At 38.4% G+C, this 144,179-nt stretch overlaps 6 protein-coding genes across 11 annotated transcripts; 3 read left to right on the top strand and 3 right to left on the bottom strand.

Moving 5' to 3' along the window:
* The first annotated feature begins 41,963 nt into the window (after positions 1–41,963).
* Positions 41,964–50,228, top strand: dlx4a (distal-less homeobox 4a). The gene is made up of 3 exons (XM_079863846.1): positions 41,964–42,479; positions 43,479–43,672; positions 49,907–50,228. Exons 1-3 carry the CDS (start codon positions 42,176–42,178, stop codon positions 50,159–50,161), a joined length of 753 nt encoding a protein of 250 aa, XP_079719972.1. The 5' UTR covers positions 41,964–42,175; the 3' UTR covers positions 50,162–50,228.
* A 607-nt stretch (positions 50,229–50,835) lies between these two features.
* dusp3b (dual specificity phosphatase 3b) lies at positions 50,836–53,888 on the top strand. Its single transcript, XM_079888040.1, has 4 exons — positions 50,836–51,233; positions 51,546–51,769; positions 53,126–53,365; positions 53,721–53,888. Exons 1-3 carry the CDS (start codon positions 51,112–51,114, stop codon positions 53,329–53,331), a joined length of 552 nt encoding a protein of 183 aa, XP_079744166.1. The 5' UTR covers positions 50,836–51,111; the 3' UTR covers positions 53,332–53,365; positions 53,721–53,888.
* A 3,822-nt stretch (positions 53,889–57,710) lies between these two features.
* thraa (thyroid hormone receptor alpha a) lies at positions 57,711–93,458 on the bottom strand. Of its 5 annotated transcripts, none has more exons than XM_079887954.1 (9): positions 93,115–93,458; positions 76,839–77,052; positions 70,659–70,720; positions 70,061–70,161; positions 69,832–69,979; positions 67,326–67,531; positions 63,526–63,669; positions 62,409–62,667; positions 57,733–59,762 (listed from the first exon to the last, which is right to left on the bottom strand). In XM_079887954.1, exons 2-9 carry the CDS (start codon positions 76,886–76,888, stop codon positions 59,512–59,514), a joined length of 1,221 nt encoding a protein of 406 aa, XP_079744080.1. In that variant the 5' UTR covers positions 76,889–77,052; positions 93,115–93,458; the 3' UTR covers positions 57,733–59,511. The 5 variants fall into 5 exon arrangements, with proteins under 5 accessions (XP_079744082.1, XP_079744080.1, XP_079744078.1 ...); XM_079887952.1 differs by having other exon boundaries at positions 70,061–70,182; positions 93,115–93,450; XM_079887956.1 differs by lacking the exons at positions 76,839–77,052; positions 93,115–93,458 and adding an exon at positions 76,584–76,621 and having other exon boundaries at positions 57,711–59,762; positions 70,061–70,182.
* A 7,354-nt stretch (positions 93,459–100,812) lies between these two features.
* nsfa (N-ethylmaleimide-sensitive factor a) lies at positions 100,813–124,055 on the bottom strand (the record flags this gene model as incomplete). Of its 2 annotated transcripts, XM_079885688.1 has the most annotated exons (21): positions 123,963–124,055; positions 114,003–114,088; positions 112,745–112,844; positions 112,474–112,513; positions 112,214–112,380; positions 112,018–112,125; positions 111,857–111,932; positions 111,607–111,762; positions 111,228–111,427; positions 110,668–110,833; positions 109,197–109,271; positions 108,907–109,094; positions 108,714–108,809; positions 108,435–108,591; positions 107,634–107,767; positions 107,424–107,490; positions 106,565–106,644; positions 106,276–106,410; positions 105,870–105,983; positions 105,423–105,478; positions 100,813–101,293 (listed from the first exon to the last, which is right to left on the bottom strand). In XM_079885688.1, the coding sequence occupies exons 1-21, from the start codon at positions 123,972–123,974 to the stop codon at positions 101,272–101,274; spliced, it is 2,235 nt and encodes a 744-aa protein (XP_079741814.1). In that variant the 5' UTR covers positions 123,975–124,055. The 2 variants fall into 2 exon arrangements, with proteins under 2 accessions (XP_079741814.1, XP_079741815.1); XM_079885689.1 differs by lacking the exon at positions 100,813–101,293 and having other exon boundaries at positions 105,419–105,478.
* A 189-nt stretch (positions 124,056–124,244) lies between these two features.
* Positions 124,245–135,358, bottom strand: psmd11a (proteasome 26S subunit, non-ATPase 11a). Its single transcript, XM_079894610.1, has 13 exons — positions 135,217–135,358; positions 133,724–133,825; positions 133,372–133,568; positions 132,507–132,564; positions 130,977–131,171; positions 130,423–130,567; positions 130,255–130,315; positions 129,323–129,385; positions 127,165–127,290; positions 127,043–127,078; positions 126,840–126,891; positions 126,083–126,225; positions 124,245–125,981 (listed from the first exon to the last, which is right to left on the bottom strand). Exons 1-12 carry the CDS (start codon positions 135,302–135,304, stop codon positions 126,083–126,085), a joined length of 1,266 nt encoding a protein of 421 aa, XP_079750736.1. The 5' UTR covers positions 135,305–135,358; the 3' UTR covers positions 124,245–125,981.
* Positions 135,359–136,417: 1,059 nt separating this feature from the next.
* On the top strand, positions 136,418–141,596 carry cdk5r1a (cyclin dependent kinase 5, regulatory subunit 1a (p35)). The gene is made up of 2 exons (XM_079887794.1): positions 136,418–137,250; positions 137,912–141,596. Exon 2 carries the CDS (start codon positions 137,949–137,951, stop codon positions 138,861–138,863), a length of 915 nt encoding a protein of 304 aa, XP_079743920.1. The 5' UTR covers positions 136,418–137,250; positions 137,912–137,948; the 3' UTR covers positions 138,864–141,596.
* The last annotated feature ends 2,583 nt before the right edge of the window (positions 141,597–144,179 follow it).

Here is a 144,179-nt window from a genome sequence, read left to right as displayed (position 1 = left end):
CCTGCCTTAAATAACCATCATTATAATTTTAGTTAATTTGACTCTATGGTCACTTCTAATGATAGACACTACTAGTGTTCAATTGAATTATTACTTGTGCAGGTCTGTGAGCGAGGTTTACACAGTGTATACTGAGTGCCCACAGCCTGAACACGAGGTTTAATGCACATGTAGCATAATACTGAGCCCACAGCCTAAACACAGTCGCCACTCTTCTGCAAAATGGTAACCACAAAATTCAAAAACATTACAGAAAGTCCTCTAAGTTTCTAACATAACTGAACATTAAACACTAACATTAACTAACAACATCTTTCTATTTACTGAAAAACACATAAAATATTAAACACTAACATTAACTAACAACATCTTTCTATTTACTGAAAAACACATAAAATAACACTTTTTCCCTAAATTGACCCGCTTAATGCAGTCCCTTGCAAAGCATGCTGGGAACTACAGATCCACTACCCAGTTAGATGTCAACAACAATGATTCATGTAGTTTTCACACAAATGAATTAGGTTGATTGAACACATTTAAATTAAGTTGTGACAATATTAAACAATCGTGTTACTTTTGCTTATTGTAATTAATTATTTTAACAAGAGGCCAAAATTCTTTTTTTGAGTGACATCCGGTTAAGACGAACGAAAAATATTCATGTTGACTCAATTAAAAAAAATTTGGTAAACCAAATTTTTTAAAAATTACATTGATTACATTTAATGAAATTAAGCTGGAATCATTTCTACGAAGGGTTGTGTTGTATATGCTCATTTTAATTAATGAAATTGAACAAAGAGCTAAAATCATTTTAGGCCTATTGCATGAGAAATGCTTTCTCTTCCCCAGGCAATTATGTTTGGTATGGTTAAAAAGCTTTATATATTCAAAATGAATTGCAATATTTTTTTTATACTTTAAACATAATTAAAGCAGTTCTTTTTTATGTTTTCTGCATCAACTACTTACCTATAATAGCTCATACATATTTAATATTACATTCATTAATGCTTGCTTTTGGAAGTAATATATTAATTCAAATGAAATCACTACAATGGCTGGCACTAATGATAATTATATTTTTAAAGACCCTTTTGCATTATTTTAAAGGCAAATATTGCCTTTTCTCTAAAGGCCTCAATTTTCATGACAACAGCCAAAATATAAAGTTCTGCCATGAAACTTTAGATGGCGCAGACTGATGGGTGCTTAACTCAATCTGCTTGCAATTATATAATTCTCTATAGGGCAGAGCTGATTGGTCCCTGCTGTGTCAGTAGCCAATGAGCTCGCAGCTCTTCAAATACTCGGTCAGCATTTGCTTTAGCAGTTGCAATGCTTTCAGAAACCCTCCACCTTCCCCAGCTCCACCTGTATAGATCTGCTACGGGTAATTCATGTATGCTATATTGCGCAGCAGCAGCATGTCTTACTTGCTCACAGCAGCGTGTCATGTATGTATTGGCAGCAATAACCAACAGCAGCGCAGCAGATCTATTCCACCAAGACCAAACATATCAACATTGTCATATCCATTACCATGTCAAACACTCTGAGAGTTGTCATGACAGAATATTATTTATATACAGTTTCACGAGTTCACACTTACATATAATTTGAAGGGGTAAAGTTTAATGCGTATTTGGCGTGCTGTCCGGAGGGAGGGCTCCGAGCTCGAAGTTCGGCCCGAACCCAGAGTACTCCCCCCGTATGTAAGTGTTTAGGACTAGAAGCGTGGAGAAGGGGTGGTGGAGGGATGCTGCAAAAAACTGTCAATGGAATGAGGTGAGACTGCTGAGTATATATACACCTCTTACCATTGATTGCTGAGTGCTCTCCACTTGTGTTAATTATCTGAACGTGCTCCTCCCGAACCTTGTTAATAAAACATAATTTATTATTATTATATACCATTTATATATATTTAATATACCGTTTGCCTTCAATGACTTTTCACTTCAGTGAATTTGCCTTTAACATGTAGAATGCTTTTTTATGACGTAACTTTTTCTAATGAATTAATCAAAGAATACTTTCCATTATTTTACTATTAACATAAGGATTTTTATTGATATTAACTTGTACATGAATCGCATACATGGATATTTCAAACAATGGACAATTAATCTGATTACATGCATGTACAAATATACAAGGAAAAGCTTTTATTAAACAGGTGGGTCTTCAATTGATCACACGCATAGATGCTTCTTTCTGCATTAAAGCAAAAAAAAAAAAAAAAAAAAATTCTAGTAATATTGCTAGAGGTTCATAAGAAATTAAAACCTAACCCAGGACAATAGACAGTCACAACTTTTACTCACAGGATCAAATAAACATCATATCAAAAGACATGCTAACACCCACATCTGCAACTCCTCATCTCTCCAACAGAGATAATCACTTCATTCGCAACCTTTGAATTTGTGGCCTCTTTAATTATTACCAATTATCTCATTAATGCTAATCTAGGTGGGCCTATAATAGTCAAACACTCCCTTTTTTCATAGTCTTGTAGAGCCAGACTTTTGTATCTCACCATTAAGTGAACAGCCCGTGGGCAGAGCATCATCTGATGATGAGACTAAACACTCCCTGTATCTTAAAGTCCATACTGCCACAGTACACCCTGTCTGACCTCTTGTCTGTGTACGGAATTTGGATATTGCTTTGTTTGCTGTTGATACTTTCGTTTGTGAACACAGATATGTCTATTTTTCTCATTTGATAAATTACAGTTACAATTGACTAAATATTATCTTATAGTGTATGGTGAAAAGTAGGAGTATTCCAGTTTTGGAAAATCCATTTTGAAGACTTAGGGTTCTTTAGCCAACCAGAAATGGATTTTCCAAAACTGGAATACTCCTACTTTTCACTTTTACACTATAAGATAATATTTAGTCAATTGTAACTGTAATTTATCAAATTACAGTTTTGGAAAATCCATTTTGAAGACTTTGGGTTCTTTAGCCAACCAGAAATGTTCTCTGTCTGTGAAACATTTTGCATGTTCAGATTTTAATTTCAATTGTATGACTGTGGTTAGCAAAATGAAAATCAGGAAGATATAAATAGACTTTTTTTATGATGACTTAGAATGAAGGCAAGGAATGCCACCAGTAGAGCGCAGCACAACCCAATAACCGTACAGTAGAAATACATGTGTGAGGTGGAGAAATGATTCGATTTTTTTTTTACTATTTTTAATTAAACTTTAGGATCCAATGTAACACATGGAGATTTGGATATATTGATTGTCTTGTGAATCCACAGTGATCTAAGCCAGATGATAAGTTTATCTATAAATAATCTTTTTACTATTTTAATTCCTTTTATAACTGTATCATCTTTATATCTTTTTTAATTCATTATTTTATAACTGTTTTAATTTTCCTTGCTTTTATTTTGTGATTATTTTAATTCCTTTCTGTGTCAAGCACTTTGAATTAGTCTACCATATAGTGTATGAAATGGGCTATATAAATAAACTTGCCTTGCCTTGCCTAATTTTTTTTATTTTTTTTTATTTTTATTTTTAAATAATTTTACAGTTTATTTAACTATGGCAAATTAAGTGACAAAATAAATATAAAGCAACTTTTAAAAATATATATTCATTTATTTGAACCACATCTTCAGAATCTCAATAGGCCTAAATAATTTAAAATATATGGTCTAGCTAATATTTTAATAACTCTCTTTAAAACAAAAACCTAAAGTTTACTATGTCTGACAAATCGCCAATAAAAGTACTTAATGTACATTTTAAAATATGGCTAAGCTATTTAGCAGTATCTTTTAGGCCTATATGTTATCCTTTTGTTGTACGTTACCTGATAGATGACACAATGAAACATTGTTTGCTGTATTTCAAGTATGAATTTAGTTTTGAGAAATATGCTAATATAGTGTTGAGAAAACCTCAGTTGGAACAGCAGTAGATTAGACTCAAGAGTAAAAACAAAAGTTGTTCCATGCAGTCATTATAAATCTATTAAAGAACAGCTGGAAAGCTCTCTTTCAGCGATTACAAATCCATTACAGAACAGCTGGATGGTTTATTCCTGGCCTTCATAATAGTAGTTTTACAGTGCAGCTGTTTTAAAGTCACTGCTAGATGTTCTGGCTTTATAGTAAGAAACAATAAGTTAAACAATTAAATAAATGGAATGTAAATAGGTCAACAACAAAAGCATTCAGTGCCTGATTTAACATCATAAACAGTTTGCCTGATTATAAGATACCATAGCAAGCATCATATTACAAAATAGCCTAAATAATATAGATTTTGCTTTTTTATTGTGCCACAATAAATAACTATTACTGATTTTTTTTTTTTTAAATAAACAAATTAACATTTGTTTGTGAGTGGTTTGGATAAATGATATGTAAATCAGATAATACGCCTTTAACTTCCTTTTTTCTCTCTCTGTTCTTATACTGAACTTGATTAGTTAAAGCTAAAGGAAAACAGTGTCTGATGGAAGCGACAAACTTAAAACAAACAAGCATTCAGGCTGTCAGATGATCACACAGTGAGAAAACAGATCGCATCAGTTTCACGAAGGAAAAGTCTGTTGCCCTATATGGAATATTTTTCTGGTAATGAGGCCGAATGGATCTTATGCACCTCCCTTTTCCACTCCTGAGACTTTGGACCTACAGACATACTGAAACAATCATCAGTTATAGTCTCAGGGAGAGCCAATGGGGACAAAGACATGCCATAATCTCTGGAGATTGCAGTGAATGCGTCCAATAGGATTACTGTATACATATATATATATATATATATATATATATATATATATATATATATATATATATAAAAATAAAAATAAAATTGTGCTATACTTTAATTTATGACTTATTTCATAATGATCAACTGAAATTCAGCAAAATAATTCATATAAATAATTATTTACCAGTTAACACAGTAAAACAGTTTTGGGTTGGATGTTTTTCTTTTTTCTTAAAGAAGTCTCTTATGCTCATCAAGGCTGCATTTATTTGGTAAAAGATACAGTAAAACAGTAATATTGTGAAATATTATTACAATTTCTATACTATTATAATTTTCTATTTCATTTTAAAATGTAATTTATTCCAGTGATGCAAAGCTGCATTTTCAGCATCATTTCTCCAGTCTTCAGTGTCACATGACCCTTCAGAAATCAGTCTAATATGCTAATTTGATGTTCAAGAAACATTTCTTATTATTATCAATGTTGAAAACCTAGTGCTGCATAATATTTAGTTTGTAAAAATTGTGATATTTTTTAAGTTTAAAAGAGCAGCATTTATTTGGAAATATTTTGTAATATTATACATGTCTTAACTGTCAAATATTAATTTCTTTTTTAATTTTAGTACCTCCAAACTTTTGAATGGTAGTGTATACTGTTCACAAATATAAAGAGAAATAAAGCAATGAGTTTAAATGTAGAGGAAATGGAGAATTTTTCTTAAGTCTGCTGCACAGTGCAGTAATCTCACGAATCTCATCTATAGTTTCAAAAAATCTTAATATCAAACAGTGTGCTCAGACTTGACACAACAAACTAAATAATGCAATCAAACGTCAGCAATTTCAATATAAGCTATTTGATTATTATTATATATAATATATATATATATATATATATATATATATATATATATATATATATATATATATATATATATATATATATATATATATATATATATATATATATATATATATATATATATGAAGAGTTCAGATGCAAAAGCCTCTAAGTGCCATCTGAAATTTTCTTCTAGAATGATCATTTTTATCAAGCTCGAATATTTAAGTTCAGTAATTTCACTTAAATGACAATGAAAATAGGTAATTTTCATTGCCATTTAAGTGAAATTGCTGAATTTAAATATACGGGCTTGATAAAAATGATCATTCAGAAAATTTCAGATGGTACTTAGAGGCTTTTAGTCTCTTTTAGTATATATGTATTATAAACTTGAGAGAGAAAGATTACATTTACACATGAATGATGACAATACTGCATAAATGTTGAGAGAGAACTCATGTTCTCATGATCCACTATGATATTTAACTCCATTATGGCAAGGCAACCATAAATGAAAAGCATCCTGGATGCTGGTTGTACGCTTGAGTACACTTGTCAGTCATGGTCAAGTTCGGATAATGGTTGTGTGGTAGAGTCTACTTCTTTAGCTTTGCCGGAGCAAACCAACCTGTTTCCTCTCTCAGCTGGAGGTGAGGTTCCCGATCCACAGAGCACCCACAAATGAGCCCTTTCATTTCAGAGTGGCTTATCAAGGGCCACCACATGTGTCTGACCACACGAACCCCCCCCCCCCAAACCCCACACACCTGTCAGTCATTAGGCACTTTACACTGATAGGGCCATTTGTCTTTATGTCTATGGCATACCAGCTCACTATTGGCTGAAGCGTGGTGAAGGCCAGGTCAAAGTTCTTGCAGGTTGGATGGTTTTGGGCAACGGCTGGATATAGAGTGTTCCCAGGTGAAACCAGAAGGTTTGGTTTGTGTGTATGTGTCTGTGCTTCTCTGTGTGTTGTTTTTAGACCTTCAATTGGATCTAAACATCTGTTGCAGCCCATGAGACAGGTGACTTTCTCTGATGTTTTAAAGAAAGACAGAAACATTTTAAAGCCACAGAAAAAAGAAAAACAATTGAAGAAACTAAACTGAACATAAGAACTTGATCAACATAGAAATTAATTAGCTTGCAAGAATATAAAAGACTATAAAAAAATCAAGTAATACCCCTTAAACAACATAAGCAAGAGTGCAGAACAGAACAACATGACGATTACGAGAGTGAGATTGCTTTTGTTCAACAGTTTCAATTAACAGTAACTTAATATTGAGTAACTTAGACACAATATTTTCACTTATTATTGCCCCTTCGACAGAAATAGTTCCAAATGAAGAGTTGAAGCTCCACTGACCGTTTTCTGAGCATTTAACTCCTGAATGAACATGTTTTTGTACAAATTGGTTGAGTGAATGATTCAATGACTCGCTCATAAAGACAGACATCTGTTTTGTTCCTGAATGAATCAGTGTTTTGAATTAATCAGTTAAATTTTTAAATGTATTTGTCGCCACATATTGGTGTAACGATGTACCCTGCCGAAAATAAGTCACTGAAAAATCCCCAGTATTGAGTGATACTAACAGTTCTGTTTAATTAATTCTCAGTCAAATTTGAGGACTATAGGCCAGTTCACACCAACAATGATAACTCTAAAAAATAACTATATTATAATAATGAAAAGCGTCCTGTTTATTATAAGTGTAGTCTGCATTTTGTCTGCCACTTTAAACGCTCAAAGTGAAATTCTGATTGGTTAGCAATGTTTTTATTGTTTATCAGCTGTAAAATTCGTTCTGAAAGTGATTTCAATGAGATCATTCCTCTCCGTCATTATAGTTGTGGTTTCAACATATGTTGCATATGTATGTTTATTGAACAACCTGCCAGACAACCTGAAGCTATTTATTTTAGTCAATATTTGAAGAAACTGAGTTCCTCAAATTCTTTACTGCAAAACGTCCATGAATTCTGTTAAGTCAATGTGCCGCTGTCAGGTGATATATTTATCTTTATGTTGTGAATGAGGTTGCTTCAAACATTAATAGTAACTTGCGATCGTACAGCACTTGAATCGGATTTCGCAACTATAATCTTCTGCAATCTAAACTAGAGTTGCTATCCATCCTGAGCCAAAGCCCTGCTGCCTGGGGCTTTGCTTACAATTATAGATCATTACGTGTGTGTGTGTGTGTGTGTGTGTGTGTGTGCGTGTGCGTGTGTGTGTGCATGCGTTTGCAGGTGAGCTGTAAATGGGACCTCTGCTATTTATGGGGGCCATGGTCAAAGTCTTCTGAGCATGCTGTCAAAGGTCAGATGTCATGATGCCTTTATGTAGTCCAGAGTTTATTTTTAGTCCAAACAAGGCTGCTATTTAGGGAATCATATAGGGGTGTCCTAGTAATTACCAGCAAGCACGTCCACCCACCATCTCCTGCTCAATTGAAGCCATCTGCTGCCAGGCCGGGGGGCGGCCGAATCTGCCACCTCGACTGTCCCTCCCATAACACACATATGCGTTCAGATAAAATATTTACAAATATGTAGCTCTATGTGAGGGATATTGTCTGTGGACTCATCAAACACTGGGGAATTACTCAGTTTGGCACAATTTACTTAGCATTTATCAAAAAATTGATTGCAGACTTTTCCCTTAGGGAACATTTTCAGTCCTTACAGCTGATATTACAAACAGTGAACATGCACTTTACTAAGACAATTCAACCGGATCTGTTCTTTAAAAACTGCCATTGGTTTAGCCTAATATTGTCCGCATTGCTCTGTAATAACATTTCTTTGACCCAGTCAAATTAACTTTAGTTAATTTTTAGTCAATAGCTAAATCCATACTTTATTTTAAAATCATATGAAGAATTTGAAATGACATAACTTGCAAATAAATTCTCAAAATAATAACATTATTAAAATAATGTATTTGTTTTTATTTATGTGATGTTAGGGGGAAAACCCCAACATATTTTGCCATCTGCATATCATACCTGCTACTCTACCATGCGTCTAAACTATTAATATAAGATTTCCTTGGTCAGGCAGCTTGACCAGCACTAATCAATGTTAAACTAAGCTGGTTTTATTAGCAGAGATATAATACTCTTTTTTTATATAGTGAATGATATCCCTGAGCACCTTCCTTTCCCTTCCTCGTCCATTGCTCTATTCAGACCTTCTTTCCACCTCTGTGCTCTTGCCCTACCGCACACTGAATTCAAAATGTTGTTTCTTAAACCTGCAGGTCCCTCATTAAATGCCTCCGTGAACTCCAAGTTACAGGGCTGGAGGCTTCCACACAACACAGCGTGGGTTTGCGACCCTGTAATTAAAGTGACAGAAGTTATACAAGAACGTAATCAAATCTCACAGACTCAATTACTGGACAGCACACAGCTTTCAAAACAGAATTTATACCAATGCAAGCATGCACATGTGAGTGCATATGTGCGTTTGCAATGGTTTTAATGCTATTCTTTTTCATCAGACAATTACTAGACAATAAAATGTTTCATTATGGCTCAATTACACCTCCCGCTGGGACTTAACAGGCTCTTTGTCACCTCAGACTGGAGAAAGCAGACTGCCATCTTCATCTCGTGCCAGACATTCCCTGCCATTTTGCCTCACCAACAAAGTTTCTTTCCATATCATGTGTTTCAGTGATCTTTTGTTTTACGCTCACAATCATCTGCACGACGTAGATTATGCTGTATTAAACATTATGTGTGATGACTTTGCGAAGGTCAATTAAGATAGCTGGTGCAAACCTTTGTGTTTCATGGCACGTCTCAAGTACGTTGCATCAAACCTCCCAGATGTGTGTTCCGCGCTCTTTTGCCTGCTGATCCCTATCTGTAAAATGAACAACCGGTGCTTAGTAGCACAGGCTTCCGTTGCAATTTACCCACTCTCGAGGGTATTGAAGTTTTGGCTTTGAAACAAGTCTTGCATGTTTTACTGAATAAAATCTAAGCTGTCACACCGAAAATTGCTCGAGACCAAACGTGGCATGATATTACTTCATCCAAAAACAACAGAGCTCTCTCTCTCTCTCTCTCTCTCTGTAAAATGCTGTTGGACAAAATCAAAACCACCCTAGGGTTAAATAACTGAGACTACCCCGAATGACTAAAAACGATTGTTTAAGTAAATATTTCATCCATACAGAGAAAAGAACCCCTAAATTTGAGGATTAAGGTGAATTCGCTTTCATCCAAGAAAGGCTGAAAACTGAAATGCAATCCACTACGGGATGGGCCGTCAATAAACTCAAGAGAGAAAATATAGAGCAGAGCTCAGGAAAAGTTAAAAGACAGACTGAGTCAGATTTGTATTTTATTGATTTAGCTGTACCTTGATGACACCATAAATCATAACATGTTGCCAAGTGGTTGCATGGGGTTTTTGTTTTTTTAATCTGAGAAAGCTTTAAGCAAAGCACAGCTCAAGGATAAGATAACCTCCACCACAAGACATCTGGTAACACTTCACAATAATTGCTGCAAAACCCTGAAGATCTGAGAAAAAATTCCAATGTTTTTTTTTTTTTCTCTCTTTTTTTTTTCTTTGTGCCTTGTGTCTGGTGCTTTTCTTTAGCCTTTATACAAACAGATCTAGAGCTATGCATTTCTAACAAAATAATATGTAACACTGCAAAATGATGGTAAAATTAATCCACATTCCAAAATAGCATATACACAAATCCCAAAAATGGCCTTGTTGTATAATACTAATAAAAATAAAATAGAAATGTACATTCACTTCCTGATCATTTGATGATTTTTCTATGCTTGACATATATGTGGACAACTGAACCACTTAAAATGAAATGAAATAAGAAATGTGTCACAACCTGCCAAATGAATATGATTATAAGACCATTCACAGTACCTTATTTATATATTTTTACAGGTAAATCAATAACAATTACAATTTTAACAATATTTAAAGTGTAATTTATAAGATTTGTTGTATTTTGAAACAATATTTCTTTGTAAAAGTCATAAAGTTTATCATACTGATTTCAAAGTTAAGGATTCATTAGTATGAATAGACATTGAACCAAAACTATAATAACATTAGTTGATAATTCAACATATGACAAAACATCATGTTTCGGTCATGACTGCACATTTTCGGTAGTGACAGTAGTTTTTGGTAGTGACCACATCACATTACAGAATTTTAACTCACATACTAAAAACACTAATGATTTACATAATAAAACATAAATACTAATGATTTGCATAACTGAACTAAAATTTTGTTTACTTCCCCCAAATAAACGATTATGTGTTTTCCTTTTTGTCACTACCAAAACAATGATGTCACTACTGAAACAGTCATGACTGAGACATGTGGTGAAGTTTCGGTAGTGATCATTTTAGATACTTTTGGGCCTAGCTCAAAGATGTTAATCAACACATGGTTATGCACAGTTCTGAACAGGTTTTATGGAATAACACCCAAAAAACTTTGGTAGTGACGTTCCTTAAAGTTACAAACAGATTTTCAGACTTTTGAACACATTTACCTCAAAATGATGGGACCTATCTACTCACCATGTAGCTATGAGAGAGAGAGAGAGAGAGAGAGAGAGAGAGAGAGAGAGAGAGAGAGAGAGAGAGAGAGAGAGAGAGAGAGAGAGAGAGAGAGAGAGAGAGAGAGAGAGAGAGAGAGAGAGAGAGAGAGAGAGAGAGAGAGAGAGAGAGAGAGAGAGAGAATATTTCCTAATCAAAAATGTAAAAGTGTGGTCAAAAAAACAGTCTCACCCAGTGGACTAAAACATACACTGTATCGGTTGTGACATGAAAATGCGGGACACATTTTTTTACAAAAAGTTTCATGATTTACAAAGAAAATATAAAATATATTGGTTTAACTTTTTAAAAACAACAATGGAAAACTTGCAAAAATCATTTCAATATGATTTTCATAAGTTCAAATTTAGGACTTAGAGTTTGGGACAGCCACCTCCCAATAGATAATAGAAGGATCTTTGTTAACATCTATGATTTAAATACGTAAATGGTTTTTTTTTTTTGGGGGGGGGGGGGGGGGGGGACAGCAGTTTGCACCAATTCTGTAGAATGGCCTATATATATATATATATATATATATATATATATATATATATATATATATATATATATATATATATTCGACCCTGGAAATTTTTTAAATTGAGATTTATACATCATCTGAAAGCTGAATAAATAAGCTTTGAATTGATGTATGGTTTGTTTGGATAGGACAATATTTGAAGGAGATACAAATTTGAAAATCTGGAATCTGAGGGTGCAAAAAAAATCTAAACATTGAGAAAATCGCCTTTAAAGTTGTCCATTTCTGTTGGCGATCACAAATTTTTTTTTATATATATATATATTTAAGGTAGGAAATTTACAAAATATCTACATGGATCATGATATTTACTTAATATCCTACACTGTAAAAAATTTCTAACCCTCCCAAATCAAAAATTTCAAGTGACCGATAACATCTACATTTTTCAATTGGCCCAAGTGAAATTCTGTAAATTATAAAATTAAATTTACAGATTTTCACTTGGGCCAATTGAAATTTACAGAATTTCACTTGGGCCAATTGAAAAATTTAGATGTTATCGGTCACTTGAAATTTTTGATTTGGGAGGGTTAGAAATTTTTGATAGTGTAATGATTTTTGGCATAAAAGAAAAATCGATAATTTTGACCCATACAATGCTTTGTTGGCTATTGCCACAAATATACGACAGGTTTTGTGATCCAGGGTCACACATGGTGGCATTTCTTTTTCTTATATTTATTTTTTCTTACTATGAAATCACCAGATCATCAGCCAGACTGGCATCATCCTGTTTGCCTGAGTGTCCTGATGCCCGTTGCGACACACAGGTCCCCTGTAGCTCAGACACCCACAGTGCTGTGATTACAGAGAGTAATGAACCACAGCCACAGGAAGGGGCACCACCAGCAGACCACCAGTTCTCATATGTGGCCCAGGCCTGCAGCTCAGCCTCCAGGATGAAACCACTGGGTGGGTAAACACAGGGGAGGGCACAGCCACAGACAGATTGCCATCTCTCACAATCCACAGAGGGCACGGCGGAGAGGAACGGCAGCGGCCGGGTCAGACAGGGAGGAGTTTGGCTAACTTATCTATGAGTCTAATCAGCCTCTGACCATACATAACCAAAGTATTCAGTGTCTGAATGTATCATGTAAAAGTACAGTTCCTTTTTCCTATTTTTGTGTTTTTACTGTATGTCCCCAAAAGTTATAGCCAAACCTGCATTATAGCTGTGTTAAATTTGAGTGAATCTCTGCATTTTTTCCAATGTACACTACTGTTCAATAGAATGGGGTTAGGAAGATGTGTTTTTCTTGAAAGAAATTATTACTTTTATTCAGCAAGGATGCATTAAATTGATCAAAATGACAGTAAATACTTTTATAATATTACAAAAGGTGTTGATATCTCCTACATCACTTCATCTGACACTGGTATCTCTGATCATAAATGCATTGGTTTTACCCTTAGCTTGCCCATGCATAAAAAATGTCCCATGACTGTTATTTCCTATCGCAATCTCAAAGCTGTGGATACTGCATCATTTTGTACCTCCATTGTTTCTTCAAATCTTTCTTACAGTGGTGGTCAGAATTAATGGCACCCCTGGTAAATATGATAAAAAATGGCTGTAAAAAATAAATCTGCATTGTTTATCCTTTTGATCTTTCATTCAAAAAATTCGCAAAAATCAAACCTTTCATTGAAGTAAAAGAATTGAAAGTGGGGGTTAATCACATTATAAAATAAATGTTTTTCTCCAAAACACGTTGGCCACAATTATTGGCACCCTGTTATTAAATACTTTTTGCAACCTCCTTTTGCCAAGATAACAGCTCTGAGTCTTCTCCTATAATGCCTGATGAGTTTGGAGAACACCTGACAAGAGATCAGAGACCATTCCTCTATACAGAATCTCTCCAGATCCTTCAGATTCACAAGTTCATGTTGGTGCTGCTTCTCTTTAGTTCACCCCACTCATTTTCTATAGGGTTCAGTTTAGGGGACTGGGATGGTCATGGCAGAAGCTTCATTTTGTGCTCAGTTACCCATTTTTGTGTTGATTTTGATGTTGATGTTTGTTTTGGACCGTTGTCCTGATGGAAGATCCAACCACAGCCCATTATAAGATTTCTAGCAGAGGCCGTCAGGTTTTGATTTTTTTATCTGTTGGTATTTGCTAGAATCCATAATACCATGTATCTGAACAAGATGTCCAGGACCTCCAGAAAAAAAATAGGCCCACAACATATAAGATCCAGCAGTATATTTAACCGTAGGCATGGGGTACTTTTTATCCCTGTTTGCACCAAACACATCTGCTGGGTTTGCTGCCAAAAAGCCCTTTTTTGTTTCATCTGACCATAGAATCCGGTCCCTTTTGAAGTTCCAGTCGTGTCTGACAACTGAATATGCTGGAGTTTGTTTTTGGAGGAGCGAGGAGGATTTTTCTTGAAACCCTCCCAGACAACATGTGGTGATGGAGGGTTTTTTTTTATTTATTTTTTTATGCTTTCCGACCCCCAAGACTCAAGTAATCTCTGCAATTCTCCATCTGTGAACCTTGGAGAGTCTTTGGCCACTCAAACTTTCCTCCTCACCATGCATTAAGACAATATAGACACACATCCTCTTCCTGGCAGATTCGTAACATCTTTAGTTGATTAGAACAGTTCTTAATTATTGCCCTGATGGTCAAAATGGGGATTTTCAATTCTTCAGCTATTTTCTTACAGTCACTTTCTATTTTGTGATGCTCAACAATCTTTTGATGCACATTAGAACTATATTCTTTGGTTTTCCTCATTGTGATGGATGATTAAGGGAATTTGGCCTTTGTGTATTCGTCATATTTAAACTCCTGTGAAACAAGAAGTCATAGCTGGACAATTTCATGTTCCTAGTCACCCTGGTTTGCTAAATAAAGGTAAATATTAATGGGAATATACTTCATAGATATTTTACTCATAAAAAAATCTAGGGGTGCCAATAATTGTGGCCAACGTGTTTTGGAGAAAAACATTTATTTCATAATGTGATTTACCCGCCAATTTCAATTCTTTTACTTAAATGAAAGGTTAGATTTTTGCGAATTTTTTGAATGAAAGATCAAAAGGATAAACAATGCATATTTTTTTACAACCATTTTTGATCATATTTACCAGGGGTGCCATTAATTCTGACCACCACTGTATGTCTTTGATATCTCTTCTCCCTCCCTGATATAACTGCCACTCCATAATTTCTGAAATCTTGCAGGAGCATGCTCCTGTTAAGAACAGAAGCATCCCTCCACCCACTCTTCTCCTTGGTTGGCCTACACCCCTGAGCTTTGTGTCCTAAAGGCTTCTGGCAGACGACTTGAGCGTCTTTACGGGTGAGTGTTTACAGCCTCACAGTTCACCATTTAGCATCTCAAAAAAACAAACAAATCTGCTCTGAACTCGGCTCGTTCTAGTTTTGTCTCTGCTACAATTAACAAATCAAGCAAAAGTCCAAAAGCATTATTTAACACAATGAATAAGCTTACCAAACCTCCATCGCATGATGCTCTAGCATCAGATGACCTTTTCTGTTCCTTCCTGAATTACTTGCTAGAAAAGACAGATGCTGTCCACCGGTGTTTTGCTAATGATGCTTTGAAGTTTAGCTATTTGACGAATTTATCTGGTCAGTCCCTCACTTTCTTTTCTCTGACTACTCCATCTTTTGTCTCTGAGTTAATCTTGAAATCTATCTCATCATCCTGTCGACTTGACCCTGCCCCTACTTCTCTTCTGAAACTTTGCCATTCTGTCATTTTGCACCTATTTCTCACTTCATCAATGCATCTCTTTCCTCTGCTTCATACCCTTTGCCACTTAAAACTGCTGCAGTTACCCCTGTTCTCAAGAAACCCAACCTTAATCCCTCAGTTCTATCTAATTATCGCCCTATTTTAAATTGACCCTTCATTGGTTAATTACTGGAAAGTACTGTTGCCTCCAAGCTTCAGTCTTTTCAAGTTGAAAATAATCTCTTCGATCTGTTTCAATCTGGTTTTCGCAAACTTCTTAGTACTGAAACTGCACTTGTAAAGGTAGTGAATGATTTACTACTCTCTGGTGACTCTGGTTCTCTGTCTATACTTCTGCTACTTGACCTCAGCTCTGCCTTCGATACTGTGTCCCATGAATTACTTAGTTCTCGCTTCTCGGATATGTGTATTTCTGGTGCTGCTCTTTCTTAGTTCTCTTACGAGAGGTTCTCTCGTATTGCGTAGTTGCTACGCTACGGGAAAGCCTTTCTTTCTCGAGATACTGAAGCCAAAAATTATCCTTAATTTTTATAATCTTGTCAACGCAGTGCGGCAGCCTGCAGACCTAGGGCGAGCTACTAGCGTGCCCATTGGCTGCCCTGCGGCAACTGCAGCAGCCTACCGCTGAGCCCTTGGCGTGACGTCACGACCAATGAGCGCGCTTGGCGCGCTTACTGCGTCACAGCCCGCGAAAAGGGGGGTGTGGCTTAGCGTATATAAACAGGGCTCGGAGGCTGCTTCTCTGATTTCTGTCTTTTCAGCGAAGCTCTTCGCATCGCTGCTCTCTGAGGAAGCCGCCGTTGAATCAAGCGACCAGCACGCCGAGGATCTCAGCCTGAGGACGCCGGCCGCCTTCGCCGCCTTCAGCCTTCCCTGCCTGCTTCGCTATCCGGCGAATATATCCTTTACTGCTCTGTGTTGTATGTGTGTGTGTGTTCGCCCCGCGACACACTTTGCATCTAAAAGAGCGCGAGGCGTTGTTGCAAATGCCTCGCTCATCCTGTGGCTCGTGCAGAGCCTCGCTCAGCGACGGAGACCGCCACGTGGTCTGCGCTCTCTGCCTGGGCCTCGACCACGCAGCCCGCGCCCTCTCCACGGGCGGCTGCGAACAGTGTGAGGACTTGCCGATGTCGACCCTGCGGGCTCGACTCGCCATGTTTGATGATCCTCCACCTTCCCCGGCTGCCTCTTCAGGGCCGCGAAAGAAGAAACGCCGCTCTCAAAGGCCTCCCGAGCCGGTGGTTATAGCTGAGCGCTCGCCGGAGCCCCTCCCGCGAGCCTCGCTCTCTCCTTCTCCCCCGCCCTTCACCGACGCGCAGCGGCCGGCCACTGCCTGCACTGCCGTCGCCTTAGGGGATGAAGCAGATGACGCCGCTGACAGCTGCTCTCTGCTTGCTTCGGACAGCGAGGAGTGGTCGGGCTCTCACCGCTCCGCCTCCTCGACTCCAGAGTCTGGCAGGTCCCGCTCCAGTGTTGACGCGGAGCTTATCCGCCTCCTCACCAAAGCGGTCGACCGACTGGGATTGGACTGGTCCCCACCCAAGGAGCCCGCGCCGAACCGACTCGACGGTTATGGTTGACGCTGGCGGATATGAGTGAGTCAGAACGCGCTGTTTTCCTCAACGCCCCGCTCTCGCCCACTGGCCTCTTCGGCCCTGCGGTCAGCGGGATTGTGGACCGCTTCTCTGAAGTACAGAAGGCGTCGCAGGCTATGAATCTCTTCCTGCCCCGCCGCTCGAGCCCAGCCGCAGGCCGCTCTCAAGCTCAGCCTCCTGCGCGCATCTCCACACAGCGCTCGTCTCGGCCACCAACTGCTTCGCAGCGACGCCAGGGCGGCCGCCCTAGGTCGCGCTCAACCAGCCGTCACAGACCGCCGCCCCCCCGGGGTCCACGTCCCAAGATAACGCTGAAGTCTGAGCCCGCGAAGTCCTCCTAGCACCCGCAGGGAGGAAAAGATGGCTGAGTCCCGCTGCGGCCGGACCGCCATCAAAACGCCCAGCTCTGTCAGTCCCCTCAGTACAGGCTACTGCAGCAGCTTACACCGCAGCCAACGAGCCAGTAACACCACTCGCTCGCCTGCACACAAACGCCGTTTTTACGGCGGCCCAAATAAATCTCAGAAAGAGTGTAAATTCGGGTTTTCCGGCTCCGGCCGAAGGTGTTGTAAGTGCAGAAAATGTGCCCACTCCCACGTGCTCACTGCTTCACACAAACACGGTCCCCATGGTAACGCGCTCAGAGCGCTCTCTCATAAAGCGGTCACACACCGCTCGAGTACTAAGTGTAGTAAATGTGCCCACAACTCTGTGCTCACATCTACCCGTAACTCGCTCTGTCACTCGGTTACCCCGGGCAACAACGGCTCAGGCCGAGAGTATTATAAGTGTAGAAAATGTGCCCACTCCCATGTGCTCACTGCTTCACACAAACAGGGTCCCCATGGTAACGCGCACAGAGCGCTCTCTCATGAAGCGGACGCAAGCCGCTCGAGTATTAAGTGTAGAAAATGTGCCCACAGCCTTGTGCTCACACCTACCCGCTGTTCGCTCTGCCAGTCAGTTACCTTGGGTCACAGACCCTCTAAAGCTCCCAAACACTGGCCATGTCATAAGTGTAAACTCTGCGCCCGCTCACGAGCATGCGCACTCACTTTTAGACATTATAATCCCCACGCCACTCTCGCGCCTGGGATGTTTGACAGCAAATCACGCTCCATCCGATGGGACCGAGCTACTGAATGCTGTTCAGTCGGCCAATACTGTTTACCAGCCCCCGTGTTCGAGCACCAGCGGCGCGCACGCCGCTCCATCCTCTCTGATACAGGTTCCCCATCCCGCGCAGCGCGGCGATCTGAACCCAGAGACCATTCGACCCCTAGCTATGCATGCGAAAGCATGGGAAGCGATTCAGGGCGCGTCAGAATGGGTGCTGAATACCATAAAACACGGCTATTCGCTTCAATTCGCTCGTCGCCCTCCGCGCTTTACAGCACAGACGGAGACGAGAGTGAGTTCAGAAGCTGCGCACCTGCTTCAAGCAGAAATAGCGAAGCTGCTGCGCAAAGGGGCTATAGAACAGGTTCATCCTTCTCTGAGCGAGTCGGGCTTTTACAGCCGCTACTTCCTCGTACCCAAGAAGGACGGAGCGTTAAGACCTATTTTAGATCTGAGACATCTGAACAAAGCCCTCATGAGACGGCCGTTCAAAATGATCACAACCAGAAAAATCCTCGCGCAGATTCGCCCAGGAGACTGGTTTATCTCTCTCGATCTAAAAGACGCATACTTTCAGATCCAGATAACTCCCCGTCACAGGCCATTCTTGAGATTCGCCTTCAACGGTCGAGTATATCAGTACACAGTCCTGCCCTTCGGCCTGTCTTTGGCACCCCGTACATTTACGAAATGCATGGACACGGCCCTCGCTCCCCTGAGAAAACAGGGAATGCGAATACTGAATTATCTGGACGATTGGCTTATTCTAGCGCAGTCAGAGACGGAACTTGTGTCTCACAGAACAGCGCTTCTCAGCCATTTGGAGGAGCTGGGTCTCTCGGTCAACTGGACCAAGAGCTCGCTATCGCCCCGTCAGTCAATTTCCTTTCTTGGAATAGAACTGGACTCGGTGGCTATGACGGCCAGACTGTCGGAGCAGCGCGCGCGCCGCATCCGCCTCCTCGCCGCATCCCTCCAAATAGGCAGCCGGGTTCCGCTGAGGACATTCCAGCGTATCCTGGGGCATATGGCCTCAGCTGCAGCAGCGCTCCAGCTGGGCTTACTGCGCATGCGCCCGCTTCAACGCTGGCTGAAAGCGCGCGTGCCCCACCGAGCCTGGGCGGCCGGCGGCTTGCGAGTCAGAGTGAATCAGGGCTGCATTTCAGCCCTGCAGCCCTGGCTGGCAGCCGAATGGTATCTCACGGGAGTGACTATGGGAGTGATTTCACACCGGAAAGTTGTCTCGACAGACGCTTCCAACCTAGGTTGGGGAGCGCTCTTCGAAGGCAGACCGGTCTATGGCCGCTGGTCAGACCAGGAGAATCTCCTACACATAAACTGTCTAGAGATGCTCGCGGTCGAGAAAGCGCTCAAACACTTCCTCCCATTCCTCCACGGTCACCATGTTCTAGTCCGCACGGACAATACATCGGTAGTGGCCTATGTGAATCGCCAGGGCGGTGTCAGATCAAAGACGCTCTGCACCCTGGCGGAACGCCTCCTCGTGTGGGCTCAGCACTCTCTGCGCTCGCTGAGAGCCGCGCATGTGCCTGGCCACCTGAACGAGGGTCCCGACAGACTGTCCAGGGACAACGTTCCCCCTGGGGAGTGGTCTCTACACCCCCAAACAGTCCAGTCACTGTGGCGCCGTTTCGGCAAAGCGAAAGTCGACCTTTTTGCGTCAAAAGACAACGCTCATTGCCCAGAGTTCTTCTCGAAGAACAAGGACGCGCTGGCCCAGACCTGGCCCAGCGGCCCGTTGTACGCTTTTCCCCCGGTCTCTCTGCTGCCTCAGGTCATCGAGAGAATCAGGGAAGCGCGCCACTCAGTGCTCCTCATAGCCCCATGCTGGGAGAACCAAGCTTGGTTCCCGGATCTAATACAGCTGGCAGACTCAGCCCCCTGGCCGATACCGGTGAAGAGAGACCTTCTCTCTCAAGCCCGCGGCTCGATATGGCATCCCCATCCAGAGCGCTGGTCTCTGCATGCGTGGAGCCTCAACGATTACACGCTGATCTGCCAGACGGGGTCATGAACACGATCATACAATCTAGAGCCCCCTCTACGAGGCGGCTCTACATGTCGAAATGGTCAGTGTTTAACAGATGGTGCACTGCTAAGGGGCTCAATCCACAGACATGTGGGGTATCGCGAATTCTGTGTTTCCTTCAAGAGCTACTGGACGCGGGCAGGTCCCCCTCCACGCTCAAAGTCTATGTTGCGGCCATTTCAGCGCTCTCTGTTTCAGAGCGGGGCCGCGCATTAGGAAGGAACGAGTTCGTCATCCGCTTCCTTAGGGGAGCCAGGAGGATGAACCCCCCGCGACCCCCCGCGGTTCCTATGTGGGATCTTTCTCTGGTCTTGGAGGCCCTGAGAGCGCATCCCTTCGAACCCTTGGAAACTGTGGATATGAAATACCTCACGCTCAAAACCGTTTTTCTGATAGCACTGTCTTCAGTCAAACGAGTGGGAGACCTTCACGCGTTATCTATTAACGCCGCGTGCCTCGAGTTCGGACCTAATGACTCCAAAGTCATTCTCAGACCGAGGCATGGGTACGTTCCCAAAATTTTGGGCACTCCCTTCAGAGCACAGGTCATTTCCCTCTCAGCCCTGCCAACGCATGGCAGCGAGGCCGATGGTAATCTCCTCTGCCCGGTCAGGGCGTTGAGAAACTACATTTCACGGTCCGCCGCTTTCAGGCGCTCGGATCAGCTCTTTGTTTCGTTTGGTGGGCGCACCAAGGGTCTCGCCGCCTCGAAACACAGCCTGTCCAGATGGATAGTGGACGCTATTGCTGTGGCTTATGCGTCTAAAGACCTGCAGTGCCCATTGGGCATTCGAGCTCACTCCACCAGAGGCATGGCCTCGTCGTGGGCGTGGTCCAGCGGGATTCCCATTCATGACATTTGTGCAGCGGCAGGCTGGGCCTCCCCCTCTACATTTGTTAGGTTTTACAACCTGGATGTTCCCGCCTTGCAGGCGAAAGTGTTATCAGTCTAAGTCTCGCGTATGCCGGCCCACTATCTGTGCGCGGGCTACGGTGTGTGATTTAGCTCTACTGGTTGAGCTGCACTATGCAGGGAATTGTCAGTTCGGACCGGCCGTGCCGCTCCTAACCCCCTAGTGTGTGCTTATGTACGACGCTAGCCCTCTTTAGGCCGCCCGGCTCTCCGCTATCACGTTCCCCGGGCTCTCCCTGGGACTCATTCAGTGGATGCTGGGCGCGCACGGCGTTGACAAGGGCGTTCCCGTAGCGTAGCAACTACGCAATATGAGAGAACCTCTCGTAAGAGAACGTTTCGGTTACTCACGTAACCTCTGTTCTCTCTAGAAGAGGGAACGAGTATTGCGTAGCCCGCCGTGCTCGCGCCACGAGCTCATTTCGCTTCATGCGACAGAAACCAGAGAAGCAGCCTCCGAGCCCTGTTTATATACGCTAAGCCACACCCCCCTTTTCGCGGGCTGTGACGCAGTAAGCGCGCCAAGCGCGCTCATTGGTCGTGACGTCACGCCAAGGGCTCAGCGGTAGGCTGCTGCAGTTGCCGCAGGGCAGCCAATGGGCACGCTAGTAGCTCGCCCTAGGTCTGCAGGCTGCCGCACTGCGTTGACAAGATTATAAAAATTAAGGATAATTTTTGGCTTCAGTATCTCGAGAAAGAAAGGCTTTCCCGTAGCGTAGCAACTACGCAATACTCGTTCCCTCTTCTAGAGAGAACAGAGGTTACGTGAGTAACCGAAACGTTTTCTTCCTATCTCTCTGACAGACAATTCTACATTTCAGTACAGGATTTTCGATCATCTACTGTCCCCCTGAAGCAAGGTGTCCCCCAAGCATCCGTACTTGGGCCATTATTATTCATTATTTACATACTACTTCTGGCTCAGATCTTACATCATCATGGTTTTAATTATCACTTTTACGCTGATGACATTCATATATAAGCTATCTGTACACCTGCTCTGTCGGCCCAAACCGACAAAATCTCTTCTTGAGTGCATGAAATAAAAGATTGGCTTAATTATGGGATTGTCAAAGTTTTTGTTTTTTTTTCCGTCACCTTACTGAATTTTTCGTCAACGATACCAGGGACACCGAAGCACCGGGGAACATGAAATTTGGTGGGCATGTAGCCCCACTAGACTTCTAAGGAAAAATTTAGTTTGGTCCCCGGGGGCCACTCCCCCCCCCCCCCGCGCTGGGCCCCCCCAAACCCAAAAAAATGCAGTTTTTCCTAAATAACTACCTGAACCGTGGCACCGAGGATGAAGAAATTTTTATGGTATGTTGGTCTACTAGACTTTTACGGAAAAATTTTGTTTGGTCCCCGGGGGCCACTTCCCCCCCCGCGCTGGGGCCCCCGTAAATTTTTCGTCAACGATACCAGGGACACCGAAGCACCGGGGAACATGAAATTTGGTGGGCATGTAGCCCCACTAGACTTCTAAGGAAAAATTTCGTTTGGTCCCCGGGGGCCACTCCCCCCCCGCGCTGGGCCCCCCCAAACCCAAAAAAATGCAGTTTTTCCTAAATAACTACCTGAACCGTGGCACCGAGGATGAAGAAATTTTTATGGTATGTTGGTCTACTAGACTTTTACGGAAAAATTTCGTTTGGTCCCCGGGGGCCACTTCCCCCCCCCCGCGCTGGGGCCCCCGTAAATTTTTCGTCAACGATACCAGGGACACCGAAGCACCGGGGAACATGAAATTTGGTGGGCATGTAGCCCCACTAGACTTCTAAGGAAAAATTTCGTTTGGTCCCCGGGGGCCACTCCCCCCCCGCGCTGGGCCCCCCCAAACCCAAAAAAATGCAGTTTTTCCTAAATAACTACCTGAACCGTGGCACCGAGGATGAAGAAATTTTTATGGTATGTTGGTCTACTAGACTTTTACGGAAAAATTTCGTTTGGTCCCCGGGGGCCACTTCCCCCCCCGCGCTGGGGCCCCCGTAAATTTTTCGTCAACGATACCAGGGACACCGAAGCACCGGGGAACATGAAATTTGGTGGGCATGTAGCCCCACTAGACTTCTAAGGAAAAATTTCGTTTGGTCCCCGGGGGCCACTCCCCCCCCGCGCTGGGCCCCCCCAAACCCAAAAAAATGCAGTTTTTCCTAAATAACTACCTGAACCGTGGCACCGAGGATGAAGAAATTTTTATGGTATGTTGGTCTACTAGACTTTTACGGAAAAATTTCGTTTGGTCCCCGGGGGCCACTTCCCCCCCCGCGCTGGGGCCCCCGTAAATTTTTCGTCAACGATACCAGGGACACCGAAGCACCGGGGAACATGAAATTTGGTGGGCATGTAGCCCCACTACACTTCTACGGAAAAATTTCGTTTGGTCCCCATGGGGGGGGGGGTATAAAATAAATTCATTTATGTGCACATTTAGTGACTGTACACTCATCGGCCTGTAGATGGTGCTGTTGAGCGAAAGGTTGCTGGTTTAGGATGATACTGTCACACACACACATGCAGGAATACAAACAAATGCAAGCATGCACACACACTGACATCCACACGCACAGACACACACCCATACACACACATACAAATCCACATGCACAGACACACAAACACACACGCGCACACATACATACACGCACAGACACACACACACAGACACACACATACACAAACAAACACACACACACACACACACACACACACACACACACACACACACACACAGACAGACATGCACATACTATTACTTTTTTTAGGTATATACATAAACACGCAATACAGCCAAATTACTCCACGTCATTTATTTTTGTGGAAAGCCAGTGCAGGCCTGAGCGGCGGTCATATTTTGTACCGCGATGCGGTACATCTAGTTAAATACAAAATTTTCCTGCTTACTTTTAAGTCTTTGCACAGCTTGGCTCCCCCATCTTTGCAACCTTCCCCTCCCCTACACACCGACTTGCTCATGGACTCCGATCTTCTGACTCTGATCTTATAGTTGTCCCTCGACATCGCCTCTCTTCAATGGGTGGCAGATCATTTAGTGTTGTTGCACCTAAATAATCGAATTCTCTCCACTGATCACTCTGTTGTGTTAATAATATTTCTAAATTCAAATAATTTCTCAAAACTCACTTATATTAAGTTATGTTCTGTATTTCATTGCGCTTGATTCTATTCTGCTGTATGTTGCCCTGTCTATATAATGCTCTTTTACTGTTCTGCATTATTGTTACTTTAACCTATTTACTATTGTTTGTCATCATTGTCTACCCTATTGGTGTTATCCTTTCCTTGTTGCATGTACATTGTAAAGCATCCTTGAGCCCTGGAAAGGCATGATATAAATAAAACGTATTATTATTATTATTATTATTATTATTATTATTGTTGTTGTTGTTGTTGTTGTTGTTGTTAAAATATTTATTTTCCAAATAAATACTGTTCTTGTGAACTTTTTTACATACAAAAAAATAATAATGAAATAATTTTACATACATAACATAAAACAATATTTGCAGCAGAATTTCAGTTAACAATGACTCAAATTTCAATCTATTTCTCACAAAAGCTACTGAATGACATATATAGTGTAAAAGTCATATGGACTTCTTTTATGGTGTTTTTGTCCTTTTTGAAGCTTGACGGCTCGGAAGAGAGCAGCTTGGACATTCTGCTATACTTCTCATTTTGTATTCCACAAAAGAAAGTAAGTCATACAGATTTGGAACATCATGAGGGTAAATGATAACTTTTAAAAAAAATGTTTTTTAGTAAACGGTCCATTTAAGGAAAATGACTCGGGTAACGAAAATAACCATGGTTACCTGAGAAGAGGAACTGTCAGTATTTTGCTTGTCATGTTGTGTTTTGGCCTCTAGAGGTCCTCATGCCCAGCTTACTCAGCTTGTAATTAATGTTATTAGGTTCACATGTGTCTCGTTCTGCCGTGTGTATTTAAGTGACTCTGTCTCATAGCTTCTTTGCTTGGTGTTTATTTGTTTTGAAGCCAGTTGCCTGAGTAGGTGTTCTCTAACTCTGAGACTTTGTATTTTCTTTTGCCTGTGGATTTTTCCTCATCAGTTTTATTTGTTTTTGTGGACTTACTCCTCTGGAGGTTTTTGCTTTAAGATTTTTTGAGTCTTTTGAATATTTTCTGGAATACCCTTTTTGGACTTATTTTGTTTGAGAACTACTTTTTGCTGTTTTTTGCTCTATCTGTGGACTATTGATTGAACTCTTATTAAAAGACTTTCTGCATCTAAAGTTCTCCATAGTGCGTCTTACAGTTGGGTTCACCATCCTCCAGTGGCTCAAAGTTTGAGAGTCTGACTCTCACACCGGAGACCCCGAGTTCAAGTCCTGGTTCTGACAGAAGCACCAAGCCAAACATGAACCCAGAAACGCCCAGTGCGGAAGAGCTCTTCACTACCGTGGCTAAGCATTAGTCCTCAGTCCAACGTCATGAAGCAGTGCTAGTCCAACAGGAGGCCACCCCTGGCTTTTTCACCATAACTCTCACCTTGACTGGGCCACTGGCGCTATCCTCAGTTGGGGTCCCACTTGTCATGTCACCTGTTTGGTCCAGAGTTCCCCTGACCCTATTCTCGAGTCTCAAGATCCCCTAGACCTATCTCAAGTCCCCACTCAGTACCACCATCTCAAGGCAGTCTTCAGTAAAAAGAGAGCCACCTCTTTACCACCACACCGTCCTTATGATTGCGCCATTGACCTGCTTCTAGGTACCTGTCCCCCCAGAGGCCACATATTCTCCTTGTCTTCTCCCGAACGTGCTGCTATTGACAAGTACATTGAGGAGGGCCTCACAGCAGGCATCATTCGTCAGTCCACTTCACCTGCTGGTGCTGGTTTTTTCTTTGTGGTCAAAAAGGATGGGGGCCTTAGACCCTGCATAGATTACAGAGGCCTCAACAAAATCACTATCCGGAACCGTTACCCGTTGCCACTTATGGCCACAGCCTTTGAGATACTGCAGGGAGCATCCATATTCACCAAACTCGACTTGCGCAATGCTTACCATCTAGTGCGCATTAGACAAGGTGATGAGTGGAAGACTGCATTTAACACTCCCACCGGGCACTATGAGTACCTAGTTATGCCCTTCGGTCTCACCAATGCTCCTGCAGTTTTCCAGGCTGATAAATGATGTCCTTCGAGACATGCTCAATCAGTTTGTATTCGTCTACCTGGATGATATTCTAATTTTTTCAAGTTCCCTCAGTGAACACATTGAGCATGTCAGGAAGGTTCTTAGACGCCTTCTCGATAATCACCTCTTTGTCAAACCTGAGAAGTGTGAATTCCATGTGACCCAAGTACAGTTCCTGGGATTCATCACTAAGCCTGGTCATATTCAAATAGATCCTCAGAAAGTTCAAGCAGTTACGGATTGGCCCACTCCCACGTCTGTGAAGGAGGTGCAGCGATTTCTTGGCTTCGCCAACTTTTACCGCAAGTTCATTTTGAACTTCAGCTCTGTGGTGGCTCCACTATCAGCTCTCACTAAAGGAAATAAGGCAGTCTTTTGCTGGAGTCCTGAAGCAGAGTCAGCCTTTAATGAACTCAAACTCCGCTTTACTTCAGCACCCATTCTTAATCTCCCCGACCCAGACAAACTCTTCATTGTGGAGGTGGATGCTTCGGATGTGGGTGTTGGAGCAGTGCTTTCCTAGAGGGGGGAGGATAACAGACTTCATCCATGTGCAGTCTTTTCACACCGTCTTACATCAACTGAGAGGAATTACCATGTGGGAGACCGTGAGTTACTGGCTGTTAAACTGGCGCTCGAAGAATGGAGACACTGGCTTGAGGGGGCCAAACACCCATTTCAAGTGCTCACTGACCACAAAAATCTAGAGTACATTCAGCAGGCCAAGCGACTCAACCCTCGTCAGGCGCGCTGGTCTCTATTCTTCAAACGGTTTCAGTTTATCTTATCTTACCGCCCTGGCTCCAAAAATCTTAAACCTGATGCTCTATCTCGAGTATATGCAAGCAGTAACCAAGAAGATCCCATCACACCCATAATCCCAAGCTCCAAGATCGTGGCCCCCGTAAGATGGGAACTTGAAAATACAGTAAGACAAGCCCAGACCCGGGAACCAGACCCAGGAGGGGGGCCAGTCAACCGCTTGTTTGTCCCTAAAGCTGTTCGCTCCCAGGTTCTCCAGTGGGGTCATTCCTCTAGTCTGACCTGCCATCCAGGTACCACTCGCACCCTTGAATTCCTCCAGAGATGGTTTTGGTGGCCAAATATCAAAGAGGATACTAAGACCTTTATAAACGCCTGTCCAACTTGCAATCAGGGGAAGGTCTCTCACCATTTGCCTCAGGGGTTGCTCCATCCTCTCTCCATACCTCGAAGACCCTGGTCTCCCCTTTCCATGGATTTCATTACTGGACTCCCGCTATCCCAAGGTAACACCACCATTATGGTCATTGTTGACAGATTTTCTAAAGCTGGCACATTCATTCCCTTGCCTAAGTTGCCCACTGCTAAAGAGACTGCAGAGTTGATCATTACCCATGTTTTTCGAGTTTTTGGCATCCCACAGGACATTGTTTCTGATAGAGGTCCTCAGTTTTCCTCTCGGTTCTGGCGGGCATTCTGTCAACTTCTGGGGGCAACCGTGAGCCTATCTTCTGGATTTCACCCTGAGTCCAATGGCCAAACGGAGAGGTTAAACCAGGATCTGGAGACTACTCTGAGGTGCATGGCTGCCAATTCCCTGATCAAGAAGTTGAAGTTGGAGTTCCCTACGCTCGGCAGTTTGTCAGACGCTGTCATCTGACTTGGAGGAAAGCTTGACACAAGCTTCTTCAAGTCTCTCAGCAGTACCAGCGACAGACTAACCATAGACGCAGACCTGCCCCCACCCTGCGTTCCGGACAGAGAGTTTGGCTCTCCACAAAGAACCTTCCCTTATGAGTAGAGTCCCGCAAACTCTCTCAGCGGTTCATTGGGCCTTTCAAAGTGGCGAGGAAAGTTAACTCTGTTACTTACCGTTTATACTTACCTAGGTCTCTAAAGATTAATCCTACATTTCATGTCTCTCTTCTAAAACCAGTTTTGTCTTCTCCCTTTGCTCCGGCAGGTAAACCTCCTCCTCCTCCTCGCATTGTTGGAGGCCAACCAGCTTACACGGTCCACCGTATACTGGACTCCCGTCGTGTGCGAGGATCACTCCAGTATCTTGTGGACTGGGAAGGCTACGGCCCGGAGGAGCGCTCCTGGGTTCCTGCCAGAGACATCTTGGATCCCAAGTTAATTAGAGACTTTCATGCTCATAAGCCTGGTCGTCCTGGGAGGAACGTCAGGAGCCGTTCCTAGAGGGGGGGGTCCTGTCAGTATTTTGCTTGTCATGTTGTGTTTTGGCCTCTAGAGGTCCTCATGGTGCCCTCATGCCCAGCTTACTCAGCTTGTAATTAATGTTATTAGGTTCACATGTGTCTCGTTCTGCCGTGTGTATTTAAGTGAGTCTGTCTCATATCAAGATACAAGTGTTGGTTTTCCTGCTGGACATCACTGCCTGACGCACCTCCTCCAGTGCCTTTTGAACTGGTGTGCCGTGACACCTCACTGAACACTTCTGTGAGCCTAAGCGGGTCATCAGCTGGGGACCACCACTCATCGACGTTTCGCTCCTTTAACCCCAGTCTCGTGGTGGCGGAGCGATGGCAGGGATCACTCCCTGCCACCCCCTGCTGATGCCCTAGATGTTTGCCCCCCAACCCTTCTTCTTCCTCCTTAGCCACAGCCAGAAGCTGCCTTTCTCTGCCTCCTCCGCCAGCTCTTTCATGGCTTTCCGATGCCTCGCTCCTGTGCATCCCATGTCGCGGAGTAGGCGAGCGGTTGAGGAACCTACGAAGCCCCTACACCCCACTTCCACAGGGCAGATAACGGCTTTCCAGCCCGCCTCCCTGCACTCTGCCGCCAGATCAGAGTACTTGGCTCGCTTCCGCTCATACGCAGCCTCCACCCCTCCCTCCCAAGGTACAGTGAGTTCCACAAGGAGGACGTTCTTGCAAGCCTCTGACCACATGACGAGGTCGGGCCGCAGGGATGTTTCCACTATCTCCCTGGGGAACTGGAGCTGCTTTCCCAAGTCGACCCTCATGGTCCACTCACTTCCCGGTGAGAGGAGCCTTGCTGTATCTCTCTGGCGGGAGGGTCTGACACTCTCTCCAGCCCTCGCGAACTGGATGGAATGTCGTCCTCGAGCGGAAGGTCTGCTGTTCGCCTCCTTTCTGCATGACTCTGACACCTCTGCCAGCTTCTTCAGTACTTGGTCATGTCGCCACCTATAGCGGCCTTGGGACAATGCCGTCGTACAGCCCGACAGGATGTGCTGGAGGCTTGTGTTGCTGGTGTTACAAAGGGAACAGGTCTCTTCGGCACCAAACCATTGGTGGAGGTTTCGGGGACAAGGCAAGGTGTCATAGGTTGCTCTGATCAGGAAGCTGAGCCTAGCTTGGGGGATCTTCCATAGATCGGACCATGACATGGACCTGTCTGTGAGACCTTCCCATGACGTCCAACGTCCTTGCTGGCCCTGGGACACCGCTTTGATGTTAAGGCGTTCGTGCTCAGTTCTTGCCACTTCTGCCACCACCATGGCTTTCCGGTCTTCTTTGGAAGCCTTTGACCAGAACAAGGGAATATCGCCCCTCCCAAGGCCTGCTCGACCCTCCTGGACTCTGCCGACCACCTCGCGGTGCTTCAGCCTGCCGATTGCCCTGTCGACCTCTTCTTGGGCTTTCCACTTTCTTCCCGTTCTTATCTGGGTGCCCGCTGCTCTCACCAGCTGGTCAGTGGTTTCCCTCAGCTCCAGAACCAGCCGAGCCTTCTCTTGCTTGTATCCCACGCTGATGGATCGCAGTGGTAGTTGTAGCGTGTTCCTCCCGAAGAGGCCTACCTCCGAGAAGCATCTTGGTAGTCCCAGCCACTTCCTGATGAACGAGTTTGCCAGCCCGTCCATCTTGTTTACCACTGATGAGGGGATTTCGCTCATCTTCAGTGGCCACATCACCCTTTGGTACAGTATGGCCTGGTAACACCAAACTTTGTACTTTCCAGGGAGTTGGCTTTGGTTGATCTTGGCCAGGCCATCTGCGAGCTGCTTCCTCACCGTCTCCCCCATCTGCCTGTCTGAGAGCTCTGCTGTGTAGGTACGACCCAGGCTACGAACAGGTTGATCTTTCAGCAATGGGATATTCTCACCGCCTGCGACAAAGATGGTGTTGTCATTTCTGACTCCTTTCTTGATCGACAAACTGCGTGACTTGGAGGGTTTGATCTTCATCCTCGCCCAGCCCACAAGCTCGTCGATCCTTCTTTGCTTGGTGTTTATTTGTTTTGAAGCCAGTTGCCTGAGTAGGTGTTCTCTAACTCTGAGACTTTGTATTTTCTTTTGCCTGTGGATTTTTCCTTATCAGTTTTATTTGTTTTTGTGGACTTACTCCTCTGGAGGTTTTTGCTTTAAGATTTTTTGAATCTTTTGAATATTTTCTGGAATACCCTTTTTGGACTTATTTTGTTTGAGAACTACTTTTTGCTGTTTTTTGCTCTATCTGTGGACTATTGATTGAACTCTTATTAAAAGACTTTCTGCATCTCAAGTTCTCCATAGTGCGTCTTACAGTTGGGTTCACCATCCTCCAGTGGCTCAAAGTTTGAGAGTCTGACTCTCACACCAGAGACCCGAGTTCAAGTCCTGGTTCTGACAGGAACAAGACACCGCGTCCTAGGATACTATGCCTCCGGCATGACCAGTGTCTTAAGCATGTGTCAAAACACGATAATAACAGCCTTATGACGGCACTACTGGTGCGACCAGAGTATAAATAGGGTACCTGTAGTACACATCCTACATTTCTTGTCTGAAGGAGACGTGGGCAGGCATGCCTGAAGCATGACAACGGTATGCAGTGTCTCGTTCCTTTTCTCAGGGAACCATGGTTACATTTGTAACCCGAGACATTCCCTTTCGAATTGGAACTTGCACTGCGAGTTAGGAACCTAATGGGGAACAAATGCCCACTCTGCCATGCTGAAGGGATGAGTCACAGTTCCTCGTCCCAGCGGAACGCACCATCGCTCATCGTGACTCTATTCCCCAGGGCCAGAAACCCTGGCTACATATGGCAGCTCAGATCAGGGCTTACCAAGGAGGCTCAAAAGGAGCCTAATACTCGACAGTGCTATCCAGGCAGAGCTCTGGCGGCAGAGGCCTCAGCAGGATGATTCTCTAAAGCAAGAGGAAGCCTGGCAATGCAATGCCCCCTTGAAGACAGTTAACCAGGGAGGCTCCAAAAGAGAGACTACAACCCAATCCACTGCCTCCACAGAGCTCTCAGAGCAGAGGCTTCAGCATAACGACCCTCTATAGCAGTGATCTCAAACTCAATTCCTGGAGGGCCACAGCTCTGCACAGTTTAGCTCCAACCAGCTCCAACTCACACCTGCAAGGAAGTTTCTAGTACTCCTGAAGACCTTGATTAGCTGGATCAGGTGAGTCTGATTAGGGTAGGAGCAAAACTGTGCAGAGCTGTGGCCCTCCAGGAATTGAGTTTGAGATCACTGCTCTATAGCAAGATGAAACCTAACTACGCTCTAGGCTAAAAGACCACCTTACCAAGCAGGCTCACAGAGAGCCACACAACATGGACCGGTTATCTAATGCAGAGCTCTGGGGAGCAGAATTCTCAGCATGATGACTCTCCAAATCGAGAGGAAACCCAGCAACACTTCCCTAGGGGTGGTTCCGCCAGGAAGCCTCACAGAAAGCCATACAACACGGCGTAGCCACCCCAAGCGGGCTTTAAGAATGGAGGCCTTAGCAAGACGTCTCTCTAAAGCGAGAGGAGACCTAAGTACATTCTACGCTAAGGACTGCTTACCAACATAATGAGAGGAGCCCTAACCAGTTCTATTAAGGAAGCTCACGAGTGCCAACGACTCCATAGTGCTAACCTGGGCAGATTTTGTCCTCAGGTTTTGATCCGCAGGGGCACAGATAATTGTCCCAATTCCCTCGAGAAAAGGGACAAACGAGACAGGAGTTTCTTCATAGAGAAACTTTCGCCCAAACATATCACGCACAGATCGTGTGTATCATCAGGTGTCAGATAGTGCTGACACGGATGTACGCACTTCCTGAAAGCTTTCGCTGCCAGAACGGCCTTTGACACGTCACAAAAAATGGCTCCAGAAGACAAGAAAGAGGATACAGGTACAGTACAGTACAGTACAGTCACAGGAAATCTCGATTTTACTTTTATATGTAGCAATAACTAAACAAAACCACCCACATCACTGGCAAAATGCTCAAAATGGGTGCTCGACCGAGGAAATAATTAGAGCAGAAAAAATATATAAAGTCAGCACACCAAAGCCCCAAAATTATAAGAATTTAATAATAGACTCTACACAGGTGATGTTTCGAGCATGCATGCTCTTCATCAGTCTGACTATTCAAACATCACCTGTGTGAGAGTCTATTATTAAATTCTTACATTTTTGGAGATTTGTTGTGCCAACTTTATACATTTTTTCTACTTTTAGGCCTAAATACAGGTGTAAATGGGGTCTAAAACATTTTGAGCTTTTCCACTTTCGACTACTTCCAGAGGCATTCGAAATTGCATTAGACCGGATTGTTTTTTTATTGTAAACGCTCATGTGGTCGAATTTGTTCGAACAGCCGCAAAAGATCCCCTACTCTCTGCCTACTGTTCTAATGTATAAACATTATGGGAAGCGCGTTAGCCAAACGGAATTTAAACTTTGGCTGGATACTCAAGTTTGTTTTCAAGACAAAAAACGTACCAAGCACAATGTTCTCTCACCATTCCTGATTTCTAACACACACTACACTGCTACACTGCGTATAGCGTGGTCTTGCAGCTGTCAGAGCAGAAACAAAAGCTGCTGCTCTCTGGAGGTTTTTCTGTTTTCTCCGGTCGTGTTTATAAGTAAATTGCACAAGCTTATTTCGTCCATTAGTTTGAAAGTTCTGAAAAAGTCCATATAGTTACCTGGTCATGGACCATCCCCTCAAAGAAATCAGGATAGAAGTGGCTGAAAGTGGACAAAAGAGATGGATTAAAATACCAGGTGTAAATTGGTATGTGTCTCTCTCGTCTACTTGTGATCCGATCGACCAAAACGCATCTTAACACCAGGTGTGAACAGGGCCTTAGATGTAGTGCCTCTGTATATTATGTATTGTGTATGTGTTTTCCACTTTCACCATCTGCATGTTATGGGTGAGGATTTGATATCAGGCCAAAAAGATCACAAGTATAGGCCTATGCTAAAATTGTGATGGCAAAGCATGCAATCTGAGAAAATCAGAGACAAGGTGTTGAATTCTGTCAAACGAATTGTTTGTATGATTAATGCCGAATGTATGCTACACTAAACACTGTGTTTAGGCACACACTGTGACTTTCAGTGGTGTGAATTAGATTGACGCCTGATCAATTAAGTGCCAACTCAGCCCGTGGTTTCAGCCTAGGTGCATCGTGTATCTTTCTGTGTTGTTTTGGATCTTTACCAAGGGTGTGAGAAGCAGCAATACTCCTCAACAAGACTTGAGTGTCTTCAAATCATATAAATGTGTTTTTTTTATATATTATACATAATTTATCCGCCTCTGTAAATGCAATTTAAACCTTTAATTTGTGAGTTTTTAACTAGTGACATAGCTAAAGTCCATCAGAGACCCAAGAAAGAATTCTTCTCAATTCTTAAAGTTGCTTCCTTTGTAATCTGAGTAAGTGAAGTGCCACGAGTGAATTTAGCATGACCTCAAAACTAATAGACTTGGAATAAAAGCCACAAACCTCAATTTTGTTTTCAAAAATTGCAGAGGAGATTAGACTGCTGGGTTACCATTCAGTATCCTCTAAACAGTTGTGGGATGTTTTAAACCCTCCTGTCTTAAGGCACTGTTTACAATTAAGCCATTAGGATACAATGTGTCCAAAGACACCCTTCTGGTCATTAAAATATCAGAGCGACATTGTTTCTGTAAAAAGAAATATAAAAGGGTCAAACTGAATTCAGATTTTTAGATATTCTTGAAACGATCACCAAGCCTGATTACAACAACAAAAACTATTTGCCATTTTCTTTACCAAAAAAGGGTCAAAAAAGACCTGAAGACAATAAAACGGTTAAAGAGAAAAATGTTTTTTTGTACAATTATTCAATGTTACATGATGACCAAAGACTTTATAACATAAGCTCCAATGGTTGAATTCATGTGCTTTGTGTTTTTAGATTACAAATTTGCAGTCATCTTCCTCTCCTCTGCTCTTGTAATCTTACATGACGTTTTTGTTTTGACACTCAGCTGTAATGATTGATGACCTAAAAAATTAGTACATGAGAGGGTGTGTACGGGAGATTAAGTTCTTTCCACCTGCAAAGTGTCTACTGGGTGTTTTCTCGTGGCAGAGGTGTGAATCTTCCATCTTTGATTCTCCTATATTTTTGAGTCTCCTCTCTGGAGCCTCAGGACACAGACACACCCACTGCTGAAAGCAGATTTGGCTAATCGGTCAGAATAGCCTGGCTACATTCCTCTGGCAGATTACTTGTGAGTGTTATGTAGAGCAGTTGAATGTTACAGAATTGTGGCTCTTGGAAGTCATTCAAAACCTTTACAACAGCATTTGAGATCCCCACTTGGAGTAGCAGCAGTTCAGCCAACATGAACAGGGAGTGTGTACTGTACCCAAACAATCAGACATTTCCCTAGATTTACTGTAAACATTGAATGCTTGTGGAAAAAATATATTTTTTACAATAATATTGAATTTTAACAAACCTGGCGTATAACAACAGCAGCGGATGTCATATAATTAAGCTCATTAATCATATTTAATAGTGCCAGTTTTTATTATATGCTAGGTTTTCCTTATTTCTGGTCAGAGGAGCAAACAAGCAATACAGAAATTCTAATGGTATTTCTAATATTTTGCAAGCCTTTAAATAGAGGAACATTCAATGAATGAACAAACACATATTGACATCAATCAATTACCTGTAGGACTTTATTTGAAAACGATGAACAATCACACCTGGAATATAGGCTAATTATAGTCATACATTCACAATAATACTAGTGCTTTTACTGTCAATTAAGGGTTTGGTCTGAGTGCTTCAGTTGTATATTTAACCACTTGTTTAATGACCACTTGCACAATATTATGTAAATTGTTTTATTAAGGATAGAGGAAATATGTGAACCTGTTCAAGGTTGTCACTGTGTACCACAGTGCTAAACATATGCATGCTCTGATCAATGATGAATTATAGAAAAGATAAAAGCTATCTGGTAGTCACAGCTCTGCTTTCCTTTCTGTCTTTTCATATAATGCGATGTTTTCTTGGTTTTGTGCAACATGCAAAAATATCATTAACTCAGTAATGAGATAGAATCAGAAAATAAATTACAAAATGTACTTCAATAGGCAAGAACACACTTTTCCAACCTTAAAATGTATAAACATTTTGGGCAAATGCAAAATGTATTTTTAAATATATAGTTAAATGAGTTTTTTTTTTTTTTTTTTGTATATTGTGAACAATACAAATATATGATGGCTGGTGTCACGTTTTGTTTTTGTTTTATGTTCTTGTTTCATGTCTGTCATGTGATCCCCTGTTATAGTCATGTGATCTGCCATGTGTTCCCCATGTGAATGTGACATGTTGTCATTGCTTGATTGTCTTGATTATGTTCACTGGTGTCCCTTGTCTAGTCATTAGTCTTGTGTATTTAAGCCCTCATGTTTGCCATGTGTCTTTGTCAAGGAGTGTTCGTGTTCTCTTGTATAAATGTCAGGGGGGCAGGGTTTCATAAAATATTGAAGCTTCCCCGGGGGCCGCCATTGATTAGCAGACCCTCACCTGCTGTTAGCATTCCATTGACTCCCATTCATTTTGGCGTCACTTTGCAAATAACTTTACATTTGAGGCGTTTAAAGATTCCATTTGTCCATTATTTATTTCTAAAGAAACACGACAATGTATAAAAAGCTCCATTACCTTGTATCTTACGTTATGGCCCCGTAGAAGCAATTTTTGTAAAAATAGGCTAACGATTGCGTCATAACCACGCAACTCTCTGTCGCACAGTAGAGAAATTACCGTATGGACAGGAGGAGAAGCAATCGGGGGGACGTGGAGTAGTTAATCAGTTAGTTAAAAGTAATTAATCAGAATACTTAGCAAAAGTTGCTCCTGCTCCTAGCTCATGGACACCTCCTACTCACACTCTCCGTCTCTGCAAGTTTCGGAAGGGAATGATTCAGATTTCTCTTGGCACAGCTACCAGAAGACAGACGGGTTTCTCAACCATCAGGAAGTGAGTGCTTCTAATTGACTTCACTTTTCTCCGTTAAAACCTATGGGGTCGCTTGAAACCTATGGTGTCCAGTTTATATACTGTCTATGATAAATGCTGCACTTGGTTTCTTCAAACTTGCCTTCAGTGGACTTACTTGACCAACCATAAACCCAACAGTTGTCCTCCTTCGCCTTCCTCAGGATGACCTCATGTTTTTAGAGTGGGTCTCAATGAACCGGTTCGGTCTTGTTTGCCAGGGGGAAAATTTCACTTTTCCCTGGCCCAATACATAGACCCTGTCCTTCTGTTGAGCGGCTCAACTCTGGGTTTTGCGGACAAGGAGCCCCGCAACACCACAGTACCCTCCAAGCTTGAGTCTCTTCATGTCATGCCTGCCGAGCCAGAGACTGTTCACGCCATGTCTGCCACGTCTGTGTCTTCAGACAAGATGGCCACCGCCATTCCAGAGTCAATAGGATGGATGGATGGAACGATGGAACAGCTGAATGGATGGAACTATGGAATGCTAAATGGATGGATGTTTGAAACTGATGGATGGAACGTCAGAATTGATGGATGGATGGAACGATGAAAGATTTGATGGATTAATGGAACGATGGAACAACTGGATGAATGGATATTGGAACTGATGGATGGGTGGAACGTCAGAATGGATGGATGGATGACTGGATGGATGGAACATCAGAATGGATGGACGACTGGATGGATGGATGCATATGGTCATCACTATCCCTAAAGTTGTTACATCAGAACATTTCCCCAAATGCTGTGCCCAGCACATGCGGCCTTGCTTTGCCACATTTACCAACACTTCCCTCTTTTCTTTCCGTATGCTGCCGCAGGCTTGGGTGGACCTGCCAGAGCTTGCTCCCAGATGGCAGATCACGGAGAGGTAGAGAGAAGACAGAAATAGAATGAACACCCAGTGTAAGGTAGAGAAAACTTTTTGCAATGTTCAAAGGCGAAATAAGTTCACAACAACACCTTTGATGTTACTGGCAGCCGCCAGACAGAAGGAGACAATCTGTCTCTCTGGTGTACCGCCCAGCTTGAGCAGTGCCTTAACCCACTCAAAACCCTGCAGCAAGTTTAAAACACATTCACAGACTGTAACACGCTCATCAAGCACTTCAATTACACTGACAGGCAAAGGCACCTGAGACACTGGTGAGGTGCAGGATCAGGGGGTCAATCTTAAATGCAGATATCTCTTATATTCACTTTCATCACACAGACAAAAGACTTCAAATTAATTGCCATTTACAGGGAAAGTTAGGCCGCTCATTCACTCCAGAAAAAGTTTAATTGTGCTTGTGGTCATTCAAGTCTGTTGCGTATTGTGGTCAAAGATTATTGTTTCAGAGGCTGAATTTAACTATTAGACTTGTTATTAGACATCATGTTTAGGGACAAAAAACCCTTCAGAGTCATTTGGTCATACACAGTGCTACAGAAACTGATTTTTAAGGAAGTTCACATGACAATCGCATGATAAACTCAGTCATCAAACAATCTTTGGACATGCATTGGAATAATCTGTTAGCACTGAAAGTTTCCAATCATGCAGAGAAAGGATCAGTAACATCAGACTTCAAAGACAGCACATCTTTTTCACTGCGGACAATAGGAGAAAAATTGAAGGTTAAGAAAATTTCCAAATTGTTAAGACAAAACAAAAACAAGATTAACATTCCAAAATGATGTATTTCATAGCGATGATCATTTTTCTAGATTTCTGTTATGATAACACATTTCAAAAGACATCACATTCAATATTCTCTATTTATCTGAGCAATTATTTATATGTAACTCAGAAGCTGTTTGGGTAGCTAAATTTGCAACTTGTAATAATGGCCTACCTTAAAACTAAATACAAGTGAACCATTTTTTTTTTTTTTTTTTTTTACTTTCTTAAAGAGCTCATGCTGAAAACATAAAAACCCACTCCAAAATTAAGCCACTAAACTTAGCTCCAGATATGCTTGCATAAAACTGTTTGTGTCGTTAATAAATACTTTGCTGTATTCACATGCAGACTGCATTAGAAAATATTTTTTACAAAGCAAATTGGTTAGACATAAGATCTTATACGCCTACTTTTTTTATCACGTATCAAAAACTCTAATTCTTACATTCCACACTCTTCACAATTCAACTCTTTAAACAGTATATAACATTTAACAAACATTTTCACTTAAAATTTCTCTTGCTAAAAATTAATAATAAATAATAAAATGAATAGGCCTAATATTATTTAGCAAAAGAATGGTTCAAGTCTGTATAGGCCTAATAATTATATCTGATAATAATTACATCTGAGTTGATTGTTTCATATTTATGTGAATATCATAATTTCGAATTGAAATAGTTCACGAGAACATCCTGTATAGTCTTGAAAACGAAAAGTTATGATTGCATATCTCTAGTACCTCGTTAAAACGAGTACGCCTAAATATTTGACAGAAATAGGCTAGCCTACATGACATATGAGGACGTGTCGTGCATTATAATTATAGGAGAAGATCATTTTAGATTTGTGAGTTGCCAAGCGTGCATTAAAATCTTTATAAAAATCATACAATCTTTAGGATGGCGAAAAAGTGCCAAGTAGCCTATATTTAGTCAGTTGGTGCGCGGGTAAGCATGCGCATTTTAATGAGTCTCTTCATTGTCTATGTTCATTTTATCATCTGCGACAAAAAATTAGAACAAAAGCCAAATTGAATTTTGGTTCAAAGTTTTAAATGGTTTGGACACCTCTAGTAATGGGTCAAGCGAAATATTTGTTAGCGGAAGCGGTTTATGTTTAAATTCCATTTATGGTTCGCGTTCAGAGACATATTTGGAGGATTCTTCATTTTTATAGGCTACTGAAGAGGACAAGAAATAATGATAGAAATAATTTAGCAAGGTAGGAGGGTTACATGATAACGATTACATCTTTAACTGACAGTGTCAAGATAAGATTGCAACTGTGAACGGACTTTTAGGGACTTTTGAATTGGATGTATATCAACACTTCTTGGTGGTTTAGGATCTGTTTATACAAGAAATCATTAGACTAACTGATGGACAACTTATACACACCTTAGATAATTACAACGAACTTCAAAGAGCTTGAATTGCCTGCCAATTTAACAAATGATCTAATTAATATAACAAAAATAGGCTAAACTTCTCCTGAACATTTACTGTGTAGCCTATATCGATTTCTTCCTCATCCACTATAGAGTTTGCCTATTTACATCAGGAGAACATTTGTCAGCACTGGTCTTCAGCTTAAGTCAGTGAAACACGTGCCATAACATTATCACCTGCCCTCAAATCATAGGTGACATAAACACAATACACAGTATCTTGGCAACAGAGTGCAGAAATATACATACACACCAGAAGAGAGACACACACAGTGACGACGCCAGCTAGTCTGGCCTAGGACAAGAAGTATTGTTATTAACCTCTTTTCCCCCAGTGTGAATGAAAACCAAAGCGAGGGCATATCCTTGTGTTATGACTTCAGGGGCTTGCTTTGTTCCCCATGTACACATAATTACAGACTGATGGAGCTACACTTCTCTTTCTTTCTCTGTGTATCTCGTGCTATCCTCTCTTTCTCCTATTGTAGCCTTATCTCGTCAAACTCTCTCTGCTTTTATATCTCTCTCTCCCTTCTCTCCTTTTTTGTCACGTTTGTTAAAGCAGTGCTTCCTCAATCATTTTTTTAGTACAATCAGCTTGGATTTTTAAGTCATTTCAACCTAAATTACATTAAACTGACTAAAAATTAGTTGAATCTTGTACAACTTATATAAAAAAAAAGTTGAAAAATTTAGTTAAAGCCATGTAAAAACATATGTTGTCATATTTACAGTGTATTGTTGTAATACATCCTGAAAAAAATCGCATTAACATCCAATGCATTGGAGTTTATCTCTATTTGTTTCCTCGAGTTTGGCCAAGGTGTTTCAGCATTGTAAGTAGCGTCTGGATCGGCAGGCATCAAGGCTGGGCGTGTCGTGACGGTTGGATGTACCTGTGTGTTGAGGAATGTTGGCACAAGATAAAAGCATCTATAATTTGTATAATTCTCTCCTCACGTCACTATTTTGGTTTAATAACGCGTGCCCTTCAACCAAAACATGTAAAAACATTGTGCATCAACAGCGGCTCTATTCAACTTTTCTCCTCTCAACCACGATAAAAATGAGTTTCAACGGAAATCAAACGTGGTGGATTAATTAGCAGTGGGATGCTGCAATCACTTTGTCTTGTCTATCAAACTTCCTTTTCAAATAATAATTTGTTTGAAAGCTGTTAAGCTGTGGCTTTGTTTGAAAGCTGTTGAGCTCTGTGGCTAAAATAACAGAATCGGAGACACTTCTGTCTAAACTACAATGTTAACGCGAGTAATTTAACGAAAAATAGCCTACTAAATTATGGGAAAATATTTTAAAAGACAGTTTAGGCTAGTTGTAATTTTATTGTAAAATATTTGTATAAACTATTATAAAAATTCACAGGCCTACTATTTGGATTGGATAGGCTATATATAAATGTTTAATCAGGTCTATAGGCCTAATTTACAGATAGCCTAATTGAAAATGATTGTTAAAATTATGTTCAAGTTAAAAAAAATAGTAGGCCTTGTCAGATACGTTTTTATAGGCTAAGTAAAATCGCATTTTTATTTTTATTCTGTTAGGCTACTTATGTACAAAATAATGTTTATTTTTGTAAATTATGTTATTAAGTTTATGAATATTGCATTATTTTAGCTGTTACCCTGATGGTGTTTTGTCTTTGTTATAGGCTAATGATCACATATTTTTTATATAGGCTTTTGATTTAATCTTCTTGGCGGCTTTGCATATGAAGACTTTATTTCAGATGGGTTATTAGCTATATTAAGATTATATTAAATGAGATAGCCCTGTGACTGTAGCCTACAGTCCCCAAATGATAACCTACTTCTTTCTCTTTCTTTAACAACGATATTTATGGAAACCGCAGTTGTCAGGTATTAGCCTACCACAGGCTTACATTTAAGTTGACATTTTTGACCGTATAGGCTATAGCCTACACAACAAACGGACCTGTTAATTTTTATTTGTCAACCTTTATGAATCGTTACCGACATGGTCTGAGTTCAGAGTTTATATTTTTGAGAATAGTTTCCAAATTGCCTATTTTGTTTTTATTTCTTTCACACTAAACAGAATGGAAGCCTATTAGTCCAACGAAGCAAACGTTTGATTTTTAAATCTTGGGAACTTTTTAAACGTGGGAATTGCGATGCTCCGTATACATGTTACACTACTGACGTCACCGCCTCTAAGAAATGACGCGGGCGGCGCATGCAGCCAATAAGAGAGCGCGCTCTCACTGCTGGAATTAACTTCAGTATGTGATGGGACTGTTGAGATGAACTTCACAGACTTCATACACTGCCAAAACGAAAGCAAACTCATGCGCCTCGCGATTTCACGGACATGGATCTCTCTAATGGACTTCTTTAAGGGATGGAAATCACATGACTCTTCTAAATAGATGTTACTTTTATGATGCACCGGTCTAATGGACATAACTCTAAAAAATGACTATGACTTCACTGTCTGAAAGTTTGGTAGCTTCAGACCCTTCAAAATCGGCATTTCTGGAGTTCAGTCACGGTTACCAGTCTCACCAGCAGCATTCACCCGGTGTGTCTCACGCGCACTATCCGGTGCACGGTTTGCATCAGAGCGCACATTCGCAGTACGATGCGGCCTTCTCTTCTGGCGCTGTTTCGTACGGCCGTCCGCTCACTTACCACTATCCCAGCGCCCATCACCACCCCGGAGCTTACCTACCCTATCAACACAACAGCGCAGTCGCTCATTCAAGAGTGGAGGATGCAGGTAAAGTGTGCTTTCCTTCACCCACAAAATTCGATTAAAAACGTATTGCTAGATTCCGTTCTACGCTTTGAGAAAATTTGTTATTCCTAATTAACTGAATAATTATAATAATCCTGATTTCTGAAGATAGAAACGCACGATTTAGGCTTGATATTGCTCATTTAAATTTGTGTTTAGCCTAATTTAATTACCTAACCCATAACGCAATACTAGGCTAATCAATAACGTTTTAAAACGTTATAAAACAATTTTTCAATTTGCAACAATCCATAGGATTAAACAGTCCTGGAGAAATAGAAGTGCTTATTAAAGCTCAGTGTAGACACAAGAGAGAAAATAGGCTACACGATAAATAGTTGAATCATATAGGCTACTTTGTTTGTTAGGCTACATTTTAACGGATTTAAAAGTGAGCATATTTGCTTTTGTTTTTCCCAACTCTAAATTATAGGCTACATTATTGTATTATGCTATTAGGCTACTTTATGGCTGCTGTAGGCTACGCAATATGGATTAAAATATTGTAATGACCTCAGTTAACAAATCAAATGTCGGAGCCCACTCACGCACACACACACACACACACACACACACACACACACAGTCAAAACGGATTGCAAAATAAAAATAGAAATAGCCTAAGATAAAAATGATTGAAAAAATGCTTTTTCAATAACGTGACATTTGACTATAAAGTTTCAAATTATTCAAAATACGCACGAATTTTCACTGACATTTCAGAACTAGATTCCAGCAAGAGAAAATGACAATTAAACGCTAACGAAATTGTCGGTTGACAAAATTGTCTTGTATTGCGGTTTTCTTCTGACAGAATAGCCTACACTTTTGAGAAATTATTTAACAATTTTGTTCTCATTTTTAACAGTTATTTCTACTTCTGATATTATTATTATTATTATTATTATTATCATTAGCCTAAATATTATTATTAGCCTATTATTAGGCTATATAATGTCATATTTCATTTTCTCAATCAAGATTCCGAGAAGCAAAGTTCCATTGAAAGTGGAGAAATACGGCTGAACGGAAAGGGGAAAAAGATTCGCAAACCGCGCACGATCTACTCGAGCTTACAGCTGCAGGCGCTCAACCAGCGCTTCCAACAGACCCAGTACCTCGCGCTGCCTGAACGCGCTGATCTGGCGGCCAAACTGGGTCTGACACAAACACAGGTAAGGCCTACTATGACAACACTGAGTTAAAGAAGGAAAATAGCTCTATCTTTACGTCGTGTGTGTCTGCATGCTTCTCAAAAGACAGTTGCTTTATAGGCTAATAAAAATGAATGGTCTTTATTATTTTTTATTTTTTCTAAATACCAGGTTGAAATAGTCTCTATAAGAACAATACAAGCAATGTGAAGTCTCCAATAGCTTATGTAAACCAGAAAGCAGAACGTTGGAGCGTAAAGTGTATTTCATCTTTGCGCCACGTTTCCACTAGGCTATAGCCTACATCGTTATGAGTGTTGGTAAATTATCGAAAGCATCGAATCACTTATCAGAGACAAAGGAACGAAATAATAAATCGGAAAAAACGACAGTAATTGAAGGCCTCTCATCCACTGTTATTGAAATGCTAATTTAATCTGTAAGTGTTGGTAAAAAATAGCATTAAAACGATAATCTGCGAGCTATGCATGCAACGTAATTATCATAAACAACTTCGAGGTAGGCTATGATTTGCCTTGCAAAAAAGAATTAGGCCTCAATAAATTAATTTCAAGTTCATTTTATGAAGTAGGCTATACTTAATGTTTAAGTATTTTTAAGTATTATGTAGTAAGTAGCCTACTAATATCAATGTAGGCTACTAGAAATAAACTTGTTAGTGTACTATTTCAATAGGCCTACTGCTTGGGACTAAATTGGCCCAACTTTTAGTATATAAAAAAGTATGTTTAAGTGTAGCTTAACTTGTAAACTGCATCTCTACTGTATAGCCTACTTGTAGTTCACTATTTTAATACTTGTAGTATTCTACAAAAGTAGGCTACACCTTGAAGTACACTCTCAGTAAACTAGTTTTATACTGCAAGTAGCCTAGTTTTCTTTAAGTGAATATAACACTTAGTTTAGCTTACTATTTATATATTATTTTTGCATTTTAAGTAGGCTATATGTTCCTATATTTAGGTAGCCTATTAATTTTTTTAGGCCTACTTGAAAACTGTAGAAACTTTAACTCTTTCCATTTAAAAAAACATTTATTATAGCTTTTTGCATTCATTTATCAACAATTGAGTGTGGGTAAAAAAAGAAAAAGAAAAAAAAAGAAAGAAGAAGAGGCAATATTTTTAACAAAAAGCTGAGAAATCGATTTATTTCTTATTTTATTATTATTATTATTATTATTTGTGTGTGTGTGTGTGTGTGTGTGTGTGTGTGTGTGTGTGTGTGTGTGTGTGTGTGTGTGTGTGTGTGTGTGTCAAACACTATGTCCAGATGGGTTTCAGAACGATGATCAAAACACAGATGGAATAGATTGAGTCCATCAACACCCACAAAGCTTCACAGTTGTTAACCATTCCTCGGTCGACATTTCATAACTTTATATGCAGTTAAATGTTTGATGATCGCGCTGTTTTTTTTTTATTTATTTGCGTAAGCAATCTTCTATCACTTGTTTGTGCTTCTTCTTCTTCTTCACCTGTGTGTTTGATGAGGAGATTCTGTACTGGAAGATGCGTAATAGCGCCGCCGACCGTATAACAGTGAAAACATGGCGGGAAAGGGTAAAGTAGATTTGAAGTAAATTCCTATTTACACTACACTATTAGGAACAAATCTGTTTTCTTCATAAATTAATATTTTCAAACAATGAAAGTTTATAAGACAGTATGAAAAACTTTGTGGAAAAAATAATTAAATAGGCTACTCAATCAAAAGAGAAAACTTAACTACAAGCCAAGAATAGGCCTCTTAAAATACTGAATTATACTTTTAAGTATATCTTGATCAAAAGATTGAGTATATGCATAGTCCAAATACTTAGACCTTTCTGTTAGTATAAGTCAAGTATACTTTTATTTCTGAGAAGTACATAAGAAGTAGACGGAAAGTAGCCTACTTTCTAATTTTAAAAGAAGTATAGCACACTTGAATAAACATATTTTTCGTAAGGGATAGGCTATTCTTAATAATATATCTTGTGTAAGTAATTGGCCTATATGAACCTTCAAATTTTCACTCTTAATTTCACAATCGAACAAAAAAAAAAAAGTGAAAACGAGTCCCTTCCTCCTTCAATGACAGGTTCTAATCTGCTCCAATAGTCAAAAGCATGCCTATGTTATTGCATATGTCTATGATAATCTATGAATGCACAGTGCAGATATATGGGATAGTAGTTCACTGCAGTGTGGAAATGAGCATGGCTGTTGTAATCCTGTTCTGTGTAGCTCTGTTCTTTTTCTAACCAAAGGAGCACAACCCTTTTTATATTAACAGGGAGATTGCATGAATATGTCTTCAAGTTTAAATTATTTGTCCAGATTTACATTAAGTATAATTAAATATCCAGCTGTCATTTATTTGATTAATAGTAGGCCTATACTTACAGTTCCCTACCAACTACCTGGGGTTTGGCACACACATTGAGTCTAAATTATCATTATTATATTTTTGACAGTAGCTTCATATATTATATATATATATATATATATATATATATATATATATATATATATATATATATATATATATATATATATATATATATATATATATATATATATATATTTCTATGTATGCTCTTCTCTTTGAGCATCAATATCTCTGAAATCCTGTCTTACTAAAGTTGTGATTATTTATTGTATTATATTTAGCAGCATTTAATAACTTTCAGTGCCTGGTTACAAGTATTGTCCATGCAACCGAACTTACTTAAATATATTAAAACTCAATCATAATTTTTATTGTGTCAACCTGTGTGAAAACTGATTTGTTGAAGGGAACCATCAAAACATCTCCAGCGATTAAGGTCAAATGGGCAGCGACATAATTGACAAAAATGTTATTTAGCAAATCAAAAAAAGTTTTCACAAATCAAGCATTTAATGCATGTTCCACCCCACTCTATTCCAACCTTATGCGACCCATTTTACTCAATGGACCAGTTCACCTGACTTCACCCTATTCAGTTAACTAACTGTAATGAAAGCTTTGAAAAATTAAAAACCATCCACCCACACATGAAGCCAACTTTGAAACAATGCCTAACTAACAATATACAAAGCACATTTTATATGATTTGTATTAAAAATACAAGTCACCTCTTAAAAACCAAATGTCAGCTTTTTTTCTCTCTTTTTGTTATATAAATGTCCTATTAAAACAGTCTTAAAAGCTTTTTTTTAAAAAATCATGATCCTAGTTATTTAGCTACTTTTCAAGTTTTATGAAGAATTGAATATAGTTTGTAATATATAAAATTGAATATAGATTGAAAGTCTGGGTTTGGAAATGCTGTAAAACACTTCTAATAAGATCATGTAAACAAAGAGTGAAAGTGAAGCAAAAACTGTTACAATATTTATGCTCTGAAAATAATTGATACATTTTTATCATCATTTTCCTCACTAGAAACAATTTTGTTTCAAATAAATATTTATCAAATTAAAATCTACTTGGTTAGCATGGATATTAAAAAAGTGGAGGTGAAAACAGGCTTGAGATTAAATAAAGGTGAATAGTTTTTACAATCAAGCTTTTATTTTGTTAAACTGCTTAAAATGACGCTTCCACCATAATGCTATTAAACACAATACATGATTTGAGATGTGAGGAACTGTGGTGGGATTGTTCATGTTGTTTCAGAAAACAAATTTAAAAATGAAGCATTTATGCTCTGAAATGGTAAACATTTCCAATTAAATGATCAGCTTTTCTGCCCGAATAATTTGAACACACTATTGATTCATTACAATCACAACCTAATCTTGAAGATAACCAGGAGCATACATTTGAAGTCACTAAATGCTTTGTATTTTGTAATTCAGGCAGGTGCATAAAGCTAACTCTCTGATTTCATGAAGAGATATGTTCTCAAATTACCTTAATCATTTGTGCTGCTTAAATGCATTGATCTTCCCTTAATATATTGTGAGTTATGACAACATATGTTTTTACATTGCTTTAGCTCATCAAAATAAGTTTTTGAAAAGATTCAACCATTTTTTTTAAAGTCAGTTTAATGTCATTTAAGTTGAAATGACTTAAACAGCCAAGTTGATTGTACTAAAATTTTAAAGCAGCAACTTTTTTAGTGTAATAGCTCTTTTTTTTTTTTAGATTGAATTTTATTTATTCATTTTACTCTGTATTAACATCATAACAGCCATAAACTATTTCTCAGCGATTATTCTCAGTTCATAACCACGGTATGCCCTTTATCCCTCATAATAATATAATAAATTCTGACACACTGAAGTGAACTATATCTTAAACTTATATGAGCATTATTAATTAAAAATCAAATTATTTTGTGTTAAGCATATATTTATCCTCCAATACAATTCTTTTGTTTCGGTTTGTAAATGAATCACATATTTCATTGATTAGTGTTATCGCTTTTTCCTAGACATTTACAGATGATTATCTGTTCAGCAGAACAGACCCGCATATCAAAACTTGAAGATGTGTGCTTATGTGGAGGTGTGTGGCAGTTTGCAGTGCCAGACTTTTTATTAGCAATAGACTCTGTCATCGCTGCAGTTTAAGAGTGTTGAATGCTGCCGCTGGCACTTGTTCCTGCCTTTTAGTCCAGGCGGCTCATTTCATTTATTTTCTGATGATAATAATAATACATGCAGATATGATTTTAGTGATAAAAAATAAAGGCATCACCACATGATAGAGGTGTTCAAAATGCGGTAAGAGGAACATCACATAAAAGTCTAAATTAAAATAATTATTTTGGGTGTCAGTGTGCATGAGAAAACTGTTAAAAGGGTAATTGGAGTTTAATCCATCTTAAAAGTCTCTTGGAAAACATCACTTTAATTATGTCTCATTATAGAAGGTTTTAAAGCTCTGTGGGTGTCACTGTTAAAATCCATTGTAAATTAGCATGAATTTTCCACATTATGGTTATATAATTAAGAAAGTAAAAACCCTGAGTATAATATCAAGACTTGTTTTTATCATATATTCTTGAAAAGGCATGCACAAGTTTGTGCTGGAGAGTTCTGGGTAAACTGTTGGACTGATCACAAATATGTTTGGAGTTTTACTGCATCCAAAGAGCTTTTTTTCCCCTCTCACTTGCAGCAAGCTGAAGGCGTGCTGGTGTTGGCAGAAGCCCTGTTGTACTACAAAATCTCATGCTGAATCAAAGCTTTTCTGAAAGCAATTCTGAAATCAGTGTCAGTAAACTCAGTAAAAAAAAAAAAAGTAAGCGCTGCTACCCTGAGGTTGATGTTGTAAAAGTTAATCATATAGTAGGCTACACCTCAAAATCTTAGTCATTTTAACTGAAACATAAAAAATAAAAATGGTCCATTAAAATCTGTTAATTTAAGTTAATTTACCTCTAATACTAAAAAAATAATTACATTTAACAGGACAACATGTAATTTTACTGTAAAGCAAATTTACCGTATGAATTACAACAATTTACTGTGAAAATCTGTATTTAACGATGTACCTTTACACTAAAATGCGGTTTAAAATGAAACTTTCATAGTACTTTACTTTTATAAATAAGATACTTCATAATTGTGACCCTGGACCACAAAATCAGTCTTATGGGTAATTTTTTTTTTAATTGAGATTTATACATCATCTGAAACCTGAATACATAATCTTTCCATTGGTATAAGGTTTGTTAGGATAGGACAATATTTGGCCTAGATACAACTATTTGAACATCTGGAATCAGAGGGTCCAGAAAAATCGAAATTATGAGAAAATCGCCCTTAAAGTTGTCCATTTATGTTCTTGATCGTGCAGCATTCACTCACAAAAATACATTTTTTATATATTTGAGGTGGGAAATTTACAAAATATCTTCATGGAACATGATCTTTACTTAATATCCTTATGATTTTTGGCATAAAAGAAAAATCGATAATTTTGACCCATAAAAATGTTTGGTTGGCTATTGCCACAAATATACCCGTGCGACATAAGACTGGTTTTGTGATCCAGGGTCACAATTAACAGTGAAAAAAGTTCTCAGAAGTCACGGTTAAAAAAATAAACTGTTATGAACTATACAATCCCATAATATCTGAAACGTCACCGTACGCATATCCTCCCCGAAAAGTGCTTATTGTTCTACGTTTATTTGGATAATTCCTTCCAATCCTGCTCGACCTATGTGTTATGAATAATAAAAATGAGGTTTAAACTATGCATTTAAACAGATGAAAGTACACATTCTAATCCAAATGCAAAATGTTGCAGGTAAAGATATGGTTCCAGAACAAGCGTTCCAAGTTCAAAAAGATAATGAAACATGGCTCAAGCGGACCGGAAGGAGAACACCTTCAAGCGGCTTCTGCCTCCGGACCGCCGTGTTCACCAGGAATGCCGCCCTTGTGGGATGTTTCCATGTCAACCAAAGGTGCCCCCATCCACTCTGGAGGATATATGAACTCTTTTGGACACTGGTACCCTGGTCATCATCAAGACCCAATGGCCAGAACTCAGATGATGTGATGGGGGTTTAGGACAGTCTACAGAGCATCCAGATCCCCTCTACTGATTCTACCAGTTCACTCAGTTTCAGATCACGACAACACTCTTTAGCACTGTTTACTTACAGCCAAACGTCCTCCCCAGTGTTTTTTTCATCATGAAGATTTACATTGCTGACCCCTTTTTTTTTGCTTACAGGTTTTTGTGGTGGATTTTTCTAAAGACTGAATAGACAGCCTAACCTAAACTTGGATTTTGTAAACTCTTGTAAATTTGAATAAAATGCCATTGTCTGACTGCCTTGAATGTCTATCCTATATTTCAAAGCTTGCAACCTCAGAGTCATTCATTGCATATTATTTTCCCTTTGTTAAAACAGCAGTCTTGAAATGACAAGTCTTGACCCTTTCACTAACACTAATGAAATATACACAGATTTAATTTTAGGAAAATATGTTTATGAGAAGCTTTTTGTCCCCCTACAGTGTGACAAATGAGTGCAATATAAAAATACAAAATATTTAAAAAGATAATAAAGTTGCAAGCATAACTATAAAATATTGAACAAAATTAGGCTTAAAACAATTAGATGGAGTACGGCATGTCATGCCACATGACAAATGGACTTCATCTCAAAAATCCAATAAAATGTAATCATATAGTTTATATTCTCTGTTCAAGACAGAAGACTGTCTGATGCCACCTAGTGGTTTGAAAACACACCATGATAGCTTTGGGTGTTTGACGGAAGCTAACTCTCTCTAGGCCTAACAAACACAGATTCATGCGAAAAGCTTTAGTATTATGTTGAGCTGGAATACTGACCTCTGTATTGAACACATTAGACCATTATTACTCTAGATTAGAAGATGGCACAATGAAGATGGAACTGGATTACAGAAAATCACTTCAGCATTGAGGCCTAAGCAACAACATTTTCTACTTGAAAGGCAAATTATTTTCGGCTAAACATGACAGACTACGAAGTGTCTGTTCAACAGCTCAATGATCTGTTGACAGATGAAAATGGAGACTTCTGTATGCCCTCCAATCATTTTAATGAAGTCTACCCCGGGATACTCCTAGGAAATGAGTAAGTCCTCACATAGCCTACAGATATGTAGTGGGTGGATTATTTTCTTACCATACAGAAACATTGTTCAACAAACATTTACATTTTGCAGTTAAACTGTATGTTTAGCCTTTCCTATCTGATAAGCTAATATTAAAAACATGATCATGTATCATGTTGCAAATTCACACAGGCAAGACTTTAAATAAACATGGCCTATTTTCCATGTGTGTAGGGCACCCTCTTATGCTTGCACTCTCACACACTCACTGAGAGACTGAAAGAGATCAGTTGAACGGAGGTGGCTGTTATATTACACTTGTATCTCAACAGGTCTGTAGCCACAAATGTAAGACATTTGCATCAGCTGGGAGTGACACACATCCTCAATGCTGCAGAAGGCCAATCGGACATGCATGTGAACACGGATGCAGAGTTCTACGCAGACACAGGGATCATCTATCATGGGATACCAGCCTTTGACACAGACCATTTTGACCTCAGTGTATATTTTGAAGAGGCTTCTAATTTCATTGAAAAAGCTCTGGCAATGAAAGGTGGGAGGGGTCATAGTAACAACAAGTAGCTACTTTTAAATGTGTATCTTTTTTTCTCATCCCTCATTTAATGGCTTTCGTTTTTGCATGTGGTACTTTAAAGCTGCATAGATCCTATTAATAGTGCATTATCTGTTAATGTCCTAAGTCTTCATGTTTCAGTGACCCACTAATAATAAACTGCTTGCTTGCTCCCTGCTCTCACTGCTAATTTGTGCTTTATCAACATCAACCTTAAAGGGACAGGTTTTTTTTTTTTTCACCCAAAAATGAAAATTATGTCCTCATTTACTCACCCTCATGTTGTTCCAAACCTGTGTGAATTTCTTTCTTCTGCTGAACACAAAAGAAGATATTCTGAATAATATGGACACAGTTGATGGACCCCATTGCCTTCCATAGGATGGAGGAAAAAATAGGCCTATTATGGAAGTCAATTGTGTCCATTTTTGGACAAACTATCCCCTTAACACTGGGATCCAGAAGGATCTTCAGAGCTGTAGGTGCTACACACAGCCAGGAACAGCACAACGTTTGACATAACTGTTTGGTTTCCGACATTCTTTAAAATATCTTCTTTTGTGTTCATACAGGTTTGGAACAACTTGAGGGTGATTAAATGATGACAAAATTTTCATTTTCATTGAACAATATAGCCTAATATAAGCTAACAATAACAATAGTTAATCAATATCATGCTAGCAAGAGTGCTGTTATCAAGAACATGAGCATGATTGTGAGCAAAAACATTGCTTTTCAACAGTTCAATGAACAATAAGTTAATATTGAGCTACTTGCATTTCAGAGAAAGTTCTGTCAATTTCTGTCCACCAGTGAAAGTTCCAGAGTAAGCCAAAGCATAATCGCTGCACATTTTCGAGCCACACAGAGTAGAGGTTTTTACTCCCCAAAAGAAGCAGTGTTTTTGAACGAGTCTTTTGAATTATTCAATAAATGCCACTCGCTTATAAAAACAGTCAAATGTCGCCACCTACTGGTAATGTAGCCTTCAGAAACGCGCGGACAAGCGGAGTGATACAAACAGTGAAAAGTCCCAGTGTTTTTGAAGTGATTCTTGAAGTGATGCTCAGTCTAATTCGAGGACCTGTATTCTGAAGATTTGTCTTGCGAGCTGCCTGCGTTTAAAATGGTTATGTTTTCATTCAAAATAATTTCCCCATCAAAGTATCAGCTATTTTACGTTTTGGCAACTTCGATCTGATTAGTAGCCTAGGCCTATTTTTTCGTAAGCCCTTTTAGAAATCTTACCTTTTCCTTCACATTAATATTCGATAGCCTTATAAATCAATATTCATACGAAATTAAACCAGTCACAGACTCTAATTTCTTCTGTAGGTAAGGTTTACGTACACTGTCAGAAAGGCTACAGTCGTTCGGCTGCACTAGTCATCGCACACCTGATGCTGCAGCACAGGATGGGTGTTCGAGCGGCTGTGGCCACGGTAAGAGAGAAACGGGAGATCGGACCCAATGATGGATTCCTGCGCCAGCTCTGCCAGCTTAACGATTGTCTGGAAAGCGAAGGAAGACCTGGGCATTAAAATAAATCTGTGTTTTTATCTGTGTTCAATTCTGGTAAGCATTTAGTTTGCCATTTGGAATGATTGTTTTCTGCATTTCTGAAGTGTCTCCTGCCCTCTAGTGGCACTGTTATTCAGAGGAGTTTAGGCAGAAATATAGCCTACTTTAAGTAGCCCATGATAATAATTACAGTTTTCTTCCAAATAACTACATAATCAAACACAAGAGGTCTTCACAACAGACAACAATCATTTATTAAACATTTTTAAAGTGAAAAGTAGCACACATACCTGAGTTACACTGAAACCCCTCCCACATTTTCTGCTTTCATCTGATTGTTGTACATTTTAATATATTGTGATTGTATAGCTGCAAATAGAACTTTCCAGTCTCTTAACATCCATTGCAGGTTGGTATGTGACACAGTTTCATAGAAGGAGAATCTACAATGCTACAAAGGATGATTTAACAGCAATTCTGCTCTCTGGACTAGATGGTGCGCCACTGACTCATAGAGAGGAGGGCATCTCAACAACTTCCTGGATTAGCATGGCTAGTGTAAAGCACATCAATTATGCTCCACAAGCAAGAAAAAGACAAATGTGTGCAAGCATCATTGTCATTGTCATATTGAGCATTATATATGGTAGAGAGAATGCAGCATTATATATATTGTCATTATATATGGTAGAGAGAATGCAGATAAAAGCATTGTTAAAATACAACAATGCACATAATGTACACATCACTGATTGAACATAAAAAATGGCCTGTTTCACTGAAACAAAGGCCTGTGGTGAGGATGAGGATGGTTTCTTACAGTAAGTGAGGTCCTTGTTTTGTATATTAGACACTGTTGAATATTGTAGTTTGAGTGAGGTACTGGTGATGGGGGTTAAGTTTAAAAAAAAAAAAAAAAACATTTTCAGATTTGCTGCAGATGTGTCCTTTAATAGCTGGATAAAAATCTTTTTAAAACTAACATTAACATTCACTCCAGCCTGATCACATCATGGCAGCTTGTGTGTTGGCTAAGATACTGGAGGAGTGAGAATTACTGTGTTTAATTTTGAAACAAATGTGACAATGATTCTACGCTGAACTCACCCTCCTGTATCGTTTGCATGTGAGGTATGAAGGTTTGAAATAACAGAAGTCATTGTTCTTTATCGAGTCACTACAAGAGAATCTTGATATGGGAGACAGCTGGCGTATATACTAATGAAGTGTGTCAAATCAAACACACGGGATGCACAATGGCCGTCCACACTGAGCACTTACAGAACCACAGTACAGTTCAGATCAAAAAGCATCTACAAAAAAAGCACAGTGTCTAAAATGAACTTTAGATTTGTTCATAACAATCCACTCACTGAAAATTCACAGTTCATACTTCCATAAACAGCCTGCAAATGTCCACTCAGCATAAAATACAGCAAGTATTCTGAGTAAAGAATAAGTGTTTTCTCTCTTTATTTATATTTTTTTAATTCCTCGTCAGAAGATGGACAGGGTGGTTTTTTTAATGGAATGGCAGGTCTTAACACAGAACTCAAAAAAGACTTGCTACATTGCACTGTGGACATGCAGAAGACAAGGGATTTAATAGTTCGAGTGAATCTTCCAGAGGGCTGTTGAAAGACCCTTTTTAAGACCTATTAAAGGAGTCATAGCATTACATTTTCCTCCCTGAGGTCCACTTATTTATTTATAAATTTTTGCTCCGACAATAGTCAAAATATAATTTTGAATGGTTCTTGAGCCTTTAAGACGGAGACGTCCAATGGAATTCTACGCCGAATAAACACCACAGACACAGTGTAAGAGTAAAACTATATGCAAAATAAGATACATCGGTGTTTTGCCAGATGTGAAGTTTATTCTATGTATCATCTTTTTACTACTTTAATTAATTTTAATCTAATTAATTTTATAACTCTATCACTTATCTCTTTTAATTCCTTTTATAACTATTTTAATTTCCCTTGCTTTTATTTTGTGCTCATTTTCAATGCAAAGCACTGTGAATTACCATAGTGTGATATTTTAATTCCTATGTAAAGCATTTTGAATAACTGTTTTAATTTTCCTTGCTTTTATTTTGTGATTATTTTTATTCCTTTCTATGTAAAGCACATTGAATTGCCATAGTGTATGAAATGTGCTATATAAATAAACTTTCCTTTCCTTTAAGTCATCTACATAAAAAACTTTTCGCATTGAAACACGTTGTGTTTCGCATGTTCTCGTCTGTAAACTGGATTCAATCTTCCCTGAAACCCTAAACTTGTTGTAAACTAGTTTCCGCAATTTGGCCTACAAATTTACGTCACTCCTAGCCTGGTCCTACCAGACTCTCATACATTTCATTTGTACAGAGAGTCTGGCCACTCTCCGTTGAAGGCGGGTACTCTGTTGAAGTTTAAAACTATTGGATCTGCCCAGGGTTATTCTGGATCTGCCATAACCAATCGCTAACTTTTGGTCGTGACGTAACCCTACAACTCAAACTAGCGCACGACCTCAACGTCATCGTTCTCAGCCACTCCCTCTCTTCGCTGATTGGACCGGTAAAAATTTGGCCGGAGAAAACCCACGAATATAACGCAAACCCAGACGGAGTACTAAAGGGAAATGAAAATTGTGCGGAAGTACGTAGGAGGGCGGAGTACGTCATTCCTGCACCACTCTTAGACTGAACACATGACATCACCGTTTTCACAAATTCAAGTTTTTTTAGTTTACACAAAGACAATATTGGTATCATTTTCAAAAACTTGCACTTTGAAAACAGTTTTCAGAAGTTTGCGTTTTCTGGCCCCCAAAATACCTTTGTCGTGTAAATGAACGGCCAAAACGCATAAAAAGTTTGACCCTAAATCTGAACGAGGGAAGGAGTTCTGAAAGTTACAGTATGATTTCATAGCACAATAAACTTTTATTTCAAAATATCATGATATGACCCCTTTAAGAGTCAAAGTCTCAATCAACATATTCATGATCTGGCTAGGCATAAAGGACTGAATTCTGTTTTAATAAAAGTGCTGTAAACCAGGTTTGTACATCCAGCAAAAAAAAAAGGCTTCCTGATTCCCCGTTATCAAGCGAAGGGTCTGTGGGCAGGGCTCAGCTGAGCTGACCCTTGCTGGTGCAGTAGATTGTGACTGTGGGCAGTGCTGGTGGGTAGGATTGAGCCTGAGTCAGGTGCATGGCCTGGGGCCTCATGGGAGCTCCATGCCTGAGTTTAGCTAGTCACAGTGAGGATGTCCTTTCTGCCCTTTTGTTCCTCTGTGTCACTTTCAATGGAGGCCATGCCTCACTTCCTAGAGCCATACTGACACAGTATCGGTCAAAAAGGACACTGAAACCCTGCTATGCATTTGAACCAGAAAAAAAAAATATGCTGGTTAAACTATTTGAAGAGATGCATTGGGGGTCTGGCTGTGTCCTTTGCTGGGCAAAAGTTTATGTAAAGTTCTTGTGTGAGATGGTCGGTTGCATGTTAACAGTTTGGGTTTGGAGGCACGGGGACCGGAATGAGGTTCACCTTGTGCAGGAGCCGTCTTCTTCTGCTGCCTCTCCAGCGCTTCCTTAAAGCAAAGTAATCTGCTGAGCAATCGGTTAGGTTTGTTACAGCACTGCGGAATTCATTCAGCCTGGCACATTCTTACTGTCCTCTGAAACGGGGAACAAGACTTGGTCCCACATCGCAAGTGAAAGGGAAAGCAGAATACACATATGAGTGAGGTTGCTATCACATTTATGTGACTTTTTAGTGTAAATGTGCACGTTTATGTACAGGTTTAAGCAGGAACATATATGCAGGGATGAGGGGTGAGGTAGAGTCTTTTTGAAAACAGGAGAGGTAAGTGCAATTATTTAATTTGCTCTTGCAAAGAGGTTAGGGAGATCATAAGTATCTCCTTTCAGATGTAGGGTACAATATGGCTAAAAGTCCTTGTTGTTTTTCTTTTCCCTCCCAAAACACGGAATAGCATAAAACACAACTACAACACTTTCCAAAGCAACGGTTTGTCGCTATGCCCTGCAAAATAAAAAACGTTTTTTGAAGTTATTTATTTATAAATAAAAAAAATAGAACCAATTTTAAATGTTGCAGATGTTGGTAACTAATGAGAATCCTTTATATTATATAATATATATTTAGAGACAAAATACTTGTTTATGATTTTCAGATTTTCAGAAAGTGATTAAGCCAACAGTTTATCAGCAAACTGGCAATTAGTGAATTTGTTTTATTAAAAAGCCTCATAGTGGCTGTTTAGGCAGGTAAAAATCCCATGTTTTCTCCATAGAGAAATAGATTTTTAAAGTCACGATTAAACGAAAGTAGCAACAGATCTTTTTTTCGTATTGTAACGCGCATCCAAGTGAAATTGGCTATCAGAATTTTTTTTTTTAATTGGTTGATGATGGGATGCAGGCAGATCTGAATGTGAGCTTACAGTCAACTGTAAGAAAGGGGCGGACTTAATGATTGGAGAAGTCCAACATACATCATCATAGAGAAGTCACTGGAAGATTAATGACATTATGATTATACACATACCGAGGTGAAGAAAAGAAAAGTGTATGGATTAAAGATCAATAACATGCATTAAGAAAAAATATGCCAAATATTGAAAGTTTCAAGACAAACCTACAATAAGCTCTGAGATTATTAACTGATGCTGTTGTTGTGATTCATCTTGGAGCTGGTTGGTTTGGTTCAAAATATTTTTGTATAAAATTCTTATGGAGAAAATGAATGGAAAAAATACTTCCGAAGCCAAAATGGCTGAAAGGTGGGCCCATTTCGACTGCTCCAATAACAATGGTGATTCATTTGTGAAACATTATAGCTAAAACAAAATAATCCAGAAGTTCTCAAATACTAAAATTATTTCAGTATTTATTCTAATCATATTTCCATATTAAACAACACCTTTTGTGGAAGTGGTTATTTTGATGTTTAGACTAGTTGTACCTAACAACTCTTATTATCTAACCCTTAGCTTCTAATTTTATTAATCATTTGACAAATTCTAATTTTCACCCGATTATCTTAGGATCATTTTCCACCCTGTACTCCTAATGTTGTCCAGATAAAAAGAAAGGATGGATGGATTTCAGGGGTAATATTAAGATTTTACTAAAAAGAAGTACCATGGCACTACCATGTTTTTTGGACAATACCATAGTATTCTTTGAAGTAACTATGCAACACCAGATTTCAAAGCATTATGGTTCTACCATCTGATGAGACAAATGAGCACAACGAGCCATCTGAAGGCCATGATGAGGAGATACATGTCTCAAATACAGCATATAGCTGTCAGTTCAATTGGATAACACTAGGAAAGACCGATACCTCACGACAGCTATATGGGTCACGCAGCAGGAAGAAACAAGAGATGTCACAAAATGTTCAGCTTAAGTAACATACCCAATACAAGTGGATATGATAGATAAGAAGGTGTATGAGAACTGTATACACTGCATTTTAAGAAGAAAGATGGGTTGATGCAGGTAGAATTGTGAGCATACATACATGTATGGACATGTTGCTACATGTATGTTTGTATGCTGGCGTATATGAGGTATGAGAAGTTCACACAACATGTTAATGTCTGTACAGTGTGTACAAGTGCACACTGGTAGTTATGTTTATAAAGGAGAGCGTGCAAAAAGGAAGATGAATGCTAAAATACTACTGTAATTTGTGGAAAATTGGCATTATTTTGTAGATTAATAGTGTAGAGCCCAAATGTAGGTGTTTGATGTTGCTCAAAGAAGTTTCTTCTGTCCTTACAACAACAGCTAGCGTTTCTGAAACAGGTTATGAAATAGATATTGAAAGAGTGGCTTTCTTTGTCACGTTTTTATAATAAGCTCCTTCTGAGGATGGGAGGTATGTTGGTACGAGAGGTAGGTTGATGCATGCTAGCTTTTTGTCCGCCTGTGGAAGGAATCTGAATGGCAAGTGACTGTGGGGTCGAAAGGTGTGGAGGCCGACAACCCAAAACATTTCCCAGACAAAGCTGATGAGGGACCGACGGTGCAAAATAAAGTACATGTCCCGATTCGGCATTGCATGAGGATGGAAAAAATCAAATGCTTCTGGTATGCTTCGAGAAAATAAATTCATGATCAGTTTTGCCCCCTTTTTTCCCCTCCTAAATTTTCCCTGTGGCTCTCAGTCACACCTCCTGATCCTCGAAGACCTCTAGGAAGAGCGGGGGGAAGAGTTCTGTGGGACACTCCACTTTCATGTGCAGGAAGCGGCTGGCGTGACAGGCGCCGATCATGCGCAGGTTCGTCACCTTCATCAGCAGCTTGGGCCAGAAGTGAGAGATGTTGTGCTTGCGATGGTTGATGTAGTGCTCGAATGCTAACAGGTACATCTCCTGACACTTCTCGATCTTTTCCACACATGTGAGTCCAGAACGATCTGTGTAATGGACAAAAATTAAAAATTAAAGTGAACTCGTCTTTAAAGATGCTGTCAGGAGGTCATAACAGAAAGGGTAATGGAAAGTTAACGGGATAGTTCACCCCCAAATAAAACAATATTTCATCATTTACTCACTCTCCTCTGGTTTAAAACCCATATGTTGTTTTTCCCATTTAACACAAGGAGATTTACTGATAACTGATATGCAAAACCAATATTTAATAAGTGTTATATTAATGCGATTTTTGCACAAAGGTAAATCATTTGACTATGGGCTATGTCGAACAGACTACTGATTTATTTAAAATGTTATACATCAAGAATTTCTGTAACACAATTCACTTGAGCATGAATGGATGTTAAATAAAAGCAGTTACTGATCCCACACATAAAAGCACAAAAGCAGTCCATATGTGTGCTATGTGCTATATGAAGATACACAAAAGCTTTGTGTGAGGAACCAAATTAAATTAAAGTCCTTCCTATTGCTGCTGAAACATCATTGGTTTGTTTGTCTTGTCACAAACATTATGTAACCGTTACAATTGGTGCTGTTGTCCTGGATGGGATTGAGGTTTAGGGGGTTGAGTGTAACTGTCGTAGGCCAGTAAGAGCTGTGCGAATCCCTCTTAGAGCGGGTCGATTAGGACCGGTTACACTTACATAAGCATCATTCACACTGTCAGTTCAAATCCAATTATTTGTGTATCCGATTGGAATCTGATGTAAATTATTTACTGTCCAAATTGTGAACCCATGTGTCCCATGCTGCTCTTTTGTTTTCCGGAATATCTGCATTGGTTTCTATGGAAATGACGTTGCGTTGGTAGTATACACCAAAAACAACAACAACAGCAATGTGGAGGGGTTTGCAATACAGATGTTGTCTTATTTACAACATGACAATGTGTAGTCGCGTGCTGGACTACTGCGTCTTATGAGACAGCGGCAGAAAGAGGCTGGTGCAGATTTATTCCGTGCTGTCGTCTTCCGACGGTCTCAAAACGTGTCTCCATGTCCATGTCAACATGTTCTCGCCTCTCTTCACTGCTTACCTGTCCATTTCAGGAGTCATTTTAAGATTTTGGTGTTTGTTTCAGCACCTAAATATCTTTCTGACCTGATCAAGCTGTATGCTCCTCTAAGAGCACTTAGGTCTGCATTGTCTTTTAGTTGTCCCACGGGTAAAATTGAAGGGCAGGGGTGACCGAGCATTTGCAGTGGCGGCACCGAAGCTCTGGAATAGTTTGCCCCTCTACATTAGATAGGTTCAAACACTTGCTGTTTTTAAATCTAGCCTAAAAACTTAATTTTATAGTCTGGCATTTGACGCTATGTGAGAGTTGCTTTTTTTATTGTGTCTTATTGTTTTCTTCTGTGTGGTGCGGATTGTTTGTATCATTGATATGTGATATGTATGTAGAGCAATTTGATAAACACTTGCTGTTTTTAAAAAGTGCTTTATAAATAAATTTTGACTTTGACTTTGACTCCATTTTATTGTCTTCTGCTCATCCGGCACTATACAACAGCACAACATTGTTTCTGCAGCAACTTTCAGCATGTTTACTTTGACAATGTCTGACATTTACATTTTACGTGGTGTGAGAAAGACACATAAACTATGCAAAATCCAATCAGAGCGGTCAGACTAGACGCATTTCCAGAAATGCGCTTTTAATAAGATTTCAAACCACATATGAATGTTGCTCGAAACGCATTTCATGTGATTTTTTGCCGTTCACACTTGCTAAATCTGATCAAACTTCAATCGGATATGCACAAAAATCAGATTTGGACTGACAGTCTGAATGTAGCCTTAGTAAACCATATTTGATTTGAAAGCTGCAGTGGAGTAGTTTGGCTATCACCAGACCAAGCACAATCTTTTAAGATTGAAAATTAGTCTGGGGAGTCTGCTCTGTATTTTCTCCTGCACAAGAGGCGTGATCAACGGGCATACAGTAGTTCAAAAGACTCTGTACGCAATTGGATAGTCCTTCAACCAATCAGACCAACGATCCAGGTGACGTACTTTGCAGCGAAAACTCCAGACAGGAAACGTGTCAACAACCGTGTTGGTTTGAAGCATTGATCAGTGGTTTGCAGAAGCACCAATGGCATCGAGCGATTTTTGCAGGTTGTGCAAAAAAAAACATGAAAGTGAGTGGTATTTACACCCACTCGAGCGATTTGTTTGCTAAACTAAAGAAGCCATTGAGCACCATCTAGAGGTTAAAAGGAATTGGATTGGATTAAACCTGCCAATAGCGCGCCAGGTGGATAAGCCAGTTTGTGATTGGTCCCTGCAGATTTGTAACGGAAGCAGGATAGAAGAATGTTTCCAGCCTGAGCTGCAGGGCGAAATCAAATCACCGGCAGATCGGGCTGGGTTTACCCAGTCTAGCAGTGGAGGGCAAGGGAACAATAACTTTTGAAATTTGAAATTCAAAAATTCTCCTTTTATATTCCATGGGAGAAGAAAAAATGTCATGCAGATTTAAAATGACATAAGGGTGAAATGATGATAAAACTTTTTTTTACTAATTTTTGGGTGAACCATATCCCTTCAAGAGCTTATGATTAATTGTGATGATTCTTAGAAACCCATGTATGGCTATAGCAGCTCTCAGTCCATCTCACCTGAGCTCATGAGAAGCACAGCCTGCAGCAGCGCCACCTCCGAGTCATCCAGGTTAAACTGTGACAGGCTCTTGCCCAAATCAAAGATGGCATCAGACACCACTCCTAACCCTCCATTCTTCAGCTGCTCTCGACTAACAGCCATCTCTCCGCTTAAGGTCAGCGTCTCGCTCTCTGGGTCATACCGCACCGCTGCACGCAAGGACATGATCTCCATACAGCAGCCTTTCAGCAGGATAATCTGGTCTTCACAGGGCAGCTGGACACAAGTGGAGGAACTGATTCTTGTGCTTTTACAGAACACATGATATCTTTCGAGGCTCAAAAACAAGGATGGTTCACTATTTGATTGTGAATTGTGCTGGTCAACAACTTAAGGAAGAAAAATAAATAAATCAACCTGACTAACATAGATGGGGTTATGCTGAAATTGAAAGATTTTTCCAGGTTATGACATTTTTGGCAGTATATAAGTTTCTATTTAATTATAATACATTTTCTTTTTCATTTAATATGTGTGTCTTTTTCATTTATATGTGTGAAAAATTTTAATAATAAAGTATTTTACAAATATATTATAAATATAAAAATTATCATACATGTAAATTTATACTTTTATAAGTAATACATTTAAAATTATTATGAAAATTGTTATCAGAAAAAAAACAATCCTTATTTTCCTGCCATCTGACCTTTAAAAAAAAGGTGGTCATTTGGGATTCCTAGTGCAATTAAACTAAAGGCTTCAATGTCCTCCAATGTAACAAGATAACAAGTGGTCATTTGAGATCATCATGTGTTCACATGAGCAATTAGAGTGGCAAATTAAGTGATTGAAAGCACAGCAACAGCCCAGAATGAAGCCATTACTCAAATGTGGTAGCAAAGAAGATGAAACACACAAGCAGTCGTGGTTCAAAAAGTACAGGGACAGCTGGAGCCGAGAAGATAATTGCTCTGTCACAGCGGTCTCTGTATGACAATTGCCGCAATAATGCAGAACAGTGTTGTTTATGAAAATGTGCATTTATGGAATAACTATTAGCTGTGCAGAGGCTTTTTCAAGCTGATGGAGAGTTGTTTTTTTGTGCAGTGCCCTACAACAACAGACACTGACCTCAGAGAACATGGGCAGTTTTTTGGCAAAGTCCACAACTCGTGTGATGGCAGGGGTGATGATCTTGGTGAATTCACTGAAGGCCTCCAGGTCGACTTTGTCGTTGTCTGATGTGGGTGCTGGAGACTGCCCAATGTCTTCTGGCTGAAAGACAAACAATGAATAGGTTCGGAGTGAAATAAGGTTCAACAACAGGACAACATTCACATTTTCTACATATTTACTGGCCCCACCTTAAGAAACAATACATTTCATTTTTACCAAATTTGTGAGAATGATGTGTGTGTAACGTGTAGTTCTATGTCTGTTTAGTTTCATTGTGTTTTGGTTCTATTTTCCCTGTTCCCATTTTGCCTGGGTTCCTGATCATTATTACTCTCCCTGGTAGTTTAGTTCCTGCACTGGTTCTGTTTTACCATGATTACTCCCTCTTTGTATTTAAAGGGGTGGTATAATGCCCTTTTCACAAGATGTAAAATAAGTCTCTGATGTCCCCAGAGTGTGTATGTGAAGTTTTAGCTCAAAATACCCGACAGATATTTTTATATAGCATGTTAAAATTGTCACTTTTTGAGGGTGAGCAAAAACGCACTGTTTTTGTGTCTGTCTCTTTAAATGCAAATGAGCTTCTGCTCCCAGCACAGGGGGCGGAGCTACAACTGATTGTGTCCTTTTACCTCACACAGACATGCACTGGAAATTTAAAAAACTTTTAGCCTTTTATGTTCAAACCGGAGTCAGACAAAGATGGAGAGACTCAAGAATATGTGACAACATGTAGACAACATTTCTGAATGGTTAGTTGATGAATTTGTTTAGCTTATGTGTAGATATCTTCTAGTCATTGATTAGCATATTCTGTCTTGATAATCTATAAATCGTGTTCCCAGGGTCGGGGTTTATGTAAATTTTAGGGTTCATGTCACTAACCCTGGAGGAATGTCGTGTAGTCCTTACCAGCCGTTTGTTGTAGTCCTTAAAAAGCAATTTCTTTAAAGGAGTCATAACCTGCAATTTTCACTTTTCCACGAGAATCAATGTATGTTATGATTGCCTAACGATTATACACTGGCCGGGAAGCCGATATTTAAAAGTGAAGCGTTTGTTTACCTCAGGATAAATAAACCAGCGCGCGTGCACGCGCACTCAAATACGAGATTTTGATTTCAGGCCCGTCTTGACGTTATGACGGGGCAGGATATACCATATATGGACACCGCAAACCTATGCCGCGGGAAGCCCTGCCCCTCTCCCCCTCATATTCAGTTCAGTCGAGAAAGATGGAGAAACGAGTACACACCTGAGTTGCTCTGTGGTTGACTGCTACAAACAACATGTAAATGTGTTTTCTCTACCAAAAACGGACCAAACTATCAGGGACCAGTGGATGAAATTCATTTTTAATGACGCTGTCCCAACAACCCTTTCAACTGGCTTATCGTTAGGAGTCTGCGCTATACAGTTCACACAGGAATCATACACAAATTTGGGGCAATATCAGGCGAAGTTGGCCTCGAAGCTCTGTTTGGAAAAAGGTGCAATTCCAACCATCAGAGACTTGCCTGAAATTGAAACGGTAAGACTGAGTTTTTATTGCTCTACTGTGTGTAACAAACAGCAGCTAACTGCTAATGCGGCTATTGTATGCTAGCGGGAGTATTAGCTTCGAGGTAAACATGGGGAATGGCTGCTAACGTTACTTTGCAAACAACAAATGACTGAGATCATCATGAATTCGGCTATTGTATATTGATTGCCTAACGCTTATATATGAGGCGCCGTCTAGTTTGTGTGTGTGTGTGCTCGCGTCTTATATGAGTATGTGCGTGAGTTTGTGTGTGTGTGCTCGCGTCTCATATGAGTATGTGCGTGGAGAGTTCATATACATGTATGTGTGACTACTTAGTATGTATGCAAGCGTGTTTCATATATGTGTGCGTGAATGAAGTTTGATTTAAGCCCTAAACGGCGCCTCATACTTATACACTGGCCGGGAAGCCGGTCGCGGCCAGGTCGGGTAAATTCATAACTTGCGCCATGATGTCATTTTGGAATGATATGCTAAAGCGTTACCTGCGGTGTCAACCCCCCTCCTTCCTGCCACCAATCAACGCGCCCCTCATTTGCATTATTAAAATGACCATCCACGACAGCCAAAATATCGCATCAGATCTCGCGAGACAATAATGCCTTCAGAAATAAGGGTCTGAGGAGCTATGTGTTTATTTTTTTTCCACTTTTCTTTTTTAGAAGGGCCTGAAAGACTATAATACAGCAGTAGGTATCCAAGGTAATACTAGGTTATGACTCCTTTAAAATAAAATATCTCCCTTTGCTTTGAACTATGAGTGCTGTAACTTTGCAGATGTTGTTTATGCTCAAACAGCAACATTACACACTAACTAGAGTTAGAAAAGTGAAATCATAATCAACCACCCCTTTAAGCCCTCAGTTTCCTTTGTTTCATTGCCTGGAATCGTCTGTTTATGTGGTTGTGTGTTAGTTCGCACCTACATGTTCCTTTGAGGATCAATAAATAAGTGTTTGATTGGATTCTCCTGCATCATGTGATACTACAGCCACTACTTGTGACCGCATGTATGTTTTGTATGTTTTTTTAAAGTATCTAAATCAATAGCAATCTTTGAAATTTGCAACAATTGGAAATAAAGCTATAGTGTCATTTTGACAGCTATTAATGCACTTTTACTATGATGGCATAGCATACAGTGGAAAACATACTAACCTTCAAAAGTTTGGGGTCAGTAAATATATATATATATATATATATATATATATATATATATATATAATACATTTAAAAGTGAATCAATACTTTTATTCAGCATAGATTTTTTTAATAATATTTTTTTTAAATTACAGTAAATACACATATAATGTTACAAAAAAAACTGTAATCAATTTTCCACGTTAATACTAATCAGAAATGTTTCTTGAGCAACAAATCATCATATTAGAATGATTTCTGAAGGATCATGTGACAGTGACGACTGGAGTAATGATGCTGAGAATACAGCTTTGCCATCACAGCAATAAATACATTTTAAAATATATTCAAATAGAAAACCGTTATTTTACATTGTAATACTATTTCACGATATTAGTTTTTACTGTCTTTTTGATCAAATAAATCTAAACTCGGTGCAATTCGCTTGTGTGCACACTAACCAAACAAATTTAACTCTGATGACAAATGAATCCATTCATCCATCCTCAAACTAATTTATCTGATTGTTTTAGGGTCATTTAAGAGCTCTTCGGTCAATAGCTGCATTCGAGAGCTTAAAAATACTGCCTTAGGAGGACGAATCCACGTCCGAATCCAATGTTACCTTCTCCTGAGATACCTTCATCTGATCGAATTTTAAATGCAGCCTTTGATATCCCACAATCTTGTGCATTCCATTCTGTGGCAGTTAAACAAAAAAAATAAATAAAGATGGCGGTTATACTCATGTTTTTGACCAACGTTATCTACTTTTTATGTTATTCCTAGGTAGAAATTACTATTAAAGTGATTAAAGATTCACTTAGTTCTCATCAAATCTCTCTCTATTTTGTAGTACTTTGTTAAACCGTTATGCTGCAGTCTGTCCGAAATCAGTTTTTCGTGAGGTACATTTGTGTACAAAAGCTGTCTGCAGAGATGAGAGCTAGAGGTTATTCGAGATCTAGCTGAGAAGAACCCACCCACCTGTACAATATAGTAAATAATGCTATGCATGTACTTTGACAAGGTCTCATGATCACAGACATACAGACACAACCAGGCCTCTTACTAGGAACTTGCGTTTCTGTTTCCAGTGAGGGCCCTGGGCGTTGGTGTGGCGATGAGCCTCTGTCACCATACGAATGAGCTCCCACTCCGTGACGGTGGGCTCAGGTCGATTGTGCAGCGTTTTCACAACCTCCTCTTTCTTCCTCCGTTCCCGGTTTTCCTCGATCAGACGCCTCTTGGCCACACGCTTTGAATCATCCAGCACCACTGCCAGGGACATGAATCACTCGCACAATCACTCATTTAATACTCTCAGTACTAAACAGGAAATGACAGACAATGTTATGTAATGTTATTATGTGTATGGAGATTATAGCAGGTTTTTTCAAAGGCCACATTTATAAATGTATTTTTTGACAATGCCTTTCATAGAGTAATATGTCATTTTTACTGAGACAGAAATCTCAACATCAGATTATGCTGAATTAAAACTTAGTGTTTATATATATATATATACACACACACAAACACACAGATGCATATCTATATCTACCGTATATATACACAATTACATCCATCCATCCATCTATCTATCCATCTATCTATCCATCTATCCATCTATCTATCTATCTATCTATCCATCTATCTATCTATTTATCCATCTATCTATCTATCCATCTATCTATCTATCTATCTATCCATCTATCTATCTATTTATCCATCTATCTATCTATCTATCTATCTATCTATCTATCTATCTATCTATCTATCTATCTATCTATCTATCTATCTATCTATCTATCGTCTGTCTGTCTGTCTTTTAACAATCAGTTCATTCAATGTCAAACAATTCAAGACACATGTTTCAAATCAGCCTTGTTGCTGAAATAATTACAGTAACGCAGGCTATAGGTGCCACATTAGAAAATACACTATCATTACCTAAAATTACACAATTGACATAAAAACATAACGTTTGTAATACAGTTTTTTTTATTCGCTTTGGTACTATTTTCACAAGTTAGGTGTACATTTTCAAAACTCTTAGTGCTAATATCACAACAGATCATCAAAAGTGCACTTTTTTCAAACATTTCATCATGTTCAATTGTGTTAGCACAATACACAAAATATCCTTTTCACAACACAAAATAAGTGTTTCATCTACATAAATGTTTCATTCACAGTAACTGCCTTTCATAAAGCTCTTACTATCAAACTTTTGCATCTCTTCTTGTTCAGTTTAATACATTTGTCTATTATTTAATCCAAATGATTTTAATGGTTAATCAATGAATCATTTGGTACATCTATAGATTTCTATAGATATTGATTCAATACACAGTTTCTATAGAACTTGTTTGTAATTTCTGATATGGATAACCAAATGTTTGAATTCTTTTTACATAAGTGATTTATAGATAATAACCAACACGATGTTCAAAGTGTGTGCACACGCGTGTGTGTGTGTGTGTGTGTGTGTGTGTGTGTGTGTGTGTGTGTGTGTGTGTGTGTGTGTGAGAGAGAGAGAGAGCAAGAGAGAGAGAGAGAGAAGAGAGAGAGAGAGAGAGAAAGATACAGAGAAATTTGCCTTTGTACTAAATTGAAAGAAGATCATACTGTTGTGTTTCTGTAATTAAACCAAATGTTCTCATTACATATTACAATAATCTTGTGTTTGAAACAGTGATTATGTGGACTGAAAAGTGTATAACTGTATTGAAAGCATGAGGTCAGGTTTTGAAAGAATGACTAGTTGTGTTACAAGTGTGATCAGTTTGGATTTTTGTACTAAGAGTTTTGAAAATGTACACCTTACTTGTGATAATCATACCAAAGCGAATAAAAAAAAAACCTGTAGTATCTATTTAGTGTGTTTTCAAAGGGTGTGATTAAGTAGATGTGTTCTAGAACAGAGTTTGCTGGCAATCACTTATGAAAAAGAATTCATTACATTTGGTAATACATATCAAAAATTGCAAACAAGTTCTATAAAATCTATGTCCACACTGGACTCCACCGAATCAATATCTATAGAAATCTATAGATGTACCAAATGATCCACTGATTAACCATTAAGATCAGTGGGATTAAATAATAGACAAATGTATGAAACTGAACGAGAAGAGATGCAAATCAAAAGTTTGATAGTAAGGGCTTTATAAAAGGCAGTTACTGTGAATAGAACATTTATATTGATGAAACACTCATTTTGTGTAGTGAAAAGGGTTCTTTGTGATTTTGTGTATTGTGCAAGCACAATTGAAAATATGATGAAATGTGCACTTTTGATGATCTGTTATGTTATTAGCAATAAAATAAAAACTGGAACCAAACGTCCCCACAAGGATAGTAAAACCTGACATTTTTTATGTTGTGGTGAAAAAAACTTTGGCCCCCATGAAACTAAATCATACTAAATTTTGGGGTTTTTTGAAAATGTAAAAACGCAGTATGTTTTATGTAAGATTTAGGTTTAGGGGATATAATTTAAAGTATAAAAATCATTATGTCTAGGAGAATCCTCATGAAACACAAAAACTCAACATGTGTGGGTGAACACTCACAGTCAATGGCCATGCCCACCGAGATGCACTTCTTGAAGCGGCACAGCTGGCACTGGTTGCGGGTGATTTTATCAATGATGCAGCAGCTGTCATATTTACAAGAATAGGAAGGATGAAGATTCTTCTGTATTGTCCTCCTGAAGAAACCCTAAGAGCAGAAGGAAGCAAATTAATGAGTAAGTACAGACTGTGATTGAGAGTCAAGCGGTTCATGGGTTGGAAATCTCACCTTGCAGCCCTCACATGTGATGCAACGGTAATGGTAGCCGGTGGCCTTGTCCCCGCACACCACACATGGCTCATCTTTCTCCAGGTAGCTGGGAACATACCCTAGAACAGAGATGCTATTCACTAGAAGATAAGGAGGAAAATGGGCTGTTACAGCAGAATACACACACACACACACACACACACAAACACACACCACCTCTACAACCCTGAGAGACCATTTCTACAAAACTGATTGTCAAATTGTTAATAACTCCTTTTGTGTTCTGGGAAATCATACATATTTCAAGCATCATGATGGTGAGAAGATGATAACAGAATTTTTTTACATTTATTCCAAAATGATCTGCAGATGGTGCAACTCAGCTGAACTGACTAAACAGAGACATTTTGGAGTGATTTCTGCCACGGCGTTACAGACAAATACATTTACCTAGAATAATCATGCTTTAACATAATTCTCAAAGATAGAAATATTTATTTTTGGAAGTTGCATTTAAAATACGCTTTGCTCCAAAAAAGGAGGGGGTACGTTTGGACATCATAAGCCCAAAATATTTGGGTTTAGACTGCAGTGACAGCATATCCAAAATCCTTACCAGACGTGCTCTGCATAGAGCATTGACTATTCTTTCTTTTTCTTTTCACTCCATTTGGCCACCTGATGAGAGAAGGGAGAGATAAGTACTGTATACAGTAGAATCAGAAATAATCAGATTTTCATTTACTATTTCACAAGACTGACATTTTACACAAGCTTTTTAAAATCTAAAATGTAAAAAAGCCTCCTATATACACAACAGCTGAAAAGTTTGAAGTCCGTATGATTTTTTATATTTTTGAAAGTCTTTTATGCCCACATTTAAGGTTAGATTTATGTGATCAAAAATTTGTAATATTATAAAATGTAATAAAATAAAATAAGAAATATTGTGAAATATCTCAAATATTTTCTAATTCAATATATATATTGAATATTTTATAACGTAATTTATTCCTGTGATGCAAAGCTGAATTTTCAACATGGTTACTCCAGTCTTCACTTGAACGAGTGTAATTTGTATTCCCTTATTATTTCCAGTATGGAAATTTATTTACAGTATGTATTAAGGTCTAACGGTAAAACTGATACTATATAGCGTCATCAAACAGAACAATTACCAAACACTCCACTTGTTTAGACAAACAGGCAGTCAAGGTGGTGACAATTATAGCAAATCCAGTTATACTACATAGGCCCCTGTTGTATGAATAATTCTAATATTTATATTAGTTGTATGCCTCAGATTTAAATGAAAACCACAAAAACATGCAATTTGGTTAAATATTTTTCCAAAATATCTGCTTCTCTTACCTCCCAAAAAATGTTTTAGTCCGATCTTAATTAAGTTTTATTAGTCTTGATTGATTAATTATTCAGTCAGTGAGAAACATCAGATGGACCCAATACAATTGTAAGTCCCACCCCAGCTCGTGAACAGAACCAATCAGAGTTGAGGCGGCAGTGCCTGAAGTTAACGATGAACTTGGTGGAAGAGCAGGAGACTGACTGACTAAACGTCGGGGAAAAGAAAACATAAATCAGGGTACCAGAAACGCCATGAAAAGAAGGAGAGGGAGGCCAGGAGAGTTGTTGTATCTCAGTCGATCAAGATGTTCTTAAAGGGATACTCCACTTTTTTTGGAAACAGGCTAATTTTACAACTCCCCCAGAGTTTTACCGTTTTCTAATCCATTTAGCCGATCTCCGGGTCTTGCGGTACTTTTAGCATAGCTTAGCATAGATCATTGAATCGGACAAGACCATTAGCATCTCTCTCAAAAAAATTACCAAAGAGTTTCGATATTTTTCCTATTTAAAACTTGACTCTTCTGTAGTTACATCGTGTACTAAGACCGACGGAAAATATAAAGTTGCGATTTTCTAGGCTGATATGGTTAGGAACTATACTCTCATTCCTGCGTAATAATCAAGAAACTTTGCTGCCGTACCATGGGTCCAGCAGGCGTAATGATATGACGCAGCGCCTGAAAATAGGTCTAATAGGTTAGACAAACTTAGTCCCGGTCACGTTGGAAGTTACTGAGCTGGGGACTATTTTCAGGTGCTGCGTCATATCATTACGCCTGCTGCACTCATGGTACGGCAGCAAAGTTTCTTGATTATTATGCAGGAATGAGAGTATAGTTCCTAGCCATATCAGCCTAGAAAATCGCAACTTTATATTTTCCGTCGGTCTTAGTACACGATGTAACTACAGAATAGTCAACTTTTAAATAGAAAAAATATCGAAACTCTTTGGTCATTTTTTTGAGAGAGATGCTAATGGTCTTGTCCGATTCAAGGATCTATGCTAAGCTATGCTAAAAGTGGTACCGCCAGACCCGGAGTTCGGCTAAATGGATTCGAAAACGGTAAAACTCAACTGTTTAACTCTGGGGGAGTTGTAAAATTAGCCTGTTTCCAAAAAAAGTGGAGTATCCCTTTAAAGACAGGTTGTATTATTTCGCTGGGAATAAGAAAACTACCGTACGCTACAGCCTGCCGGGTTCTGTCACTCTTCATTATCGGTGCGCACCACAATGCGTTTACTTTTTAATTTATGAATTATAGCAGACTGATCGGAAAAACACATTATTTTGCTGTAACTTTTTTAAAATTGGTTTATTATTATGTAACAATTTCTTGCTTTTTGTTAGTTTTTATCAGTTTAAATTTGTATATAAACATTTAACTTTTAAAATAAAGGTTTTACAGCAACATCACCATCTTCTGTTATATGTGGGCCTCCATGCTATCTATTGTCCAGTACATGTATGATATTGGTGGAGGGTGGTGGGGGCCCACATCAATATATTTTTTCAGGGGGCCCGAATCCTCTAGCTACGGCCCTGATGCTAACTCAGACAGGACAAAGTGTTTTTTTTTTTTTAAATTAAACACTTCGCCTTAAAAGGGATAGTTCACCTAAAAATGTTAATTAGGTCATAATTTACTCACCCTCATGTCAACCCAAACCTGTATGACTTTCTTTCTTCTGTGGAACATAAAGTAAGTCATTTTGAGAAATGTGTCTCTCTTTTTTTTTCTCAATAGGCTACAGTGGAAGTCAATGGGGACCAAAACAGTTTGGTTACAAACATTCTTCAAAATATCTTCTTTTATATTCAATGGACGAAAATAATTCAGGGTTGGAACAACAAGAGGGTGAGTTAAAGATGACAAACTTTTTTCATTTTTGGCTGTAGTTAAAACTAAGTGTGAAAAATAAGTACATGTGGTGACCATGCGGTGGCACTGTTTTAAAATAATTTCACACTGCATTAAAAACCCCAGCTGACCGCCTTAATTTGTCTGTCAACATTGTTGCATCACATTGTAAAACGGAAAGAACAGCATTAGATCAAACCACAAACCCGTTTAAAGTGTTAAATTCATGTGACTACCCCCCAAAAAAAACATAAGCAGCACTTTCACGCAAGTACCTCAGTTGGTAGTGAATAACAACAAATGTCTCTGTCTACATGTGGAGGTTATGAACTCCCTAGCAGGATACAGCAAATGAACCTGTGCACAGTCCAGTTCACGCAAGGCAATGCTTGTGTGTATGGAGCTGAACACATCAACATCGATAGTATCCATATCAGTATCACTCAACATAATAATTATGAAGATACAATAGAGTGTTACATTATTCATATACTGCATGAAGATAAGATTGTGTTACATAACCAATGACCAAAACATGGCAGTCTACTGAACTCAAAACCAACAACATGACTGCAAACGTAGCAAATAACTGAAACGAACGTGAAAACTTACTATCAAATGCAATATATTCAAACATCATCAGATATGTGGGATTTGAGTTTCATTAAACACACAAACACACACAAAATCTTTTTTAAAGTAATCTTTTCTCTCTACCCTCTCGGACAGAACAGCATTAAGTCCAACTGACAATCTGCCCGTACATCAACAGACACAACTGAACAAACAGAAGGAATGGGATGGATGGAGAAAGAACATTTATATTCTAACCTGTTGACATAATAGGGCTGTAAAATGTGCATGATTGCAGTCTCCCTCCTCTTGCCAAGCTGTCAGCAATCTATCTGCAGTAACAGGGACTCTGAGCTGGTAGGATGACACTTCTCTCACCAACCCCAACCCATCCCTCTCTCCCTCCACACACACACACACACACACACACACTCCTCCTCCTGCCACAGCTCCTGTGCATCAGCCCTGTGAGCCCCACCCCTCCTCCATCACTAACCCTCAGCTCTCATCTTCCTCTTAACTCTCTCACGGTTTCTGTCCGACAAAATCATACACAATGAAGCAAAGGACCCTCTGTCTTTAGCTAAATAATGAGTGGTGCAGTCAGTGCTGTTATTTGCACATACTACAAAAACCGAATACTAATATTCAGCTTTAGAGTTTCTAGCATATTTATACATTCATGCATAAATCATCAAAAGGAACTATGTTAGAGCCGGACACACAGTGTTGTACACATCTTCAGTGTATCAATTCATATCTAATATTTTGCATTATTCTGAATAAATATTTGTCCTTAATCATTTATATGATAATAATACAAATTATTAGTTACTAAATAAAAGTTTTTTTTATTTTATCATTATCATACATTTTAATTTATTTTTATAATAATACCAATAATAATTATGCTAATTATTATTGTTGTTGTTATTAATTTTTCATTTATTGCATTTATTACAATATTAGTTATTATTATTGTTGTTGTATCAGAATAACAATTTCAGTTACATTTTTTATTAATATGAATATGAGAATAATGTTTTTTTGTATCTATGTAAATAGACAGTGGAAATCTGAGATATAAAATATTTGTAAAAATGTAAACAAAATTTATTTTGAACATTTTAAATCACTGCAATTTAGGACTTTAAAGCATTATTTACACACATCCAAAAAAAACAAAATAATAATAATAATTACATATATATATATATATATCGTGTAGCATGTCTGTTAACAGTATATATATATATACACTTTTTGGTTGCGAACAAGTTAAAAATGAGAGTTTCTATCTCGTGGCTAAAGCTACACGTGAGCCGATGACACATCAAAACAAAGTCCACTGGTGAACATCAAAGTTCCACTTCCTCCTTTAATTCCTGCACATGCTTTAAAGCAGAGAGGAGCTGAGAGACGAACGTACACGCTCAGAGTGAATAAGCCTTTAAATGCTCACTCACGCATGCTTTCTGCTAATCAAATTATAGAGGCGTAATTAAATGGCGGGTCGAGGCGAGGCAGGCACAGGACAAATCTGCCTTTCAGGGAACCATCTGAAAGTTCTCTAGCTGCATAATAATCCCACAACTGACCCACAGGGCCATAAAACTGTGTGTGAGTGTGTGTGCGGTTTTGTGCATGCAGTAACTGAAAGTCTGGGGGGAGGGCAAGACCATGAGGCAGCACATGTGAGAGACACGTGCTTGAACGCTTCAAACACACACACACACACACTGGTCACAGACAATCCACCGACTGTCGTAATGATTCAGTGTCCTGAATTGTCTCTTGCAGGACAGTGGCCCCATCTGCCTTTGGTACCTCTCTCTCTCTCTTCTGCTCTCTAATCTCTCTCTCTATTTGTCTTATTCCTCATCAAATCCTATCATCTAATCTTAAAACACTTCACACATTTGGATGAATCATCAGGCACTCTCAGGATTACAATCACATTCGGTTAGGTTAATACTTACTGCTTCCTGTATAATGACTCCTTATATGTGTTTAAACATTATATTAATTCTGCTGTTTGAATTTATTATATACTTGAGTCTGATTGTTCAGTCAAAGCATTGAGCAGTCAAATATATAAATCTAATGATGCTACACTCTATTATTGACCATTGTACCTGGCAGCCAATCTAGTTTTATGTCTCTCTTATCACTCTGCGGCCTCTTTCATCTCACATAATAAAATAATTTCAAGTCAAATCAATATATCATGTCCATTTATGTGGTAAGGTGTAAGCGTAACAATTAAAGAAACTCTTTCTGTTTTGAATTATTCTAATTGAGTATTTGATACTAACTGCCAATTTCATCAAAAAAACTCTAAATGCATTATAGAAAATATTATAATTATTATTCATTTAGAATTTTATCATACATTATTATTATTTAATATCATTGTTATTATTATTATTCATGTATTAGCATTACAATTTGAGTGAAAAGTTTTATTACATGAATTTGAGAACGTAAAAAGTACACAAAAAAATCAGATTTGTAATATGCTGGATTTTGTACAACCAACAGTCAATATTATTTCATAATATACTCAGGGTTTATCAAAAGAAAAATGTAAAACATTAATATTATAAATTATATTCATATTTTTTAATGAAGCACATTTTTTCCCCTAGGAACTAACACTTCTGTTAATCAATCAGGCAGACACAGTTATTGGTAATCTCAAACTGGACAAATATCAAATATTCTGTCATCATTTACTCACCCTCATGGTGTTCCAAACCTGTATGAATTTCTTTCTTCTGTGGAACATAAAATAAGATATTCTGAAGAATGTTCTTGACCAAACAGTTTTGTGACATTGAGATTTTTTTTTTTATGTTCCACAGAATAAAGAAAGTTATTCCGATTTGGAATGACAGAATGAATAATTGATGACAAAATTTTTTGGCGAAACTATCCCTGTAAGAGCTAACATGTTTTATAAATGGTAAACACACACACACACATGATAACTCACCGTGTCTCATCTCCCTCTGGCAGGTTAAGCTCCTGCTCTTTTTGTTCCATTCACCTTGATTCCATCCAGCATCCAATCACACGAGACTGAGGCGGACCCGACCCTCGCCGCTTTGCTCAGCATACGCAGGGTCAGTATCAGTCAACTGCTATGAGATAGGTCATGATGACATAGCCCGAGCGTATTTCCTGCTCTGAATCAAATGCGTCTATACCTGTTTAAGAGAAAAATATAATTCATCTTAAATAATGTAATAAACAGTTCAAGCATAAAGAGAGTCAAACAGTGAATTTCTCGAATCAAATCATCTTCACATGACACCTCTTCACTGCTCCTGTCCTCTAGAGGCTGCACCATACTTCATTTGTAAAGCAGCTGTGGCTCAGCTTCAACACACGGTGGTGCACATGCGCATGAGATCATCATGTCTGACCTCTCACCCCCAGAGCTCAGGCCAAGCTGCTCTCATTAGAGGGAAAAGGCCAAATGATAAATGCATATCCCTCACGCCTGTGTGTTATTTTTCCATTCCTCCTCTGAAGCTGATATGGCTTCATTGTGCAAGGTCAATAACTCTGCCATTTCCAAGGCAACCACTCGGTCTAATTATAGGAAAGCTGAACTGGGTTATTCCATAACGGCTGACCTCGGTATTTAATATTTTAGCAGTTCATTCCATCTCGGGATTAATTAAAAAGATTTTAGAGATTTAGTTTGTGAAGGATGTCACACTTTTTTCTGTCTCTCTCTCTCATTGCTCTGACATGCATTATTACCTGCATCATGTCACACCTTTAAGAGCCATTAAAGCTCCTTGAATGTGAATCAGTGTGATGTATGATGTCATAGTACCCTAAACAAGATCAGACATGAGACGCCCACTGAACACACAATTACTATTGAATCTCTTTTATTTTATAGATTCTGGCTTCTGATTGGTCAATATAAGGGTCCAACTAAAATCTACAGTAGAATAACTAAATATATTTAGCCGTTATTTTTTCAGAAAGCAATTGTTGGACCCGGTACAGAACCTTTAACGTACAAAAAAGTTGTAGCAAATATAAAATCTGAAAAACCGATGACGTATACGTGCTGTAATAAATCCATCAGAAAGGAATCTCTGAACTGCGGCCCAAACAAACATCTCACGTTACAGATCAAGATCATTTATAAAGGTTTTTTAGAATCGCGATGCCGGCTAAACATCGTGATGTCTGTCACCATGGCATCGTCTATCGGCTCAACCCTAGTCCGGACCAAAATAAACGTAGGCTATATGTTTAGTACAGGTTTGAGATCTGATGGAGGAATTTGACCATCTGTAATTCTCATTAGAGAGAGCTTTCTTTTCTGCAGTATCTGCCTGTTCTTCTGTTTGATATTAAACAAATAATTTAACTGATTTTATTCAACAGTCTACTGTAGTTCCATTTTTCTAATTCAATAGTTCTGGTCAATAGCTTCTATTGTCAGTCTAATGGAACAATTTGATTGTGTGTGTGTTTACACAGGCATTGCAGCAGCCTTGGCCAAAGACACATACATAACCTTCCCTCGGGAAATCTGTTCTTTAAATCTGATTGTTGCAACCATAGACCCTTGAACATCTGCAGAACAATCAGAAACAACTCAAATAAAACTGTATCAGTGATTCACGATTTACTAATTTATCAGCTAAATGGCTATTTGTAAAATCAGAAACAATTTAAGTAGAAAGCAGCTTCATTCCTTTGCTTTCTGAACTTATTCAAGTACAGACAGAGGACATACATTTGTATACAGCTCATGCACACAGTCCATATGGCTAAAACACATTTTGGCAGAAGAGGACTCATGGGATGCCAAGAAAATTACTAGATTTGCTAAATAAAATTGACCTCTCTCATTCCCTTCCAGGTGAAGTGGACCGCTAGCTCTGCTTTCCATCTCTCATTTATTTTCAATGGGGAAATAAACCTAGCAGAAACAGGAACACAGCAACGTATGTTTAGAATTAAATAACAGAAACCCAAACAAGTGCCTTGAGTGCTGAGTCTGTTTCTTTCAATATAATATTGTGGGTAATGTATTAGTCAGGAAATGCGTGTCTGGGCAGATTGTCTAGCTACAGCAGTTGAAAAGCTAAAACCATGTCAGCGAAGTGGCAGATTTGTCAAATAGAATTTAAGAGGATGTTTGGAATTCGACTTAATTATGTGGCTGTTTTGAAGAACTTAACCATAAAAAGCTAATTCAAAAATACCGAAAGTGTCCTATGTAGAAGCTTGTGCATTTTAGGAAGAAAAGCAGAAAAAGTGACAGTTGTAAACACCATTTTGGTGGATTGGTTCAGTTTCCTATTTGGATTGAACTAAATCATCTGAGATACCTACAAAAAATGTTGGTAGAATGAAGAAATTGGTTCTAAATAAAACCATAATTTGGTTATTTACAAAAGCAGACAAAATTAGATCAAACTGGATCAGACACTCCTGGACTGCTCAACTGAAGTCACTTCAAGAAAATGGCAGTGGGAATTCCCCAAAACTGAGCCATGTATTGTGCCATGTAACCACCAAAATCCTCAGTTATGGGATATTGCATTAAACAAACACTGCATGTTATGGTAGACAATGGCAAGATCCAATCTTTGAATCTGATCTGCTGAAAATCAGAAAGCCTTTAGCTTTTACTTTACTTATACCAGGAGATGAAGCATAAACATGATGACAGCCATATATGTTCAGCATTGCAGTCTTACATGTAAAACTAAGGCACTCATATTAAGTTGCATTAGATATGAGCATTTCCTAAGTGCTTCAAATCTAAATGTAATTGGCCACAGTGTTTAAGCAATATTTTTGTGCGTGTTCTGTAATGGTCAAATTGATGTTATTTAAAGAAAAAAAGAAAACCAACTGAACTGAATCAGTATTCTTCTGTCTGTAAAAAAAAAAAAAAAGACGTATCTAAAAGATGTAAGTGTCATCTGGATCCAATAATGTGTTTTTTTTGTGTGTGTTTTTTATGTGAATGCCTCTAAAAAGCCTTACAGAGGAAGTTAAACAGCCTTGACAAGGTCTTCTTAAACCATCAAATAATCTACTGCTTGTTACTGAAGTAACTGTTCAGCCCTCAACAACAAGTGAAGAACTGATTCTTGATTTTGCAGAATAATTATGTCAGGTACTGACAGCTGAGGTCAAGAGGGTTGAAAGCAAATTAATCAAATGTGTGCTCCATGTGCTCCCGTTTATTGTGCTGTCGATAGCAATTGTCTCTCTCCACAGTGACTGTGAGCGCTGAAACACTTGCATGAGTCAGAGCAGCATGTAACATTCACAAGAAGGCAATGTGATAAGCAGGATGAAGAATTAGATTTATCCCTGACATTGTGATTAACTGACTTGCTAGCGCAAAGCCGAGCTGACAAGCGGTGACTGAATGAGACACTGACAACTGCATGCATTCACTGTGAAATGCCTCATGGCCTTCAGTCACACCATATAAGAAAGCCTGGTTTGGCATGCTTTAAGCAAATGGTGAAAATGAAAACAGCTTACAGTATAATTCAGGGGTGTCCAATCCTGCTCCTGGACGGTCACTGTCCTGCAGGGTTCAGCTCCAACTCTAATTAAACACACCTGAAGCAGCTGAACAAGTTCTTACCAGGCATACTAGAAACTTCCAGGCAGGTGTGTTGAGGCAAGTTGGGGCTAAACTCTGCAGGACAGAGGCCCTCCAGGAGCAGGATTGGACACCCCTGGTATAATCATTACAGCTGATGAACCTATAAGAAATTAGTTGATATCAAATAATAAAGTCTGAAAAAAAGCTTGTGGCCTACCCATATCTGCTCCAGACTGTGCGATTTCGGCAATCCATGGATCTAATAAACTTGGGTAAGGCATGTATGTAGACTGTACGATGATGACACCAATTGAATCGTAGGCTATGACGCAAGTTACGGAAGAATAAAACGTCATCAGCATGCGCTACTGGTAAACAAATAGAGCAAGATGAATCACACTTTGGGAATTGTGGTTTTTATGTGCGCTGAAAAACACCGGAGGAAGCGAAAGAGGAGAATACGGATGCAGTCATGGCTTGGGAAAAGAGGCCAACTTGGCATGCCAATTTTACAAATGGAGCTTGAGGTAAGAATTGTTTTAAGTTTAAGCGGCATGACGCGTTGATCATTTCATATTGCATTTTTAAGAAGAGAGCCTGTCAGTGGACTGTTCTCTGCATTTCCAAGAGATCGCACCTATTCTGCCTATATTATTATAAACGATATTATTATATTGCATATTATATTGTATCAATCTATACTATTATATGATTGTACTATTCACTACTCACTATTTTATTTACTATTTCTCTTTTAATGACTATATTATTTTACAATTTATGCTATATATACACTATTTGCTGTTTTATATAACTCATCCTCAATTGTATTTTTAGGCTATTAATAATATTAATAAATAATTATAATATGCTATAGAATAAAACTGCCAACTATTGAACTATTACATCTGATCTTATATTACACTTATATTTGAAATTGTACTGTAGTTGTACTATAAATGTTATAAATATAAACTTTTTTAGACCCCAATAAAACATTTTTATAAGTTGCCAGACACAATTAAATATAATGCTGTCCATTTAAAGTAATTTTACTATAATATACAATTTCTATAAAGACGTTTATTGTTGTGGTATTAATGTTTAACAAACATTTGTGTTAAACTGCAAGCATAATGTTAGGAGGCAACCCATACAGAAATATATTATAAAAATGAAAAGGGCCTTAAGGTAAATGCTTTAGATAAATAAGGTTTTGAGCTGCAAATTATCTTCACATTCATTTGAAATTGTCCAGTGACATCTTATGATGTGACTCAAAAGTAAAAGCAAAAGGCACAAGAGAAAATGCTAAAATGATGGTGTAGAAGACAGAAAAAGACATTTTCAAACATTAAATTATATTACATTTGGGATGTGTCCACAATTATTAAAGAAAAATAAACTAAATCTATGCTTGACAAGCCTGAGTTTTCACAATTCCTACTTATTAATTTCAAGTTCTAACTAAAGCGAGATTCTGAGTAATTGGAGACATAACCTTTTTCGTACTCTACGCGGATCATAAACTGCTGAAATCGGTTGAGAAATGTACACTTTATTGCACTTTTTGCAAAGTTTGCTACTGATTTTACTGTATTTTTTATCAAATAAATACAGCCTTGGTGAGCATAAGAGACTGCTTCCAAAAACATTTTAAAGGAACACGCCAACTTTTTGGGACTTTAGCTTATTCACCGTATCCCCCAGAGTTAGATAAGTCCATACATACCCTTTTCATCTCCGTGCGTGCCGTAACTCTGTCTGACGCACCCACCGCTAGCCTAGCTTAGCACAAAGACTGGAGGTAAAAGGCTCCAGCTAGCATTCTGCTCCCAATACATGACAAAATAACGCCAACATTTTCCTATTTACATGTTGTGATTTGTATAGTCACAGCAAATAACAAGGTCACATGAGACACTTCTAACCGTATACATATAGGGAACTATATTCTCAGAAGGCGAAGCGCTGCTACTTGGGCAGAGTGATTTGCTCACAGCACCTGAGAAACCCTGTGGTGAGGAGCAGAGAGTTCGCTCAGAGTTGGAGTAAATCACTCCGTAGAAGTAGCAGTACTTCGCCTTCTGAGAATATAAAACAAATTTGGAATAGGGTTAACCTCTAACATACAGCATTGCATAGTCTTATTTTCCATCGGGTTATGGGATTACGTAGGAAAATGCATAGAGCTGCGTTAAGTGTCCGAGTCGGATCATGTTAAGTTCAAATAAATATTGTAAAAGCCTCTCACATGTTTTCATAATTTAAAGGAACGTGTCCTTACCTTACCTTGATCATAGTGCCTACTAACCCTAAAGTAAATCTGCCATTGAGTTTCTGTTTGCTAAGGATGCAAAGGACAAATCAGATTGTTGGCAGTAATGCAACACAAATCCAATGTTTGAATTTGTGCTTACAACAGCCCCTGATCCCCTCTGAGTCCACAAAACACAGGCATTAGGTCCATGGGGTCCATGGCACCAGCCGGCTAAGCATTAGGGGTTAGATTGGGTTTAGCAGGGCTGTCAGTCCTGGGCAAGAAATGGATAGCATGGGGAGGAGGAAACATATAAATGTAATCCACTGTACGTTTTCATGCTCAAAACATTAGAGATCAATATATAGATGGGCAGGAGTTAGATTTAAGCAATGTCCCAACAGTTCCTGAGAGATACTGTGAACATGTGGTCAGGCCAAAATAAACAACAAACCCTGGGTTACACAGTAAACATCAGATTCACAGCCAACATGTTCCTTCACCTATTATATACTGTAGCGCTCCTTCAAACCCCACAGAAACACAAGCAGTTTTTGTTTTGTTTTTGTTTTTGTTTTTACTGGAGCCAGTCACCTCAAGGAGCAAACACACTGAGATCACATGACCAGCTGAACGCTATCACTTCTCTGTAACACTCAACATAAACCATCACTGCATGGATTAATAGCTATACATGGCAAAGCTTTATCAGTTTGATATTTACTGAATAATAAAGATCATTCCTTCTTAAATTCAAAAGTGCCATAATGTTCTTCATCTTTCATTTGAAAGTGGAGATAATCTTGGTGGTGAAAGTTCACACTAACTGGTTCACTTTGGTGTTTACAGAATTAAAGAGAAAGACACTGTACTCTAATAAAAATAAAATATCATAGCAGTTCTCTGCAGAGAACTTGATGCCACACAAACCAACACGGGATACACAAGGGGACACACTGAGTTCACTTCACTTTAAGCAGCGTGTTTGTGACCCCTGTTATTTCTGTCTTAAAAACATTGTAGCTTTTCTTATAACAAGCTACTTTTTCAGACCAGTATAGTGCTACAAAGCTGTTTTTATATCACATTATATTGTGTACACTGTTCTACAGCCGAGCAAACCGAGGTAACAATCAAACGTGTGCTCCTAAACTGTCCTCTCTCTCTCTCATTTGAAAGATCTGGAAAGTCTAATTCATTTTAGTTAATGGGTTCATTTGTAAAGTTCAAATAAATGAACCATTCAAAAAGAAATGATTCCCCAATTCAAGCCTTTTTATAGAACACTTTTATAGAAGTACTGCAGGTGTAAACAATAGTGTCCAAGTATAAGTAAAGCCGACCGTTCACATTGTTTGAACTTAATTTTGAAATAATCGCAGCACTGTGAATGATGTATGCTCTCAAACTACTTAAATACACAGATTAGTGTACATATAGTAGCAGAAGTGGAATGGCTGTGAACTCAAACAACTGGAGATGAGTTACTCATAATGAATAAGTACTCCATGCGTTTCTATACGTGTTTGTGTTTGCATTAATCACTATAAGGCTATACTTTGTCTCCAAGGAGCTCAAGGTGTGGCACTATCATAAGTATAACAGCACATAGTTATGTTGCCAACTTAACAGACATATGTCACACTATAGCAGAGAGACAAACACATAGTTGTGAGGGAAAACAAGGAGGTGAGGGCATGACAAACACATAAATCACCCTGCTGGAATATATATATACGCGATCTTCCTATTTCACATTTACATGCAGACTCGCACACAGTCACGCAGGATCAACAATGTGAATGAGGTGACTGAGGGGGCAGAGGGAGGCCAGTGGAACACGATCTGCTTCGATCTTCTGGTTACAGTGCTTTCCTGTAATGCGTAATGGCTTTTTGGGGAGACGCAGGGGTCACGGTCCGACCCTGGGGACATTTCCACTGCACCTGTGCCGCTCTTTACACAAGCTGCCATTCTATACAGCCATTGACACTTCATACACTCATGGCTCACAGCACGGCACGTGCATTCAACATAGCAAAGCATTCTGGAAAAGCCTTTCCGGGAAAAGAGGGGTTTGTGTTTTTGTGTCGACCGAATGTACACTGCACAAAGAAGCAGATATGAAGTATACTAGGAAAATTATGTCATCTGTTGGCAGTCTCACAGAACTGTCTGATACTGATATTTCAACGCCATCTGTGTGCAGTGAAATCAAGAAATATGATATTTTTTTCTACATCAGGCATATGCTCTGATCATGCCATCTGAGAGGGTTTTGTAGCCACAGAGGTCAGAGGATAAAAGAAAGAACAGAGCAGTCAAGAACAGTGATTTGAGATCCTCAGATGTGACTCGCAGCAAATGACCGATTTATCACGGTTGCCCATCAGTCAATAGCGAATGTTTGATATTAGTCACACTTAATAATACATGGCTTGATAGTAATACATAAGTTTGATTGTATTTATGTTGTGATGTGGAGGAATGATGGAAATGTTATTTCATTGACAATTACAAAATCAAGTTTTACATTACAGTTCAAATGTTTGGGATTGGTAAGATTTTTAAATGTTTCTGAAAAAGGTTTCTTATGCTCACCAAGACTGCATTTATTTGTTCAAAAATACAGTAAAAACAGTAATATTGTGAAATAATATTACAATTGAAAATATTTGTTTGCTCCTGTGATGCAAAGCTTAAGTTTCAGCAGCCCATACTCCATACTCCAGTCTTCAGTGTCACGTGATCCTTCAGAAATCATTAATTTGGTGCTTAATTTTATTTTTATTTTTTTGGAAACTTTCATTTTTTTTTAGGGTTTTAAATATAAATATTTTTGTAACATTAAAAATGTCTTACTGACCCCAAACTTTTGAATGGTAGTGTAATTCTCACTAAAAAGAGGTAATCAAGACAACCTCAAACCCTGCAAAGGGTGTCCAAAAGGCCCAGTTCAGTGAGGTCAGTTTTGTTGCTATCATCCATCACACAGCCTGTTCACACTTCTTCCATCTGGAAAATGTTTAGAGAGCATTCATGCCAAAATACTTTACATCACTAAACAAGCTGCCAAACTACTACATCCTGTCTGGACTACATTCCCTCTTCCCTCCAACGGTTTAATCTGAAATACAATAGAACTATAGACTTTACACTCACATCTAGGGATTCACCCGGATGCACAAAGCAGATTTTGTGTCATTTGAATTATTTTGCAGAACACAAAATTCTCTTTGCAACCACTTCCTTCCTCCAGTGACAGTCAAACTGGTTTCTGCTTTACCAACACAGATACCAACTGACAACAAGTGGGTGCTATAGTATGTGAAGAGTTCAGATGCAAAAGCCTCTAAGTGCCATCTGAAATTTCCTTCTAGCGTGATCATTTTTATCAAGCTCGTATATTTAAGTTCAGTAGTTTCACTTTAATGACAATTAATAGGTCATTTTCATTGCTATTTAAGTGAAATTACTGAACTTAAATATACAAGCTTGATAAAAATGATCATTCAAGAAGAAAATTTCAGATGGCACTTAGAGGCTTTTGCATCTGAACTCTTCGGGCCCTATTTTAACGATCTGAAACGCAAGTATCAAGCGCGAAACACAAGTAAGTTTGTGGGCGGGTCTTGGGCGCTGTTGCTATTTTCTCGGCGGGATAAATGACTCTTGCGCCCGACGCAAATCTAAAATGGGTTGGTCTGAAGTAGCTTCATTATTCATAGGTGTGGTTTGGGCGTAACGTGAAATAAACCAATCAGAGCGACATCTCACATTTCCTTTAAGAGCAGGCGCACTTGTTCAATAGCGGATTCCTATTATAACGGCGGATTTGCCAGGCGCACGCCAGGAGCGGTTCACAGCCGAGGAGACCGACGTTCTCGTCAGGGCCGTTGAGGATGGAGAAACACACCCAAATTAACTTTGGTTAAACAGGCGTATGATAATTTGGGTAAATGTGTAAGCTAGATGTATGCTTTTATAATAAACTGTTTATCTATCTATCTATCTATCTATCTATCTATCTATCTATCTATCTATCTATCTATCGTAATAATGTAGGCTATGATTTGCAAAAATGAAACCTGCTGCGTCTGTGTGTAGATGAGAGAATCAAAGTGTATGCATGTTGTGCACACGCTACATTGATTATGGCCAAGCATGCGCCCTTAAAATAGCATATGAATAACATGCGCAACACGCCACTGACTTTAAACTAGTTTTTTTCGGTCAGTGGCGGAATTGTTTTCTAAACCTGCAAAATAGCATCAGGGAACGTTTGCGCCGGAACACGCCTCCTCTTTGCGCTGAACCGCCCCCAAGTGTATTTCTTAGTTAACCGACGTGCGTCTGTGGAGGGAAAAGTCCGCTGTGCGCGGGTGCAAAATAGGAATGATACATGCGTCGGTCGGTGTACAAAGTCAATTGCACTGGGTGCAAGATAGGGCCCTTCATGTGTTGTGATCAAATAAATCATGAATTCCCAAGAACAGTTTTGAAATTAAACCTGAAATCTGTTTACAAAGTAAACTGAGTGACTAATCACACATATTTTAGATCTATCTACATAATGAGAACGTAAGTCTTATGACCCAGGATGTTTTTCTGTTTTTCAAAAATGACCTAAATAAGACAGCCATTCTTCATTATTAAATGTCTGATGAGGAATATGAGAAATCATTCTAGAACATATTTATTTAGATTTATAGATCAGCTTAGATTTTTACTGCTCTAAAAAGTAATTCAGGGGACGACCTCCTGTTACCACAACTTAAATAAAATGCATGATCACAAGTTCAAATTTATTATTAATTGATTTAATTAAACCTTTTAGGTTGCAAACATTATTTTGTTGAGTTCAGCTGACATAATAATGTTGATCATTACATTAACTTAATATTGTGTGTAATTTAAACTCTGTGTTAATAGATTGTAGTTGTAACTTAATGAAATTGTCTTGATAACTTGGGTAATGGGTTTCTAGTTCAGCACGCGTTGTATAGGATCTGGATAAGGAGAGTAAATGTTGAAATTAAGTGTTATTTTATGTGTTTTAGGGAAGAGAAAGACCTGTTATTGTTTAATGCTGTTATGTTTTATTAGAAAAATTCAAATTAAAAGAGTTGTGCTGAAGACATACATTGATACACTACATAAGCAATGACTGAGCTAATGCTAGTGACAAATTATTGTTTATTAAAATGACATGCTAATAAGTTACATTTAGCATGTGCTATGATAGATTAAAAAAAATTGTTTTAGAGTATTGTCTATCAGTTCTGTTCTTGTACTTTACCGCTTATACCATGAGTGCTTTATCCCATAAAACACAGCAGCCTCACATCTTTGATATCTCATGACTGATTAAAGTTCACAGTGCACTTATTTCCACAACGTGGATCATCACCCATCACCACCATCACTTTTTCATAAATTTGCTAGGAATGTCATCACATCTTATTTGCATGAAATTTTGACCTTTGAAGCTGTTAAAGGTGTTGGGCTGCTGGTGCTCTTGTTCTCATTGTGGTATACAATAACACTGTACAAAATAAAGTTGTCATTCTTACATGAAAGAATGTTAAATGTTAAAAATTGACTTTACGTATTGACTTTTTTGGCACAAAGACTTTAGGATGGACTTTTTGGGATAATGTTTTGAGCTGCAATACTAAACACTAAAAGAAATTAATACTTTTATTCAGGAAGAATGCATAAAATTGATCAAAAGTAACAGAAAAAACATTTATAATGTTTCAAATAAATGCTGATCTTTTGAACTTTCTATACCTCAAATAATCCTTTAAAAAATCACTGTGTCCACAAAAATATTTAGCAGCACAACTGTTTTCAACATTGATAATAATGTGTCTTGAGCAGCAAATCATCATATTAGAATGATTTCTGAAGGATCATATGACTGAAGACTGGAGTAATGATGCTGAAAATTCAGCTTTGACACAACAGGAATAAATTACACTTAAAACAGTTATTTTACACTGTAATACATTTTTTTACTACCAAAATAAATGCAGCCTTGCTGAACTTTTTTCAAAAGCATAAAACAAATATTTTGAATGGTAGTGTATGTTTTCATATAACAATAAACTCTCAACTGCAAATGATCAAGGATGTAAATAATTTGATCATATCATTTTATGTTCCACACTTATATCAAAACTAAAGCAGATCCTTATTTGTAGTGACCACAACTCTGTTAATATAATAATTAAGATTTGCTGAGATAAAAACTGATGATAGCTGTTAACTCTTGTCTCAAGGTCAGACCTATGTGGTTTAGAAGGAGACACTCACTGACCATTAGTGTACATAGGCCCATATCTGTCACTGACTTCCATACTACATAGTGATGGATCTGAGAGAAAGGAACTGATTACGATGACTTCACTCACAGCACAGTGGTTGTGAACAAAACAAAGGCTTTTCAGTGAGCAGAAATCAAAATGACACTAAATTCTCACCTTCTCACAATTTGTGGTTCAATAATGCAGAGAAAATTAAGTGCATGTGTCTTTGTTTTTTGATTGGAGAAGAGCTTTGATGGGAATATAGGTTGATCTATTGAAACAATACTGAACTTAAGAGATATATGTGTCTGAGCATTCATTACAATCGTGCAACTACTGTACAATCTAATGATTACACTAAGAAAACAAAGTAACATTGATTGAAGTGAAATTTGCCAAGACAAAAAGTATCCATTGACAGAGGACTACACATTCTAACAAAAGCTTTTTCATTAGAAGTCAAATGAATTTATATAGCGCTTTTCATATTCTTTCAGAGCAGCTTTACGTAAAATCATGATGTTGAAGATATAGGGTAGGCCATTTTTTATAAACCCTTTTTGTTATACTGGTTGAAACTCTCTTCACATACTGATTCAGTAATCTATAATAGAAGTGGTCTAAATATTAAAACATGTACATATATCTTCTGTGGAAATCTCAGGACCAAAACCGTTTTTGTCCAATCATTGCATTCTGTCCGAATGCAATGATAGGATGTCCTACCTGTCTGTCATCATGTATGGATGCTCGCGCAGACATCACACGTCATCAGCGTGTTTCGCAAGTTGTAGACAAACAGCCGAGCGCCAAAAGCAAACCAAACGAATCAAAACAACAAGCTCATACTGCGTCCATGCCATGTCGTAACCGTAACCGTAATTACAAGATCGCAATTACAAATGCATCACTTCGCTTCAGGAGGCATTTTTTGGGCTTCAAATTTTGGCCTCCCATTCACTGCCATTATAAAGCTCGGAAGAGCCAGGATATTTTTAAATATAACTCGGATTGTATTTGTCTAAAAAGAAGAATGTCATATACACCTAGGATGGCTTGAGGTTGAGAGTGAGTAAATAATGGGATAATTTAACATTTTAGGGTGAACTATCCCTTTAACGTCTCATCCTTCATCCGAAGGTGTAATCCATGTCCTACATGCTTCAGGCACGTAAAGAAATGACTGCTAAGCTATAAACGATCACGGAGCTAAATCAGTTTACTCAGAAACCCGCTGCAAATAGGGCACTAAAAATAAAGTAGCCTACTGTAAATAGAACACAAACAGGGCACCATTTTGTATCGTAAGCTTTCAACGACTGCTTAAAACACGGAGAATAACTCATCCGTACATTATGTTCAGACAGTACAAGAGAGTGAAGCAGGCAAGTTCCCTCATATGACCTGCAGCGCGCTCCCGAGACAGCAGCTCTGACGTCAACATGTAATGAATGCAGATCGGGACGTCAGCTGGGCTCTTATGCAACTGAACTATTTAACTACCTCGCTCGTTCTCACAAGCGCACAGTGAGCAGGACACCCAAATGCAAGACACGGCGTCCCACGGGTCACATCGGCCCAAGAGTCGCGCTGAAGTGTGCCTGCCTATACTCGTAAACAGTGTCCTCGCGGTGTCTGAAGCAGAAACCCTAGGAAGACTGGAGCTGACGGGCTGTTTATCGCATATGTTCCACAGTCTAGGTTCTTTAAGGACGCACGTGTTCCCATTGCGCACTGAATTATTTAGCCCCTCTTGACCAAGCTTGTATGCTCTTATCCAAAGCCGTGTTGCATCCGCTATGACATTTTGCCTGACTGTTTATCACGAATAATTTCGATTGGCGATTTAATTATGCACACATTAAGAAGTCGCCATTCACATTAGGCCTATACTTGAAATCTCAAATTTCCTACAATGATTTTGTAAACAAAGGGGGTAGAATGCTTACTAGGCCTAATAGTTATTAAATATGAAAATATTCACAAATGTTAGATTAATATATTTCTCTGGAAAACTGGATAATTCTTTTTTTTTTTTTGATGGAATATTGCAGTAGGCTATGTATTATAAGATTTACCCATGCACTTCATTTTTTAATTTTTTATAAATTAGTCCTCATAATATTTCATCAAAATACCCAAAATATAAAAATATAGCAAAATATAGCAAACCACAACCATCCAACGATCCAATCAATTCCTGATGAAGAAAGTCATGTCCCGCCCAGCCGACCTACATTTTTCTTGTTCGAGAAGCCATTTTACTCCATAGGCATCACAATAGGAAAAAAAAAAGTCTATTGCCACTTCCGTTTCATGCCAACTTTAACCTTGCCCACCTGATTATTATAGTAATATAATATTTTATTATTTATTGTTGTTGTTTTCATAACTGAAGCTTAGTATTATTATTGCAATAACTGCGGTTGGATTAAACAATAGATCAGTTGGCCGGTTGAGGCTTATAGCAACAATAGCCTACAAATAGTAATTCGTAATTTACATTCCGATTCTGAGTTTATTTAAGTTTGAGGCAACATCATCTGCTGTGGATTATACCATGATTGCATGTTTAACTGACAGATTTCTCCAAAGGAGCCTTTAAATCCAAGCCTTGTAAAACTGCACTGCTGAATGATGAACCTCTATCAAGGTGAAAGGATTTATTTATTCCTCGCCACCCATGCATAAACTGCCAAAACTCATCAGAGGGTGAAAAGTCCACCGACATATACAAATAACATAAGTAAAATCAAGGACAAGTCATTAAACATGCACCTTCAGTACACTGCTCTGTAAAATACTTGATTCTGATTGGTCAATCACGACAGCTCAAATATTTCTGAATAATGGCGGCTGCTCAGGGCAATAGCGTACAATTGACCCCTCATCCGGTAAACCTGTTTCTTAGTACACAGCTGTGCTCCTGTTCTCAACAAGTTAATACAGGGGTAAAAATGTTATTACAATAATTTGATTACAATGAAATAGTAAATACATAATACATCTAACAGTAGCTACTATAAGGAGTAGAAAAAAAGAAACACAATAATGTAACTTAATAGAAACTAAATATTTTTCAAATCATTTTTTACATATTTAGTAATATACATTTTTCACATTATAAATTAGATTTTTATACAACAAACTATATTGATGCCTTTAAAAAAAAACATTCAGGAGGAGGTCCCTCTCACGAGGATGATCATATTTAAGGGTCCTTTGCATTTAAAAGATCTTAAGTTAAAGGGATAGTTCACCAAAAAATGACAATTCTGTCATAATTTACTCACCCTCAAGTTGTTTCAAACATTCATGCATTCATTTCTTATGTTGAACACAAAAGAAGATATTTTGAAGAATATGGTAACCAAAGAGTTGACCCCTCGACTTCCATATAGTATGGGGGAAAAAATCAACTGTTTGGTTCTTCAAAATATCTTATTTTGTGTTTAGCAGAAGAAAGAAACTCATACAGAGCTTTGAAACAACATGAGGGTGAGTAAATGATGACAGATTTTTTTTGGGGGGGGGGGGGGGGGGGGTGAACTATTTAATAAAACCATTTTAACTTCATTCAATAGCCTATTTCACGTCCATACATGTATTGTAGGCCTATTTAAGGTTGTACATTCTTCTAGACATCGCAAAATAAAGCACTTTGGAGTGATACAAAAGTCTTAGGCTACTGGTAATGATCTTAACTGTAGCCTATGTTAACTCTCACGAATTAAATGTTTCTACATGACACCTGGGAGGTGAACAACTCGCGCGCCGGCGCCAATCCTCTCGAGTGCAATCAACTGTACATTTCATAATGCTTCAATTCACGTCTCTGTTTTCAAGCCACAAGAACCGGAACTAGTTAACTAGTTGTTTTTTTGTGTGTGCTAAACCGAACTTTGTAAGTAGCACTCACTTGGTGTCCTCTAATGCCGCGTGCAAAGTGCAGAGCCTTAAAACATACGCGGCAGCGCGACGACGGCGCAGATGTTTGACAGCTCTGCGCTTTCGCGCGCACCATAAGCGGACACCTCTGAAGTGAGAAGCTCAACACGACAGCTGACCAGAGGACAGCAGGACAATTACTCACCCACTTCCTTATGAATAAAGACAGCCTGCTTCCAAAAAAAGCGAAATGGTACACTGAAGTCCCACCAGGCTCCTAACTAGCGGTCTTCGTCGCGAATCGCTGTTCAGCGTGAACATACGCTTGTAAACCGCTAGGAACTAGTTAAAATAATAGCCTATATTCGGAATATATCCCCTTAGAAGCAGTTAGTAGATAATTTGTTTGGTGTAAAAACGATTATGTTTCGGCTGCCACGACAGGAAAATGCACGAGCTTTACTATAATCGCTCCGCCCCCTTTACTGTAAGGAAGAGCTGATAGTATAGAAGTATGTGATTGTATCAAATGCTGCTCTCTACAGGTTCACAACAGCTTAAACCTTTTAACCCTATGTGAGATGGATGACCCTGTGTTTGAAAGTACTTCCTGAGACAGCTGTGTGGTTGCCAGTGCCTACAGAATTGCAGCATGCCAATTCAAACCTCTTTTGCTGTAGGAATTGCCAATAGAGATTTTTTTTTAATTTTAAATTTTGTTTTTTTCAGAGAGGGCTTACATTTTCCTCTTCTGTGATCAAAAGACAAACATTTAAATTTAACACCTGTGATGTGAACCTTATTTTTTGGAGTTTAAAAAAAATAGCCTATCAGGCTAAGTATTCAAAAATACACTGTAAATAATATTTATAAAAAAAAAAATTGTTTAAGAACCTGAATTAAAAATTATTTTATTATTTAATGTCGAAAATGATGAGAGGGGTAAAAAAAAATAAACGTCCGGGGGTTTTTTTTCAATTACTTTTTTCACATATTAAATTATTTAATATTATATCGCTGCTTATGGCTTACTACTCGTAGTAATAGGTTAGTAAATAATAATAAAATGTTATGCCAAATTTATTTCTTTAAAAATAATTTAATAATAATTTAAGTTAGTGTGTTCTGACCTTTTTGAAATGGTATTTTGTTCAGGTCAAATTGAGCAACCTTAGAAAAACATCTTGATATTCATGGCTCAAAATATAATGATCAATTAGCCTATATTTGTAAGAAATATTTCTTAACGTATTTCTTCAAATATATTTGACATATATATATTTGACAAATATTTTGTGTGCAAGTAAAATCAAAAATCTAATTTAAATAAGATTTAATTTGAGTTTCTTATACTTTTATCATCGCAAACATCTATTTTTGAACCATAAATAAACTACAGTATTACTATTAAATGCAATATTGACATGATCATTCTCAATATAAACATTTTAATGGCTCGAGTCCAGCAGTGATCAGTGAAGTACAGACACTAAAAACAACAAGGGTGTTTGGTTAATTGTTTTCGGTCTCATTGGTGGTTTCACAGGTCGTTGAAATGGTGTCATCCCCATTTTTAATCAGGACATGGGAAGAGAGGGTTGAGAATGATGGAGGGCAACTGCTCATACACTGCAGAGTGATTCTGTGTGTAATACTAATGTGCTTGCTCATGGATTTGGATATGGATTTGGATTGATGGTTTTAAACCATTTGAAGGTGTGAATGTTTTCATTCCTTTAGTTTTAAATTCATATGCTTGATTATTATTATTTCTTAAAACATTTTAATATATTAATATACAAATGACATGTTGTCCAACAAATAAATGTGTGTGTGGTGTAAACAACATGTAGAAGTCAAACAAGTCATTTTGTTTTCATGTGAAAACCATAAACCAGACAGAATTAACCCTGCTGGCTGTTACGCAGTGCCGACACAGTTCTATATGGAAACTGTAGCATATAGTTCATTCATATTAATAATGACAACAGGCACCATAAATCAATAGCAGAATAAATACATCTGTCCCACTGTTTCACTCTGAATTGTCACATAAAGTTCATGCTTTTGGAGAACCAGTCGCAGTGGATTTGCTTTATTTGAAACCCATAGCTTTAATGAATCTTTGGGGACATCGTATCGCACGGCTGATTTACTCCGGCTGACCATTCCCTTCTCTGTCAGTCTCTCCTTTAAAGGAGAACTCCGGTCAATTTTAACATTGAGCTCATTATTTTGTACATTTGGAGTGCTGTCAATACAGAGAACAACGACAAAAATCGGTGTTGCCTACACCGAGTTATTCTATTTTTAAAATTTGCACCCTGTTGACTTCAATGGGGCAAGTACTAAACCTGCTTTTAGCCTCTTAACATCCTTGATGTGTCATTACAAGTGCACAGAAAATGTGAGTGATTCCTTCTGAGTGAACACGAGTGAGTCTGACTGCAGTAGATGTGAAAGATATGTATAAAAATGATGTTATTTAAGCCAGCGCAAATACCTTTGTTTACATCCTGTTTTCCGGTTGAAGTCCAAAGTAGTCGATTGCAGAGTTCACACGCATAGGTTTAATACCTATGATCACGCATGTGAACTCTGCAATCGACTACTTTGGACTTCAACCGGAAAACAGGATGTAAACAAAGGTATTTGCGCTGGCTTAAATAACATCATTTTTATACATATCTTTCACATCTACTGCAGTCAGACTCACTCGTGTTCACTCAGAAGGAATCACTCACATTTTCTGTGCACTTGTAATGACACATCAAGGATGTTAAGAGGCTAAATGCAGGTTTAGTACTTGCCCCATTGAAGTCAACAGGGTGCAAATTTTAAAAAGAGGATAACACGGTGTAGGCAACACCGATTTTTGACGTTGTTCTCTGTATTGACAGCACTCCAAATGTACAAAAAAATGAGCTCAATGTTAAAATTGACCGGAGTTCTCCTTTAAGAATCCTTGCTCACTGTGTGCCAATGTAGAGGAACGGCACAGAGTTCTTAGTGAACTGGGCTGTGGGGTATTGGTTTGTACATTAATTCACAGTGAGAATGAGACCACCATTGCTCACCAGTGCTTTATTTCAGTCAGAACTTATTTTCCCTGCTGGTTTTAAAAATTGCGGCTGAACTCCATTGTGCTGAAAACTCTCCAGGATAAAGACTGTTCACATTCAGATATTGTCTCTTTGCAGTCATATTGCAATGAAAACCTAATAGGGCCAGTGTGTGAAACATCACTTTATTTAAAAAGACTTTTCTCTGTTAATACTCTCTTGAACTGGTTGCTTTGTTCTGTCTGAAGAATGATTGCTCTTCCTCTGAAGGTGAATCTGATTCATTCAGTGAATCTAATCTGTTTCTGAACAGCTGCTGCAAATGTGCGTTGTGCTGTATATGAGGAGTATGAGAGTTTGTAAGTGATTAAAATATCTGGGTTTAGGCACGTGTTTCATTATAAACTATAAATGAAGGCTGAAAGATGCACAATACTGTGTATGTCTTTATTCATTTCTTAGTGTTTATTAATTGTAATACCACACAATGTAAAAATACACTATTTACATTTACCTTTATGCATTTTAGCAAACACATTTATCCAAAGTGACTTGCATTATTTGTAATATACAATGTCAGGTTTATTTGACAACTAGATCAGGAAGAAAAGTTTTTTTGTGTGTGTGTTTGTAAGTGCATTGGTTTAAATGTGAGGGGTGGTCACCATGCAAGTCACCATGAAAGTAAAATTGACTATTTTTATTTTTTATGGAATATTGCAGTATTTCTTAAAATAAATGTGTCTGTGCATATCTTTTTTATTATTATTAATGTACCCTCATCATCTTTAATAAAAATAACTTACAGCGACTTCTCTTCTCTGATCACGTGTTTACTGGCGTGAGGGCGGGGCAACCTGTCACTCACATGGCATCACAGCAATAGCAAAACCACAACAATCCAATGATCCAATCAATTCCCGATGGACAAAATCAAGACCCACCCTTCACTTTTCCTTGTTCGACAAGACGTTTCACTCGGATATATGTCACAATAGGGATGAAAAGACCATCGCAACTTCCGTCTCATGCCAAATTGAAGTGATGGTCTCAGCAGATCAGGTGGAGGATGTCAGCTCATTCCGCCAGAAAGAACCCGAGAGGCTGAAAGTTTGGGAGAGTGACTTTACTGTGACGGAACAATAAGGCAACACTCATTCAGTTTATAGTGCATAAAATGTGCTGTTCAGCAGTGCGGGAGCTGCATGTCTGAAATCCTCTCCATTCTGTAGATGAGGCAGGCACTCAACTGTCTGAAGTTTATAATACACAGGTTCACCACACACTGTTTTCTACTTGGTCACCTGGTCTGCAGAACATGATGCAGAAATAAAATAACATGACGTTTAGGAATGATATTGGCGTAAAGCCTCATTAGACAACAATGAAAACCCAACAAGACCTAATAATTAGTATTAGCCCAAACTGTGATTTACTGGGTTGCCTCCAGTGATCGGTGGTTGCTTCTCAAAGCTCAGTCAAGTCATTTCCAAATCTTTAAGAATAGTAAAGAGATTATAGATTTATTTAATATATGACTGTATGGACAAACATAAGGTGAACAACCGATTAGTTTCAATGAAGTGCTCTTATCTGATATGATCTGGTGGTGAACTGGATGCTGAAGACAACATTCTCAATGTTTCTCTGGGCCTCCCACCAGCAGGGAAATGAAGGCTGAAGTAGAACATGTGGGGATTATGCAGAAGAAGAGGACTGGAGTGCGGATCAGAGAAATGGGGAGGTCTCTGTCATAATAACCATGCGAAATCCTATTCCCACTGATCCCATAAAAGCACATATCAAAGTCATCACCACAGGGCAAGGGCACAGGCACATGAAAGTGTTAGACACACTTCTGAAGAGGGTGGTGTGTGTGTGTGTGTGTGTGTGTGTGTGTGTGTGTGTGTGTGTGTGTTGTAAAGTCATCTGCATGCTTCAGAACTATATGCTATTATAACAAAGCTATTTCCATTTCTTCCTGTCAAAAATATGATTTTCATTAATATTAATATATGCAAAGAAGTGATGATGGTTTGCTCTCCTTAACAGTGAGAAGCTAAAGCTTTATTTTTTTAATAAAATTTCATTTTTAGTTCTAATGATGTTATGTAATGTATATCATGTCAGCCGGTCATTATCTTAAAATAAACTAAATTCAATTAACATTTAAGTTTTTTTTTTTTTAGATAATCCATTAAAACTTACGAAACAGTTTACTTAAGTCCTCTGAGGTCACATTATGATAAATAAACTAAAGATGGCAGTTGCGTTTGTATGAAACAAAAGAGCACGAGTGCATGGTATGATACAAGAAAGTAGTGCCGGTTGCAGTTACCCAGATGAGCAGACTGATCAGCAGACCATGAAAAACTGAAAATATTAGGAAACATCTGACCACTGAATGTTGCGATTGAGTTGACCAATTAGAATCGAGCGTGGGAAAAAAAAAAACCTTTTCCTTTTTCTGTTTAAATGCCACATTTCAGAGTTGAAAAAAACCACTTCAATACACATTTGTACTTGAAGTGAAATTGAATTGTTGAAGTAAACATTAAACCAAGGACAGCCTTTCAGGACAAGTTCTCCCTTAATCTCTTGACATGGACAGCTGCAAATATTTCACCCTTCTTTAGAAATGCTTGCTTGTTTTTAAAATACTTGTTCAGTTATTTCATTACACATGCTATTCTTTTGCTCATGCTTATAAAGCTGAATGTATTTCCTCATATTGCTCGAATCAGCTAGATAATAATGCGCACACTTCATTGTGAAACTCTGATGGAGGTTCAAAGACCTTCAAACACAAGCAACAAGAGATCTGTATGTCAGGAGTACAGCGATTCAACTATGTGCGTATGTGCATCTGTCTTTGGTCTTGTTCTCACATGCTCAATGCTTAACTCCTAATCTCAACCTAGTCTTTAATTATACAAGGTTTACATGTGGTTTACGCTAAAGAACATTCAAGATTTACACTACAGAGGCACAGCTGATAACAGCTATAGAAATCTGAAACTGACCTGTATTTTGCTATCGCTGATAAAACTACTTTAGCTTCAAACATGCTTGTAGAGCTCAAAGAAAGGATTGTATTAAGACAGATCTGTGGAAGACTACAAAAAAATCTGCTGTATTGAAGGTTCACAGAAGCATGTAGCTTCCATAATCTTTAATGGAAGAAGTTTGGAACAACCAGGACTCTTCCTACTGGTCAAACTGAGCCTTAATCGATGGAGAACGGCCTTGGTCAGAGTGGTGACTAAGAAGCTGATGGTTGAGCTCCATGATCACATATGGAGACAGGACAAACTTACAGAAGGACAAACATCACCCCAACACTCCACTGATGCTTTATGGCAGAGTGGCCAGACTCAACTCTCTCCTCAGTGAAGACACATGAACCTAAAGTACTCTCTCGGACTGTGAGAAACAATATCCTCCGGTCTGATGAACCTCAGTTCCAAACATCATGTATGGAGGAAACCAGGCGCTGCTCATCACCTTCACAATACCATCCCAGCAGTAAAGTGTGGTGTTTTTCAGTGACAGAGACTGGGGGACTCTTTAGAGTAGAAGGAAAGCTCAACGTAGCAAAATATTGAGGTAGCCTTAAAGGGATTGTTCACCTAAAAATGAAATGATGTGTCATCATTTACTCACTCTCATATTGATCTAAACCTGTATGAGTTTCTTTCTTTTGTTGAACACAAAAGAAGATATTTAGAAGAATGTTGGTAACCAGACAGTTGACGGTAGCCATTGACTTCAATAGTATTTATTTTTTCCCTAATATGGAAGTCAATGGCTACCGTCAACTGTCTGGTTACCAACATTCTTCTAAATATCTTCTTTTGTGTTCAACAGAAGAAAGAAATCTCAAAGACTGAAAGAAATCGGGAGATTGAATGATTCAATCCCTCATGCATGAAAAAGTGATTTGTTGCCACCTACTGGTGTATCGATGAAACAGAGTTATTGAATAATACAAACTGTGAAAAGTCCCATTGCTGCTGGAATCAAATGGGAAGACTGGAACTGACCGTTGTACAATAGATAATTATGATTTACATAATTACGACAAACATAATTATGACAAAGCTGCTTGTTTTAAACCTTTGATTCCAGATGTTATGTTCTCCATTCCAAAACAATACATGTTCTCAATTCATTTTTTGGTGAACTAACCCTTTATTTTTATGACAATAGTACTAATAACACTGCAAATCACTGTTGTTGTGGCTACTAGCACAGCAATGGAAGGAATATTCAACAGCACAAAAAGGAGTAAACTTTTACTGGCAGCCTGTTATTTTTTTATTGCAGTAACACATTTTGCATCTGGTCGTACATCTCCAATAGTCATAACAGATCAAAGAGCTCTGGACATTGAACACTGGTCACATAAACTATATGAATGACTGGGCAGGCAAAATAAATACATAAAACAATATATTCATGAATAGTAATTTCAAAAACAATATCTACACACACTATACTTACACAGATCAATACAGCCACACAAACTAGTTCACTCTGTGGCCTTATTCATTAATACACTCACTCACTCACTCACTCACTCACACCAACAGACACTCATGTAGTGACCACAACAGATAATCAATCCACTGTAGAACTGAACTCAAGGTTGATCTAAAAAAAAAGTGCTGACTTCTCGAACACTAGTACGCACATACAGTACATACATTCGAGAAGTTTACATACACGCACTAAATATTACCAGCTCTGACACAGTAACTTCAAAACGAAACAAATGAAACAAAAAGAATTGTCATATTTTGAACCTATGTACAATATCAAATAACACTGTGATCTATATGTAGTCTTCTTGTGTTACCACAACACAATCACAAAGGAAGGGTTCTGCGTATGCACACTACGAACAGCACGGCTCATCTTCACTATATACACACACACAAACAGCTTTCTTATGTCCTACTTAAAGATTCACATGTTGCATGATATAGATTCACTAGATATGTTCTGCAACCAGCAGCATATATACATTTTTTTATCAGATTTCTTACATATTCATGGCTTTGGGTAAATTGAAACGGATATTTAATAAACAAACAGCGCACAGAAATATTACACAAAGCACAAGACTATATTTGATATTGGTTTGGTATGAGGGGACGGCTGGGTGATCGCCGTCCAGTTATCAGTATTGGGAGGGTGTCGTTTGGGTGGAGTTTGCTAGTAGTTGCCAAGGGAACATGCAGAGGGCATCAAGTGCCTCCATTTATAAGAAACAGCAAGCGTCCTGCTCTCGTCTTCTGTTACTCGTAGAAACCACGATCTCTGCAGAGAGAAGGATGGAGCGTGAGGAGGCGCTGAGTGTTTACTCTGTGGGAGTGTGTACTGTACGCCGGTTGGTTTGGGGTTTCACCTCAGACCCCTGTTTGGGCACAGTCCAAATTTACAGACAAGCTCTGGCACACAGACTCTGTGACTTTGATGGCTGCCATCTGAAAGTCAATCATTACCAATATTGACTGGTTTTCTAATAAATAAAGTCAACATGAATTCAGAATTAACCCTGCTTTCTTTCTTAATGCACATTCCTATTATTTAATAAGTGATAATTTTATAATATGTGTTGCCTATATGTGATGCTTTTTTCTCTTCTTTTTATGTGTGACATTGTAAAGCACATTGCTCAACTTGTGTATGATTGGTGCACACTGTTCTAAATGAAAAACTTTTACGTTATCCATAACATGCCTAAGCTCTCATTACTTTTTCCATTTCTATTCTTAAAAGTCGGCATGTAATGAAAATTCACACTATCTTTTTTTTTTTTTTTTATTATTCATGTTAGGCCTATTGATCTTGATCTTTGGGTGAAACAACAGACTTCTCTCTGGTGATGTATGCCAGACTTCTCCAATCATTTCTTCTGCTCAAACACCACCCCTTTCTTACCAATCATTTCTTCTGCTCAAACACCACCCCTTTCTTACAAACAACTTCAAGCTTGCATTCATTTTCGAGTGGAATTATGCCCACATCTCAAAATGCAATCAACAGGATAGAACCAAGTCCTGTCTCATGCCATACAATCCATTACACATCATAATACAGAAGAAAAGATTTGTCACTACTTCTGTTTCTTCTCCACTTTAACTATCTCGCTCTATTCTGTTATATAATGCCCACTTCCCACTATTCAGTGATAATTTTTAGTAATTTCTGGTTTGTTTCAGTAAAGTATTATATAGTGTGTGTATGTATATATATATATACATATATATATATACACTCACCTAAAGGATTATTAGGAACACCATACTAATACTGTGTTTGACCCCCTTTCGCCTTCAGAACTGCCTTAATTCTACGTGGCATTGATTCAACAAGGTGCTGAAAGCATTCTTTAGAAATGTTGGCCCATATTGATAGGATAGCATCTTGCAGTTGATGGAGATTTGTGGGATGCACATCCAGGGCACGAACCTCCCGTTCCACCACATCCCAAAGATGCTCTATTGGGTTGAGATCTGGTGACTGTGGGGGCCATTTTAGTACAGTGAACTCATTGTCATGTTCAAGAAACCAATTTGAAATGATTCGAGCTTTGTGACATGGTGCATTATCCTGCTGGAAGTAGCCATCAGAGGATGGGTACATGGTGGTCATAAAGGGATGGACATGGTCAGAAACAATGCTCAGGTAGGCTGTGGCATTTAAACGATGCCCAATTGGCACTAAGGGGCCTAAAGTGTGCCAAGAAAACATCCCCCACACCATTACACCACCACCACCAGCCTGCACAGTGGTAACAAGGCATGATGGATCCATGTTCTCATTCTGTTTACGCCAAATTCTGACTCTACCATCTGAATGTCTCAACAGAAATCGAGACTCATCAGACCAGGCAACATTTTTCCAGTCTTCAACTGTCCAATTTTGGTGAGCTCGTGCAAATTGTAGCCTCTTTTTCCTATTTGTAGTGGAGATGAGTGGTACCCGGTGGGGTCTTCTGCTGTTGTAGCCCATCCGCCTCAAGGTTGTGCGTGTTGTGGCTTCACAAATGCTTTGCTGCATACCTCGGTTGTAACGAGTGGTTATTTCAGTCAAAGTTGCTCTTCTATCAGCTTGAATCAGTCGGCCCATTCTCCTCTGACCTCTAGCATCAACAAGGCACTTTCGCCCACAGGACTGCCGCATACTGGATGTTTTTCCCTTTTCACACCATTCTTTGTAAACCCTAGAAATGGTTGTGCGTGAAAATCCCAGTAACTGAGCAGATTGTGAAATACTCAGACCGGCCCGTCTGGCACCAACAAACATGCCACGCTCAAAATTGCTTAAATCACCTTTCTTTCCCATTCTGACATTCAGTTTGGAGTTCAGGAGATTGTCTTGACCAGGACCACACCCCTAAATGCATTGAAGCAACTGCCATGTGATTGGTTGATTAGATAATTGCATTAATGAGAAATTGAACAGGTGTTCCTAATAATCCTTTAGGTGAGTGTATATATATATATATATATATATATATATATATATATATATATATATATATATATATATATATATATGTTATATAGTAAAGTAAAGTAGCTTAAATGTTTTAGGCCTTTGATTAAAATATCCTAGTCAATATCAATATCCTGTGATATTCATTAATTTTCAGCTATCTTACTCTGACCGTTACTCTGCAATTTTTAGTTAATGAAACTAACATTTTAACTGATTAAAGCAAATATTTTATTTAAACATGCATCAACATATGAAAACTGGCCTTAAAGGGTTAGTTCACCCAAAAATGAAAATTCTGTCAGTAATTACTCACCCTCATGTTGTTCCAACCCCGTAAGACTTTCGTTCATCTTCGGAACACAAATTAAGATATTTTTTGATTAAATCTGAGAGCTGGATCACTCCTCCATAGGCTTCTCTGTAATTGAAACTTGCCGGCCCACACAGAAGAAAATGAATAGTTGAATAAAGTCATTTATTTTGGGGTTTTTTGCACACAAAAAGTATTCTCGTCGCCTGATAAACTTATGGTTGAGCCACTGTAGTCACTTGGACTATTTTAAACATTGTCTTTTCTAACTTTATGGGCCGGCAAGTTTCAATTACAGAGTAGCCTATGGAGGAGTGAGACAGCTCTCAGATTTAATCAAAAATATCTTAATTTGTGTTCCGAAGATGAGAAAGTCTTACGGGGTTGGAACAACATGAGGGTGAGTAATTACTGACAGAATTTTCATTTTTGGGTGAACTAACCCTGTAATAAAAACTCAAACCACAGAAATAATTATATAATGTGCACATTATTTTAGCACGTGTGGTAAATACTTTTTTTCTTCTTCCCTTTTCTTTTCTTGAATATCCTGTTTCAACTAAAAATGTGTCCGATTCTAGAAGTAAAATGATTTTTCAGCATTTCATGTTGACTTTCAGAATGAATCACTTGCTCATGTAATCTGCGATGATTCACATCGGATAGGTCTGACCTCTACAGGCGCTGGACAGGAAGAAACACTAGCTTACACACAGAACAAAGTGCATGTATAATCCTATAACCGCCTACTTAATTGTAAGGTATAAGCACAGAATGAATCTATTATACACTACCATTCAAAAGTTTGGGGTCAGTTCGATTTTTCAATGTTTTTAAAAGAAGTCTCTTATGCTCACCAAAGCTGCAATTATTTGATCAAAAAATGCAGTAAAACATTAATAACGTAAAATAACTTTCTCATTCTCATTTTAAAATGTAATTTATTCCTGTGATGCAAAGCTGAATGTTCAGCATTACTACTCCAGTCTTGGAGTCCATCAAGCAGTTGTGCTGCTTAAAATTTTAGTGATTTGTTGTGATTTTATGTGATGTTAAATAAAGAATACCAAAAGAACAGCATTTATTTAAAATATAAATCTTTTGTAACATTATACATGTCTTTACTGTCACTTCTGATCAATATAATGCGTCCTTGCTAAATAAAAGTATTAATTTCTTTTAAAAAATAAAATCTTACTGACCCCAAATTTTTAAACTGTAACGTTTTAATGTTTAAAGCAGTTTTTTAATTTTTTTAAAAAAAGCATATGAACACAGACATCAGGTTCTAGCTTGTATGGAGTTGCTACAGGAAACTGGTTTTCAGGTTTCTTAAGGGTAAACACAAGGGTAAAGATATTTCAAAGCAACTACTCTGATGGCTCTAAATACAACACACTTAGATACCACAACACCCTTACCATCATTTTTCATGGGGAGAATTAAATTCGGATGTGATTGTTTTCATCCAGCCTGTCAATTAACAAAATCAAATTTGTGAAGAAAAAGAAACAAAAAAAACAGTGTAACTCTCCATCAGGTTTGTGATCCAGTGAGTCTGTGGCAATACTGCTTTTAGAAGACATTGTTGGGACAAATATGAAACGTATTATTGTAGTGGTGAGTACTCACGCTCCCTCATCTTTCAGCAGAGACAGGAACTTGCTGACTCTGTACGCCTGATCCATCTGAGAAGAGAGTAAACACAACGTGCTATAAATAAACTTTCATTTTCGCTTTGGTTCTCTGCATGTGTCAGTCACGAGATGAAGTGAGCTCATGAGATTGCTAGACAGTAATTTAGATGTAGAGTGTGATCCTTCTGTGCATGAAACAGCTATAAAAAGCATAGAAAATGAATTGAATTATTTAGACGGTTGGAAGCTGCTTGAGCTCATTAAATTTCTAGTCCACACCTCCGGCAACATGAAGAGACAAATCAACAAGGCAAAGTTGCAAGGTTGATAGCTTCTAGTAGAAATAAATTCTAAAGATTTAAAGGGTTTGGGTGACTCTTAATGCTTCACAATAGTATTTACAGACTTAGTCTCGCGTCGGTCTCAGTCCACTGATGCTTACCTGCAGAGACATCTCAATAAGCATGAGAAGCTTTTTAATGCCAATCCAAACTCTTTTTCCTTTCACATGCTGGGCAATGGTGGTTCTCTCAGCATCTGTGAAGCTGCCCAGGAGCTTGTAAACAACAGAAAAAAAAGTAAGTATGATGATAACATTTTATGCAAGTAAATGCAGTAGGAAAATTGTGCCATCATTTTTGCAGTGTGGTTAAATAGCACCCTCTACTGGTTAATACTGAAACAGCATTAAACTAGAATAGTGAAATAACAGCCTTGTCTCTTGCTTTTATGTATCTCAATAGTATTTATTTAATTCATTATTTCTTCTATTATATATACTATTATTTTTGCTGTAATTTTTATTTATTTATATATAGCACTTTTCCTCCGCATCCGCTCTGTCTCACCTCTAAGGCTTCAACCAGATGGTCCCCACTGGAGATATTTTGCACATGGATGGTGGTGCTGAACGCATCCAGCATCTCCATCTCCTGCAGCACATCTTTACGGCTGGTGGTACCGATGATCAGCAGCTTACGGCCCTTCAGATGAAAAGAAGAACACCAGACGTGTTATTATGCCCATAATCTAACAAGTGCGCAGTACATGGATAAATGCATTCAGAGACAGAAAAAAGAGTGATACACATTTACAAATGCACATAAATGACCCCTATATGAAAACATCAGAATTTACGTGAGGCGGAGTCTTCTTCAGCAAAACCAACAGGGCCTGAAGAACCAGGTTGGAGAATCGAGGTCCAATCGGCACGTAATCTGTTTCACCACACATGAATGATAGTATACCGTTAATAGTGTACAATAATGTAATAACATTAAAAGTCATTCCAACAAGCAACGATACATTTTTAAAACCAGGAGTCTTCAGCACTTCACCACATATTCACAAGTTCATAATCATACTTGTGTATCATGTTGGAAGGGGGAAAAAAAACATTTGCTTGTTAACTTTAGTTGAAGTTTAATTAAAATTGTATTTATGTTTAACACATATGTAACCCTGGACCACAAAAACAGTCACATGGGTCAATTTTTTGAAATTGAGATTTATACATCATATGAAAGCTGAATAAATAAACTTTCCATTGATATATGGTTTGTTAGGTTAAGACAAAAATTGGCCCGAGATAAAACTATTTGAAAATCTGGAATCTGAGGGTGCAAAAAAAAAGCCTTTAAAGTTGTCCATTTATGTTCTCAATTGTGCTGCATTCACTCACAAAAATAAATGTTTTATATATTTACGGTAAGAAATTCACAAAATATCTTCATGGAACATGATCTTTACTTAATATCCTAATGATTTTTGGCATAAAAGAAAAATCGATAATTTTGACCCATACTATGCATTCTTGGCTATTGCCACAAATATACCCGAGCGACTTATGACTGGTTTTGTGATCCAGGGTCACATATGTTGTTTTTATTTCTTCACAAAAATTAGATCAAAATGAAACAACAACTGGCAGTTTCCCCTGCTGAAGAGCCCTAGTTTAAGCAAACAGAATCAACAAAGTTAAATAAAAAAGTCTAACCTAGCAGACGCTCAATGTCATCAACCACAACACAGCTGAGCTGAGACTTGTAAGCATCGTCAAAGACCTTAGAAGAAAATTTAAAAAATAATTAACAATTTGAGCATTTTTGTGGGCAATGAAACAATTTTGCCTTTGAGAAGTCATGTGAATACATTACATATAGTTAATATATTACATTACAGTTTATAACCACACGTTACCACTAACCTTCTTGATTGCCTGGCATTTGGCGATCTCTGAGAAACCAATCATCTTGTCTGGAGAGCAGATCTTAATGAATGGGAACTCCGAGTCCTCTGAGATTTTGGCTGCCAGGGCTGTCTTTCCACTATGAGGAGGTCCTGAGGCCAAAAACAGGATGTGTTAGGACTCAACAGAGTGCAGAAGTTCCAGAAGTATTTTTTTTCATTAACTTTTCCCATAGGGATTTTAAAATAGTGTAGTAAGTCATTTGAAGCTAAAAAGGTTTTACAATTTGACAAAAAGACAAAGGTAAAGGACTGTGTACTTAACGATTTTATTGAGGTAAAGAACTACAATCCCATGAAGCACTGCAAACAGCAGAATCCAGAGAAATATAAGAATGTACATATTATATGTATAAAAACAATTTGAAGTTATTTTAAGAAAATATGCATATATATAAAAAAAAGTCAGTATTCTGAGCGCGTAGGGAGATCGACTAAAGAGCAATTTTGGAGCATGTTGCTATTTTCGACTCACTGAGTGGTGTAATTTTCTGTACAGCATCATGGGTAATGTAGTTTTTCACCAGGAATTCCACTGTTTAACACTATTACTTAAAAAATAAGCTGAAATAATGCAGGCTGACGGCTTCAGCAGAAGCAAATACCATGGATTAACAACCTCATAGCTCACAGTAGGTCTGTCTTTGAAGGTTTATGTTATCGTTCAAAATTTATTTCCTTAAGGAACAGGATTGACCTCGAGCCGGGAATTAAACTCATTTTTGTAATGTTAGCATAAAAGTTGTGAGAACAACCTCACCCTCAAGAAGCATCGACACTAGTGGAGTGCGGTCACTGTTTTTAGTCTGCTGCACCAGCAGCTCTCCGTCCTCCAGCACACGGGTCACCGGATCACCCCACTTGATGATGCCGTTCATGATGTAACAGGAATAGTCTTCCTGGTTAGTGCCAAAAGCCTAACAAGGGACAAAATGACATGGTTTCGCTTGACAAATTCAGCTACAACATATGATTCTCTGAACTCTGAAATCATTCTGCTCTTGAAAACATACAATTGTTCAACACGGCAGATACTTACAGGTTTGATGTCGTTATTCAAGGAAGTCATGAAATCTGTTCGAGTGACCTGCAGCTTTTCTGCTCGCTCCATGTCCACCTCTACAGTAGATGTGGCCTGGAATAGAGTTCAACATGAGTTTAGATCTTTCAGTTATGAAAACATATCCCTGATAAGGCATGCACAGATCATTCTACAGTACAGTACTCGGCACCTTAATGTGACGGTTCATGGCAGTGGACTGGGCAGCTCTGACCAGGCCCTCCAGCTCAGCTCCACTGTAGTTCTTGGTCTCAGCAGCTAGTTCTTTAGTATCCACATCAGAAGCCAGGAGGTTAAACTCTCGCATCTTAGATGTGTGAATGTTCAGGATCTGAACACGGCCCTTCTCATCTGGCAAACCTGGGTGATGAGACAGACAAATAGGTGAGAATAAACAGAGATGTAATGGAGAGAGTGTTAAGTATATCTTTTTGAACAAAGGGCAAGTCTTTGAGGTCCTACCAATTTCCATCTTTACTTCAAATCGGCCAGGTCTCATCAAAGCTTCATCTATGAGGTCTGGCCTGTTAGTCATGCCTTCCAGAAAAAGATAAAAGCACAAGTTAGAAGAAAACAAACAAACAGATAATTAGGATATAAGAGATTAAAAGTTACTTTTATTATGCTTAACATAAAAACTTGACAGTAATCTAAAAATAATAATATAACAATTATTATTATTACTATAAAATTAAAAGTCACATTTGCCATAAAACATATTATTATTATTATTATTATAAAATATTAAAAACTTTTTAAATAATTATTTTTTTAAATAATTATTATATATATTATGAATAATTTAATAATTATTATAAAACTATAGAAATTATTTTTGGACTGTAAATATCAATATTTTATTTAGGTTTATGTAAAAACTTCACATTAGTTTTGCCATAAAACTTTAACTTTAATAATAATAATTTTATTATTATTATTATAAAATTAAATACATTGTTTTTGGCCAGTAATCGATCATTTCTTTCAAAACTCACACTGGTTTTGCCATAAACTTTAACTTTAATAATAATAACAATAACAACAATTATTATTATTACTATTATAGTTTATTATTATTATTATTAATATTAATATTATTTAAAATAGTATTATAGTTAATTATAATTTTTGGAACGTAATCAATCATTTCTTTTATATCAGATTTGCAATAAACTTTATTGTTATTATTATTAATATTTTAAAAGTAAAAGTAACTTTTAAAATAATTTAAAAATAGTTTAATAATTTAACAATTATTATAAAACTAAATAAATTGTTTTTGGACAGTAATCAATACATTCTTTCAAAACTCACATCAGTTTTGCCATAAACTTGAACTTTAATAATATTAATTTTATTATTATTATTATTAGTAGTAGTAGTATTAGTATTATTATTAGTAGTAGTAGTAGTATTATTATTTGTCATAATCCCAGCCTGTGTTCCCCTGGTCTTGTGTGGACTTTTGTTATGTCCTGCTCTGCACCATGTTTTGTAGTCATTTGAAGTTTTTCTTGTTGATTAGTTCTTTGATTGTTCCCAAGTGTGTCATACTGCATTTCTGAGCACTCCTGTGGTTTTGTGTCCTTTGGTTTTGACCCTGTTTGCCTGTTTTCGGATTTACACTATTTGCCTGTCTCTTGTGGATTTTACCTGCTTGCCTGTGTTCCTGTGCCCTGTTATGGTTTGGGCTGCTTATCCTGTGTTTATGACTTTTTGCCTGTTTTTGACTACGATTGTGGATTACACTTTTAAATAAACTATTGCGTTTGGATCCTAAAATTTCATGTCTTATAGCAGTTTATGACATTATTATTATTATTATTATTATTATTATTATTATTATAATTATTAAACATTTTCACAATGATAGATTTAAAATTCCATAGAGCTCCAACTAAATATTGCAAACAGAACAGCTGCTGATCTTTACCGATGACAAGGATGTTGTTGAGCTGCTCCACTCCATCGATCTTTGACAGGAGCTGGTTGACCACAGTGTCGTGCACACCTGTGCTTCCGGCACTTGTACCACGCTGCTTACAGATTGCATCCAGTTCATCAAAGATGAGGATGTGTAGACCACTGTTAGCACCCAACTGCACACAAAAAACAGACATATAATAAAGACAGAGAAGATAGGGTTACACTTCTATTTTAAGGTGTCCTTGTTACAGTGTAATTATACATTAAGTACTGAGTAGGCTAATATTGATTAAAAATATGTACTTACTATAGAGATAGGGTTATAATTAGTGTTTGGCCAACCTGAAAATCCAGTCAATTTTCTTAAGTCACCGGCTATTGGCAGGTGTGGCAAAAAGTTAATTCTAGGCCCTGGTTACATGTAATTATGCATAATTTACTGTTATTACTACAGTAAGTACATGTAACATGTGTAACAAAGACACTATAGTACAATAATGTATTGTGTGGTGAGGACAGGGTAATTAAAGCTAAGTCTATGCGTTTGAGTGCAGTTTGTCATCTCACCCTTTTCTGTTCCTCCTCAGCATCTGCGAACAGTTTCCTAATGTTGGCCTCAGATTCACCCACGTACTTGTTGAGGATTTCTGGACCGTTGACTATCTTTGGCTCTCTGGCATTCAGCATCTTACCGATCTGCCTAGCCATCAGTGTTTTACCGCAGCCAGGAGGACCAAAGAGCAGGATGCCTTTCACATGCTTACAACCTGCAGAGGAAACAACTCATTTACAACAGACACTCCCCGAAACACATTATCCACAATCAATGCATCTGAGTAAGGCGTTTATTATAACTGATTACAAACATCAAAATAAATGGACTGTTCTGGTGAATGGATACTTTTTACAAGATAACACCAAAATGGAAAGTAAAAACAGCACATACCCATCTGCTCCACGATGTCTGGAGGAAAGACTCGTGAGGCGAAGGCCCTGCGGAAGATATCTGAGAACTCCCTGTCTAGACCACCAATGCCCATTTTCTCAAAGTTCCATTCAGGGTTTATGATCGTCTGACGGGATTCTTTGGTCTTGGCCTTGCCTGGTGAGCAGGAAGACAAAGAGTAAGATTTAGCGCTGAGTTACAAGGCTGTTCATATGATAAGAAACTCATTTTCAAGTGTGATAAAACTCACCGACTAGAGTAAGAGATGAACTCTCTGATTTTTCAAAGATCACTTGACTGTTTCCAATCAACAGACCAATCTCAATCTGTATAGTTAGATGTCAAAACAAAGAATAATTGAATAATTAACTACTGGAATGTTATTTTTATATGACATTAAAGTGACAATACCTTTTGCTTTTTGCCAGATGCTTGTTCCCCTTTCAGTATGCTGGAGTCCATCGCCTCAATATCCTTGATAACTAGGCCAAAGAGTTTATCACAGAAACTGAAGACCAGCTATGACAGGGAAAACACAAGACAAAAAAATTAGCAAGTATAATTAAACATCATTCTCTTTTTTCAGTTTTTGTGATGCGACTCTGACCTGCTGCCCCACAGAGAAACCCTGACTGTTGAAATGCTGGATAAACTCGGCAGCCATTTTGTCTGAGTCGTAAGGATTGGTGTCGGTGCTCTTCTTCTGCAGGAAGTCAATCTCAATGGTCATGGCACCAATGCACTGTTTGGATTTGTCAAAGTTGTAGTTGGCCACTGAAATGAGGAAAAAAAGTTTTTGATTACTTGATCATCGAAACATTGTTTATTTGTTGCAATTCAAATGTTCCTCTGAAGCAACATACATACCTTCGATATCTTGTCCAATGGACAGGCCTGCCCATTTCCTCTTTAAGAATAAGTGAGAAGAGAATGAATAAAATAAAATTGCAAAAGGTCCATAAAAATACAAGCAAACTATCTGATTATCAATACTTAAATGATGACAGAATGTTCTTTTTTGGCTGAACTATCCCTTTAAATTTGTTTGATAGTTGTTCTTTGGGGTAAAATGTTGTATTTGGAGTGTTTGTTGCTGTGTTTGTATCACAAGTAAAAGATATTGACGGTTATCCTGCACCTGTGGCAAACTGAAAGCGATGGTTCCAGGAACAACAGAGTGGTGACTCTTCACTGTGAACACAAACTTGTGGGCGGGTGTTGTCCTCACAGTCACATGCCTGGAGAGAGATGCAGAAAAGATTCAACTTCTACAGCAACGTAAAAAAAAACAAAAAAAAAAACATGATGTTTAACATAAACTACGGTGACTTTATATCTGGGAACATTATTTTAACCTGTAAAAAGGCAGTTTTCCAGTCAAGTACACAGCACGATTACAACCGCACCAATCCTTAGACACCATAATCCGAGATTAGTTTGGGATTATATGTGTGACTGACAATGGCTCTTTTTTTAGTAGGGTTATGTCACATGTCAATTTATTCAATTCTATATATTGTAACCGTAACGTCTGAAGAACGAAAGACAAGGGAGGCTCCGTTTCTGAACTTTTAATCGGAACGCAAGAAAAACTGCAAACAAATGCACCAGCCTATCTCACTCGCGAGTTTCTCTCTATACCGGCCTTTTTTCAAACTCACCACATTAACCCTATAACTGCCGGTGCAAAATAAAACAGCAATTTCACAACAATTATAAAGAGTCTGTTCGCTACAATATATACACAGTATATATGCAACAAAAAATACAGTATATGTCATTTTACATCACACATTAACATCAATATGCCAACTCAAACCCACACAAATCACCCATCATGCTGTGATATATTCTTGGACATGTCATGAGGCATCAGCAAGAGACACTGCGGCAGACTCTGTCAGCCTCAGTTAATGTCAGGACTTATTCAGCATTCCAAGGACACACACAGTTGAAGCCAAGAGAAAACCATCAGCTCTACTTCTGGAGCATTCATTATATGTTTGAACTTTCTCTACAGTGTTAATATGATAAATCCTCAAAAGGATATTGAGTACTTCATGTTGCATAAGATTGAAAAGTTTCCACAATAAATATTTATGGGTCTGTGGCAGAAATGTTTTTATTAATGGGCATTATTTGCTCCTGGAGGTTTTTTTAGGAGCATTTTCACCCTTATAAGGCATGTTTAGTATGTTTCTACTAAACCCATAAGAATATAATACTATTATTATCACATGTTATCTCATATATCACACATATTAATGTCACTTTTCTTAGCTATTACAAACCTATACTATATTAAATATAACATTTATAATAATAATTCATTTGATTAGCTTCCGTGTGCAACCGTGACAAATCTGTGAAGGTCTGTAGTGTGGGTGAATACTCACTGTCCAGACTGCAGGTCTTTCTCACTAACTACAGCACAGTTCGTCAGTGACAGCTCATCTGTCGGGCATCGAGCGGCTTGCATCGTCTGCACAGAGACAGATAATAATAAAGAGAAAGAGAGAGAGAGAGAGAGAGAGAGAGAGAGAGAGAGAGAGAGAGAGAGAGTAAGACAACGGGAGGCAGAAGTTTGCCTGACATGAGAAAGACGTCTGGCTATTGATGTTAAAGCTTAAAGGTGATGTGTGTAATTTCTGGTTAAAATACATTCTTCTATTCACTTAGCCTAATATGCAGAGACTTGGGGGGAAACCTGTTTGAGAACGGTCATTTTTACAATTCCACTTGGTGGCGCTAGTGCCACAGAAATTACACACTTCAGCTTTAATTTATGCATCTTGCTATATTAGCTCACTGGGTGTTCTTTCTCATGAAAAATTTAAGCCACACCATATGATGGAGTTCCCATGATTCTCTGCTGAATTTTAAAAATAGTAGGCCTAAATCCCATGGTGTAAAATAGCAAGATGGAAAGCTGTTTCTACTGTGCAAACTGATTGTTCGTTTAATGCTCTTTCAAGACCTCATCTAAACATTCCTTCCAGCATCACATGCATCATGTTTTATTGCAACAGAGATCCTACAAACCTCAAACCAATAACATTTTATAGTGTAAACAGTGTTAGATAACAGCAGATGAGGCGATAAACAAAAAGGCCAGGGAACAGTCTCAAAAAATATAATCATAAATTCATCTGACTAAGAGCACCAGTCATCTAATGTGTTAAGCATGGGTAGATGAGAAACATTAAGACAAATAATTTTGTTTAAGCAAAGACTGACAGTGAAGGTTCATGGGTGTTCTAGCTTTATTTGTTCCTTCTTTGGTTGTAGCAACCAACCAAAGAACAGTAAATAAAACAGACTACAACAGAAAACAAAACAAGGAGAGCTAATTGAAAATAAGGGCTGCATGCTGTTCCCATCTGCGTACATGAAAAGAACAGAGTGCTACAGAAAGAAAGATAATGACTGACTGAACAAGAATAGAAAACTTCAGTGAAAAAAATTAAAGATTTATAGAACAAAAACTAGATTTACAAAAACTAGTGTGTTAACGTTAGTTAAAAGCACAGTATGTAAGTTCCGCCGCTAGAGGTCGCTTATTCAAAACAATAACAAAGGCGTAGCTTGATGATGCAGTGAATGAGCGTGAAATCATGGGAGTTATCGCATTCATCTCCACAGCCGATGGAAAGCAATACGACGAGAGGGACTCAGGCAGAAATTATGTTCATGGATGAGCTACTGTATTAAAGTTTTATTAGCGTTAGTGTGGTACGAAACCGGGCGCATGCGACATTTTATGTTGCTGTTTTTATTATGCGTATATGCCGCAATCAGACGCTGCCACTCCATTCGTTTTTGTTGCTTGTGTTTATTTTACGATTAAAGTTACGCTTAATGTCCGCACCCCTTTTCCATGAACTTGAACTTTGTTAAACTTATGTTAGATCACTAAAATCTGCATTATTTTATTTCAGTCTAATAAAACAGCCGCAAGTGCTGAATTACTACTCATACACAGGGCTGCCAAATCACACGCATTCAGAAATTAACACTGTTCTCACACTCGCGCCACACATCCATTTGCTCACACAGTGAAATAAAACATCGCGGAGCAAAGAGGATACTGACAACGTGTCGACAGACAAGACAGGACAGGTTACTTTTGATATGAAACAAAGTCTCAGCTTTCAAATTCTGTCAATTTTATTACAAAATTCTAACAAATGTGGCGTGACAAATCGCTGCAAGCTTCATGCGGCACGTGAACCGATCTTTGTTTCTCTTTATTACTAGTTTAGGCACCAAATAAAAATGAATGAACATCAGAAGGTATGTTGAAAGATACAGTACAGCTTACTGAAATGCATAATTTCTTATGTAATCGTTCAATGACTTTCAACCTTGGAAATACGTGAATAAAACAGCTTATTGTGAACATGTCACGTAAAGCCATTCAAAGACCATCATGTTAGCTAGAAAAATTAACTCTAGAGAGGAGCATTTTGCTAAATATATGCACTATATTACATATTTATGATATTTTTACTCTTATATTATTAAAAAATATTATAACATTATTATAAAAACTGCACTATATCAATTGTGTAATAATGAGTTATTAATTTTAACCTTTAACAATAAAAAAATTCAAATGCATTATATATAAAAGCATCTTTGGTGTTTCCATGGTTTCTACGGAAGTCAGAAATCAAGGGTAACGCGGATATGACGTCATTGACACGTGACGCAATGACACGGGCATTCATTAATCACCCCCACCACCCCATCCATAATTATCACACCAAGCTAAACAGAAAAGTTACTTACGCAGCGCTGTTTTACTTGGTCAAAACAATCATACTAAAATATGTTTTAGTGTGTTGAATGTTGTTATAACGTTACTCTGTGAGTTCGCTTGGTGGCTGGTATGAGACACTTCTTGCACATTGCAGTAAGCTAGATCGATATTAGAATATCATATTAATAAAAGCTGGATGACTTGTGTTGCTAAATGGTATGCAATACATTAAAAAATATATTGTATGGTGGAGAAAATGCTGTATTACTGTTACAAATAAAGCTGTTTTTGATCATGCTATGTTAGCCAGTTGACAGAATAGTGTTGTCTCTGAGGCATGGTACAAACATGTCACCCGTGGTAAATCAAGAAATCAAGAGATTCAAACAATAAGACTAACCATCTTGAGCTATATAACAATGATTCGTTTTCTGTCGATAAAGGTTAAAATGCATTGTATATAAAAGCATCTTTGGTGTTTCCATGGTTTCTATGGAAGTCAGAAATCAAGGGTAACGCGGATATGACATCATTGACACATGACGCAATGGCACGCGCTGTTACACTGGTTAAAATAGCTGATTTCTCTTGGATTTAAACATTGTTGGAAACATTTGGGATAAGCACATAAGTAAACAAAACATATAACATTGTTCTAGTGGTTTTTGGATAGGCTATTTGAATCCCAAAATATTACATATTGTGCCTTTAACATTGCATTGTGAACTAACAATGAACAATCTTTAGCCAAAAAATATTTAATTAACGATTAATAATGATTTAATTAACAAAATGGAACAAAAGACTGTTAGAAAGTGCAGACAAAGAAAATGACTCATGAATGTTTCACAGTCCTTGGCACATTTTCAGAGAAATTTCAGAGATTTAGTATTGAAATCCTAAAGATTTTGTATCGATTATCCTGAAGGTTCTGGCGATAGTTATTAAGTTATTCTTTTGCAATGGTTACAATTGAACAACACGGCAATGCTTTTCTGTATGTAATGAGGAACACTTGCCTACAGAATAGCACAAGATGGAGAAAAAAACTCTGATATGTCTAATGTGCATTCTCAGAAATAAAAAATTGCAAAAAATCTTACCTTTAAGGGCCTTGTCACTGTGCAGTAGTAACATACATGACATATAGCCTACTCTAAGGTACTATGACATTTTTAGGGGAAGATAAGTAACAAAGTTGTGTACTGCCCAAGTGAGAAGTTGTTGTACCCCTTAAGGTAGAACTTTTGCACAGATGCTTCTGACGTAACATGGATGACTTTTTTTTGACATAGTGGTAAAGAAGGCATCACAATTTTTGAGTGCTGAAGAAACTGAGTTCATGTTGACAATGTTGCGCGACATGAATATAATTCAGTATACTGATGCTCAAAAACATCATAAAATGAAGACACAAATCCAATACGCCCATAGAAATTATTTGCATTTGATGTAAGTAGATTAAAACAGTGGCGAGTAACACACCTGCTTCATGTGAGTTCATAATTTATGCTGTACACTGGGCTATGTGTGAATAATATGTCAGTTATATGTAAATAATGGCGGTAAAAATAAGCACAATTCTTAGTAAATAATCAGAATATTGAAAATTGCATGTAAACGGGAGTAAAGGGGTTTGCTTGTGTCATGTAAATATCTTACTGTGAAATAATCACATTATTTGTGCACATGTAAATGTAGTCAGTGATACTAAAGTCAGCATGAAACAGAAGTTGCGATAATCTTTTTTACCTGTTGTGACATATAGCAAAGTGTAAAAAATGTAGGACAGGACTCCTATGACAGGAAATTGTTTGGATAGTTGCTGTTTGCTAATTTCGGCAATATCATATGATTGACAGGTTGCTCACTCCGGTGAATACATCATCAGAGTCGAGAACAGATGACGTAGTAAGGAGGGGAGATTAATGTTTTTGATTAAAGATTAAAAAATTAAATGCACAGATAAATAATTTATAACAAACACTGCAATATTCCATAAAAATAAGAATTGTGTTTTTTTTTCCTGCTGTATCATGGCTGTATAGTAGTATTCCAGTCGTGAGGCCGAAGGGCAGAACTAAAGGACACTAAATGGCTTTTTGAGGATTTGTATCTGATTCAAAGTCTGGGTGTTGTTAACTCAACAGGCTGACATAATTTGGTTAACGAAGAGCAGTTCGGCAATTAGACCTACTTTAGTTGCAAGTCAGAAAAGAAATAATCCATGGCTCCCTGCCAGCATGCACTTTAAACCCACCACAGGCCCTCACAACATTCAGTCATTATAGTTGGCCCTTTAGTGTTCAACCTCAAATGAACCTTTATTTGTCCTGAGAGTGAGAACACAGGCAGATGATCTTGAGTTGTTATCGGTTTATGCCGATAGCATTGTGACGCAGTTTAGGCATTGTACCGCTGTAGCGATCCCTCCAGCCGTTGCTACCAAGAAGGGACATAGCAACAGGGGTTACAGCCTGTCAGCTCTCAGGACACTAAGGGTGAGCAGAAAGCTAGTATAAGTGAAGCGAACAGCTCAATATGGCAAGCGAGACAAGGCAGAGGCAGAGAGCATTCGGAAAGCATACATACCTTGAAAAATATTAAAACCTTGGGGGCCAATGAATGCACACAAGCAAGAGGGAGAGCAAAAGGACATAAGACAAACAGTTGAGACAGCCAGCACCACACTGAGCCGAAGACTGCATGTGGTCGAGAAACAATAGAGTGTGCAGCATGAGGCAGCATGCAGAGCAGAATCAGGATCAACTGCGTGTGTGGTTGAAGGAGCAGCAAAGGCAAATCACAGGCAAACCAAACCCTGACATGGTAGGGAAATGTATATATGTACATTTTCCAGTCATTTTAAAGGTGAAGAGTTTAAGTAAGGAATAACTGACGACGGGCAGTTGAATCCTTAGAAAAATAATGCATAATTTTTCAATAATTCAAAGGTCCCGAGTCAATTATTGCACTTATACTGTGGTTACCACACCTCAAAATATTGTTCAGATCATGTATTTCCGGACATTTGTCTTTAGAACGCTCTTTGTGTAGGAATAATTTCTTCTCATCCCAAGCCTCCATTGTTAATTCTAAAATGCCATTTTAGAGCTAGTAATGGAGAAATGAGTCACTGATAGCAGACTAATACAGTTATTAATGCAGTTATTAGAGAGAGAGAGAGAGAGAGAGAGAGAGAGAGAGAGAGAGAGAGAGAGAGAGAGAGAGAGAGAGAGAGAGAGAGAGAGAGAAGATTAAGCGTGTGTGAATTACCTGAGTCTGTGAGTCTCTCAACAGTTTTCGGCAACAGCGGCTCTAATAATAGCGAAACTACGTTTATTTTCTCCAAGAACAATGCCATTATTACCCCATTATTCATGTAGCTTTTAAGTTGTTCAGCTATTGTACTGACAAAATCGTCAGAGCAGCGCTGACAACAGAACGTTCATCAAACAATCAGATTCAAGCATTCAACAGCCCTGTAGTATAATAGGGTTTAATGCACATGCTGAAGAATATCATATGTGAACACACTTAAATAAGCCATCATGATAGTTGAGAGACTAAGGAAAAATTTTAGTGAGAACAGAAATCTTATATATACAGTATATATAGGAATGTATGAATGCATGATGAATGCAAAATATTGAAGCACAAATTTTTTCAGCATTGATAAGTTTCTTGAGTAGCAAATCATCATATTAGAATATTTCTGAAGGATCATGTGACACTGAAGACTGGAGTAATGATGCTGAAAATTCAGATACATTTTTTTTCTTTTAAACAAAGAATACTGTGTAATACAGAGTTTCCAAAAATATTAAGAAGCACAACAGTTTTAAACTGATAATAATGAGAAATATTTAAGCAGCAAATAAGCATATTAGAATGATTTCTGGTGGATCATGTGACACTGAAGACTAATGATAAAGAGTAATCAGTGTTCCCACACCTTGGTTAACTTCAAATTCAAGGACCTTTCAAGGACTTTCCAGGTCCAATACCTTCAAATTCAAGGACTTATTAGTGGGGACACATTTCAAGTGAGAGCAAGGTTACATCGTGTTACCTTGTTAATACATTGTTACAGTTCTGCGCGTGTGAATGTCATGGCAACTTACAACACAAAGTACTTCACGCAGGAAACACTTAACGTAACGCATAAATGCGCATAACTAGCGTAAATCAAGCAAGCTAGTATGCATAGGCCACACAAAGTGTTGGCGAAATAACACATTAGCGGACTGGAGGGAACATGGAATTTTTATTTAGAAAACTTCTTGCACAAAATAAATTCAAGCACATTCAAGGACCTGTATCTATGTATGTTTATTTTCTAAAACTTTCCAGGGCCTTGGCATTTTTTTCCAGATTCACAAACTTTCAAGGATTTCAAGGACCCGTGGGAACCCTGAGTAATGATACTGAAAATTCAGCTTTTACATCACAGGAATAAATTACATTTTAAAATATATTCAAATAAAAACAGTTACTTTAAATTGTAAAAATGTTTCACAATATTACTGATTTCACTGTATTTTTGATCTAATAAATGCAGCCTTGGTGAGCATTCTTTCAAAAACATATATATATTTAAATGAATATGTGACCCTGGATCATAAACCAGTCATAAGTCGCACGGGTATATTTGTGGCAATAGCCAACAATACATAGTATGGGTCAAAATTATCGATTTTTCTTTTGTGCCAAAAATCATTAGGATATTAAGTAAAGATCATGTTCCATGAAGATATTTTGTAGATTTCCTACCGTAAATATATAAAACATTTATTTTTGTGAGTGAATGCTGCACAATCGCGAACATAAATGGACAACTTTAAAGGAGATTTCTCAATGTTTAGATTTTTTTTATAGTTGTAACTCGGCCAAATATTGTCCTATCCTAACAAACCATACATCAATTGAAAGCTTATTTATTCAGCTTTAATATGATATATAAATGTAAATTTCATAAAATTGCTCCATGTGACTGGTTTTGTGGTCCAGGGTCACATATGTAGTGCATTTGATACCGGAACAGAAGAGGAAACATGTCATGCCTGTTATTTGGTTTTGGTCATGTTTTCTTGTCTTTCATTTTGAATTTCTCTTAGTCATGTTTCCCGTTCATGTCATGAGTTTTCCTTGCTCCTCATGTGACTGGCTGTTCTAGTCATGTGGTTCTCTGTTCTGTTTTGTCATTGGTTCATTATTCATTGCTATCAGGTGTGTCTTGTTAAGTCATTAGTCTTTGTGTATGTAATATAGCACTCATGTTCCTATTGTCTGGTGTCTAGCTTTGTTCATGTCTATGTCATGGTTCAAGTCAAGTCTTTGTTTATTTTGCATTTGTTTTGAAAAAGTTTTGTTAAGCAAATCTGTACATGGGTTCAGTTCAACTTGCCTCCAGTGGATTCATTACAAAAAGAAACTATTTTATATCCCCAAAATCTCACCAAGATTTGAAACAAAGACACTGCAGTGTAATTCTTTGCTAAATAAACTAAATAAAATGCTGCGTGCCATTTCATTTGTCAGTGAGTGTACTGGGTAAGAATTTAATTCAAGCAGCCCTACTCTCCATGTTTAATGAGGTTGGGCCTCTTGAGAGATATTCAATGAGAAATGAGGAGAAACCTGATCAATACAGTTGAGAAAAAAACTCCTGACTGCACAGAGGACGTCACAGGACTGAATCCAACAGCCCCATAACCAGCTAATGGCTTTATCCACCCTGAGGGTATGATTAAGCATTATTAGTTCACGTGCCCAATTCATAAGTGGCACAGATCACAAAGTTAAGATCGACAGACACACAACGATAAAAATAATTGTCATGCATGGCCTTTAACTAGAGCTACGACTGATGCGGATTTCTCTATAATGTAAATTATTCATTTGATTTTAATAAACTTTAGATCTTGGCAGTTATTTCAAAGCTCGGGCCACTTTCTGTTGCACACAGAAGCCTATACTCTAATATAAAAAGATTTAGGCTATCTTATAGTCTTTTTTGATTCAGAGATGATGTATGTGGTACAAGCATAAGCAAGAAGCTTCAACAGATGTTGAGCAGAAACCACTGTATCTCACATAACAGCATTGTGACAGACACAACCAGACTGTATATCATTCACATACTCTCCAAGAAGGCAGTGAAAGTATTAGGTAATTTAACACTGATCTGAACTCTGTGGGTGACGGATGCCCACACAGCGTTTGTCTGCATTGGTCTGGCTTGATCATTGCAGCTTACAAGAAAAATCTCATCATAATCAAAAGTCATGTGAATGAATAAGTCATTCTGCTGACATTGATAACTCAGCTAAAACAATCTGAATAACAGATTATGTTCCAGTGTTCGTTCTATTCATTCTCATCTTGATTTACTCAACCTTGAGTAGAATCACACCAGGGAACATGATGGGCCTCTTAATAAACAACTGACTCTGTCTGACTCATCTTTGTTCAGATTTTCTTACAGCTGATAGTGGGTGGGTGACAGGCATTCACAAATTTCTGAACATCTGATTCACCTGCTTATTCACTGGCAGGTTTTATCACTCTAACCTCTCTCCATATGTAGCTATATATTTTGATAGGAGATTGCATGCATATCATAATCTTAAAATGCTTGCAATATAGTGGAAGGATTTGAATTATGGTTAAAATGAATCAATCAAGCCACAATTGGTCACAATGACAAGCAAAGCACCCGTTGCCACCTATAGCGCCCAATCCTGCAGCAAGGAGAGAGAGAGTGTTGTAGCTTTGCGCACAACACATATTCGTATTGAGGGAGCAATGCGTTTCTGTGGACATTTTGAAGCGAATGCATCATTTTGGACGGGATATGCTTGCTCAAGGTTATACATCTCGAGCTCTTAAAGCAGAAACACTGTGGTGTGATGAGCTTATGTGAGCATTACGCGAGCCATGTCAAGGTTAAATCCGCTGAACGAGCACATTCGTGTCATTTCACTCTTCATGACACCGTTCTGCAGCAGAAAATACGCAACATTCTACTGTAAACATACATCTGTATCAACGATATGAAATAATTAATAATGAAACAGCCGCCTGCTGTTCATCTAGTACCTTATCGATGGACTACCGCTTCGGTTCTATTTTAAGCTTTTGCCTGTTTACCGATGGGCTCAGGCTAGAACAACCAATCACCTCTATTTTACGACGCATGCAAATGCTAGAAAATGAAGTCTCGTGCCACCGCCGAGATTCGAGTACTCATGCAAGTTTATTATTGTTGTGCGTAGCTTCCCGTATATTCTTGTGCGTAGCCACTGTTAGCATGCTATGAATAACAAAGTAAACCAAACACCAGCAATATCGCTGCAATCGTGGTCAGAAACGACCGTTTCGCCACCTGCTACTGTATTGCAGGTTACATTGAGGAAAGATGACAGTAGCTGGCATCAAACTGGATTTGATTTTTTATTTATTTTTTAAAGGGACGCAAACGCTGTTCTCGAGAGCGATTGTGGTGAAATACTGTGTTAAATTTCAACTCAGTGCTAATTACTAATAAAATAGCGCTTATTCGTTGAATAATTGAAATGGAAGCATATCTTACCCGGGTCGCCATGTTTGCGTTGGTGATGCTGCTCGGGAGTGTTTCACACAGCAGTACTAGAGCAGCACTTCAGTAGCGGACAGCGACACAGGGGGGAGCTGCGCATGCGCAAGGATTTCTAGCCATATGAAGTCTGACTCTCATTTCTGTGAATCGAATCTTATGAACAGTTCATTTTAAAAACTGTCGGCTCAACAGTTCTTTATGCCATCGCGTAGTCGGTGACATCCAGGCGTGGCAAATTGCGTTCTTTAAAATGTTCCAGTAAAGCAATAAACATTTACATTGCAAAAAATATTGCTACTGTTATCAGTTGGTGGCTTTATTGCAATTGCATGCTAGTTTAGTTTGTTGCAGCCATGATTCAGATCATAAAAACAAATCTAAATACAAATTCTATTTTATTATTAAACTCCGAATCTGAATTACTTACATAAAAAATACTTTATATTTCAAAGCTGAACACGTTTAAAAAGTGGCTTTGTATTAATATTTGCTAATAAAACGTACATACAATCAAGTAATTAATTGCCCTATTAATCAAAACTATGCGCATATACTAAATTAATTCAATCGATTTCTCCGTTCATTTTGAATGGGACATGTCTGAAAATAAACTGATTCAAATTCAAATCATTTAGGTTTTATGAACTGGTGATTTATAAAATATTAACCCCAACCTCAAAACTATTGGTTCAGTGTTGAGCTGGTTGTGAAAGGGTATTACAGAACTCCATAATCAAGAAGCAACAAATATCTTAGTCATCTGCATATTAAAGGGATAGTTCACCCAAAAATGAAAATGATGCATCATTTACTCACCCTCAAGTTCTTCCAAACATGTATGAATTTCTTTGTTATGTGGAACATAAAAGATATTTTGAAGAATATTTGTAAGTTGTGGGGATCTATTGCCTTCCCTATATATACTTTTTTTTTTTCATACTATGAAGTCAATGGTGCCCCACAGCTGTCTGGTTACCAGCATTCTTCAAAATATCTTTTGTGTTCAACAGAAGAAACGTATACAGGTTTGCAACATCATGGGGGTGAGTAAATGATGACAGAATTTAAATTTTTAGGTGAACAAACCCTTTAAGCTATGAAAGGAAAAAGTAAAACATCACTTTAATAGAGCAGCAAAAACAAAATTTAAAAAAATAAATACTGATTCAAATGAAAACTGTCAAGTGCAAGTAAAATCCTCAAACCATGCTAATCTGATGTTCTCTGTATCCCAGGATCTGGTACAGAAGCACTCAGAGTCATATTCTCTTGGTGACTTTATTATGTTTTTTTAGCGTTATAAAAAAGGGGAACAGCATGACAGGCCAGACAGAGGCGCTTGGCAACGATATGTACAAAGGAGGAGGAGGAGGAGGAGGAAGGGCAGGAATGCACAGGCCAGGGAAAGACAACAGCTCATGACCCCGTCCTGTTGACAGCATCTTATCCGAAATTTTGCGCCCAACATAAAAAGTCCAAGTATACTGTCTGTACGAGAGGTAGGCCTGGAGCGAAGCCATAGGCTTCTTTAGGAGACCGGGGTTAGGGCTAAAACCGTTCAATTAGTAATGCAGGGAATCTTGTCAACAGCACAACACAATGGCCCCAGATTGGCAAAGGAACTGAATCATTATCATATCAGCTTTGCTAGCTCTATGTATATACATTTCAAATAAAGTTAGAATGCAGGTGAGTTTTTATTATTATTTTTTAAGATTCCCTGATGGCCCATTAGGCACAGCCAAGATACAAAGAAATGCATTACCAGCAAAAAATAAAGTGAAAATAAAAAAATGTGATCCCATAGTAATAGAAGTAGTTTGTCCTTGTCTGGAAGGTGGTAAAAAATGTCCAAGTGAAAGCCAGAGAGGACAACAGCAGGAGTCAGTCTGTTTTTTTGGGGGGTGTTAGACCTTTTTTTTGTTGACTTGGTATCTGTATCACATCTCCCTCCCCTTCCCCCAGAGTCCCCCACACTGGCCATGCTCTCAGCTGCAGGGTCCAATGCTCAACCTGCACAAAAGACAAAGCTGAGATCAGCAGAGACAAGTCATTTTTCAATTCAACACTATGAGATGCAACATTATTATGCACAACATAGAAAATGGACTTGCCTATGTCAATTTCTTGGCTTTGTTGTAGAGCGAGTCCACTACTTTGCTCATGTTCTGAATTGTTTCAAGGGCAGCTTCATATGTTTTGTCTACAGGAGGTTCGTCAAATACAATCAAGACACCTTCCCCTTGGTCAAGGATTCCTATATGCCGTGAGAATGAGAGTTTCTGATAAGCAACATCATAAATCATAAAGTGAAAATATTTGGAGGGAGCACAAATACTGATTTATAGTATATACACAACATGATATATGCCTGTCTGTCTAGTGCTGAGTAAAAATATAGATCAAAAACAGTGCGACCGACCAGTGAAGCCCAATTCCTGAAGTTAATGACTCTTGAGCCAGTTCTTTTAATGAATAGTTTGAGGAATTACTGATTTACTGGTCAGTCTAAAACACTGCTATAGACTTTTACTAAATTAATCATTGAGACTGAAGTGTTACTGCAAGAGATTTGAGTTAATTTGATATTTATGATTTTAATTCAGTAAACTTTCAGCTATAATGAAAGCACTCCAATATTTATAATTGAAATGATGCAAGGCATCAGTTTCCTCAAATGAAATGAACTCATCAGTTTTACAGTGTATCATTTACAGAAGTAGTATCAGTTGTAAGCAAAATGGACATTTCTAACTGAAAAACACATACGAATCAGAATCAATCATAATAAAATCTGTAAATGCATTGATAACCGGTCCTAAGTTTGACAGATGACTTATGAAGTAAAAGACAAGGATGATGGCATCATACCGTGGAATTTCTGGTCTAAAATCATCTGTGACAGTTTCCTTTCAACATCCCCCTGATGAGATAATGGAAGAGAAGGTTACAATTTGAGAACGGACACTTGAAACAAAGTATCTTGATTAAAATAAAAATTTGTTTGTCATTTAAATCTATACATATGAGGTTTAGAAGTGTTATTTGCAAATTAGAGAGTAAAAAGACTTTACCTTGGAGAGTTTTATTAGCTCAGAAATATGTTCAATCTGTTGGCATAAGAGAAAAATGTAAGTGAACAACTTAACTGTTTTAAGCATTTATCAGTGCTCACTGTGGTATAGCAGGGCATTACCTGCACTCTGGAGAAGGGCTCGATGACCCTTATGAGGTTTTGTTCCAGCAGATTGTCATAGAGTTTGGCCAGGTGGGTGCTGATGATGGGGTCATCCCGCAGCTCAGCTTTGTATTCTGTTAAGGCCTGAATGCAGATCAAAGAGAAGGACATTAAATGTAAAAACTGCAGGTGGACTGAGAATGTAGTGTAACCTGGGGTGAAAAAAAGTACAATTATAATTTAGACTAAGATGCTGCTTTTTTAACTTTGTTTTTCTATTTCTTTCCAGTTCTGTAAAAGGGAACATGTAAATTATTATGTAAGGGATAATGTAGAGAGGCGGTCGTTATAGCGAATAACAAGCCCGACAGGCTGAACGAGACCCCGACGCGAAGCGGAGGGGTCTTGACAGCCTGAAGGGCTTGTTATTCGCTATAACGACCGCCTCTCTATACATTATCCCGCTTATTACATGGCTACCTACAAAATAAATAATTAATTTGACACAAATTATTGATTTAAAAAGGAGTTTATTGATTTAAAAACGATTGTATTGCTTCCGCCAAAGAAAATAGTCCGTTCCGCGTCCATAGCAACGCGCTGTTTTGCATGGCAACGGTCTGTTATAGCTCGCAGCGGTCTGTTATCAAGAAATAACAGACCGCATTCTACATTGGAATTCAGCCAAGCCATGTAATAATGCTATCTAACATCCAAATTGTATTCAATTTATTTGGAAATGTATATCCTCAACTTTTGTGGCCAATCCAGAGTTAGAACCTGGGACTAACATTAAAGTGCTGAATATAACTTCGGCTAAGAGTTCGATTCAGTGAGTGATGAGACTAGCTGCCGAATGCTGGCGATGCGTGTCATTTCGAGAGGATCCGGATATAGCTGTTTGAGTTACCGGAACACTCAAACTTCCTCCGGCAAAGAGGGAAACATCCGTTATTGGAGAGGCTGGAACGGGACTGAGATCGTGGGGATTGTGCTACTGTATAAAACACATGCAGTGAGCCAATGTTTCATTTTTTGCACTTAGGAGTGAAGCAGCTAATTGTTTTAGGCTGAAACAATCACAAGCTTCATTTCAGGCCTCCAACATTGACTCTGGTATTTACATTATTTATTTGTTTGTAATCTGCTGGCTACTTGTTTTGATTTGAACATTGCCCTTGAACTGTAACCTTTACTGTGACTTGCTGTCAATCAGTATATGTGCGTTTATTATTTTATTGATAATAAGTAGACTTTAATTCTTGTCATTTCTGTTTTTTCATTTACATTTCATTCACTGTAGAGTTTAATTTGAACAAGCAAGCATCCAGATTAGTTTGAATAATCCATAATTTAATAAAAACTCAGGCCCCGTCCACACTACTGCGTCTTCATTTAAAAACGGAGACCTTTTGCTACGTTTGCACCTCCCGTCCACACTAAAACGGCAAAAACGGAGACCCAAAACGGAGAAGTTTAGAAATGCTGCCGACCCGTTTTTCGTTTTGAATCTCCGTAGGGCAATTTAGTCTGGACGGGTCAAAACGGAGGACTTTAGAAACGATGACGCAGAGGCTCACGCTCGGCTCTACGATTGGGTGTCATCAGTCATGGAGTATACACAGGTAATATTCAGTACCAGTAAACTTCACCCACTGGAACAGTTTCTTACAGTAAGAAGCTGCCGTGTCTCAGGTGCGGCTCGCGCGGTAAACGCGTGCATGCTAGAAATAGAACCGACGCCTATTTTTCAATGCGACACGCAAGTGTGTTGGAAGCGTTTCCAGGCAAAATAGAATAGGAAAAGATGTTTATATGTCATTTTGACACAACTACATATTAATCAATGACATTTTGATGTTTGAAAGCATTTTTTTAGAGTCTATGTTTGAAAGTCTCTAGGTTTACACCGGCACGCGCATGCCCAGTGTTGGTGAATGGTCACGTGATCCGCGTTTTCAGTCGTTTTAATGTGGACGGAGATCAATTCTAATACGCAGCTAAAACGCTGGTGTGGACGGAGATCATATTCGTTTAAATTCTCCATTTCTAAACGAAAACGCAGTAGTGTGGACGGGGCCTCAGAGTCAACAAAGAACTCAGGTTAGCCTACCCTACAAGAGTTCCTCTGGGGGCGCAACATTAGTAACATTTAAAGCCGAAGAATCTGACCCACCTTCTCAAAGTCTGCAAGTGACCTGTTCTTGCTGGCTTGGGCCACACATTTAAGTGCATCTGTCTAAAGAAAGAGAGAGACAGGACGAGTTAATCCACATAATCCTCCAATGACACAACAGAAAAACATCACTTTGTCAAGCAGCACACAGGGTCAGGTGTCAATGCATTTTAGAGGGCACTATAAGCTCATAAAAATGGAAGCGGTAAAAACTTTGAAATATGTGCTGCAATATTTACTTGATCAAAAATATAAATATATTAATCTAAAATATTGTGAGATTATTACAATTTAAAATAACTTTTCTATTTAATACTTTAAAATTTGATTTATTCCCTGCTCAACAAACATTTCATATTATTAATGTTGAAAACAGTTGTGCTGCTTAATATTTTTGTGGAACCATGATTGATTTTTTCAACCATGATTTGATTCTTTGATGAATAGAAGTTCACAAGAACAGCATTTATTTGAAAAAGAAACCTTTTGTAACATTACAAATGTCTTTACTGTCACTTTTGATTAATTAAATGCACCCTTGCTGAATTAAAGTATTAATTGCTTTCAAAATCAAAATCTTACTGACCCTAACACTTACACTAAAACAATTAAGTTCAGTGAATGACTACAATTTAACATTTCATTTAAAATAAGCATTTCATTTAAGGTACAGGCAAGAAGTGCCTGATCTGTGGTAAAGTACAAGATTTTGACCTCAAACTAGTATGAAATTCATTATGGCACACTTTTAGTTAACAATACTTTTAACACTTCATGTTATAGCAATAACGCATAATAGTAAAAATGCATAACCATGTAACACGATACGATAATGTATAACATTATGATGTGATCTTAGCTGCTGAAAATATTCTTGCAGAAGTCATGGAGAAACTACACCATGAGATTGACCCTTCAGCTCAGACATCTACCTGTCTGCCAGCATATCTGAGGGCAAGTTTTCCACTGATCAGGGCCTGCACATCCTCTGGCCTGCAAAGATAAAGATAATACAGGTTTAACATGTTTCAATATCTAAGTTTAATGAAGAGAGAGAAAAAAAGGAAAAGAGAGAGACACTAGAAAAAGCCAGGACTCACAAGTTCAGCATGATCTTGCAGAGGAGCATGTACTTGAGTGCAGTGATGGCACGGGGACTGTCAATAGAATCGTAGCCTTCAAAAGCCTCATAAAAGTATGAATACGCCGTTTTCCAGTCCTTCTCCTCAGCAGCATGAATAATGCCTGCAAGGGGAAAAAAAGGATGTGAAGTGAGATTTCTCTAATACTAGCTCCAAAATTCCTTCAATAACAAATCATCTGGTAAATCACAATCTGTTTGTCACAATTTGTATAATGCACATCGGCATTCAATAAGCATTTGCAGGAAAAAGGCTCAGTAACGCTAATGTAGAAAAAGTCTGGCTGTTAATTTTGAGAATGAGGACATGCAAACTGTTTCTATCAATGCATGTGAATGTCTCACTCTGGTAAGTCATGTTACAGTACAAACAAATATGTTCTGACTGGCTGCGATCAGATCATGTTGCACAGCAATTTTTGCTTTCAGTGTGGACAGACAAATTAGCCGTCATGTCTGGTTAGGATCTGGCATGATACTGAAGGTCTTTGTAGAAGGGTTGTGGAAACGTACCTGACTGCATATCTAGAGCAGCCTGCAGCTTTGGGGGGCAGTAGATGGCGTTTGCCGTGGTCCTGGCAGAGGTGAGAGCTGCTCTGGCCTTGGGCAAGTTGCTTAATGCATGATACGTCTTGCTCTCCAGCAGCTGGAGCTCCACCAGTAGAGCTTTATCATCCATCTTCTTCAGCTCTTGCAGGAGCTGAGAGCCTGATTAACAAGAAAGAAAGGGACAGTGGCTATAGACCGCAAATACATCTCCCAAGCTTAAAGGGTTAGTTCACCGAAATTTTTTAAATCTGCCATTACTCACTTTCATGCCGTTCCAAACCCGTAAGACCTTTGTAAGAATTGATAAATTAGGAAATGCCGGACAGTCTGGTTGGGGAGCACCCAGACCCTGAGAGGACAAAGAGAGGACCTCTCTGGAAATTACCATTTGAACTCACCATTTGTGAGGCAAAGTCACACCTCAGAACACATCTCTCCCCCTCTTCCTCACTCCCCCTCTCACATGCTGAGACCACATGTAAATCACCCAAGAAAATGTATAGTTTAATGTGAATGATTATGTTTGGTATCATTTAAAAATCACAGTGCGACTGGTACAAATGTCTCGTTTCCAAATAAGTAAAACAAAAGCTAATAAGGTTTTTGAGAGTTTATGGATAACTAGCACACAAGGAGGGGTTGGCCTCTAGACAAATGGTCTCCCTACACCCAAAGGTGTAACCTCTGAATGCAAATTTCCATTGTTAAAAGATATTTCCAAGTGAAAGAGGTCCTGGCTATTTAATGAAATGCAGCAGGGAATTCGAGGCCTTTTCTGTACTTCAGATTGGTCCGTGAGGCTGAGAGAGAGATAGATCTCAGCCTCATGTATTTCTTAATGTTGGGTATGCATCTCTTTTCTTTATTCCAGAGAATTTGATGTTTTGTATCAATTATCTTTGAATTGATTATGAAATTGGCATGATACATTTACCTGACATAATAAATTGTTACATTTGATTATTCTAACTGACTTTTACATTATTTTCATTGAAGAGTTAAACGGAATAGTCAAACATTCGCTCATAATTAATGATCCACAGATATCATTAAAACCTTTTCATTTATGGAGTCAGATGAATTAACGAGAGAATACATATGATTAATGTATTGCAAATTTAACCAAAAAATACTTTGCCTCGAGAAAAGTACAGGAACACGTGATAAACTTCCCCGTGTATTGGCGAACCGGCATTGGACCAATATATCGGGCCTTACACCTTCGTTCATCTTCAGAACCTTAATTTTATGAAGCGACAAGAAAACGTTTTGTGCGCAAACCCCCCACAAAAAATAAGAAAAGCTCAGAAAGCTTTCAGATTTCATCAAAAATATCTTCATTTGTGTTACGAAGATAAATGAAGTCATATAAGTTTGAAATGAGGTGAGTAACTAATGACAGAAATTTCATTTTTGGGTGAACTATCCCTTTAAGAAGTAAGAACATGAATGACACAATGTCAAATACAAGGGATGATCTTGTAAAGGACTCACCAAGCTGCAGAGCCTCTTGGTAGCGTTTGGTGTCGAAATATAAAGAAACCAGACGGGCCTAAAAGATTGAAGCAACACTGATAAGAAATCAATGAACCTGATCAATACTGATCATAACCACAAAGATAGCTTATAAGGCAGAAAGCAAAAAACAATCTTTTGGTGAATCTGACTCAATTCCGTTACGCTTTGACACTGTTCAAAATTTGGGAATCAGGAGGATTTATTTTATTAAATGAAATAATTTGTTCATTCAGCAAGGCAGCATTACATTGATTAAAAGTGAAAGTAATGATATGTATAATGTTTCAAAAGATTTATATTTTAAATAAACAATGTTCTTTTAAACAAAGAATACTGAGTGAATAGAGAATTTCCAAAAATATTAAGAAACACAACAGTTTTAAACATTGATAATAATAAGAAATATTTCTTAAGCATCAAATAAGCATATTAGAATGATTTCGGAAGGATCATGTGACACTAAAGGCTAATAATAATTTTAAATCTCAAAAAATGTTTTCACAATATTACTTATTTTACTAAATAAATGCAGCCTTGGTGAGCATACAATAGATGCTTTTCAAAAACTACAAACTTTTGAAAGTTTATGTATACCACATTACAAAAAAAAGTGCACAATATTGTCTGAATTTATGTTTGAATACACTCACATTCACTCAATCCTTCCTCATATTGTGAACTAGGAACAGTCATGTCAAATCCATGACCAGTTGAATACTATTCACTTTACCTTGGTAAAAATATCAATAACATACTGTCCAAAACCTAACCCTACATATAAGCAACAGTAATGGTGATGATTACCATTGCAAGTCTCTAACTTACAAAACTAGGTGCTCACCTCCAGGGCCTGTCGTAGAAAGGTCCTCTTCTCTGATTTGGCCCATTCAATGCACTCCAAACATAATTCCACCTCCTGACCAGTAGCTGCCTCCATGTCCAAGAACATATCGAGCAGAGAGCGCACCAACCGTGCCGCCTTTGCTTTGCTGATGGAGTTCAGGAACGGCCTGACATACTTCAGCAGACCTCCCAATTCTGCAAAGGAACAATATATGGACAAGAGTTATTAACTTTGAGGAAAATGACAGCTGATAGAGTAGAGCAGTGGCACTTCAGGACAATCAGACAATGATGATGACTGAGAAAAAAAAATTTTTTATAATGACAACCTATTAGTTAAAGGTCTTTACCAGCAGCTTGTCCAGTCTTGGCCAGCAGTCCGCCCAGCTCCAAAATACTCTGTTCTTTGACACGCACAGCCTCTTCGTCATCATCGTGGATGTCTCGTTTGACTGTGAATGTGGACAGAAGTAGTTCATATTGCTGTTAAATGTTATTATGTACAGCAAAAGAACAATGTAAACTTGGTTAGCTTAGACTTTGTGATGACAATATATAGACAATTTCATATTGGTCATCATGATCCTCAAATAGATTAATAACTAAACTGGTGGGCTTCAACAGCTGTTGATAATGTCAAAGGAACATGTAAACCTTATTAAAACATAACAAAGAGACTGAATTTGTGTGTAATATAATATTTTGATTATAGGCAAGTTTTATTTACACAAATTGCCAAGTTTTGTAGCTTTTAAATATGATTTGAAAAATAAAATCCTTTACGCAGCTGAAAAAGGAATAATTTAAAACGCTCCAAATTACTTTATTAACTCGCCTTAGTTTAATTTATGTTACAACTAGCTTTTATAAACTTTTTACTCTTAAAATATGAATTTATTTTTTGTCTCTTTCTATTGTATGTTGCTTGGGTTAATTGTTTAAACATTTATTTTAAGAGATTTAATAAAGGTTAAAATAACTAAAAACATGACATTCTGCAGCAGATAATCAAAAAATGGCGTGGCATGCTATCAAATTATCCGTGACAAACGCACACATATCAAACTTCATGCCAAACAAAACTTACTGACGCTGTCATATTATATAGCATAACTGAACGACAAGAGGAGAAAAGGTCTGTGACCACTGAGCGTAATTGTAAAGAACATGTCAGTCATGCTTTAATGACTCAAATCTGCCATGAATAAGTTGAAATGGTATTTTTCAGACTTTTCTTGACATTACACTATGATAATTCATACCTAAATGGCATAAGCAGCAAAGAGAATGTCACTAACTAGCGAAGCTAATTAAGTTGTCATGAAAGTTCTGGTAGTTCATTTAAACGTAATTTAGGAAACGTCAGTCATTTCTCTAACTGTACATGATTCACCACAATTAGGACGACGAAAACACTTACTAAACATAAAAATATATATTTATCTGTGTTTTGGAAACGTACAGACTTCTACAGAGAGATTCGCGTTCATTGAGAACTGAGACTAGCTGATTGGCTAACTGTTTCCACGGGTGGCAGGACACTGAACATTGTTTTTTCTAACACTACAACAGCTACAAGTAATACAAATATATTTAAGGGCAAAGTTTAAAAGAGCGCAGCGGCTCGTCTGTAAAGTTAACTGTTAGTAAGAGCACAGTGTATTTATTCAGCTAAAGGCTTCTCATGCCTGTCACAGTGAGTCAGCAGCATGAAACCGGCTAACACATTTAGCTGCTGTTCTACAAATCGCAATGAGGGACATGATCCGTGTGTTAAAAGCACAGCTCCTTTAGCTAAAATCACACAAGCGGTTCAAAAGGTAGCGGGACACGAGACACTTACCAATAGCATGTAAAATGTCAATGGACGCATTCCGATCCGTACTGAGAAGCGACTGTGCTCTCTGAAACTCTACCGCCGCAGCCGCCATCTTCCCAATTCACCAATTGCCTGATTCACACAACAATCATCATTGAACACGCTACCGGAAGCGCCACTGAGGCACGCTGGGAGATTGAGTTCGCAGAGACAGCAGGGTGTATATGACTCACTCGAGGAGTTAAAGGGATAGTTCACCCAAAAATGAAACATTTGCCATCATATTCTCACCCTCATGTTGTTCCAAACCTGTATGAGTTTCACAAAAGAAATCTTGGCTTCAACAGAAGAAAGAATACAGGTTTGGAACAACATGAGGGTGAGTAAATGATGACACAATTTTCATTTTGGGGTGAACAATCCCTTAATAGCCTACCAAATCCTGGCCATTGACATTTCATGTAAGTTGTCTTGAAAGCTGTAAATAACTCATTTTGGAGAATTCACTTACATTATGCCATCATCTATCAACATGATGGATGGATGGATGGATAGATAGATAGATAGATAGATAGATAGATAGATAGATAGATAGATAGATAGATAGATAGATAGATAGATAGATAGATAGATAGATAGATGTACACACCTGTCTTCACCTGAAATAACTCTGAATAACTCCAAATATATCTCAGCTGTTTTTGTAAGGTTTTTATGACATGTTCTTGGTTGTTCTTGGGCCACGAAGGGCCCCATCTCATTGTTGAAAGGTATAACTCAGATGAGGGCTACAAAAAAAAAATCCAAGGCATTATATATCTTTGGAACACCGTGAAGACAGTCATCCACAAGCGGTGAAATATGGCACAACAGTGGCATCATGAACAGGGTGTTCCTTCAAAATGGATGAGAATACAGAGAGAAAAGCCAGAGCCCAGACATGACCTTTTTACCTTAGCCCACATCTTTATTTGATCCGAAGTGCTGTTTCATCAATGACTTGATTAGCTTAGCCTATATTAACGCAAAAGAGTGAAACTGCAAAACGTTCAGATTGGTATAAAAAACTATTGCTTTTTAAACTATTAAAAAGTCCGAGCAGGATGATTGGATAAGCATGAGAGATTGAGAGAGTGTGTGAGTGGGTGTGAGAGAGAGATCAGGGGAGGGAGGGAGGGGAGGGAGGGAGGGGGGGGGTGTTGGGTTGCCCATTCATGTCTGCGCCACACTGAGGACTACAAAGCCTCGGCGACATTACTGCACATCAGGATTGAAGTTAATCTGTCTCGAGCGTTCAGTGTGTGAGACTTTCCACACTCTCTGGATCTTGATTAAAGATTGTAATCTGCCAACAGCTGGCATTTCATGTAAAGACAGGGCGTATGAAGTTAAATTATAGCGATTCCTATAGCTTGACCATGAAAGGTAGACGACCTTATGGTCAAGCTTAGGAATCGCTATAAAAGATGCTGGTGAGCGATTTCAGAGCATGGACAGATAACTAGAGGGAGCTCAGCCACTGCCAAGTTCCCACCCATCTGAGATTCAGCATCACCAAGAGAGGCCAATGCCTTTCTCTCTCTAAAATATAAATAAACAGCGGTCAATGAACGCAATTCATCGCATTTACTTAAGGATTAGTCTGACACGGACTTTTATTTTTAAGCTTTTCCAGTCATATTCAAAGCTAGTCTGTTCACCCGCCTGCGCAGTTCAACAAGATCACAGGCTGGCAGATGTGAAACAGACCCGAGATTTATTGTGATGAAAGGGACACGACAGAATTGCCATCGAGGGTTTATTTGGGAAGACGTGGCGTGCATCCTGGGAAGTAACCTTAGCAACCGGAGAATCCTGAACATCCTGCATATTTGCTTTACGTAGAAGCATTATTTCATCGCTGACGTCCCCCTTTCAGCACCTTGGACAACGACGAGCACGTTTCACAGTGCGACACTCTGAGAAAAACGGGATAATCGACGGATATTTCTACATTTACCGATTCTTCTTCTTCTATATCTACGTTTATCACCGCGAGGAAGACGCATTGATTAGCAGGTAACCAACATTTATGTTTATAACCCATATTGAATCAAATGAACTTAATTTCAAAAACGCGTTTAAAGGGTTCGCTCTTAATAGTTCACAAAATGTGAAAAACTCAATTGTACTGTCTACACGAGCCAGTCATTATAAAGATGCTATCTTGATTTACGACATGTAATTTTGTCTGAAGCGTGATGTTCTCATTACCTCGTGTTGACCCACTAAATATTTCGAATAGCTTTATAAATCATGAGGACATAAACGACTTAAATGTAGCTTAAATGTAGAAATATTCATTATTCACATTTCCAACACGTACTGAGAGGGATTTTCCTTGCAAATGGATATGAATTGGGAATGAATGTGTTTACATTCTAGCCTTCCATTTTGAAGCTAAGATGGATGCTTTCGCATATTCTGCTGAATCTTCTGGTGAATCGGATACCAGGGGTTCAGTTCATTAAAACAGGGAAATCGATTTTACGATTTTTAAATTTGGTTTTCTATACATATATTATAGAATATAGCATATATAGAGAGAAATGCTTATGTTTTGCATGTGTGTATGTTGTGTTTAAATGGTGATGGTGGTTTCATCAAAATCATTGCTTATTTAGATGAAATACCATTGTATCACTAAACATTCGTATTTATTTATTTCTTTTATGGACAGATTCCATATATAAAGACCCTGTAATAATCAAGGCAAAATGGGAACTGTTCTCTCAGTCTCCCCGAGCTACCGAAAGGCAGGCCTGTTTGATGAAATACCACCCAATTATACAGCTGTGCAAAACAGTAAAAACGCCAAGGACAAGAGCCTGAAACGGCAGTCGCTCATCAATATCCTGCCGTGGAAGCGCATAGTGGCGGCTTCGGCCAAGAGGAAAGGCTCTAAGAAGCTGGCGTCGGGCGACAGTCAAGATGAAGAGAGCGTGGGCACCCTCAACAGCCAAAACCTGAAGAAGTCCCAGTCCTGTGCCAATCTCTCCGGCTTAACGCAGGAGCCGACCGTGAGCTCCATACCCACATCGAAAACTACGGCCAATGTGGCCTCCACCGCGAAGAGGACCTCGATCACTGGATCAGTGGGTCAAGCGACCAACGCTGGCACACCCAAAAGAGTGATCGTGCAGGCTTCCACCAGCGAGCTTCTGAGAAGTCTGGGCGAGTTCCTGTGCCGACGCTGCTACCGACTGAAGCGCCTCTCTCCCGCCGACCCTGTTCTGTGGCTGCGCAGCGTGGACCGGTCCCTTCTGCTGCAAGGTTGGCAGGACCAGGGCTTCATCACCCCAGCTAACGTGGTCTTCCTCTATATGCTCTGCCGCGAGGTCATTTCGGGCGAGGTGTCCAGCGAACGTGAGCTGCAGGCCGAGCTGCTCACCTGCCTCTACCTGTCCTACTCCTACATGGGAAACGAGATTTCCTACCCGCTCAAGCCCTTCCTGGTGGAGACGGATAAGGACGCCTTTTGGAATCGCAGTCTGGCGATCATCAACCGCATGAGTAGCAAAATGCTCCAGCTTAACTCTGACCCGCATTACTTCACGCAGGTTTTCGCTGACCTGAAAAACGAAATTCAAAAGGAGGAGGACAGCCGGCTACTTATCGGCCTTGATCGATAAGTGAGCCGCTTGTGCATAAACAGGAAAAACTGTGCATAAAAAGGTTTTGTGCACAGAAAAAAAGAAGTTTTTTTTTAAACAAAAACTTTAGTGTTATTATTAGTATTAAAAAGCATAGATTTTGAAGCTTATTTGTAGCAATGAATGCGATTGGATCAGCCATTCTAAACCCTTAAGGTCTGACCAAGATGCAGGACAACACCTTGCCAGCCAACAATGTGTTCTTTGACTGGTCGTGTGGCGTTTCTGAGGTCAGTGAATCAACTGCAGGATATTCCCGAATGGGCAGCATGTTGACCTTTCCAAGTGATTCCATCCAAACACAAACATGAGCAGCAGTTTTTATGAGTCCCAATAAAAATGCTTCTTGACTCACAATAAAGAAAAAAGCTCAGCTTGTGCTGTATTCTTACAGCTTAGTATTAGTTAAAAAACGAGAGCCAAGTTTGCAACACTTTCAAAATTATACAAACCAAAGACTCTAGTTTGACTTTACATTCACATAAATCCTACACAGATATATGAGGACCATGAACTGCTGCTCTTGCATGGCATCACTTTTTCAACATGTTACGTTTGTTTAGCATATCTTAGTGGCCTTCAAGAAGGTCTGGGTCTTAAACTGCTGCAGGTTCAAGGGCATTTCATGAGGTGGTCTGTACAAACGTACATCAGTTGTTGTTGTTAATGACATATGAAGGAAATAGATGATGATATATGAGCTAAAATGATTTGTGACGAAGAACCGACTGCACTGCTTCCAACATAACAGAATCTTTCACCTCGAGAAGGAGACAGTTTTCCATGTTGCGCTACCTATTGACATCGTGAAAAGAACCGACATCTCTAACGGGAAACAAACAAATAGAGAGGTAGATATTTTATGTATTTTCAACAGCAAGTGCTGTATGTTCTTATACGGGTGTTAATGCATGCTTCTTGACCAACCACACACCTTTTAAAAGATCTTTGTTTTATGATTTGACGGTCACAATTTTTTGTATGATGTTCTTTTGGACAGTGTTCCAAAAATGATGTGCCATAAAAGTTCTAAAAGTCAGCCAGAAGTACACTAAGCTTGTGTAGCCTTCTCATAAGGAAAGGGATGTTTTATAAGGAACAAAGGAGAAGAGACATTATGGAAAGACTTGAGCAGGGGACATTCAATGTTACAAATATTTTGTTTAAAAAAGAAAGAAAATATTGCTTTTATTATTACAAACTTGCCATTGCTTTCAGTCCATTCTAGGTCTGGAGTACTATTTTCATAATAATTATGCATAAAACAAACAGTTATTTTAAAAAACACAAAATGCCCTTAAATACATATCAGACAAAAGCTCTAAAAGATGGTGCGAAACAAAATAGTGCTAGGGTCACGTGCAAAATAAACTATAAATAATGTTGTCACAGTTTTAAGTTTAAAAGAACTCACAAAAATGTTAATTTTGCTCAACAAGCTTCTTTGTTATTTTCTTTTCTGTATTTGTATGCTGTCTCGCAAAATTTGAGAGCCTGCTTTGATTTATGCACAATTTTACATGTTATGACACATTGCAAACCAGTGTTAACTGTAGATATGTTGCTGATGAGTCGTTTTGAAGTGATGTAATTAGTAATCATCTTGAGAACGAGGTGCTGTCCTTCCTGTGAACGAGAGATACATATTCATCAGCGTTTCTCCATACATTGCTCACTATTCAAACTTAATATGTGACTTGATGACAAGCACAGTTTTTGTTAAAGATGATCAACAGTGATTAAAGAGGGAGACTTTAAAGCAGTTCACAGGTGTAATATTAACATTTACAAAGAGGCGCTTAAATAGATTTTTGAGAGTCTTAAGAGGCCTCTATAAAAAAAGTACAGCAGTTTTTCATTATACAAATGACGACATGTAAGATACTAAGATTAGTTACCTGGATACACACAAACTGATCAAGTCAATTTAGATGGCAGGTCGTCTGTGACCTGATTGCACTACGTTTAGCAATACGCACAACTGAAGTTTAAAGATCAATGACAGACAAAAGCCAACAGACAACAGTCTTTAAATCCATTTATTTGTCTTTTGTCTGTTAAATAGTTTTTTCTTTCTGTTTCTATATGGGATTATTTATATTTCTGATCATTTTCTGATGACAACGCATTCACATTTATCCCCCATATTTTGTGTCTGGCCTCATTCTGATAAAACACTGGTGCTAATAATGCAAAGATCACGTTTTACCCATGACAAGAGCCTTCTCATTGGTTAGCTGAATGTAGTGAAGTTCTGTACATATAGGGCAAAAAAGACTGTACATGTGTTGATGCTACTACAACAAATGGCTCCATTGGTAGAATGGGTTACTGGATGTGATGATAACTGACTGTCACAGTAAAGGTTTGAAGGAGGGCTATACAGCAACTTTGTTCTTGTCATAGATAGCCTAATAAAAGAGGCAAAATTGTGTTATTATGTTTCATACATTTTTTGTGGTTGATGTAACAATCTTCAACAAGAAAAAAATTGTATAGCAACAAAGAGACTGAAATATGAATTTCTCTTTTCCTTATGTTTCACGTTGTGTGAATTTTGTTGATCAAAATGAAACAAAAATGTGTATCTATGATATATTTAAAGAAGCAATCTGTTATATGGGTGTGTATGAATATGAGTTTGTGCAATGACTTTGGTCAACTCTTCTATCTACTTTATATAAAAATGTGCATTTGCAAGCAAAAACATTGATTATGTGTCTTTGTTTTCTGTTTTATGCCTGATGCACAACTTAATTCATTTCTCGCACACACACATATACTCTCGTGCAAATTATATTTCAAGGAACAAAAGACAAGGAAATCACTCTCTGCTCTTGACTAAAAAGCTTTTGTAACTTTAATAATGATTTTTTTAATTTAATTTATACAGTGAAGATTATGCAAAGTTATTTTACATTTGATTACTTCATTCAGTTTCTGTACCTAAAAACTATTGTTAGATACCTGAAAAACCTGAAAAGCACTGTTTATTTTATTTGTGCTATTGCTTGTAGTTTTATTATTTATTTTTATTTTCATTTGACAGTATTTTTTCCTGAACACAGCACATACCGAACCATACCGAAAGTATGACCCTAAAACCACGACAAAAACCGAACCGTGAGTAATTTGAACTCTTGTAACAGCCTGTGAATGCTATATATACAGTGCCGCCTCTGCTCTGCTACCTGTAGAACTAGGAATTTGCGGTTATTGCATACCATGTAAAACGGCCTTAACCCTCTGGTGCTCCTTATTTGGGTGTAGCACTTGTTATCGTGGCCGATTTGTAGATTGTACACACAAAAATTCTCTGAATTTATGACAACGCTGAATTCTCTAAATTCTCTGATTTTTGACTGAAGAACACAAGTGTGACTATTTTTTTTACGACTGCTTAGCCTGCTCGAATAATGCCCTCAATTATTTTTTGTGTTCACATTACAAATGTCATAAAAGTCACCAAGTATCGTACCATTCCAATGAAGCTGTGAAATTCAAAACAGAACATTTTCCGGTCAGAAATGACCGAAGAGCACCAGAGGGATTGCACAATTGCAAAATATTTACTGTGGCTTACCTGTAAGCATGAAATTAAAGGGTTAGTTCACCCAAAAATGAAAATTTTGTCAGTAATTACTCACCCTCATGTTGTTCCAACCGCGTAAGACCTTCGTTCATCTTCGGAACACAAATTAAGATATTTTTGATTAAATCTGAGAGCTGGATCACTTCTCCATAGGCTGCTAGGTGACCGAAACTTGCTGGCCCAGAAAAGATATTAAAGAGATCGTTAATATAGTCCAAGTGACTACAGTGGCTTAATCTTAAGTATATCAAGCGACGAGAATACTTTTTGTGCGCAAAAACAAACAAAAATAACGACTTTATTCCACTATACATTTCCTTCTCTCTGGGCCTCGTAGTGTTTTTGCGCTGCGCGTCTGTGTTGCACGTCATCACGCATCACACACATGACCAGCTTCGGCCAATTGTGAGCCTACGTGGTGACGTGTAACACAGACGCGCTACGCAAAAACACTACGTGAACCAACTAGAGGCCCAGAGAGAAGGAAATGAATAGTGGAATAAAGTCGTTATTTTTGTTTGTTTTTGCGCACAAAAAGTATTCTCGTCGCTTGATATACTTAAGATTGAGCCACTGTAGTCACTTGGACTATATTAACGATCTCTTTTATAACTTTTCTGGGCCAGCAAGTTTCGGTCACCTAGCAGCCTATGGAGAAGTGATCCAGCTCTCAGATTTAATCAAAAATATCTTAATTTGTGTTCCGAAGATGAACGAAGGTCTTACGGGGTTGGAACAACATGAGGGTGAGTAATTACTGACAGAATTTTCATTTTTGGGTGAACTAACCCTTTAAGTTAATACAATGGACAAGTTAAAGGTGAAGTGTGCAGTTTCTGTGCTACTAAGATCAGGCCTACTGTTTACTAGTCTCAGCCTCAGACGTCACACCCACGGACTGCTGGCTAAATGTGGCACACAAAATTGGAAACACTTCAGGAGTTTCAAAGTCGTCATCTGATTGGTTGAATTCTACAGGATTTCCAGGAGATATGTGTGTTGTGTTCTTAAATGGTCCGCCTGGAAACAAAGATGATGTGACCATACCTGTACATAGATGCCTTATTAGCCACTGTTTCTATGGGTCAGTATACATAAGCCGTTCACCATATAGGAACAGTCACAGCTGGTCTGTGAACATTCGAGAGCGAGTTGTGTTTTACGGTCTGCATCCGTAGTTAGACGCATGTATGATTATCTACATCTACTAACATGACATTAAAAAGTTATTATGGTAAAAGTAAAAACATTAAAAAAGTACCATTAAATACCTGTAATATTGAATACATAAAAACACAAACCAACACAATCTCACCTGTGAAAGGTTATCCCATTTCTTCGGGAATTTAAATCTCAGCGATTTCACAACCAGAAGTTGCGCAATGTTGTGGCATTATTGATTCTTACTGTGAGTGACGACACACTGACCGTTCCAAGATGGCGGGTGTGCGACGTGTTTGGAGTGGTCAAATGTGGCATCCACGTATATATACACATCTATGGCTGTGATGCCAAACCCCCTTATGGAAGAACTGTGACAAATAGCGCTTACCAGTATCAACTAAATGCTGGATTTTCAAAACTATGTGAAGTTTGCGGCATAAACTCTTTAAAACATGTCCAAGAGTTTTACACACCGGTCTGTGTGTAGGGACATTGACGTTACATTTTCATGCCCCTAAACATGATGTGCTGTGGAACCA

This window comes from Squalius cephalus (assembly GCF_949319135.1).
Source record: "Squalius cephalus genome assembly, chromosome: 1".
NCBI lineage: Eukaryota > Metazoa > Chordata > Actinopteri > Cypriniformes > Leuciscidae > Squalius > Squalius cephalus.
Note: the sequence above shows the minus strand (reverse complement) of the source record. Positions and strands in the feature narration are given on the sequence as shown.

Coding starts and splice junctions, on each gene's coding strand:
- thraa (XM_079887952.1), bottom strand. CDS start 76,888: ATGGAACAAAAAGAGCAGGAGCTTAACCTGCCAGAGGGAGATGAGACA. Junction 69,980..70,060: donor TCACATGTGAGGGCTGCAAG/GTGAGATTTCCA, acceptor TTCTGCTCTTAG/GGTTTCTTCAGGAGGACAAT. Junction 59,763..62,408: donor TGTGCTTCTCATGAGCTCAG/GTGAGATGGACT, acceptor TCCATTACACAG/ATCGTTCTGGACTCACATGT.
- dusp3b (XM_079888040.1), top strand. CDS start 51,112: ATGACAGACTACGAAGTGTCTGTTCAACAGCTCAATGATCTGTTGACA. Junction 51,234..51,545: donor GGGATACTCCTAGGAAATGA/GTAAGTCCTCAC, acceptor GTATCTCAACAG/GTCTGTAGCCACAAATGTAA. Junction 51,770..53,125: donor AAAAGCTCTGGCAATGAAAG/GTGGGAGGGGTC, acceptor TTTCTTCTGTAG/GTAAGGTTTACGTACACTGT.
- dlx4a (XM_079863846.1), top strand. CDS start 42,176: ATGACTATGACTTCACTGTCTGAAAGTTTGGTAGCTTCAGACCCTTCA. Junction 42,480..43,478: donor TTCAAGAGTGGAGGATGCAG/GTAAAGTGTGCT, acceptor TTCTCAATCAAG/ATTCCGAGAAGCAAAGTTCC. Junction 43,673..49,906: donor TGGGTCTGACACAAACACAG/GTAAGGCCTACT, acceptor AAAATGTTGCAG/GTAAAGATATGGTTCCAGAA.
- cdk5r1a (XM_079887794.1), top strand. CDS start 137,949: ATGGGAACTGTTCTCTCAGTCTCCCCGAGCTACCGAAAGGCAGGCCTG.
- psmd11a (XM_079894610.1), bottom strand. CDS start 135,304: ATGGCGGCTGCGGCGGTAGAGTTTCAGAGAGCACAGTCGCTTCTCAGT. Junction 133,826..135,216: donor TGACATTTTACATGCTATTG/GTAAGTGTCTCG, acceptor CCACATTCACAG/TCAAACGAGACATCCACGAT. Junction 133,569..133,723: donor CAAGACTGGACAAGCTGCTG/GTAAAGACCTTT, acceptor GTTCCTTTGCAG/AATTGGGAGGTCTGCTGAAG.